This window comes from Pituophis catenifer, unplaced genomic scaffold (genome assembly GCF_029215685.1).
Source record: "Pituophis catenifer annectens isolate HBS135680 unplaced genomic scaffold, rPitCat1.0.hap2 SCAF_2, whole genome shotgun sequence".
In the NCBI taxonomy this organism is placed as follows: domain Eukaryota; kingdom Metazoa; phylum Chordata; class Lepidosauria; order Squamata; family Colubridae; genus Pituophis; species Pituophis catenifer.
In genome coordinates, this window is record NW_027256882.1 from 36,679,074 (window position 1) to 36,823,252 (window position 144,179).

General features: G+C 41.6%; 5 protein-coding genes across 5 annotated transcripts; all 5 read left to right on the forward strand.

Annotated features, from left to right (window-relative positions):
* The first annotated feature begins 4,833 nt into the window (after positions 1–4,833).
* On the forward strand, positions 4,834–28,655 carry LOC139310135 (vomeronasal type-2 receptor 26-like). Its single transcript, XM_070934292.1, has 10 exons — positions 4,834–4,847; positions 5,578–5,863; positions 6,898–7,037; positions 9,273–9,431; positions 15,358–15,643; positions 16,614–17,027; positions 18,287–19,123; positions 25,319–25,546; positions 27,190–27,316; positions 27,754–28,655. Exons 1-10 carry the CDS (start codon positions 4,834–4,836, stop codon positions 28,653–28,655), a joined length of 3,393 nt encoding a protein of 1,130 aa, XP_070790393.1.
* Positions 28,656–33,057: 4,402 nt separating this feature from the next.
* Positions 33,058–52,864, forward strand: LOC139310136 (vomeronasal type-2 receptor 26-like). Its single transcript, XM_070934293.1, has 5 exons — positions 33,058–33,209; positions 39,512–39,797; positions 49,448–49,597; positions 51,388–51,514; positions 51,963–52,864. The coding sequence occupies exons 1-5, from the start codon at positions 33,058–33,060 to the stop codon at positions 52,862–52,864; spliced, it is 1,617 nt and encodes a 538-aa protein (XP_070790394.1).
* A 3,157-nt stretch (positions 52,865–56,021) lies between these two features.
* LOC139310137 (vomeronasal type-2 receptor 26-like) lies at positions 56,022–88,410 on the forward strand. Its single transcript, XM_070934295.1, has 8 exons — positions 56,022–56,106; positions 63,299–63,458; positions 68,275–68,560; positions 69,637–69,924; positions 72,812–73,648; positions 83,329–83,556; positions 86,939–87,065; positions 87,509–88,410. Exons 1-8 carry the CDS (start codon positions 56,022–56,024, stop codon positions 88,408–88,410), a joined length of 2,913 nt encoding a protein of 970 aa, XP_070790396.1.
* Positions 88,411–91,069: 2,659 nt separating this feature from the next.
* LOC139310138 (vomeronasal type-2 receptor 26-like) lies at positions 91,070–112,818 on the forward strand. The gene is made up of 7 exons (XM_070934296.1): positions 91,070–91,221; positions 96,000–96,285; positions 97,300–97,644; positions 100,510–101,346; positions 109,487–109,714; positions 111,347–111,473; positions 111,917–112,818. The coding sequence occupies exons 1-7, from the start codon at positions 91,070–91,072 to the stop codon at positions 112,816–112,818; spliced, it is 2,877 nt and encodes a 958-aa protein (XP_070790397.1).
* Positions 112,819–115,605: 2,787 nt separating this feature from the next.
* Positions 115,606–139,007, forward strand: LOC139310139 (vomeronasal type-2 receptor 26-like). The gene is made up of 5 exons (XM_070934297.1): positions 115,606–115,757; positions 120,456–120,741; positions 121,679–121,891; positions 137,547–137,673; positions 138,106–139,007. The coding sequence occupies exons 1-5, from the start codon at positions 115,606–115,608 to the stop codon at positions 139,005–139,007; spliced, it is 1,680 nt and encodes a 559-aa protein (XP_070790398.1).
* Positions 139,008–144,179: the final 5,172 nt, after the last annotated feature.

Below are 144,179 nucleotides of genomic sequence, written 5' to 3' on the forward strand. Positions count from 1 at the left end.
TCATTTGTGAATCAAAGATGAGCACCGCCCCTTGGGTTGGTCATGACTGACAGGGGAAATCTTTACCTATACCCACTTAAACCTTTACCTATAAATATATAAATATATTGTTGTGCATGTATCCTTTCTTTGTTTTTGTCTTTTTGTCAGTCAGCCCTTCGCTGTATTCCAAATTAGGAAAGCTACATCATATAAATCAGTACTACTTTTATCTGACCTTGTCTTGGCAATGGTCTCTCAGTGCCATTTCCTCTGCCTTCTACATTCTCTTTCGATATTGAGAAAGCATTGGAAAAGCAAAGAAATTTCCATATATCTTAATTCACATACTGATCGGTTTCACTCATTATGCTAAATCAGGATTGTAGATTGTCCTAATATTGATTTCTGTCATTGTAGTATTGAATCTATCCTAGCCACTTCTAGGCTATCTGTAAAAATAAGAAACATTTCCTCCCTCCAATTGTTTACCATATCAAAGTGTCCAGAACCCACCACTCAACAAGAATGAGCTCAACAAGAATAAAATAGGATACGTAACTCCACAGTCCCTTCCAACTCTATTATTCTATTCTATTCTATTCTATTCTATTCTATTCTATTCTATTCTATTCTATTCTATTCTATTCTATTCTATTCTATTGTACTCTACTCTACTCAACTCTACTCTACTCTACTCTACTCTACTCTACTCTACTCTACTCTACTCTACTCTACAGTACATTATTACAGGAATAATGTCTGGAATCGGAGGTCTGTTGTACCCATTTTCATTCTCCAAGCCTCCAACCCATCAACTGAAAAGGTAATTGTCAACTCATCCAAGGATTTTGGGCTTTTTTCCTCCCACCTAGCAGGAAGAGCTTGCTAGCTGCTAGAAAGGAAAAAAAAGCCCAGAATAGAGTGGGTGTGATTCTACAGAGCTGGTGCTGCAGAAAAACCTGTTCTGTTCTGTTCTGTTCTGTTCTGTTCTGTTCTGTTCTGTTCTATTCTATTCTGTTCTATTCATTTCTGCACATTCTAATATTTTCTTAATCATATTTTCATCCCTAGGGATCTCTTCATTTTTACAATTTTGTGCAAATACAATTCTAGCTGCACTTATTACATGAATAATCAAGTATACATTTTCTTTACTATAAACTTCTGGTAGAATCCCCAACAGGAATAGTTCAGGTTTTAAACTGATATCTTTCTGTGTCATCTTCTCCAACCACATACCTCCAATGTCTTTTCTAGGAATGATTTCCTTTCCCCTATTCCTCACCTTGAAAAAGGCAAATCATTATTGCTCATCCCAATTTGCTTTAAAGAAAAGGCTCTTGGGGAACCTGATGATTTTGTCAAATCTGAATTTGCAAAGTTTCTTTTTAAGTTCTTCCACAAGTGTCAGCCTCAACACTGGGCAACAATGGGCACTGCCAACTCTCTCCCACAATGAATCTTGCCTGGATGGGGTCCTGCCTGCTTTCAAAATGATTACCTTGGTACTCTGGAGAGTCAGCAACATATTTATTCATATTTATTTTATTTATTTATTAACAATGGTTAAACAGTAACCCCCAATAAAGTAAATGAATGACACCTTAAAATAGAGTGAGATCTCTGGTATTTTCTCCCTACTGTTTCTTCCCCTTCCTTACATTTATTCTATAATTCCTATCACCCTCTCCGCTCTTTCTTTCCACCCTTCAACACTTTTGTGGCTTCCCTGTTCCTTTTGGTTTAGATAAAAGGGATACTTTTTAAAAACCGAATTCAAGGAGGGGACAGACTTTATGAGATAAGTTAATGTTTAGTGGCAGAGGAATCCCATTAACTGTAGTTAACTGTAGAATATAGGACAATAACTCTAAAGCCGTGAATGTTGTTGTTCTTAGCCACAAAATCGTGTCTGACCCATCACCACCATGGACAACATTACTCCAGGCCTTTCTGTCCTCTACCATCCCCCAGAGACCATTTAAGCTCACACCGACTGCTTCAGTGACTCCATCCAGCCACCTCATTTTCTGTCATCTCCAGCACCATAGTTCAAAGGCCTCAATTCTTTGATGCTCAGCCTTCTTTATGGAAACCATGAATATTTTGCAGCAAATCTCTAAGTCTAAGGAAGGCTTGCTAAAGAGATATCCATCTTCAGATAGGTAATACCACTTGCTAATCTAGCACTTGAATCCCAACAGTTAGTCCTCTCCAGGGTGATATAACAGGAAGAAATCATATCATATGATCACAACCTATACATGTACACTTGGTAGCATCCCTTAATAGCATTCTTGAGGATTGGAAAGAAAAGGATCTTATATAGTTTTTCTGTGTAATTTTGCCACCTCTTCTTAATCTCTTCTGCCTCTGTTATGTCCCTACTGTTTTGGTCCTTTATTATGCCTATCTTTGCAGGAAACGTTCCCTTCATATCTCCAATTTTCTTGAAGAGATCTCTGGTCCTCCCTATTCTTTTGTTTTCTTCTGTTTCTTTGCACTGTTCATTTAAGAAGGCACTCTTATCTCTTTTAGCTATTCTCTGGAATTCTGCATTCAATTGGGTGTATCTTTCTCTTTCTCCCTTGCCTTTCGCTTCCCTTCCTTCCTCAGCTATTTACAAAGCTTCCTCAACAGCCATTTTGCTTTCTTGCATTAATTTTTCTTTCGGATGGTTTTAGTTGCTACCTCTTGTACAATGTTGCGATACTCCGTCCATAGTTCTTCAGGCACTCTGTCTATCAGATCTAATTCCTTAAATCTATTTGTCATCTCTACTGTATATTCATCAGAGATATGAATTAGTTCACACCTGAGTGGTATGATTTTAATTACATTTAACGGATTGTTGTGAATTGATATGAGTGATATATTAGCTTTATAAATAGGTAAGTGGATGAAATAAATGCTTCAGTTTTGCAAAAAGTTTATTCTAAGCAGATTGAATCAGTTACAATAGTAAGAAACCTTCACACTTTCTTTTTGAGAAGACGATGGTGTGGAGGTTTCTTGCTATTGTAACCATTTTCCTTACCTGGCTCCTGAACTATAAGAATAATTTTCCTCATTCTTTCCCCCCAAGTCATAATGTGGAGAAAAAGGCAGAATCAGTTCTGGTGATTTTGATAGCATTCCTTTGATCCTGACATAACAAGCTTGCTATCTCTCTCTGATATTTTTTTTTTTGGCAAGAAGCTCCTAGTGGTGTCAATGGGACTGTTCTTCTCAGAGAAATTTCAAAAATGTCTATCACTTGCAAAATTCAAATAAATTGAATAATTTAATTGAAACGTCAACTTGCAAAGCGTCCCTGGCCTGCTCTCGAGTTGCCATAGGCAAGTGGGATGGGAAACCGACAAAACAGCACAGCAGCCAAAGACAGATGCACATTCTAGAATTATATCACTCAAGGCTGTATCCCAGGGTTACCACAGCAGCTGGAGGGGAGTAATCTCTACAGCCCGCAAAATTGCTCCGTTGGCAAATGTGATTGATGACACACCATGAGGGGAGGAGGAAAACAAGGTCATGGTTGGGGCATTATTTACGTGGGGCAGATTTGGCTTCACTTGGGAAAGTGCCTATATGAAGCTCCTAATAACTAACTGGATTTCTTTTGAAGCTTGGTTTGAGGCTCATGATTTAATTAGGGCATCTGTCGGATCCCTGACATGAATAATGAGAAGTTCATTAACTTTTTGGCATTGCACTCAGTGGTGGGCTTCAACCGGTTCTCTGTCCTAATGATTTCTTCCAACAACCAGTTTGCCAAACTGCTCAGAAAGTTAACAACCGGTTCTCCCAAAGTGGTGCGAACTGGATGAATCCCACCACTGATTGCACTATATAGATATAAAGCTGCAGTAAATATGATATGCTTTCATGAAAATCCAAACTGAAGATTTCTTTCTTTCTTTATTTGAATTTGTCAAAGAAAAATGAGAACATGAATAAGAGGATAAAAATCCAATGAAAGGGACGATAGCAGTGGTGAAATTCAAAATTTTTTACTACCAGTTCTGTGGGTGTGGCTTGGTGGGCATGGTGTGTCTTGGTCGGTGTGGCAGGGGAAGGATACTGCAAAATCCCCATTCCCACACCACTCCCGGGGCCAGCCAGAGGTGGCATTTGCCAGTTCTCCAAACTACTCAAAATTTCCACTACTAGTTCTCCAGAACCTGTCAGAACCTGCTGAATTTTACCCCTGGACGATAGGCACATTAGTGCACTTATGCATTCTCTCTGTACTGACCACTTAAGTATGATGTAAGTTCCATGGAAGTCAATTTGTGACTGAAACTGTGAAAATTTGTAGCTGAGACAACTGAATCAGGTAGGGCATTCCAGACTTTGACAATTCTATTACAGAAATCGTATTTTTACAGTAAAGTTTAGAATGATTTACATGGAATTTAAAGTGTTCGCCAATATATTATTGCGATTAAAACAGAAAAAGTCATTTACAGGTAAAATATCACTGTTTAATTTTGGATGCAATACCTAGGCCTGGCCACAAGGGACGCAGTTCTAAATTATCCAAACTGAGAATTTTGAGCCTAGTAGCATAGGGAATTCTATTGTGTAAAGAATTGTGCAAGACTTTTCTCGTGAAGTACTTCTGAACCCACTCAATTGTACTGATGTCAGATATATGGTGGGGATTCCAAACAGTTGAACAATACTCTAAGATTGGTCTAGCATAGGTTTTATAAGCTCTAATGAGCAATAGAATGTTTCCAGAAAAAAAAAGCTTCATCAAATTAACCTTACAACTCTTAATGCTTTTTTACCAATGCTGTTACAGTGAGCGTTGGAGCATAAATTGTCAGAGATATAGTAAGTACACCTATGTCCTTAACAAGGTGAGGGTCATCTGCTAGATCAGAGATCCCCAACCTTTTGGACCTCAGGGACCACTGAATTCATAATTTTAAATCCCGCGGACCACTGATATGATCTGCCTAATGACCGGCTGGGTGGGTGTGGCCAACTTGATGTCACACATGTCAAAGGGCGCCATTCCAGCCTCTACTTGCCACTCCTCCCCTACCCGCCTGGGCTCCTTAGGGCCCCAAGAGGAAGCAGTTGTTGGAGCTAAGCAGCCACCATGAGAAAGAGTTGGCAAAACATCTGGCTCAGTTCAAATTGGATCTGACCAAGAAGGAGGCTCAGCAGAAGCACCTCACTGAGGACTACAAGCATTGTCTTTCCATGCAGAGGGAAGACCTGTGGGACTACAAGGCCAGTTACTGGCGCCCCAGTTAGGGCCCCAGTTGTTGGAGCTAAGCAGCCACAATCAGTTGGTGACCACTGTGCTAGATCAATGCCACTTTTCTTATACTTGACATTCTGATTATGTTTACTAATATATAAGACAGAGCATTTATGAATTGAAATTTGAAGTTGCCAAATAGATGACCATTCAGACAACATTAAGAAACATAGTTGAGATCACTTTGCAAAACAACAGAATTATCTGTAGAATTGAATAATTTTACGTCATCGGCAAAAAGAATGCAATTCCTTTTAAGTTGATCACATAAATCATTGATATAGAGCAAAAAAAAGATGATGAAATTTCTTATATTGCAGTGAGAACACCTTCTACCAAATTCTGCCCTTCTTGTTGGCTGTTCACGAAGTCAACCAGAATTCAAGGCTCTTACCCAACATCACCCTGGGCTACAACTTCTATGGGACCTTTTTCAGTGCAAGAATGACATATGAGGCCATGCTGGATGTGCTGTCTACAGGACAGGAGAACATCCCAAACTACAGATGTGGAAGACAAAAGAACCTCCTGGCGATTCTTGAAGAGATGGATTCTGAACTCTTTGATCATATTTCCAATGTCTTGAGCATCTATAAAATTCCACAGGTATAAAGCCAAAGAAATTATTTCTAGGTTTTAAAATGTTCAGATTTGCCTAGAAGGCAGCACTAGAGGGTAAGCTATAGAGCTTGATATTGGTGTATTTTGAGCGCTGTACACAAATGCAAAGTGTGAGCTCACAGAACCAGTTTTTAAACCGGGCCTCTGGTAGTAGAAAAAGTCTGGGACCATTGGGAATTTTGAAAAATATGACGTTTGAAAAGTTAGACTTTGTCAAACAATGTATGAGGGTTGAATCAGTGACTTTTAAACATTTTGGAAATTTAGTGACCAATGCAAAAGAGATTTTTTTCCATAGAATCATAGGATAAAAAGTACAACTCCTTACACAGAGGAGGAATGATCATACCACTACAGCCAAATCGCTGTCCAAGTTTTCCTTGAAAATAACCAGCAGTGGAGCTCCAGGAGGCAGGCTGGTCCAACTCTTAATAACTCTCACAGTGAGGAATTCCTCATATTTATAATGTTGAGACTGAAGTGAAAAATTCAAAAGAAAGATATGAAAAAACAATAAATGGGTCCCCAAAAATATAAGCTTCTTATCCTATCAAGAATTGTTGGGACTCATCCTGGCTTTCTTTGCCATCACTTTGTCCCTAACCACCGCCTTTATTCTGGGAATCTTCATGAAATACCGAGACACTCCCATAGTCAAAGCCAACAACTGTGAACTCACCTACATCCTCCTGGTTTCACTCCTGCTTTCTTTCTTGACCTCCCTTCTATTCATCGGTCGCCCCGTGAAAATCACCTGTCTCCTCCGACAAACCATTTTCAGTGTTGTTTTCTCAGTTGCTGTGTCTTCCTTGCTGGCCAAGACTGTCATGGTGGTGGTGGCCTTTCTGGCCACAAAGCCAGGCAGCAGCATGAGGAAATGGCTGGGGAAGAGTCTGGCCAACTCTATTGTTTTATCCTGCTCTGGTATTCAAGTAGGCCTCTGTATAATGTGGCTGGGAGTCTTTCCCCCATTCCCAGATTCTGACTTTCATTCCCAACCAGAACACATCCTGCTGCAGTGCAATGAAGGCTCTGTCACCATGTTCTACTCTGCTCTTGGCTACATGGGTTTTTTGGCTGCCATCTGTTTCTTGGTGGCATTTCTGGCTCGAAATCTGCCAGGGGCCTTTAATGAAGCCAAACTGATCACCTTCAGCATGTTGGTTTTTTGTAGCGTTTGGATCTCCTTTGTTCCCACATATCTGAGCACCAAGGGGAAATACATGGTAGCCGTGCAGATCTTCTCCATCCTGGCCTCTGGCCTGGGTTTACTGGGCTGCATCTTTATCCCCAAATGCTACATTATTATCCTGAGACCTGACATGAACACCAAAGAACATCTGAGGATAAAAAATCATTAAGTTTCTTTGTGTTGGTGTTTATTTTTGTACAGTTTACATGCAGCATAACATCACATACTTTGAAGTAATGTTTTATGTCTTGTCGCTTATCTTTCTTCATTCCATGAGAATTTTGAATTATAAAAATTATAATAATTGAGTAATAAAGTTGCTAAAACAACTCAAATTATCTGAAATAATCATATCCTTCAATTGTCCTAATCTGAATTCATATTATGACATTAATAAAATTTCTGGAACCAGGCTAGATAAACTTTTAACAGAGATGTTTTGATACGGTTTTAGATTAAATTAAAGTTTATGGCTAATGATGTGTGTTTTGGTTACTATATAGGTTGGTGTGCTGGTGTTATATTTTATTTTCTGCATTGATAGTTAAATTCCAAATTCTGTATATATTTGATTGATCTATTCTGGCTCAATGATGTAAGATCATTCATAGTTAGATAAATGAGATAATAGATAGATAGATAGATAGATAGTTAGATAGATAGATAGATAGATAGATAGATAGATGATAGATAGATAGATAGATAGATAGATAGATAGATGAGAGATGATAGAAGAGATCAAGAAAGAGAAAAACAGAGAAACAGATAACATGTATTAAGAATAGATAAAATATCAACATGAAAATAGGAGCAACTTTAATTTTTTTCTCCATCCCTTTGAATCAATTAATGAGACAAATTATTTTTTTACAGTCTTCAATCAAAAGAAAAATATGTACAGCTCTGAATGATTTGGGGAAAAAATCATGTAGATACCTAATTTGACAATGATGTGCTTATGAATATTAAAATTGGTTCCTGTTTTTTATCCATTTCCATATCCATTTCCATTTCCATTTCCATATACTGTACATATAGTAGCATACAGTGTTTTGTATATACAAAGCACTGTGAAGTACTATATACATCTGCTATTGCTATTGCTATTGTGAAGAAATCAGTAATGGGCCATTGTTTCAGATTAATGCCCCAGGGAATTTTGACTAGATCTTCTTTGTAAACATTAAGACTGATAGTCTCTTCTACATTTTGAAAGATACAAGAAATTTAACAGGGGGCTCCAATAGCAATAGCACTTAGACTTATATACTGCTTCATAGTGCTTTACAGCCCTCTCTAAGCAGTTTACAGAGTCAGCATATTTGCCCCCAACAATCTGGGTCCACATTTTACCGAACTGGGAAGGATGGAAGGCTGAGTCAACCTTGACCCTGGTGAGATTTGATCTGCCAAACTGCTGGCAGCTGGTGATCAGCAGAAGTAGCCTGTAGTACTGCACTTAACCACTGATGGCTCATCATCAACAACAATAGGTTGTTCAATATGTCATGATCTGGAGTTAACCATCCTGGAGTATCTAACCATCATTGAAGAAGATGACCTCATCCACACCAGACCAAATAAGAAGGAAATATAATGGCCCGCTGCCTAGTTCAAGAGTGTTGAACTGTTTTTCCACATTTTAATCTTTATAATCTCAAGAATAAGTTTGGAGACTAAAAAACAATCAAACTTCCCTGAATTCTTCCTTTTTCAACTCTCAAATACGGATTATTCTCCTGAGTCAAACAAAATTCTTTTCTCCAACGGCACACTTTTATGCCAAGGCTCGTTCCCAATTCCCCTTCTAATTATTAAAATCATGATTATTTATTCTCCGTTGAACAAGGTTTATGGGATTTCCACCACCACAATTAGTTGCTAATCTATGTGACAACAAATGGCATAGACAGCATGTGATAATCTGATTTGTGACAGCCTCCTGAGATGAGATCAGAGTTTGGGGTAAAGCTGGGCAAACACTGTAGCAGTCTGAAATTGCAGATAGCTCTTCCAAATCTGGGGGCAAATTGGACCTTCTTCACTGTAGTTGTGGTCTTTTTGTGATCTCTGAGATTTAACTCTGTGCCGAAGAAAGAACTCTAGGAAGGATCTCCTGCAGTATACTGTATGTCAAATGTTGCTGCTGCTGCATATACAGCTTTTTCTGCTTCAGTTTCTGTCTCAAATTCCCTGTGCCAGTACGCTGATGAAATGTCCATTTAAGGTGATTATAGAAGAAAACGAGTGTTTCCATTACTACAAGCCAGGAGACTATTGGATTACGGGAATAATGTCTGAAATCATAGCTCTATTGTACCCATTTTCATTCTCCAAGCCTCCAATCCACCAACTGAAAAGGTAATTGTCAGCTCGTCCAAGGATTCTGGTGATTGATTTTACCTGCTCCAATGTATTTTCTTTATATATATAAATATATTTTTTAAATTTTCTTTTAATACAAACATTCCCTCTTTCAGTAAACAGTGAGTACATATTTTTGTGTCATGACAATTAAAATTTACCACCATATTCATTATTTGTATCTATTCTTATATTACTACTAATATTTAACATACCTACTATTATAAGTTTTCTCTTCTTAACTTATTTGCCCTTATAATACATTGCTTTCATATCTATTCTCCAACCATTGATAGAATAACTCCCATATATTATAATAATTATATTCTTCATTTCCTTTGATTGCAACTGTTAATCTATGTATCTATGTATCTTTTCTTTTATGTACACTGAGAGCGTATGCACCAAGACAAATTCCTTGTGCGTCCAATCACACTTGGCCAATAAAAAATTCTATTCTATTCTATTCTATTCTATTCTATTCTATTCTATTCTATTCTATTCTATTCTATTCTATTCATTTCTGCATGTTCTAATATTTTCTTAATCATATTTTCATTCATAGGGTTCTCTTCACTTTTACAATTTTGTGCAAATACAATTCTAGCTGCAGTTATTACATGAATAATTGGTATACATTTTCTTTACTAAAAGTTTCTAGTAGAATCCCCAACAGGAATAGTTCAGGTTTTAAATTGATATGTTGCTGCATCATCTTCTCCAACCACATACCTGCAATGTCTTTTCTAGGAATGATTTCCTTTCCCCTATTCCTCACCTTGATAAAGTCAAGTCATTATTGCTCATCCCAATTTGCTTTAGAGGAAAGGCTCCTGGGGAACCTGATGATTTTGTAAAACCTGAGTTTGTAAAGTTTCTTTTTAAGTTCAATGAATCTTGCCTGGATAGGGTTCTGCCTGCTTTCAAAACAATTACCTTGGTACTGTGGAGTCAGCAACTTATTTATTCATATTTATTTTATTGATTTATTAACAATAGTTAAACAGTAACTCCCAATAAAGTGATTGAATGATACCTTAGAACAGAGTGAGATCTCTTGAATTTTCTCCCCACAGTTTCTTCCCCTTCCTTACATTTACTCTTTAATTCCTACCACCCTCTACACTCTTTCTTTCCACCCTTTAACACTTTTGCCTCTTTTGTGGCTTCCCTGTTCCTTTTGGTTTAAATAAAAGTGATACTTTTTAAACACCAAATTCAAGGAGGGGAGAGACTTTATGTGATAAATTAATGTTTAGTCGCAGAGGAATCCTATTAACTGTTGTTAACTGTAGAATATAGGACAATAACTCTAAAGCCACAAATGTTGTTGTTAGTTGCAAAGTCATGTCCAGCCCATTGCAACCCCATGGACAAGGTTCCTCCAGACCTTCCTGTCCTCTACCATCCCCCAGACTTCATTTAAGGTCACTCCGACTGCTTCAGTGATTCCATCCAGCCACCTCATTCTCTGCTGTCCCCTTCTTCTTTCCCCGTATTAGGGTCTTCTCCAGTGAGTCCTTCCTTCTCATTAGGTGGCCAAAGTATTTGAGTTTCATCTTCAGGATCTGGCCTCCTAAAGAGCAGTCAGGGTTGATATCCTCTAGGACTGACCAGTTTGATCACCTTGCAGTCCAAGGGACTCACAGGAGTCTTCTCCAGCACCATAGTTCAAAGGCCTCAATTCTTTGGCGCTCAGCCTTTATTATGGAAGCCATGAATATTTTGCAGCAAATCTCTAGGTCTAAGGAAGGCTTGCTAAAGAGATATCCATCTTCAGATAGGTAATACCGCTTGCTAATCTAGCACTTGAATCCAACTCTTAGTCCTCTTCAGGGTGATATAACAGGAAGAAATCATATCATATGATCACAACCTATACATGTACACTTGGTAGCATCCCTTATTAGCATTCTTGAGGACTGGGAAGAAAAGGATCTTGTATAGTTCTTCTGTGTAATTTTGCACCTCTTCTTAATCTCTTCTGCCTTTGTTAGGTCCCTGCCATCTTGGTCCTTTATCATGCCCATCTTTACATGAAACATTTCCTTCATATCTCCAATTTTCTTGAAGAGATCTCTGGTCCTCCTTATTCTATTGTTTTCTTCTATTTCTTTTCACTGTTCATTTAAGAAGGTATTCTTATCTCTTCTACCTATTCTCTGGAATTCTGCAATCAATTGGGTGTATCTTTCTCTTTCTCCCTTGCCTTTCGCTTCCCTTCTTTCCTCAGCTATTTGCAAAACTTCCTCAGACAGCCATTTTGCTTTCTTGCATTACTTTTTCTTTGGGATGGTTTTAGTTGCTACCTCTTGTATAATGTTGCGATACTCCATCCATAGTTCTTCAGGCACTCTGTCTATCAGATCTAATTCCTTAAATCTATTTGTCACAGTGGTGGGTTACTACCGGTTCTCCCTGGTTCTTGCGAACCGGTAGTAGAAATTTTGAATAGTTCAGAGAACCGGTAAATACCACCTCTGCCTGGCCCCGCCCCCAATCTATTCTTTGCCTCACGACTCCCAGCTGATCAGCTAAAAGGAAAAAATCAGGGCTCACTTGACAAAGAAGAGGGGGGAAAAAACAAGACACCGTCGCTTTACATTGAGAAGCCAAAAAGCCTCCCAACTGATATGCTAGAAGGAAAAAATCAGGACTAATTTCTCAGCCAGGAGATCACTTGGCACAGAAGAAGGGGGAAAAAAAATAGACGCTGTCACATGAAATTGACAAGCCAAGAAGCAGCTGCTGGAGGGAGGTATTTGCTTTCAGAAGCGAAATGACATTCAGCAGTTTGTTTCTGGGTCAGCTGAACAACAAACTGGATAAAAGGAGGGATTCTTATATGGTTCTATGTTTTTGAAGTTTTGGGGTTTGTGCAACATGGACTTTGTGTTTCTAAAAAGGTTTGGGTGAATTCCATTGTGAAATATCCTGTCTTGAATGAGTTTTCTGCCTGCTTGTAAATGGCTGAACTTCCGGCTTCCGCTTTCTATTATCTTTAAGCACCGATAGCTGTTTTCTTCTTGCAAAGTTTCCTTTATGCAGCTGGCAGGAATGTGGAATGAGTTCCTTGTTAGCAGATTGATTTTTCCTTGCTTTTCTTATGAGTAATATTTTATTTGGGGAAATGAAGAAGGGGGGGGGAGTTTGATTCCTTCCCAGAGCAGGTTAGTGGGGTGGGGAGGGAATGGGGATTTTGCAGTAACCTTCCCCTGTCATGCCTGACACGCCACGCCACACCATACCCACCACACCACACCCACAGAACCAGTAGTAAAAAATTTTGAAACCCACCACTGCATAAGTCCACCTTAATATGCTATTCCTGGTATGTGGTGTTTTGTATACATACAGAGAAAGAAGCACTCTTGTAATCTTTGACTTTTAGGCTTGCTGTCAAACATCAGCCATAATCCTAATGACTGTTTTGAACAATATGCAGGTTGTATTACACGAATGGCTATTTTATATTTGAAATTATGACTGAAATATTTCTGCACCTATATTGGTTCTCACTGTCAGGAAGTTTCTCCTTAGTTTTAGGTTGCTTATCTCTTTGTTCAGTTTCCATCCATTGCTTCTTGTTTTGCCTTATGGTGCTTTGGAAAATACAACCCCCCCCCCATTTCTTTCTGGCAGCCTCTTGAAAGCCTGTTACCTATCACACTATTGAGCAAAGCCTGTGAGCCATTTCCTCCTTTCAGTGGTCTATAGCGGTCTTAAGTACAGTGGTACTTAGTGGTTTTAGTGGTCTTAAGTACATCTATAGTATGTAAATAATAAAGTTGAAAAAAGGCGAACAACATTTTAGAGAACTATAGATACATTGATGCTGGGTGTAACAAGGAATGGCTGGGAGGGGAGGGGCCAGGTGAGGCACCCCTTCACGTGAGTGACATTGAGTTGGCCATGCCTACCCAGTCACATGACCATCAAGCCATGCCCGCTGTCACATGACCATCAAGCCATGCCCACAAAATAAGCCACGCCCACCTCTACTGTATCAGGGATATGATTTAGTTCCTACCTGAGTGGTATGATTTTAATTACATTTTATGGATTGTTGTGAATTGATATGAGAGATATATTATCTTTGTGAATAGGTAAGTAAATAAAATAAATGCTTTGGTTTTGCAAAAAGTTTATTCTAAGCAGATTGAAACAGTTACAATAGTAAGAAACCTTCATACTTTCTTTTTGAGTAGAAGAAGGTGTGGGAGTTTCTTACTGTTGTAACTGTTTTCCTTACCTGGCTACTGAACTGTAAGAATAATTTTCCTCATTTTCTTCTTCCAAATCATAATGTGGAGAAAAAGGCAGAATCAGTTCTGGTGATTTTGATAGGATTCCTTTGATCGTGACATAACAAGCTTGCTATCTCTCTCTGATATTTCTTTTGGCAAGAAGCTCCTAGTGGTGTCAATGGGACTGTTCTTCTCATAGAAATTTCAAACATGTCTATCACTTGCAGAGTTCAAATAAATTGAATAATTTAATTTAAATGTCAACTTGCAAAGCATCCCTGGCCTGCTCTTGAGTTGCCATAGGCAAGGGGGATGGGAAACCAACGAAACAGCATGGCAACCAAAGACAGATGCACATTTCAAAATCCCCATTCCCACGCCACTCCTGGGGCCAGCCAGAGGTGGGATTTGCCAGTTCTCCAAACTACTCAAAATTTCCACTACCAGTTCTCCAGAACCTGTCAGAACCTGCTGAATTTTACCCCTGGACGATAGGCACATTAGTGCACTTATGCATGCTCCCCCTACTTACCACTTAAATATGAAGTAAGATTCATGGAAGTCAATTTGTGACTGAAACTGTGAAAATTTGTAGCTAAGACAACTGAATCAGGTAGGGCATTCCAGACTTTGACAACTCTATTACAGAAATCATATTTTTACAGTAAAGTTTAGAACAATTTACATGGAATTTAAAGCGGTTGTTTGCAGACATATTATTGCGATTAAAACAGAAAAAGTCATTTACAGATAAAATATTACTATGTTTAATTTTGGATGCAATACCTAGGCTTGGCCACAAGGGACGCAGTTCTAAATTATCCAAATTGAGAATTTTGAGCCTAGTAGCATAGGGAATTCTATTGTGTAAAGAATTGTACAAGACTTTTCTCGTGAAGTACTTCTGAACCCACTCAATTGTACTGATGTCAGATATATGGTGGGGATTCCAAACAGTTGAACTATACTCTAAGATTGGTCTAGCATAGGTTTTATAAGCTCTAATGAGCAATAGAATGTTTCCAGAAAAAAAAAAGCTTCATCAAATTAACCTTACAACTCTTAATGCTTTTTTACCAATGCTGTTACAGTGAGCGTTGGAGCATAAATTGTCAGAGATAAGTACACCTAGGTCCTTTACAAGATGAGGATCATCTGCTAGATCAGGGGTCCCCAAGGTTTTGGACCACTAAATTCATAATTTGAAATCCTGTGGACCATTAATATGATCTGCCTAATGACCGGCTGGGTGGGTGTGGCCAACTTGATGTCACTCATGTCGAGGGGCGCCTTGCCAGCCTCTACTTGCCATTCAACGGCTACCCGCCTGGGCTCCTTAGGGCCCCAACAGGAAGCAGTTGTTGGAGCTAAGCAGCCACAACCAGTTGGTGACCACTGTGCTAGATCAATGCCACTTTTCTTATACTTGACATTCTTATTATGTTTACTAATATATAAGACAGAGCATTTATGAATCGAAATTTGAAGTTGTCAAATAGGTGACCATTCAGATACCATTCAGAAACATAATTGAGATCACTTTGCAAAACAACAGAATTATCTGTAGAATTGAATAATTTCACATCATTGGCAAAAAGAACGCAATTGCTTTTAAGTTGATCACATAAATCATTGATATAGAGCAAAAAAAGATGATGAAATTTCTTACATTGCAGTGAGAACACCTACCACCACATTCTTCCCTTCTTGTTGGCTGTTCATGAAGTCAACCAGAATTCAAGGCTCTTACCCAACATCACCCTGGGCTACAACATCTATGAGAACTTTTTCAATGCAAGAATGACATATGAGGCCATGCTGGATGTGCTGTCTACAGGACAGGAGAACATCGCAAACTACAGATGTGGAAAACAAAAGAACCTCCTGGCGATTCTTGAAGAGATGGATTCTGAACTCTTTGATCATATTTCCAATGTCCTGAGCATCTATAAAATTCCACAGGTATAAAGCCAAATGAAATTAATTCTGGGTTGTAAAATGTTCAGATTTGCCTAGAAGGCAGCACTAGAGGGTAAGCTATAGAGCTTGATATTGGTGTATTTTGAGAGCTGTACACAAATGCAAAGTGTGCGCTCACAGAACCAGTTTTTAAATCGGTTGCAGTCTACCATTCTATGAATATACATACTTTGGCTTTGGGCCCTGTGGCCAGCAGGCCTCTGGTAGTAGAAAAAGTCTGGGTGTGACCATTGGGAATTTTGAAAATTATGACTTTTGAAAAGTTAGACTTTGTCATAGAATGTATGAGGGTTGAATCAGTGACTTTTAAACATTTTGAAAATTTAGTGACCAATACAAAAGAGGTTTTTTTTCCATAGAATCATAGAATAAAAAGTACAACTCCTTACACAGAGGAGGAATGTTCAGACCACTACAGCCAAATTGCTGTCCAAGTTTTCCTTGAAAATAACCAGCAGTGGAGCTCCAGGAGGCAGGCTGTTCCAACTCTTCATAACTCTCACAGTGAGGAATTCCTCATATTTATAATGTTGAGACTGAAGTAAAAAATTCAAAAGAAAGATATGAAAAAACAATGAATGGGTCAAGATAAGTAGAAGGCACCTCCAGAAAGCAGCTTTTACATACTTTCTCTAGTGTACATAAAAAAAAATAGTGTACATAAAAAACACTGAGCGCCAAAAAACTGAGGCCTTTGAACTATGGTGCGGGAAAAGACTCCTGTGAGTCCCTTGGACTGCAAGGTGATCAACCGGTTAGTCCTAGAGCAGGGATCCCCAACCTTTTCGACCTCAGGGACCACTACATTCATAATTTTAAATCCTGCGGACCGCTAATATGATCTACCTAATGACCAGCTGGGTGGGTGTGGCCAACTTGATGTCACTCACATCAAGGGGCGCATTGCCAACCTCTACTTATCACTCCTCGCCTACCCGCTTGGGCTCCTTAGGGCCCCAACAGGAAGCAGTTGTTGGAGCTAAGCAGCCACCATGAGAAAGAGTTGGCAAAACATCTGGCTCACTTCAAATTCAATCTGACCAATAGGGAGGCTCAGCACCTCACTGAGGACTACGAGCATAGGCTTTCCAAGCAGAGGGAAGACCTGCGGGAGTACAAGGCCAGTTACTGGTACCTGGAGGCTCAGAAGACTGAGATGGTCAGCCAATCCCAGGCCATGATGCAGTCTCACTGGAACAAGGCCCTCCGGCTCATCACCACCAGCAGCACTTCCCTCCAGCCATCACCCAAAGCCCCGCACCAGGGGGCTGAAAGAGAACCCAAGTCAGAATTTCTTCCCCCCTCTGACCCACACAAGAAGATCCCAAATGGGGAGATTCTGCAGCAACACAAATGTTCATTGCACGTATCCGTAGTTTGAGGACCCCTGATTTAGTGCAATATAAAAACTGCAAATAATTTTTCTGAGGACCACCACATTTTTCTCGTGGACCACCACTGGTCCATGGACCATCAGTTGGTGACCACTTTCCTAGAGGAGATAAACCCTGACTGCTCTTTAGAAGGCCAGATCCTGAAGATGAAACTCAAATACTTTGGCCACCTAATGAGAAGGAAGGACTCACTGGAGGAGAGCCTAATGCTGGGTAAGGAAGAAGAAGGAGACGACAGAGAATGAGGTAGTTGGATCGAATCACTGAAGCAGTAGGTGTGAGCTTAAATGGACTCCAGAGGATGGTAGAAGACAGGAAGGCCTGGAGAAACATTGTCCATGGGGTCACGATGGATCAGACACAGGGGTGAAATGCTCCCAGTTCGGACTGGATCGCCCGAAAATCCCACGATCATCAGAGGCTTTTTTTTTTTTTTAACTTTTAAAAGCACTTTTTTTACAACTTCTTCCTTCTTCAGTTCCAAGTTGGGGGAAAGACACTGGATTCATGGAAGTTGCTGGGAGAGATGGCTTTAATGGTGAACAGGATCACATGGCTTGATGATGTTGGGTGAAGAAAAAAAGGGAAGAGATGCTGAGAGTGCCTGAGTTTTATGCCCTCTCTGGGCTTTTGCATTTGAGCTTGTATTCTGATTGGTTGTCAGACTCCCATGGGGCCATGCAGAGACAACTCTGTAGGCTGTGTTTTGAGTCCAAGTTTGGTTGAGCCTTGCTGGATGGTGCTAGAATGGAATAGAATAGAATAGAATAGAATAGAATAGAATAGAATAGAATAGAATAGAATAGAATAGAATAGAATAGAATAGAATAGAATAGAATAGAATAGAATAGAATAGAATTCTTTATTGGCCAAATGTGATTGGGCACACAAGGAATTTGTCTTGGTGCATACGCTCTCTGACTACATAAAAGAAAAGATACATTCCTCAAGAATCATAAGGTACAACACTTAACGATAATCATAGGGAAACAGTCAATATAAATCTTAAGGATACCAGCAACAAGCTTACAGTCAGACAGTCATAAGTGAGAGTGTAGAATAGATTGGCTCAGGGCTTAATGGCTCATTGACAAAGGTGTGGGGGGGCTGAGTTTCTGCCTCCCTTTTAGGGGAAATATTCTTCCCTTTTAATATTTCCTAAAATATCTCATTTTCCTAGGAGGGTGGGTGCTAACTTCCTACACTACCAATACCTTCTCTTTTATCTTAGATCAACTATAATGTCATCAACCAGATGGCTGAGAAAAATCATCATTTTCCTTTTTCATATCGGATGACCCCAAACCAAGAACCTCCTTACTCAGCAATCGTCCAGCTACTCCTGCATTTCCAATGGACTTGGATCGGCCTCCTTTCTCAGGACAATGAAAAAGGAGAAAAATTCAAAAGACGCTTAGAAGTCCTTGCTCTAAAAAATGGGATTTGCATTGTCCTCTCAGGAACCGTCCCAGAAGCAAATATGAAGACAAGTGCTGGAGAAACTCTCATGCAAGAAAAAAGAAAAATGTTCCATTCTCTTATCAAGAGTCAAATAAAAATTATAGTATTCCAACTGGATTTTCAGGCCTCAGGAATGTTAGCAATAATAATACAAACGATTGATATGACTAATACATCCATTGTGGGAAGGGTGTGGATTGCAACAACTTTGACAGCTTCAAGTGTAGGTATTTTTGACCTCTTGGTTGATCTCCAAAATAAATATGCTTTGTTTTCCTTCCTCATCCAGACAAAGAGAAGGACTCAGTATTATTACATTAAATCTTATGCATCTATGTTCTTATCATACGGAAAGGAAGCGTTCCAATGTTCTTATTCAAGTCCTGTGTTATCTAAGAAAGTTTGGAAAAAATGTAGAGAAAAGGAGAATTGGAAATTCCCACCCCATGATGTGATTGCAAGAATCATGTCTCAGGACTCCTCCAGTATTTCCCAAATAATTCAAATTGTGGCCTTGGTCCTCAGTGCTGCCTCTTCCTCCCAACGGAGTAAGAGGAGAATGCAAGTTGGAGACCATCAACCAGCCCAGATTGTACAGCCATGGCAGGTAAGTCTTCTCCTTTGAGGTTCCATGGATTCTCCCCTTCCAATTCCTCAATATTAAATTAGATGTAGAAAGGGGTGAGATATTCCAAAGAGCAGTTGCCCAGTTTGTGGTATTTGAGAGTGAGTGTCAATCCTGAAGCTGACCTGACTGAGGCCATTTTGATGCTTCAGTGTTGTCACACTGGAGCTGAGGGATATGGAGGGGGAAATAGAGATAGCTGGAGTTTTGTAGCCAAAACAAAATACTTTCTCCTGGGAACCAAGGATATTCCCACCAATGGCCGGAGGGAGGATGAGTGAAGTCACCAGGCAACCGGATGACACCTTGATTGGACCATGTGACTGATTGTTTGGAAAGGGGAGGAAAACTTTTACTTTTAATTAGGTGAAAACTGTGGAAACATTTAGAGTCAGTTTTCACCAGCCTAGGCCTATATGATATGTCCAATAAAACTGATATTTGAGGAATCTGCTTGTCTCAGAGTCTTGTATGCTATGGGTGTATTACTTGGAACCCTGAGTTAGAGAGAGATGATAGAGAAATATCTTCCAAAGTTAAACAACCTGTGCTAGTTTGAGATGCTTTTGTGACAGAAATAGCTCTATGGTGACAATGTAATTTTCAAAATTAAATAAGCATCAGAATATTCCATCTCTTTGTGAGATGGGGTCATGGGGTTCAGATGGGCTTGTTGCTTGCATAGCTGGCTCCCTGCCATGTGGCAAAACAGCCCTGCCCGAGCTCCTTGACATGATAGCCATGGTGGCAGTTGATACACCCCGGCTTATGGTCATGGGTGATTTCAACTTGCCGTCCATTGGTGAAACGTCTGAGACGGCTCGGGAGTTCATGGCTTCCATGATGGCCATGGACCTTACCCAGCTAGTTCATGGCCCCACCCACAGGGGGCGTCACACTCTGGACTTGATTTTTGTCTCTGGCCAGTGGTTGAGTGGTCTTGTTATAGGGGATATAGACATGGAACCCTTGTCATGGTCAGATCACTCACTCCTTCGCCTGGACCTTCGAACTGCTACACCGCGCCATAGGTAGGCAGAACCAATAAGTTGGGTCTGCCCCAGGTGCCTGATGGATCCTGATAGGTTCCAGATGGAGCTTGGGCCACTTCCTGAGAATCTGGCACATGACTCGGTTGAGGACCTGGTGGCTGCCTGGGATTGGGCGGCTGGTGGGGCCATGGATCGAATCGTGCCTCTGCGGCCTCTGACCCGGTGCCAATCCCTCGTGGCTCCTTGGTTTACCAAGGAGCTGAGGGAGATGAAGCGCCGGAAAAGACGCCTGGAGAGCAGTTGGAGGGCCAGTCTCGCTGAATCTGACCGAACAGTGGTAAGGTCGCATATTAAGACCTACCTAGTGGCGATAAAAGTGGAAAAGTTTAATTACTTTTCCACTTTTATTGCATCATCAGAGTATCATCCAGCTGCCCTGTTCAGGGTGACCCGCTCCCTGCTCCATCCGGGAGTGTGGGAGGACCCCCTGGAAGGCAGGGCTGAGGATTTCTGACAATACCTGTATCACAAAATCGCTCAGATCCGGGGGGATTTGGACTCTGACTAGGTAGATTCGGGCAGGGTGATGATGAACAGTCTTGAGAATGTTATCTGGGAAGAGTTTGACTCTGTAAATCCAGATGACGTGGACAGGATTTTGGGAAGACTCAGTGAGGCCACATGTTTACTGGACCCGTGTCCCTCCTGGTTAGTACTGGCTTCCCGGTAGGTTACATGAGGCTGGCTCCAGGGAATTATTAATGCTTCGTTGAGTAAGGGTCACTTCCCCACAGCCTTGAAAGAGGCGGTGGTGAGGCCTCTCCTCAAGAAGCCCTCCCTGGACCTGGCAGTATTGGCCAACTACCGTCCTGTCTCCAACCTTCACTTCATGGCAAAGGTTGTTGAGAGTGTGGTCGCACGACAGTTTCCACAATTCCAGTTGGGTTTCAGGCCTGGACACAGCACGGAAACGGCATTGGTCGCGTTGGTAGATGATCTTTGGAGGGCTCGGGACAGGGGTTGCTCCTCTGTTCTAGCCCTGTTAGACCTCTCAGCGGCTTTTGATACCATCGACCATGGTATCATGCTGCACCAGTTGGAAGAGTTGGGGATGGGGGGGCACCATGTTATGGTGGTTCTCCTCCTTTCTCTCCGACCAGTTGCAGTCTGTGTTGACAGGGGGGCAGAGGTCAACCTCGAGGCCTCTCATTTGTGGAGTGCCTCAGGGGTCGGTCCTCTCGCCCCTTTTGTTCAACATTTATGTGAAGCCGCTGGGTGAGATCATCCGTGGCTTTGGGGTGAAGTACCACCAGTACGCTGATGACACCCAGCTGTACATCTCCACCCCAGGCCACCCCAACGATGCCCTTGAAGTGATGTCTCAGTGCCTGGAGGCTGTGCAGATTTGGAGGGGGAGGAACAGGCTCAAGCTCAACCCTTCCAAGACTGAGTGGCTGTGGTTCCCGGCATCCCGATATAGTCAGCTGACTCCATCGCTGACTATTGGGGGCGAGTCTTTGGCCCCCTCGGAGAGGGCATGCAATCTGGGAGTCCTCCTGGATACACAGCTGTCCTTGGAGGAACATCTGATGGCTGTAGCCAGGGGGACCTTTTGTCAGGTTCACCTGATTCACCAGTTGCGACCCTTTCTTGACCAGGATTCCATGTGCACAGTCACTCATGCCCTCGTCACCTCTCGCCTGGACTACTGCAACACTCTCTACATGGGCTCCCCTTGAAGAGCACCCAGAGGCTCCAACTGGTCCAGAATGCGACCGCGCAGGTAATTACGGGAGCTGCTTGGCACTCCCACATAACACCGCTCCTGCGCGAGCTGCACTGGCTCCCAGTGGTCTTCCGGGTGCGCTTCAAGGTGTTGGTTACCACCTTTAAAGCGCTCCAGGCATAGGACCTAGTTATCTTCGAGACCGCCTGCTGCTACCGACAACCTCCCATCGACCTGTGTGCTCCCACAGAGAGGGCCTCCTCGGGATGCCATCAGCCAAACAATGTAGGCTGGTGACCCCCAGGGAGAGGGCCTTCTCTGTGGGGGCACCTACCCTATGGAACCAGCTGCCCCCAGAGATAAGGAGAATCCAAGATCTCGGTGCCTTCCACCATGCCCTTAAAACTTTCTTTTTCCAGCAAGCCGGGCTGGCTTAACATATTTTTAAATATTTTAATTGGTTTGTCATTTTAAACTGGGGCCAAATTAATATATATTCTTTTAATTGTTTTTAATGTTTGTATTGTATGTTTTTATCTGGCTGTACACCCCCCTGAGTCCCACAGGAGAAGGTGCGGTATATAAATTCGAAATAAAATAAAAATAAAATAAAATCAATCAATACTCAACCCTTTATTGTGATCACAAAGTGATCTCCAAGCTAAGGAGTTCAACTGGATTGTTTGTTCTGGATTAAGATTGAACTTTGCTACCTAAATCCGCTAACTTCATCTTGATCAGGTCTGATGGCAAAATTGTATTCTCCATCTTTTCCCATTACATGTTTTCCCATATCTGCAAATGGTCTTGCCCCAGATGGGGCTGTGATGGTGAAGCAGCAAAACATAGAACATAAAGTGTAGAATAATAAGAGTTTGAAAGGACCTCAGAGGCTGCGGCTGCAGGCATCTTGCGACAAGGGGACCGAGATACAGGCTGGCATTCAGCCCAGCGGCGATGGCTCAGCCCTGGCTTGCCTTCCCTGGCAGCCAGCTAAGAGAGGAAGTTAAGGACAATAATGTGGCAAAGGGAGAGTGGGCAGTGGGCAGCAAGTAGGCGGCGCCTCTGGGACAAGGCCGGAGCCAGGAAATGATGCACTCCCTGACCCGGTCGAGGTGGGTAGCAAGTGGGAGGTGGCTCTTTGGCAAGGCCAGAGACATGGAATGGTGATTTCCCTGACCCGGTCGAGGTGGGCAGTGAGTGGGTGGCAGCTGCAGGGCCTCAGGGAATCGCATGTGCCCGGGCCCCAGCACCCAACCCAAGTCGAAGGGCGAACAGGCGGCATGCATTGCTTCCCTTTGGTGAGCTGAGCAGGTGAGGCGACTGGTGAGGCAAGTAGCCGGGCCGCATGGCAAAGGGAATTTATATAGGGTGGGAGTTGGTGGGTGGGCCGAGCAACCAGAAGCAGCGAGTGAGACAGAAGGGGTGAGAGAGTCGGAAGAGGTGAGCGGGCAAGCGGACGAGCGGGCATGTGTGGATCACCAGGGATTATTGCTACTGGTCTGGTGAACTGATGCCAATCATCCCTACTGGTTCACCCAAAGCGGTCTGAACCAGAAGGATTTTACCCCTGCTGTAACTGTTCTTGGTATCTTTTAGCCTCCATTCCCCTAATCATTTTTCTTGCTCATCTCTACAGTCTTTCCAGTGTTTCAATATCTTTTTTATATTGTGTTGACCAGAACTGGATGCAGTATTCTAAATGTGGTCTTACTAAGGCTTCGTAAAACAATATTAGAACTTCATGTGATCTTGATTCTATCCCTTTATTAACGCAGCCTAGGATTGCATTGGCATTTTTGTCTGCCCCCACACATTGTTGGCTCATATTTAAGTGATTGTTTACTAGGACTCCAAAATCCTTCTCACAGTTACTGGCATTAAGCCAAATTTCATGTAGTCTGTACCTATACAGTTGGTTTTTCTTGCCTAAGTATAAAACCTTACTTTTATCTATGTTGAATTTCATTTTGGTAGATAGGGGCCCATGTTCAATTTGTCAAGTTCTTTTTGGATCGTAAGTTGTGTTCTGGGGTGTGGACTATTCCTGCCAGCTTAGTGTCATCTGCAAATTTGATGAGTTACCCTTCAATTCCCTCACCTAGATCTTTTTTGAAGATATTGAAGGGTGCTGGGCCTAAAATGGAAACTTGAGGTTCCCCATTGCTTACTTTCCTCCATGTGGATGAGGTTCACCAGAGGACTACATCTTGAATATAATTTGTTAGCCAGTTACAAAGCCACTTGATGGTGGTGTTATCCATTCCATGTTTTCAAGAATGTGAGATAATGAATAACTTGGATGAGGGGATAGATGGGGAACTCATCAAATTTGCAGATACCACCAAGCTGGCAGGAATGGCCAACACTCCGGAAGATAGGCTTAAGATACAGAAGGATCCTGACAGACTTGAACATTGGGCACTATCTAACAAAATGAAATTCAATGGAGAAAAAAGTAAGGTTCTACATTTAGGCAAGAAAAACAAAGTGCACAGGTACAGTATATGTGGTACCTTGCTCAATAGTAGTAACTGTGAGGGGGATCTTGGAGTCCTAGTGGACAACCATTTAAATATGAGCCAGCAGTGTGCAGCAGCTGCCAAAAAAGCCAACACAGTTGCAGGATGCATAAACAGAGAGATAGAATCAAGATCACGTGAAGTGTTAGTAACACTTTATAATTCCTTGGTAAGTCCATACTTGGAATACTGCATCCAGTTTTGGTTGCCACAATGTAAAAAAGATGTTGAGACTCTAGAAAGAGGACAGAGAAGAGCAACAAAGATGATTAGGGGACTGGAGGCTAAAACATATGAACAACCATTGCAGGAACTGGGTATGTCTAGTTTAATGAAAAGAAGGACTGGAGAGACATGATAGCAGTGTTCCAATATCTCAGGGGCAGCCAAGAAGAAGAGGGAGTCAAGCTGTTCTCCAAAGCACCTGAGGATAGGAAAAGAAACAATGGGTGGAAACTAATCAAGGAGAGATGCAACCTAGAACTAAGGAGAAATTTCCTAACAGAACAATTAATCAGTGGAACAACTTGCCTCCACAAGTTGTGAGTGCTCCAACACTGGACGTTTTTAAGAAGATGTTGGTTAGCCATTTGTCTGAAGTGGTGTAGGGTTTCCTGCCTAAGCAGGGGGATGGACTAGAAGACCTCCAAGGTCTTCAACTCTTCTCTTCTCTTCTCTTCTCTTCTCTTCTCTTCTCTTCTCTTCTCTTCTCTTCTCTTCTCTTCTCTTCTCTTCTCTTCTCTAAATATTTGAAAAACAACTGTAAATTCCTGGAGAATGACTGAAAGAAGCTTCCCATGAAATGCTGAATCAATCTGTTTCAGACTGTAGTGGTGATTTGAAGAGGTTGAATTATTCAGAGTACCAACAATCCGGAATAATAGCAAGAAAAATATTGAATAAAGGGTCAAATTGGAATGTTTTTTTTTTCCTGCAGCTTCATAAGTTTCTGAGCAACTTCCAAAATCACAATATTTCCAGAGATGGGATTTCTTTTGATGAAAATGGAGTTCCTGTTGGTGACTTTGATATCATGCAGTGGACATCAGCTTTGAACAAATCAGATGCAGGGGTGAAAATTGGGAATGTAGAAAGACAAGCCTCCTCGGAAGTCAAGATATCTGTCAATCAAAGCGCCATCCAATGGCCAACTTTATTTAACAAAGTAGTTGAGGCTGCTTGGATTTTGCTCTTCTATTTGTCTCCATATGTGGAAATTTTTCTGCTAGGAAGTAATTCTTATTGAGGCCAGTTGAGATAACTTCCAAATAAGAGAACTTAAAGCCTCATTAATTCATTAGATATCATTTTACTTTAGAGGTTTTACAATAATCTATCAAACACTGGAATCTGCTGCATTGTATTGCGGGATTTGCAATCTACATTATTAAACTGGAATACGTTGCCATAACTTATAGTACATCAAATTTATCTTCTTTTCAGTAAGGGAAAATCCAGAATGTCTATGGAGATTCTCAGTCATCCGGGTTGTATCAAAGGTGCTTTTTCAAAAGGCACCTGGACTTTGTTTTCCCTTGAAGATATTTCACTTCTCATCCAAGAAGCTTCTTCAGTTCTGACTGAATGGTGGAGGATGGAAAGATTTGGAACAGCTGAAAAGACTGTGTTGTAAACAGGATATAGATATAGATTCAGCAATCGCAGGAAGGTTCCACACCCGTTTGCACTATTCAGGTGACCCTGAGGGTGCAGATAAATTTCAAGTGGCCTCAACAACTTTCAGAAAGTCTGCTAACGACCAGATATCTGCAAGGATTATAAATCCTTCCATACTTCACCATTCAGTCAGAACTGAAGAAACTTCTGGAATGAGAAGTGGAATGTCTTTAAGGGAAAACAAAGATCAGTTGTCTTTTGAAAAAGCACCTTTGGGAGAAAAATCCAGAATATGAAAAGCAAAGATGGAGAAAAAATATATACAGTATTTTTCAGAGTATAAGACGCTCCAGAGTATAAGGTGCACCTTGGTTTTGGAGGAGGAAAATAAGAAAAAAAAAAAATCTGCCTCTGCCTACCAGCATCCATCAGTATTCAGCTGGCTAGCATCCTGTCAGTGTGTGAGAGAGTTGAGGACTGTTTGGAAACTGAAACAGTATTTGCTGTGGGAGCAACATGAAAGGAGCCTGGGCGTGGCTTAGGTCGATTATTCTAAAGCTGCATGCTGTGCTGATATCTGAAACTGAAACTGAAACTCCTCTGTTCTACTTGTGTTTTCCTTGCTGCTGCAAACTGTGACAGTCCTTGCACAAACAGCCAGGTCAGCTTCAGAATATTATTGCAGCCTGATTCAGTATGAGCAGCTGATTGGCGGGTAGATTGGTCTCCCAGAATACCCCCAATCAGCTGTTCCAGGCTGCAGGGATTGCCGAAGACCATTGCTTCCTCCGTGCCTCACATTTTTGACTACGTTCGATGTATAAGATGCACAGAAATTTTCACTCTCTTTTGAGGGGGAGGGAAGTGGGTCTTATATTCCAAAAAATAACGGTAAGTTATATCATTCTTACACATGCCCTCAGGAGTAACACCTTTTGTAATGGAACTACTTTCCTTTGGAGAAAAAAAATAAGGCAGTGAGTTTGTTTTGCGATCTATAATGGAGATTGATAGAGAAAGAGAATGATCTTTCATTTGCCCCTTACAAGTAGAGTAATTACAGTTCATGCCACTACTTCTTGACTGATTTCGCTCAATGTGCTCCTGAGCTTTTGGAAGCCACTTGATTTCAGTAATTCCTTCTAATTCATACAGTATATCACCCTGACTAATCTTTCTGTTTATGTTTAGATGGTGCCTTATTCAAGATGTACAGAAAGTTGCTCCCCGGGTTATGCCAAGCTTGTGAGAGAGGGAGCCCCAGTTTGCTGCTATGATTGTTCTCTGTGTATGGAAGGAACATTCTCTGGGCAAGAAGGTACAGTAGGTGGCTCCAAAAATAACCCATAAAAATTCAAGATACAATCAATATTCTATCTTGTTTTTGGGGGGATATTTGATAAAGAAGCAAGAAAAACATTAAATTTCTTGAAGGCATCCACAAACTTCAAAGATTGGGCACTATCACCAAATTTGGATGATGTTGTGAGCATTAAAACATATAATGAAAGGTTGCTGATTTCTACTGAGTTGTTACTTTTTTGCTTGGTTTTGGGAAAGAGGATAGTTTTGAGAGCTGATAATCACATTCATCTTCAGCTTTTAAAAAGACTGTTTGATTATTTTAACTAATGTTGTATAATATCACTGGGCAAAAATATTATTCTTTGAAAATGAAGTAACTGATTTCTGATGCAGTTTTCATGCTCCTACAGCTGCAGAAACAGATTCATGCTAACCAATTTTTTTTCTCAGATGCAGCCCATTGTGAAAAGTGTCCAGATGACCAGTATTCCAATAAGAAGCGAGATCAGTGTGTCCCCAAAAATATAAGCTTCTTATCCTATCAAGAATTGTTGGGACTCATCCTGGCTTTCTTTGCCATCGTTTTGTCCCTAACCACCGCCTTGATTCTGGGAATCTTCATGAAATACCGAGACACTCCCATAGTCAAAGCCAACAACTGTGAACTCACCTACATCCTCCTGGTTTCACTCCTGCTTTCTTTCTTGACTTCCCTTCTATTCATTGGTCGCCCCGTGAAAATGACCTGTCTCCTTCGACAAACCATTTTCAGTGTTGTTTTCTCAGTTGCTGTGTCTTCCTTGCTGGCCAAGACTGTCATGGTGGTGGTGGCCTTTCTGGCCACAAAGCCAGGCAGCAACATGAGGAAATGGCTGGGGAAGAGTCTGGCCAACTCTATTGTTTTATCCTGCTCTGGTGTTCAAGTAGGCCTCTGTATGATGTGGCTGGGAGTCTTTCCCCCATTCCCAGATTCTGACTTTCATTCCCAACCAGAACACATCCTGCTGCAGTGCAATGAAGGCTCTGTCACCATGTTCTACTCTGCTCTTGGCTACATGGGCTTTTTGGCTGCCATCTGTTTTTTGGTGGCATTTCTGGCTCGAAACCTTCCAGGGGCTTTTAATGAAGCCAAACTGATCACCTTCAGCATGTTGGTTTTTTGTAGCGTTTGGATCTCCTTTGTTCCCACCTATCTGAGCACCAAGGGGAAATACATGGTAGCCGTGCAGATCTTCTCCATCCTGGCCTCTGGCCTGGGTTTACTGGGCTGCATCTTTATCCCCAAATGCTACATTATTATCCTCAGACCTGACATGAACACCAAGGAACATCTGATGATAAAAAATCATTAAATCTCCTTTTTCTGGTGTTTATTTTTGTACAGTTTACATGCATCATAAAATCACATGCTTTGAAGTAATGTTTTCTGTGTTGTCACTTATCTTTCTTCATTCCATGAGAATTTTGAATTATAATAATTATAATAATTGAACAACAGATAGCGACAGATCTAACAAAATGGGAGAATTTGCAGCTATCATTGATAGGGAAAATATCAACTATTAAAATGAATATACTGCCCAGACTTTTATACTTATTTCAGACAATTCCAATTAAGTTGTGGAAAAAATATTTTGAAGATTTAAATAAAATGGTGTTAAAATATATATGGCAGGGCAAAAAGGCAAGGATAAAACTAAAATTGATGCAAGATGTTAGATCAAGAGTAGGTTTTGGTTTGCCGGATTGGGAATTATATTATCAAGCTTGTAACTTGATGTGGATTAAAGAATAGCTTAACGCTAAGGAATATTAGATTGTTGACTTTAGAACGACATGATTTATTGTTGGGTTGGCAGGCTTTTATGTGGTATAAAAGTACAAAAGTACAGGGTTATTTCAGAAGACATATGATACGAGAGTCTTTGTTATTAAACTGGGAGAAGATTAAACAATGTTACTATTTAAAAATTCCAGTCTGGTTATCACCTATTGAAGCAGTCTCATACGCAATAACATTTAGAAAGGAACAAATTGTTAGATATGGTGAATTATTAAATGAAAGGGGTGAACTTAAGTCGAAGCAAGAACTAGAAGAACAAGAGTTTGAAATGGATTGGTTTTCATATATGCAAATACAGTCAAGATATGATGAAGATTCTAAAAAGGAGGGTTTTTATAATAACTTGACAAACTTAGATAAAATCTTAACAGGTTCTGATGACCATGTAATTAAAAAATTGTACAGTCATTTATTAGAAGTAAAATTGGCAGAAGAACAAGTTAAAGAAGCAATGATTGCATGGGGGAAAAATGTGGGTCCTGGGATTGACTTAGAGAAATGGGAAAAAATATGGTTGCAGAATTATAAAATGACAATGTCAACAGCATATTTAGATTTAGATTTAGATTTTATTAAATTTGTATACCGCCCTATTCCCGAAGGACTCAGGGCAGCGAACAGGCACAGGATAAAATACAGAAATACAAAAGTTAAAAACAATTTAAAACCAAATTAAATAATTTAGCCCATGACAATTAAAATCCCAATAAATTTAAAACAAATTAAAAATTACAATTTAAAATTTAAAAAGGGGAGAAAAAATTAGGCCAGGCCAGCTTGTTGGAATAAGAGGGTCTTAAGAGTACGGTGGAAGGTGCGTAGATCCGGGATCCTCCGTATTTCCGGGGGGGAGCTCATTCCAGATAGTAGGTGCCCCCACAGAGAAGGCCCTCCCCCTGGGAGCCGCCAGTCGACACTGCTTGGCTGACGGCACCCGGAGAATCCCCTCTCTATGAGAGCGTACCGGCCGGTGTGAGGCTATTTGTGGTAGTAGGCAGTCCCGTAAATAACCAGGTCCTAAGCCATGGAGCGCTTTGAAGGTGGTAACCAAAACCTTGAAGCGCACATGGAAGACCACCGGGAGCCAGTGCAGCTCGCACAGGAGAGGTGTTACACGGGAGCGCCATGTTGCTCCCATAACCACCCGTGCGGCCGCACTCTGCGCCAGTTGGACCCTTCGCGTGCTCCTCAAGGGGAGCCCCATGTAGAGAGCATTACAATAGTCCAGGCGGGAGGTGACGGGGGCATGAGTGACTGTGTGTAGGGAGTCCCAATCCAGAAAGGGACGCAACTGGCGAATCAGGCGAACCTGATGAAAAATCCTCCCGGTCACGTCCGTAAAGTGCTCTTCTAAAGACAGCCGTGAGTCCAGGAGGACGCCCAAGTTGCGAGCCCTCTCTGTGGGGGCCAGCGATTCGCCCCCAATAGTCAGCGATGGCGTCAACTGACTATATCGGGACGTCAGAAACCACAGCCACTCGGTCTTGGATGGGTTGAGCCTGAGCCTGTTCCTCCCCATCCAGATCCGCACAGCCGGATAAATATAAGGAAAATCTGTATAAGATGTTTTACAGGTGGCATTTACCTCCGGCGAGAATAGCCAGAATGTACAAGAATAAATCGGAGAAATGTTGGAAGTGTCATCAGACTCCGGGCTCATATTACCATATGTGGTGGACATGTGCAGAAGCTAAAAGATATTGGACTAAAATCCACAAATGGTTGGAAAAAATGACAAAGAAACATATTGACTTTAAACCAGAGATATTTTTATTGGGGATTTTACCAGAAATATACAATAGAGAAATGAGATATTTAATTGTGAATGTTTTAATGGCAGCTAGAATTGTATTTGCTAGAAACTGGAATTAGGGAACAAGGAGACAAACAATATTATTTGATATGGGATTTATTTTATCAATGATTAGACAAGAAAGAATGGAAATGAAATATGATATGGATAAGATAATAAAACATATAAAGGGGTTTTTTTCCCCTTATAGAGGACAATTTACTGTTAAATAATTGGTAAATGAGAATAATAAAGTAATAACCTGTTAAATAAGAAAATGATGGATAGAGGATTAAGCACAAAAGATTTGTAACCGATCAATACACTTTCTGTAATTGTAATGGATGATAATTGTTTTATGTTTTAAGTTTTGTTTAAAAATAAAAAAAAAATCCAAAAAAAAAATTATAATAATTGAATAGTAAAGTTGCTAAAACAACTCAAATTATCTGAAATAATCATATCCTTCAATTGTCCTAATCTGAATTCATATTATGAAATTAATAAAATTTCTGAAACCAGGCCAGATAAACTGTAACCAGAGATGTTTTGATATGGTTTTTATGATTAAATTAAAGACTATGGCTAATGGTGATGTATGTTTTTGTTACTATATAAATTGGTTGTGCGGCTGTTATATTTTATTTTCTGGGGTGATGTTCTGAATTTTTAAAAAAAACTAGTTAATTTAAAATATATATTTGATTGATCTCTTCTGGCTGGATAATGTACGATTACTCAAAGATAGATAAATAAGATAGATAGATAGATAGATAGATAGATAGATAGATAGATAGATAGGAGATATTGAGAAAGAGAAAAACAGAGAGACAGATAACAGTCTATATATTCAGAATAGATCAAATTTCAACATGAACTTTGGAGCAATTTTAATTTTTTTTTTCTCCATCGCTTTGAATAAATTAATGAGACAAATTATTATTTTTAACAGTCTTCAGTCAAAAGAAAAATATGTACAGCGCTGAGTGATGGGGGGGATCATGTAGGCATGCTCTGACATCATAAGCACATCTCATAAGATGTGCTTACGAGAATTAAAATTGGTTCCTGTTTTTTATCCATGTCCATGTCCATATCCATGTCCATATCCATTTCCATTTCCATATACTGTACATACAGTAGCATACAGTGCTTTATATATACAAGGCACTGTGAAGTGTTATATAAGTCTGCTATTGCTATTGCTATCATGAAGAAGTCAATAATGGGCCATTGTTTTAGATTAATGCCCCAGGGAATTTTGATTAGATCTTCTTTGTAAACATTAAGATTGATAGTCCCTTCTACATTTTGAAAGACACAAGACATTTAACAGGGGGCTCCAATAGCAATAGCACTTAGACTTATATACCGCTTCATAGTGCTTTACAGCCCTCTCTAAGCAGTTTATAGAGTCAACTCATGAGTTAACTCATTCTGGAGTATCTATCCTTCACTGAAGAAGATGGCCTCATCCACACCAGACAAAATAAGAAGGAATTATAATGGCCCACTGCCTAGTTCAAGAGTGTTGAACTGTTTTTCCACATTTAAATCTTTACAATCTCAAGAATAAGTTTGGAGACTAAAAAACAATCAAACTTCCCTGAATTGTCTCTTTCTCGACTCTCAAATTAGGATTATTCTCCTGAGTCAAAGAAAACTCTTTTCTCCAGCGGCACACTTTTATGGCCAAGGCTCGTTCCCAATTCCCCTTCTAATTATCAAAATCATGATTATTTATTCTCCTTTGAACAAGGTTCATGGGATTTCCATCACCACAATTAGTTGTTAATCTATGTGACAACAAATGGCATAGACAGCATGTGATAATCTGATTTGTAACAGCCTCCTGTGATGAGATCAGAGTTTGGGGTAAAGCTGGGCAAATATTGTAGCAGTCTGAAATTGCAGATAGCTCTTCCAAATCTGGGGGCAAACTGGACCTTCTTCACTATAGCTGTGGTCTTTTTGTGATCTCTGAGATTTAGCTCTGTGCTGAAGAAAGAACTCTAGGAAGGATCTCCTGCAGTATACTGTATGTCAAATGTTGCTGCTGCTGCATATACAGCTTTTTCTGCTTCAGTTTCTGTCTCAAATTCCCTGTGTCAGTACGCTGATGAAATGTCCATTTAAGGTGATCATAGAAGAAAACGAGTGGTTCCATTACTACAAGCCAGGAGACTACTGGATTACGGGAATAATGTCTGCACTCGTAGTTCCGTTGTACCCATTTTCATTCTCCAAGCCTCCAACCCATCAACTGAAAAGGTAATTGTCAACTCATCCAAGGATTCTGGTGATTGATTTTACTTGCTCCAATGTCTTTTCTTTATTTTATTTTAATACAAACATTCCCTCTTTCAGTAAACAGCATGTTGTCTGAGTACACGTTTTTGTGTCATGACAATTAAAATTTACCACCATATTCATTATTTGTATTTATTCTTATATTACTACTAATATTTAACATACCTAGTCTTATAACATTTCCCTTCTTAACTTATTTGCCTTTATAATACATTGCTTTTATATTTATTCTCTAACCATTGATAGAATATTATAATAATCAGATTCTTCCTTTCCTTTAATTGCAAGTGTTAATCTATGTATCTATGTATTTTTTCTTTTATGAGAGAATATGCACCAAGACAAATTCCTTGTGTGTCCAATCACACTTGGCCAATAAAGAATTCTATTCTATTCTATTCTATTCTATTCTATTCTATTCTATTCTATTCTATTCTATTCTATTCTATTCTATTCTATTCTATTCTATTCTATTCATTTCTGCACATTCTAATATTTTCTTAATCATATTCTCATCCGTAGGGATCTCTTCACTTTTCCAATTTTGTGCAAATACAATTCTAGCTGCAATTATTACATGAATAATCAAGTATACATTTTCTTTACTCTAAACTTCTGGTAGAATCCCCAACAGGAATAGTTCAGGTTTTAAACTGATATGTTTCTGTGTCATCTTCTCCAACCACATATCTCCAATGTCTTTTCTAGGAATGATTTCCTTTCCCCTATTCCTCACCTTGAGAAAGGCAAGTCATTATTGCTCATCCCAATTTGCTTTAGAGAAAAGGCTCTTGGGGAACCTGATGATTTTGTAAAACCTTTTTAAATTCTTCCACAAGTGTCAGCCTCAACACTGGGCACTGCCAACACTGTCCCATGATGAATCTTGCCTGTTTGGGGTTCTGCCTGCTTTCAAAATGATTACCTTGGTACTGTGGAGTCAGCAACTTATTTATTCATTTAACTTATTTAGCCATTTTGCTTTCTTGCCTTTCTTTTTCTTTGGGATGTTTTTAGTTGCTATTTGTTATAAAATGTTGCGAACATCCGTCCATAGTTATTTAGGCAATTTAGCTTTATAAATAGGTAAGTGGATAAAATAAATGCTTTGGTTTTGCAAAAAGTTTATTCTAAGCAGATTGAAACAGTTACAATACTAAGAAACCTTCACACTTTCTATTTGAGAAGAAGATGGTGTGGAGGTTTCTTGCTATTGTAACCATTTTCCTTACCTGGCTCCTAAACTATAAGAATAATTTTCCCCATTTTTTTTCCTCCAAGTCATAATGTGGAGAAAAAGGCAGAATAAGTTCTGGTGATTTTGATAGGATTCCTTTGATCCTGACATAACAAGCTTGCTATCTCTCTCTGATATTTTTTTTTGGCAAGAAGCTCCTAGTGATGTCAATGGGACTGTTCTTCTCAGAGAAATTTCAAAAATGTCTATCACTTGCAGCCAGACAGGTGCACATTCTAGAATTATATCTCTCAAGGCTGTATCCCAGGGTTACCACAGCAGCTGGAGGGGAGTAATCTCTACAACCCGCAAAATTGCTCTGTTGGCGAATGTGATTGATGACACACCATTGGGGGGGGAGGAGGAAAACAAGGTTATGGTTGGGGCATTATTTATGTGGGGTCAGAATTGGCTTCACTTGGGAAAGTGCCTACATGAAGCTCCTAATAACTAACTGGATTTCTTTTGAAGCTTGGCTCAAAGCTCATGATTTAATTAGGGAATCTGTCAGATCCCTGACATGAATAAAGAGAAGTTGATTATCTTTTTGGCATTGCACTATATAGATATAAAGCTACAGTAAATATGACATGCTTTCATGAAAATCCAAACTGAAGATTTATTTCTTTCTTTATTGAAATTTGTCAAAGAAAAATGAGAACACGAATAAGAAATATAAATTCAATGACAGGGATGATAGGAGTTGTGAAATTCAATTTTTTTTACTACCAGTTCTTTGGGTGTGGCTTGGTGGGCATGTTGTGGCTTGGTGGGTGTGGCTTGGTGGGCAAGGCAGGGAAATGATGCTGCAAAATCCCCATTACCACTCCACTCTGGGGCCAGCCAGAGGTGGTATTTGCCAGTTCTCCAAACTACTCAAAATTTTCACTACCGGTTCTCCAGAATCTATCAGAACCTGCTGAATTTTATCTCTGGACGATAGACACATTAGTGCACTTACGCACACACTCTCTACTGACCACTTATATATAATGTAAGTTCCATTGAACTCAACTTGTGACTGAAACTGTGGAAATTTGTAGCTGAGACAACTGAATCAGGTAGGGCATTCCAGACTTAGACAATTTACATGGTGTTTAAAGCAGTTGTTCGCACACATATTATTGCGATTAAAACAGAAAAGGTCATTTACCTGTAAAACATTATTACATATAATTTTGTATTCAATACCTAGGCCTGAACACAAGCGACACTGCTCCAAGTTATCCAAACCGAGAATTTCGAGCCTAGTAGCATAGGGAATTCTTTTGTGTACAGAAGAGTGCAAGACTTTTCTCGTGAAATACTTGTGAACCCGCTCAATTGTACTGATGTCAGATATATGGTGGGGAATCCAAACAGTTGAACAATACTCTAAGACTGGTCTGGCGTAAGTTTTATAAATTCTAATTAGCAATACAATGTTTCCAGAAATAAAAGCTTCGTCAAATTAACCTTACAACATTTAATGCTTTTTTAGCATTGCTGTTACAGTGAGCTTTGGAGGATAGATCGTCAGAGATAAATACTCCCAGGTTTTTAACAAGATGATGGTCATCTACTAAATCAATGCCACCTATCTCATACTTGACATTCTGATTATGTTTACCAATATGTAAGACAGAGCATTTATGAATCGAAAGTTGACCATTCAGACTCATAATCGTGATCACTTTGCAAAACAACAGCATTATCTGTAGAATTGAATAATTTTACATCATCAGCAAAAAGAATGCAATTGCTTTTAAATTGATCACATAAATCGTTGATATATTTTTTATTTTTTATTTTATTTTATTTTGAATTTGTATACCGCCCTTCTCCCTGAGGACTCAGGGCGGTGAACAGCCAGATAAAAACATCAGATACAAATATTAAAACACGTTTAAATATATATATATAGATTTGGCCCCATTAATTAAAACGATAAGCAAAACAGAACAATTAAAAAACCCTTAAAAAGAAATTAAGCCAGCCCGGCTTGTTGAAAAAAGAAAGTTTTAAGGGCACGGCGGAAGGCACTGAGGTCATGGATTCTCCTTATCTCAGGGGGCAACTGATTCCAGAGGGTAGGTGCCCCCACAGAGAAGGCCCTCCCCCTGGGGGTCACCAGCCTGCATTGTTTGGCTGATGGCACCCCGAGGAGGCCCTCTCTGTGGGAGCGCACGGGTCGGTGGGAGGTCGTCGGTGGCAGTAGGCGGTCTCGAAGATAGCTAGGCCCTATGTCATGGAGCGCTTTAAAGGTGATAACCAACACCTTGAAGCGCACCCGGAAGACCACCGGGAGCCAGTGCAGTTCACGCAGGAGCGGTGTTACATGGGAGCGCCACGCTGCTCCCATCACTACCCGCGCTGCTGCGTTCTGGACCAGTTGGAGCCTCCGGGTGCTCCTCAAGGGGAGCCCCATGTAGAGAGCATTGCAGTAATCAAGGCGAGAGGTTACGAGGGCATGAGTGACTGTGCACAAGGAATCCCGATTAAGAAAGGGCCGCAACTGGCGAATCAGGCGAACCTGATAAAAGGTCCCCCTGGTTACAGCTGTCAGATGTTCCTCCAAGGACAGCTGCGTATCCAGGAGGACTCCCAGATTGCGAGCTCTCTCTGTGGGGGCCAAAGACTCGCCCCCAATGGTCAGTGATGGAGTCAACTGACCATATCGGGATGCCGGGAACCACAGCCACTCAGTCTTGGAAGGGTTGAGCCTGAGCCTGTTCCTCCCCATCCAGATCCGTACAGCCTCCAGGCACTGGGACATCACTTCAAGGGCATCGTTGGGGTGGCCTGGGGTGGAGATGTACAGCTGAGTATCATCAGCGTACTGATGGTATCTCACCCCAAAGCCACGGATGATCTCGCCCAGCGGCTTCACATAAATGTTGAACAGGAGGGGCGAGAGGACCGACCCCTGAGGCACTCCACATATAAGAGGCCTCGAGGTCGACCTCTGCCCCCCTGCCAACACGAACTGCGACCGGTCGGAGAGAAAGGAGGAGAACCACCGTAACACGGTGCCCCCATCCCCAACTCTTCCAACCGGTGCAGCATGATACCATGGTCGATGGTATCAAAAGCCACTGAGAGGTCTAACAGGACCAGAACAGAGGAGCAACCCCTGTCCCGAGCCCTCCAGAGATCATCAACCAATGCGACCAATGCCGTTTCCGTGCTGTGCCCAGGCCTGAAACCAGACTGGAACGGATCCAGATAGGATGTTTCCTCCAGGAATTGCGGGAACTGTCGCGCGACCACACTCTCAACAACCTTCGCCAGGAAGCGAAGGTTGGAGACAGGACGGTAGTTGGCCAATATTGCTGGATCCAGGGACGGCTTCTTGAGGAGAGGCCTCACCACCGCCTCCTTCAAGGCCGCGGGGAAGTGACCCTCACTCAACGAAGCGTTGATAACACCCTGGAGCCAGCCTCGTGTAACCTCCCGGGAGGCCAGTACCAACCAGGAGGGACACGGGTCCAGTAAACATGTGGCCGCACTAAGTCTCCCCAAAATCCTGTCCACATCATCGGGAGTCACAGCATCAAACTCCTCCCAGATAACATTCTCAAGACTATTCCTCGTCACCCTGCCCTGATCTACCCAGTCAGAGTCCAAGTCCCCCCGGATCTGAGCGATTTTGTCATGCAGGTATTGTCCGAAATCCTCCGCCCTGCCTTCCAAGGGATCCTCCCGCGCTCCCAGGTGGAGCAGGGAGCGGGTTACCCTGAACAGGGCGGCCGGACGATTCCCTGATGACGCAATAGAGGTGGAAAAGTAATTGAACTTTGCCGTCTTTATCGTCACTAGGTAGGTCTTAATATGCGACCTTACCAGTGTTCGGTCAGATTCAGCGCGACTGGCCCTCCAACCGCTCTCTAGGCGTCTTTTCCGGCGTTTCATCTCCCTCAGTTCCTCGGTGAACCAAGGAGCCGCGAGGGATCAACACCGGGTCAGAGGCCGCAAAGGCACGACTCGATCCAAGGCCCCACCAGCTGCCCGGTCCCAGGCAGCTACTAGGTCCTCGGCCGAGTCGTGTGCCAGATCATCAGGAATTGGCCCAAGCTCCATCTGGAACCTATCAGGATCCATCAGGCACCTGGGGCGGACCCATCTAATTGGGTCCGCCTCCCTGCGGCGGGGTGTAGCGGTACGAAGGTCCAGATGAAGGAGTGAGTGATCTGACCATGACAAGGGTTCCATATCTATATCCCTTATAACAAGATCACTCAACCACTGGCCAGAGACAAAAATCAAGTCTAGGGTGTGTCCCCCCCCCGTGAGTGGGGCCATGAACTAACTGGGTCAGGTCCATGGCCGTCATGGAAGCCATGAACTCCCGAGCCATCCCAGAGGTTTCACCAACGGATGGCAAGTTGAAATCACCCATGACCATAAGCCTGGGTGTATCAACTGCCACCGTGGCTATCACGTCGAGTAGCTCAGGCAGGGCTGCTGCCACGCGGCAGGGAGCCAGGTACGCAAGCAGCAAGCCCATCTGAACCCCATGACCCCATCTCACGAAGAGGGACTCACATCCGACAATCTGAGGCACAGTGGTCTCCCTCGAACCAAGACCTTCTTTAATAATAACCGCCACCCCCCCCGCCCCTCCCCTGGGCTCTCGGTTGATGGTATGCTCTGAAACCTGGTGGGCACATCTCGACCAGAGGGACACCTCCCTCCGTTCCCAACCAGGTCTCCGTAATACCTGCCAGGTCTGCTCCCCCCTCCTGGATAAGATCGTGAATGAGGGGGGCCTTATTTACCACAGACCTAGCATTGCACAGCATCAATCGCAGGCCCAGGTCCTGAGTATCTAAGCCACCTAGTATCCGAGGGGAGCCTTGGGGGCCGGGGCGCGCAATTGCTCTCAGACAGCGAGTGTGCGTCCCCAACACATGATGTGGCCCCCTGCTCCCGCCATATCTGCCCCTCCCAGCCACCGTGCAGATGGTATTTCCCTCCGCCCCCTCCCCATTCCCTCGTGCAATGTCCTCCAGAGCAAAAAAAGATGATGAAATTTCTTACATTGCAGTGAAAGCACCTTCTACAACATTCTGCCCTTCTTGTTGGCTGTTCATGAAGTCAACCAGAATTCAAGGCTCTTACCCAACATCACCCTGGGCTACAACATGTATGAGAACTTTTTCAGTGCAAGAATGACCTATGAGGCCATGCTGGATGTGCTGTCTACAGGACAGGAGAACATCCCAAACTACAGATGTGGAAGACAAAAGAACCTGCTGGCGATTCTTGAAGAGATGGATTCTGAACTCTTTGACCATATTTCCAATGTCTTGAGCATCTATAAAATTCCACAGGTATAAAGCCAAATGAAACTAATTCCGTGTTGTAAATTGTTCATATTTGCCTAGAAAGCAGCACTTGTATATATTTCTGCAAATAAATTGAAAGTCAGAGAGTAAATATTAGAAGATTTGAAAGAATTGTTAATTCACAAGGTATGTGTCTATACATAAAGTGATGGGCTGCTTCTGGTTTGGACCAGTTCTAGCAAACCAGTGGTTCCGGCGATCAGTTGTCCCTGCCCACCTACCCACCCCCGCCCTATCCTGTCCTATATTGCTGTATTTCTAAGCCCAGCTGATTTGCCTGGCATGGTGGATTTCCACCCCTCAGCTGTTTTACTTACCGGGGCTTCCCTAGAAGGTAAGCTATAGAGCTTGATATTGGTGTATTTTGAGCGCTGTACATGAACGCAAAATGTGTGCTCACAGAACCAGTTGTTAAATCAGTTGCAGTCCACCACTGTATCTATCTATCTATCTATCTATCTATCTATCTATCTATCTATCTATCTATCTATCTATCAATCAATCAATCTATACTATACACAGGGCTTTGGGCCCTGTGGCCAGCAGGCCTCTGGTAGTAGAAAAAGTCTGGGTGTGACCATTGGGAATTTTGAAAATTATGACATTTGAAAAGTAAGACTTTATCAAAGAATGTATGAGGGTTGAATCAGTGACTTTTAAACACTTTGAAAATTTAGTGACCAATACAAAAGAGGTTTTTTTTCCATAGAATCATAGAATAAAAAGTCCAACTCCTTACACAGAGGAGGAATGGCCAGACCACTACAGACAAATTGCTGTCCAAGTTTTCCTTGAAAATAACCAGCAGTGGAGTTCCAGGAGGCAGGCTGTTCCAACTCTTAATAACTCTCACAGTGAGGAATTCCTCATTTTTTTATAATCTTGAGACTGAAGTAAAAAATTCAAAAGAAAGATATGAAAAAACAATGAATGGGTCAAGATAAGTAGAAGGCACCTCCAGAAAGCAGCTTTTACATACTTTCTCTAGTGTATATATAAAAAATAGTGTACATAAAAAAGGCTGAGCACCAAAGAACTGAGGCCTTTGAACTATGGTAGTGGGAGAAGACTCCTACGAGTCCCTTGGACTGCAAGGTGATCAACCGGTTAGTCCTAGAGGTTCAGCAGAAGCACCTCACTGAGGACTATGAGCATAGGCTTTTCAAGTAGAGGCAAGACCTGCGGGAGTACAAGGCCAATTGCCAGCACCTGGAGGCTCAGCAGGCTGAGATGGTCAGCCGATTCCAGGCCATGATGCATCTCAATGCAACAAGGCCATCTGGTTCTTCGCTACCAGCTGCACTTCGCTCCAGTCTTTGCCCAAAGCCCCGCACCAGGAGGTTGAAACAGACCCAAGTCAAAATTTCTTCCCTCCTCTGACCCACACAAGATGACCCCAGCAGAGACCCCAGTTGTCTCTGCAGCAACGCAAACATTCATTGCACATATCTGACCCAGTAGCCGTAGTTTGAGAACCCCCTGATTTAGTGCAATATAAAAACTGCAAATAATTTTTCTGAGGACCACCAAAATTTTCTTGTGGTCCACCGGTGGTCCACGGACCACTAGTTGGTGACCACTGTCCTAGAGGAGATAAACCCTGACTGCTCTTTAGAAGGCCATATCCTGAAGATGAAACTCAAATACTTTAGCCACCTAATGAGAAGGAAGGACTCACTGGAGGAAAGACAATGCTGGGTGAAGAAGAAGAAAGAGACGACAGAGAATGAGGTGGTTGGATCAAATCACTGAAGCAGTAGGCGTGAGCTTAACTGGACTACAGAGGATGGTAGAGGACAGGAAGGCCTGGAGAAACATTGTTCATGGGGTCACGATGGGTCAGACATGACTTCACAACTAACAAAACAATTAGTGTACAACACAGAAGAAAGTATGTCATAATATTATTTCCTATTTTGAACTGTAGCTTGGCAAAATGTCAGTTGATTTGGGTTTTTTTTTTTAAAGGAGGTTATTAAACTGACTTCTGCATTTCAAATGTCTGAAAGAAATCCAGCCAATTAAAGAGTTTATATAGAGTTATTTGAAATCAATTATACGAATGAAGACAATGAAATAATATACCAATATTAAACAATTGTTGAGGGGGGATATAACAATATTTCAAGCCCAACATACGAAACAATCAAATAAGCAGTTATAATCTATGAGAAATTAATATGTTTGTCAGTTTAAAAAGATATTCCATAAGTGTATAGCAGTATTCCAGTATTTGTGAGGCTGCCATAAAGAGGAGAAGGTCAATTTATTTTCCAAAGCACCAGAAGGCAGGACAAGAAGCAATGGATGGAAGCTAATCAAGGAGGGAAGCAACCTGGAATTAAGGCTTGGAGGACAATTAATCATTGGAACAGATTGCCTTCAGAAGTTGTGGGTGCTTCATCACTGGGGCTTTTTAAGAAGAGACTGGACAGTCACTTGTGTAAAATGGTCTTGTGTCTGCTGCTTGAGCAGGGGGTTGGACTGGGGCAGGGGGTCACTCAATTTCATTGAGGGCCACATCCAGGTTGTGTCTGACTTCGGGTGGAGGCATGGCCAAGGGTGGTATGGCTAGCATGATATCACTTGTGTCAGGGGAACCTGCGGTGGCCTGAATTCTTTGCCAGCAAAAATGGGCTCCCGAGCTCTGTTTTCATCTGGGATGGCCTCCTGCAACCCTCTGCCCCCTTAAACAGAGCTCGGAGAGGGCATGCATGGCCCTCGCAAGCTTTATTTTTGGCTGGGAAGCCTCCTGCAACCCTCTGCTTGCCAAAACAGAGCTCGGGAGGGCCATGCCCGGCCCTCTCTAACTCCATTTTCACTGGCAGAGGCACTGTGGGCTGGTCCTTTGCTATTTCAAGGGCGGCCACACAGGCCAGATCTAAGCACCCTGCAGGCCAGATCCAGCCCTCAGGCCTTGAGTTTGATACCCCTGGACTAGGGTCTCCTGCTTGAGCAGGTGGTTGGACTAGAAGACTTTCCAGCTCTATTCTGATTGACTAATTGACTGAGTGGATGGGTGACCCACAGAGTTCTAATGTTACAGAAGGGTGTGCTCTATGAGGACCACCAATGAACATCACCCACAGATAATTCAGAGCTCCCTGGTTTCAAAGGCAGCATACAAGACAACAGGACAGAACATCCAGAGAACCAGCAAAATTCATGCAGTTATCATTTGAAACATCTCTCAGCAGTGTGGAAAGGCCCTTAGATTTACCATCTGACTTTTATCATTAAAAGTGGCACAAACTACTGTTGGAAGAAATATCCTTCTGGGTTCAGTTCCAAGGTGGGGTGAAAGATGCTGGATTCAAGGAAGTTGCTTGGAAAGATGGTATTAATGGTGGACAGGATCATTTGCCTTGATGATGTTGGGTGAAGAAAAAAAGGGAAGAGATGCTGTGAGTGACTGAGTTTTATGCCCTCTCCGGGCTTTTGAATTTGAGCTTTAGTATTTATCTTTTTTTTTTTTTTTTGAAAAAAAAAATTCTAAACAAATATTAAAAAAACAAATAAAAAACCATCTTTAATTACAAATACAAACAGTGTGTCGGTTGGTTACAAGTCTTTTGTGCATCTTCACCCTATTCAAAGTTTGAGTTAATTTGTATTATACCGTTCATTTTATCCTCTTACATCGTTCCAATAATAGTACATCTTTATATTATATTTTATATAATTCTACATTATTTGTATTAGAAAGATCTCTACCATATTTCATTTCCATATCTTTTTATCTAACCATTGATAAAATAAGTCCCATATCTTATAGTATTGTTTATCTTCTTGTTCTTTAATTTCAAATATCAATTTACTCATTTCTGCACATTCCATTATTTTCTCAATAACTTCTTCTTGCGTTGAGATTTTCTCATTTTTCCAATTTTTAGCAAACAGAATTCTAGCCGCTGTTAATACATGCACAATCAAATATCTCAATTCTCTATTGTATATTCCAGGTACAATCCCCAATAAAAAAATCTCTCGTTTAAAATCTATGTGTTTTTGTGTCATTTTTTCCACCCATGTGTGGATTTTAGTCCAGTATCTCTTAGCTTCTACACACGTCCACCACATATGGTAATATGAGCCCGGTATCTGATGACATTTCCAATATTTTTCAGATTTATTCTTGAACATTCTGACTATCCTCGTTGGGGGTAAATGCCACCTCTAAAACATCTTATACAAATTTTCTTTATATGCAGTTGACATTGTCATTTTATGTTCCTTTCTAAATATTATTAAATATGAGAAAGCTTCAATAGATGATAACCAGACTGGAATTTTTAAATAATGTTATCTTTTTACATTCTCCCAGTTTAATAGCAAAGCATCTCGTATAAAATGTCTTCTAAAATACCCCTGTGTTTATGTTTCCTTGTACCATAAAAAGCCATGCCAACCCAATAACAAATCATGTCCTTCTAAAGTCAATAATCTAACATTTTTTAACATTATCCATTCCTTGATCCACATCAAACTTGTCGTTTGATAATATAGTTCCCAATTAGGCAAGCCAAAACCTCCTCGCATTCTAGCATTTTGCAACAACTTTAGTTTTATCCTCGCTTTTTTACCCTGCCAAATGTATTTCATCACTATTTTATTCAAATCTTCAAAATAATCTTTCCCCAATCTGATTGGAATTCTCTGGAACAAGTACAGAATTCTAGGCTATATATTCATTTTAATCATTGATATTCTCCCTATCAATGACAGTTGTAAATTTTCCCACTATTCCAAATCTGTCACTATCTGTTGCTTGAGTTTATTATAGTTATTCTCTTTAAGTGAACTACATCTTGCTGTCAGATATATCCCCAAGCACTTAAACTTATTTGTGACCTTCATCTTCGATACTTCCACCAATTCTTCTTTTTGTTTTATTAACATATTTTTTGTCAAAATCTTCATTTTGTCTTTATTTATTTTCAAACCAGCTACTTTTCCATATTCTCCTATCTTGTCAATCAATTTAGTTGTTGATTCTAATGGATCTTCAAAAATAAAAAACCAGGTCATCAGCAAATGCTTGCAATTTGTATTCTTCCTTTTGGAACTTCATTCCCTTTATATCTTTATCTTCTCTAATATTTCTGTTTAGCACTTCTAATGTTAATACAAACAATAAAGGTAACAGTGGACAACCTTGTCTCGAACCTTTTTTTATTTCAATAGACTCTGTCAATTCTCCATTTATCATTACTTTTGCTGTTTGTTTGTAGTATATGGCTTCTATGGCTTGAATAAATTTTTTGCCAAGGCCCATCTGTTCCAGCTGTAATAACACAAATTGTCAGTTCACATTATCGAAGGCTTTCTGAGCATCTAGAAATATCAAAGCCATTTGCTTTTCAGGATGTGCCTCGTAATATTCCAAAGTATCCAGAATTATTCTCATATTGTCCTTAACTTGTCTTTTTGGCAGAAACCCATTTTAATCAGAGTGTATAAAATTATTTAAATATAATTTAAGTCTTTCTGCCAATATTGAAGCAAAGATTTTGTAGTCTGAGTTTTGCAGAGAAATAGGCCTATAATTCTTGATTTGTTGTGGGTCGGTGTCCTCCTTGGGAACAAGTGTAATATATATTACCCATGACTTGGGTAATTTCATCTTTAACATGACTTCATTCGGATTGTATCTCTAATATATAAAACAACTCCTCTTTTCTTATATTGTGGCAATGAAGAGAATATTTTCCCTAATTTTGGCTCTACCATGTTGCTTTTTAATATGCACTTCTTCTAGACAAATTATACTTTCTGCCTCCCTTTTAGGGGAAATGTTCTTCCCTTTTAATATATCCTAAAATATCTCATTTTCCTAGGAGGGGGTTTGGTGCTAACTTCCTACACTACCAATACCTTCTCTTTCATCTTAGATCAACTATAATGTAATCAACCAGATGGCTGAGAAAAATCATCGTTTTCCTTTTTCATATCGGATGACCCCAAACCAAGAACCTCCTTACTCAGCAATCATCCAGTTGCTCCTGCATTTCCAATGGACGTGGATCGGCCTCCTTTCTCAGGACAATGAAAAAGGAGAAAAATTCAAAAGACGTTTGGAAGTTCTCGCTCTAAAAAATGGGATTTGCATTGTCCTCTCAGGATTTGTCCCAGAAGCAAATGTGCCGACAAGTGCTGGAAAAATTCTCACGCAAGAAAAAAGGAAAAAGTTCTACTCTCTTATCAAGAGTCAAATAAAAATTATAGTATGCCAACTGGATTTTCAGGCCTCAGGAATTTTAGCAACAATAATACAAATAATTGATACGACTAATGCATCCACTTTGGGAAGGGTGTGGATTGCAACAACTTTGACAGCTTTAAGTGTAGGTAGTTTTGACCTCTTGGTTGATCTCCAAAATAAAAATGCTTTGTTTTCCTTCCACATCCAGACAAAGAGAAGGACTCAGTATTATGACAAATCTTATGCATCCATGGTCTTATTGTATGGAAAGAAAGTGTTTCAATGTTCTTATTCAAGTCCTGTGTTATCTAAGAAAGTTTGGAAAAAATGCAGAGAAAAAGAGAATTGGGAATTCCCAACCCATGATGTGATTGCAAGAATCCTGTCTCAGGATTCCTCCAGTATTTCCCAAATAATTCAAATTGTGGCCTGGGTCCTCAGTGCTGCCTCCTCCTCCCAACGGAGTAAGAGGAGAATGCAAGTTGGAGATCATCAATCACCCCAGATTGTACAGCCATGGCAGGTAAGTCTCCTCCTTTGAGGTTCCATTGATTCTCCCCTTCCAATTCCTCAATATTAAATTAGATGTAGAAAGGGGTGAGATATTCCAAAGAGCAGTTGCCCAGTTTGTGGTATTTGAGAGTGAGTGTCAATCCTGAAGCTGACCTGACTGAGGCCATGTTGGAAGCTTCAGTGTTGCCACATTGGATCTGAGAGGTAGAGAGGGAGGGGGGAATAGACATAGCTGGAGTTTGTAGCCAAAACAAAATACTTTCTCCTGGGAACCAAAGATATTCCCACTGATGGCCGGAGGGAGGATGAGTAAAGTCACCAGGCAACCAGATGATACCTTGATTGGACCATGTGACTTATTGTTTGGCAAGAGGAGGAAAACTTTTACTTTAATTAGGTGAAAACTGTGGGAACATTTAGAGTCAGTTTTCACCAGCCTGTGCCTATATGATATGTCCAATAAAACTGATATTTGGGGAACCTGCTTGCCTTAGAGTCTTGTTTGCTATGGGCCTATTATTTGGAACCCTAACATTAAACAATCTCTAAATGTTTTTTTTTCAAGTTTTTTTAATTTTATTTTTTCATTTTTTACAACCATATCAGTGCCTGAACAGTGTGGCACCTGAGTGACTTACATTTTGGTACAAAAAAAATAATATTCATCATATTTGCTACAGTTGACAAGCATATATAGTTCTCATAATAGTACACATATTTTGTTGAATTATAACCTTACATTATTAGTTATTCCATATTTCCATATTTTATTTTTATGCCAATTACTGTATTCTGAGTGTCATTCCTTTTACTGCAAATAAAATATTAATAATTATATTTGTTATAATTTACAGGCTTTTATGGTTTTAACAGGCTTTTATATTTAATAGGCTTTATGGTTCTAATAGTAATACATATATTTATGCTCAACTATAACCCTCCATTATTTAATTATTCAATATTTCAATATGTTATTTTGAAGGAGAGCAGGCATGTGTGGGCCACCAGGGATGATTGCTATTGGTTCAGCGAACTGATGCCAAACATGCCTACCGGTTCCCCCAAACTGGTCCGAACCAGTAGGATTTTACCTCTGCTGTAACTGTTCTTGGTATGTTTTAACCTCCAGCCCCCTAATCATTTTTCTTGCTCATCTCTACAGTCTTTCCAGTGTTTCAATATCTTTTTTATATTGTGTTGACCAGAACTGGATGCAGTATTCTAAATATGGTCTTACTAAGGCTTTGTAAAGCGATTTTAGAACTTCATGTGATCTTGATTTTATCCCTTTATTAACACAGCCTAGGATTGCATTGGCATTTTTGTCTGCTGCCACACATTGTTGGCTCATATTTAAGTGATTGTCCACTAGGACTCCAAAATATTACTCACAGTTACTGGCATTAAGCCAAATTTCACGTAGTCTGTACCTATACTGTTGGTTTTTCTTGCCTAAGTATAAAACCTTACTTTTATCTAATTTGAATTTCATTTTGTTAGATAGGGGCCCATGTTCAATTTGTCAAGATCTTTTTGGATTGTGACCTTGTCTTCTGGGGTGTTGGCTATTCCTGCCATCTTAGTGTCATCTGCAAATTTGGTCAGTTACCCTTCAATTCCCTCACCTAGATCTTTTTTGAAGATATTGAAGGGTGCTGGGCCTAAAATGGAAACTTGGGGTTCCCCATTGCTTACTTTCCTCCATGTGGATGAGGTTCCCCAGAGGACTACATGTTGAATATAATTTGTTAGCCAGTTATAAGGCCACCTGATGGTGGTGTTATCCATTCCATGTTTTCAAGAATGTGAGATAATGAATTACTTGGATGAGAGGATAGATGGGGAACTCATCAAATTTGCAGATGACACCAAGCTGGCAGGAATAGCCAACACTCAGGAAGATAGGCTTAAGATACAGAAGGATCCTGACAGACTTGAAGATTGGGCACTATCTAACAAAATGAAATTCAATGGAGAAAAAAGTAAGGTTCTACATTTAGGCAAGAAAAACAAAGTGCACAGGTACAGTGTATGTGGTACCTTGCTCAATAGTAGTAACTGTGAGGGGAATCTTGGAGTCCTAGTGGACAACCATTTAAATATGAGCCAGCAGTATGCAGCAGCTGCCTAAAAAGCCAACACAGTTGCAGGATGCATAAACAGAGGGATAGAATCAAGATCACGGGAAGTGTTAATAACACTTTATAATTCCTTGGTAAGGCCATACTTGGAATACTGCATCCAGTTTTGGTTGCCACAATGTGAAAAAGATGTTGCAACTCTAGAAAAATGGCAGAGAAGAGCAATAAAGATGTTTAGAGGACTGGAGGCTAAAACATATGAAGAACCGTTGCAGGAACTGGGTATGTCTAGTTTAATGAAAAGAAGGACTGGGGAGACATGATAGCAGTGTTCCAATATCTCAGGGGCAGCCACGAAGAAGAGGGAGTCAAACTATTCTCCAAAGCACCTGAGGGCAGGATAAACAGCAATGGGTGGAAAGTAATCAAGGAGAGATGCAACCTAGAAGTTTTTGAGAAGATGTTGGATAGCCATTTGTCTGGAATGGTGTAGGGTTTCCTGCCTAAGCAGGGGATGGACTAGAAGACCTCCAAGGTCACTTTCAACTCTGTTATTCTCTTCTCTTCTCTTCTCTTCTCTTCTCTTCTCTTCTCTTCTCTTCTCTTCTCTTCTCTTCTCTTCTCTTCTCTTCTCTTCTCTAAATATTTGAAAAAGAGCTGTAAATTCCAGGAGAATGGCTGAAAGAAGCTTCCCATGAAATGCTGAATCAATCTGTTTCAGACTGTAGTGGTGATTTGAAGAGGTTGAATTATTCAGAGTACCTCCAATCCAGAATAATAGCAAGGAAAACATTGAATAAAGGCAAAAATTGGAATGTTTTCTTTTTATGTTTCTGCAGCTTCACAGGTTCCTGAGAAACTTCCATCATCACAATATTTCCAGAGATGGGATTTCTTTTGATGAAAATGGAGTTCCTGTTGGTGACTTTGATATCATTCAGTGGACATCAGCTTTGAACAAATCAGATGCAGGGGTGAAAATTGGGAATGTAGAAATGCAAGCGGAAGTCAAGATTTCTGTCAACCAAAGTGCCATCCAATGGCCAACTTTATTTAACAAAGTAGTTGAGGCTGCTTCGATTTTGCTCATCTTTTTATCTCCAGATGTGGAAATTGTTCTGTTCAGAAATAAGTCTTATTGAGGCCAATTGAGATAACTTCCAAATAAGAGAACATAAAGCCTTATTAATTCATTAGATATCATTTTACTTTAGAGGTTTTACAATAATCTATCATACACTGGAACCTGCTGCATTGTATTGTGGGATTTGCAATCTACATTATTGAACTGGAATATGTTGCCATAATTTATAATACATCAAATTATCTTGTTCTCAGTAAGAGAAAATCCAGAATGTCTATGGAGATTCTCAGTCATCCAGGTTGTATCAAATGTGCTTTTTCAAAAGGCACCAGGACTTTGTTTTCCCTTGAAGATGTTTCACATCTCATCCAAGAAACGTCTTCAGTTCTGACTAAATAGTGGAGGATGGAAACATTTGGAACTGCTGAAAAGACAGTGTTGTAACCACAATCATTTGCACTATTCACGTGACTCTGAGGGCAGAGATAAACTCCAAGTGGTCTCAACAACTTTCAGAAAGACTGCTAATGACCAAATGATTGTATGAAATATGGATCCTTCCATACTCCACCATTCAGTCAGAACTGAAGAATCTTCTGGAATGATAAGCGAAAAGTCTTCAAGGGAAAACAAAGATCAGTTGTCTTTTGAAAAAGCACCTTTGGGAGAAAAATCCAAAATATGAAGGATTTAGACCACTGAATTGCATAAAAGAAAGATATCACTAAGAATGTGGCAAAGGAAATGAGGGCAGCTAAAAAAGTCATTTACATATGATGATACCATGATCATTTGTAGGAGAGAAAGATACGGACTCTCAACAAATCTAGATGTTGGAGGTTTCCTGAGAAAGCAAAGATGGAGAAAAAATATATACCGTATTTTTTGGAGTATAACACAACCCTCTTATAGGGGGAAGTGAAATAATATTTCAATGTTTATTTCTGTGATAATGTTGCTTGAATGTGTTGATGATCAAATTAAAGAGTAGTTGATATAAGGGAAATTAGATTATTTAAGTAGAATAAGATAAAGTTAGAATATAAGTAAATAATAAGAAAGGATCACCTTAAATGAGCTGTTAACAACAGAAAAATGATAGGTATATAAGTGTCTGTTTTGTGTTTGTTTTAATGTGTTTAAAATAAGAAAACTTTTTAATAAAAAAAAGATACCCCTCCCAACCATTGCATTTTTGCCCGCCCCAGACCCCTAGGAACACTCTGCAGGCCTCCCAATCCCCCTTTGCATCCATTTTGGGAAAAACAGGCCTGTTTTTTGCAAAAACAGGATGCGCAGATGTTTGGGAGGCCTACAGAGTGCTCATAGGGGTCTGGGGAGGACAAAAACTTTTTTTCTTGTTTTCCTCTTCAACATCTTGGTGCGTCTTATAGTCCGAAAAATACGGTAAGCATTCTCATACATGCCCTAAGGAGAAACACCTTTTGCAATGGAACTACTTTCCTTTGGAAAAAAGAATGAGGAAATGAGTCTGTTTTGGGATCTACAATGGAGATTGATAGAGAAAGAGAATGACCTTTCATTTGCCCCTTGCAAGTAGAGTAATTAAGGTTCATACCATGACTTCTTGACTGATTTTATTCAATGTAGTCCTGAGCTTCTGGAAGACACTTGATTTCAGTAAATCCTTCTAATTCATATATCACCCTGACTAATTTTTCTGTTTATGTTTAGATGGTGCCTTATTCAAGATGTACAGAAAGTTGCTCCCCAGGTTATGCCAAGCTTGTGAGAAAGGGAGCCCCAGTTTGCTGCTACGACTGTTCTCTGTGTATGGAAGGAACATTCTCTGGGCAAGAAGGTACAGTAGGTGGCTCCAAAAATAACCCCCCAAAATTCAAGATACAATCAATATTCCATCTTGTTCTTTTGTGGGGGGGAAGGTATTTCATCAAGAAGTAAGAAAAACATTAAATTTCTTGAAGGCATCCACGAACTTCAAAGATTGGGCACTATCGCCAAATTTGGATGATGATGTGAGCATTAAAATAAATAATAAAAGTTTGCTGATTTCTACTGAGTTGCTACTTTCTTGCTTTGTTTTAGGAAAGAAGATTTGAGAACTGATAATCACATTCATCTTCATTCATTCATCTTTAAAAAGAGTGTTAACTAATGTAGTATCGCATGGATATCCCTGGGCAGAAATATTATATTATTCTTTGAAAATGAAGTAATTGATTTCTGATGTGGTTTTCATGCTCCTACAGCTGCAGAAACAGATTCATGCTAACCATTTTTTTTCTCAGATGCAGCCCATTGTGAAAAGTGTCCAGATGACCAGTATTCCAATAAGAAGCGAGATCAGTGTGTCCCCAAAAATATAAGCTTCTTATCCTATCAAGAATTGTTGGGACTCATCCTGGCTTTCTTTGCCATCGCTTTATCCCTAACCACCGCCTTTATTCTGGGAATCTTCATGAAATACCGAGACACTCCCATAGTCAAAGCCAACAACTGTGAACTCACCTACATCCTCCTGGTTTCACTCCTGCTTTCTTTCTTGACCTCCCTTCTATTCATCGGTCGCCCCGTGAAAATGACCTGTCTCCTCCGACAAACCATTTTCAGTATTGTTTTCTCAGTTGCTGTGTCTTCCTTGCTGGCCAAGACTGTCATGGTGGTGGTGGCTTTTCTGGCCACAAAGCCAGGCAGCAGCATGAGGAAATGGCTGGGGAAGAGTCTGGCCAACTCTATTGTTTTATCCTGCTCTGGTATTCAAGTAGGCCTCTGTATGATGTGGCTGGGAGTCTTTCCCCCATTCCCAGATTCTGACTTTCATTCCCAACCAGAACACATCCTGCTGCAGTGCAATGAAGGCTCTGTCACCATGTTCTACTCTGCTCTTGGCTACATGGGTTTTTTGGCTGCCATCTGTTTCTTGGTGGCATTTCTGGCTCGAAATCTGCCAGGGGCCTTTAATGAAGCCAAACTGATCACCTTCAGCATGTTGGTTTTTTGTAGCGTTTGGATCTCCTTTGTTCCCACATATCTGAGCACCAAGGGGAAATACATGGTAGCCGTGCAGATCTTCTCCATCCTGGCCTCTGGCCTGGGTTTACTGGGCTGCATCTTTATCCCCAAATGCTACATTATTATCCTCAGACCTGACATGAACACCAAAGAACATCTCATGATAAAAAATCATTAAGTCTCCTTGTGTTGGTGTTTATTTTTGTACAGTTTACATGCAACATGAAATCACATACTTTGAAGTAATGTTTCATGTCTTGTCGCTCATCTTTCTTCATTCCATTTGAATTTTTAATTATAATAATTGAGTAGTAAAGTTGCTAAAACAACTCAAACTATCTGAAATAATCATATCCTTCAATTGTCCTAATCTGAATTCATATTATGACATTAATAAAATTTCTGAAACCAGGCCAGATAAACTATGACCAGAGATGTTCTGATATGGTTTTAGATTAAATTAAAGTCTACGGCTAATGATGATGTGTGTTTTTGTTACTATATAGGTTGGTGTGCTGGTGTTATATTTTATTTTCTGGGGTGATGTTCTGACTTTGTTTTAAAAAATAGTTAATTTCAAATATTATATATATATATTTGATTGATCTCTTCTGGCTCAATGATATAAGATCATTCATAGTTTGATAAATGAGATAGATAGATAGATAGATAGATAGATAGATAGATAGATAGATAGACAGACAGACAGACAGACATAGATGGGAAAGATCAAGAAAGAGAAAAAGAGAGTGACAGATAACATTCTATTGATTAAGAATAGATAAAATATCAACATGAACATTGGAGCAACTTTAATTTTTTTCTCCGTCCCTTTGAATAAATTCATGAGACAAATTATTATTTTTGACAGTCTTCAATCAAAAGAAAAATATGTACAATTCTGAATGATTTTTTTTTGGGGGGGGATCCATGTAGATATGATGTGACAATGAAGATGTGCTTATGAGTAATAAAATTGCTTCCTGTTTTTTATCCATGTCCATATCCATTTCAATATCCATTTCTATTTCCATATACTGTACATACAGTGTCTGTTTCTCTGTGTGTGTGTCCTGCCAACCTAGCAATTCAAAAGCATGTAAAAGCAAGTAGATAAATAGGTACCACTTCAGCGGGAAAGTAACAATGTTTCATGCACCTTCAGTGCATAGTCATGCCAGCCACATGACCATGGAAGCATCTTCAGATAAAGGCTCTTCATTTGTAAATCAAAGATGAGCACCGTCCCTTGGGTTGGTCATGACTGTGTTGTAGGAAAATCACGGGACCAGACCAAGCACTTCAATGCAGGAAAGGTTTATTATGCATAAGGTTCAAACAGCAGTTAACACAGCAAATTGTCTGAACCCCGAAGGGTGTACAGAGGTGTTGCTTATATACTTTTCGACTACGTATACATTTGTCGAGGTTGCATTAATACATATTTGGTCCTAGAGGAAGTGAAAGGAGACTCTCCAGACCCTTGGTGATAGATAACAGGAAAAAGGAAATAACATGAATATATTGGGGTATAATTATACATAGCACACGTTATATATGACATTTGAGGTTAAATGCAGAAGTCAGCAACAGGATGCATCTGTCTGGGTCAGTCTGCTCTTTTCAGATAAAAATACTCTCTGTCATCTCAGCACCTCCTTACTGGCAAGAGAAAATATTTAACCTTGACCAAAGTTTCAGGCCTATTTACTCAGGCTTTGGGTTTTGACCAAAGAATGTTTGTATACCTGAACTCTTACCCTCTTCACTCCCCCCTTCGTGACTCATCTGACATATCCAGAAGAGTCACGTACTCAGGTTCTCCAGGTTCCCCAGGTTGACTTGGGTGGAGTTCCTGATAAGCCCACAAAGCCATTACCTGAGCCGTTGCCCTTCTTTCCACCAATAAGGATAGACTGTTCGAAATAGTTTTAACAAAAATGGGTAAAATACATGGCAGTATGACACAACCTGCAGCTATCAGTCCAATTAAACCTACAATTGCTTGTAATGGCTTAGGGCCGGGGTACTTACGAGACCGCCTTCTGCCACCAATAGCCTCCCACCGGCCAGTACGCTCACACAGAGTGGGCCTCCTCAGGGTGCCGTCCGCCAGGCAATGTCGGCTGGCGACCCCCAGGGGGAGAGCCTTCTCTGTGGTGGCGCCTACCCTCTGGAACACCCTCCCCCCAGAATTACGCATAATAACAGACCTCCGGATTTTTCGTCGGGCCCTAAAAACCTATTTATTCCAACAAGCTGGGCTGGCTTGACCAAATTTTTTAATTTTTAAATTGATTTTAAATTGGAAATGGTTTTAATTCGGCCAAAACATTTAATTATTTTAAATAGTTTTTTAGATTCACCATGTTTGTATATATGTCTTGTTTTTTACCTTGGCTGTGCACCGCCCTGAGTCCTATTTTGGAGAAGGGCGGTATAAAAATTTAATTAAATAAATAAATAAAAATAAATAAATAATCCAGGCAGCTTTGGCCACCACCCGGAAAACATATCTTTCAGGTTTAATCCTCTCCATGTTTGTACCGGCACATGAGCTACCTTGACCATTTTATCAGTGATTTCTTTTATGACCTTACCACTTTCATCTATTTCAATACAACAGTTGGTTAGATTAAATTTTCCACACACTCCACCCTCTTTAGCAAGCAAATAATCTAAAGCTAGCCTATTTTGCATGATATAAGTTCTTGACTTCACACTCTCCCTAGCTAATTGCGTTAGGCCTTTTACTGTTTCATTAGTGATTATTTCAACAGCAGCCTGTAAACGAATCAACCGGTTCAAGATATATATAGGTGTTCGATAGCCATACAAACCATCCTCTGCCCAGGTTGCTGGTCCATAAACTTGTATGATTCGTTCAGCAGGCCATTCCTCATCTCCCCACGTGCGTAGAAAGTCAGCTTCCGGTGTGACTTAGCAAGGGTTTCTTTCTTCTTTTAGAAATTCCTGCCACATGATCAGCTGTGGTGGGGGAATAGTTTGGGCGAAGAGAACCACGTCGGGCAAAGGGACCGGAGGATTAAGGGCTTCTCCACACAATCTCAGTCTATATTGATAAAATATAAAAGGAACAAAAACTAAAACAGCAACGATCCACAATCCCCACATCCAAGTCTCCCACATAAAGTGAGGCCAATCTTCAGCCGTGCGCAGGGAAGCAGCTTCCGGTGTGCTCCGGCAGGGCAAGACGTTCTTTCCTTCTTACAGCCACCCAGTCATACCTGGATACGCTCCAAACAACCTATATACATATGTAAGACACCTTTTAGTTGCGTCTAAAGGTAAGCTTGGTTGGATTCTTCGGGTCCATGGACACTCTCCAGTTCTTGTCTGCTGCCGCTTTGACTCGTGTCCAATGGATCCACGATTTGGATTCTGCAATTTTAACAGCGAGTGGGGAAGACATAACAACTGTGAACGGTCCTTTCCATCTTCCCTCTAACTGTTCTTTCTTCCAATGCTTAACCCACACTCGATCTCCAGGCTTAAAGGGATGACAGCGAGTTACTAATCTTGGGGGTACCTGTTCCATCACATATTGTTGTAGTTTTTCAACCTGTTTGCTTAATTCTTGCACCATTTCCATATGCCAAACACCCCCCTTATGACCCAAATCTGGCCATCCCGCTAGGTGGCGTCTCAAAAGATTCGGAGGACGCCCAAACATCAATTCATATGGGGACAACTTGTGCTGTCCTCTCGGAGAGCTTCGAATAGCATACAAAGCAAGTGGCAAAGCATCAGGCCATTTCAAGTGACTTTCAGTACAAATTTTATACATTTGTCGAGGTTGCATTAATACATATTTGGTCCTAGAGGAAGTGAAAGGAGACTCTCCAGACCCTTGGTGATAGATAACAGGAAAAAGGAAATAACATGAATATATTGGGGTATAATTATACATAGCACACGTTATATATGACATTTGAGGTTAAATGCAGAAGTCAGCAACAGGATGCATCTGTCTGGGTCAGTCTGCTCTTTTCAGATAAAAATACTCTCTGTCATCTCAGCACCTCCTTACTGGCAAGAGAAAATATTTAACCTTGACCAAAGTTTCAGGCCTATTTACTCAGGCTTTGGGTTTTGACCAAAGAATGTTTGTATACCTGAACTCTTACCCTCTTCAACTGACAGGGGAAGTCTTTACCTATACCCACTTAAACCTTTACCTATAAATATATAAATATATTTTTGTGCATGTATCCTTTCTTTGTCTTTGTCTTTTTGTCAGTCAGCCCTTCGCTGTATTCCAAGTTAGGAAAGCTACATCATATAAGTCAGTACTACTTTTATCTGACCTTGTCTTGGCAATGGTCTCTCAGTGCCATTTCCTCTGCCTTCTACATTCTCTTTCGATATTGAGAAAGCATTGGAAAAGCAAAGAAATTTCCATATATCTTAATTCACATACTGATCGGTTTCATTCATTATGCTAAATCAGGATTGTAGATTGTCCTAATATTGATTTCTGTCATTGTAGTTGTTAGGTTCAGCTTGCAGCTTACTCCTAACTTGTTGGTCAGGCAATATCTGTTTCTTTAAGAAACAACTGAGCCATGTAATCAGGGTTTGCTGAACCCTGTAATTAGGCTACAGTGCATAAATAAGCAGCACAGAGAAGCGTTCCTTCTTCCTGCTTCTTCCTGCTTCTTCCGGATTGATACCTGATTGTATCCTGTTGCTTACTGCGTATGGTACTGTATACCAAGAGTTACTAAAGTCTGTTTGCTTTGGTAAGGGAAGATACTTACTGGACTGATATTACTGTTTATGACCTTGGACTGTTTTACTTACACCGAGACTGTTTGTTATCTATAAAGTATTATTCTCACATGAGCTGGACGTTTATCTCCTTCCCTGTGTGTTTCTGCTCTGCTCGTTGCACAAGCAACAAATACTTTTTACACACACCCTAACATTGGTTATGGGCCCAGAACGTTCCAGGGCTCTTTAATTTGTTTTTGTGGAAGTGAGAAGTGCAGGCAGTGGGTGTAGTAGTCAAGATGATGGCTTTTGAGCAAGGTACAAGTTATTCTACTATAACCCGGTTGGATGGAACAAACTATGTTACCTGGTCCACAAAATGCTGTCTACTTTTGCGAAAAGAAGGACTGTGGGACATGGTTAATAATCCACCGGACATAACTGCATTGAATGCTGCTGATGAAGAAGATGCCAAAAAGATAGCGAAGTTTCACAGGGACAATGAGCGTGCTTTATGCATCATTGGCCTGACACTGGGAGACCAGCAACTTGTCCATTTCCGGGGCGAAGAGTCTGCTGCGAGGTGTTGGACAAAGCTAAAGAAGCTCTACGTTCGTGACTCTGTGGGTGTCCATATCTACCTGACACGGAAATTGTTTCGCTTACATCTTCAGAAAGGAGGAGACATGATGGCTCACCTGGACTCCATGACAGGGCTTTTCCAGGAGCTACATGAGAAAGACCTTGTGTTTACTGAACTGCAGCAAGTTTATATTATTCTTTCATCGTTGGATGACAGTTATGACTCTTTTGTTTCATCATTAGAAGTATTGTCTAGAGATGAACTAACATTGGCCAGTATAACTGGTAGGTTACTGGATGAGGCCAAACGTAGGCAAGAACGAGACCAGTTAAGGATGCAACAGCAACCAAAAGTGGAAGCTGTATATGAGAATGTCAATATTGTTAAACGCTGTTATGCTTGTGGGGCTAAGGGGCACATTGCAAAATATTGTAATAAGAAAGTATCTGCTAGTAACTCTGCTAAACCCAGGAAAGGGTGTAATTTAGCAACCAGTTCATCTAATAATATAAAAGATGATTGGTGGGTGATTGATAGTGGTGCCTCTCAATCAATAACAAAAAACAGAAAACTGTTTCTAAATATGAAGAAAAGTACTAAAAAGGTCAAATTAGCTAATGGCTGGAATGTGACTGTAGCTGGGGAGGGACTTGTTCAATGTTCTATTAGTAAGCACCCTTTACCCATGCTTTATATCCCTAGTTTGAAATATAACCTTTTATCTGTAAAGTCATTACTACATTCTGGGTTTACAGTAACTTTTAAAAACAACAAATGTTTGCTGGAATGTGAAGGCACTGTAGTTACTGCAGAATTAGAAAACGACTTATTTGTTATTAGGGATACGTCATTACTGTTAGTTCAGTCAAAAGCTAAATTTGGAAATGTAAAGCCTCATGATGAATGCGTACATTTATTACATAGAAGGCTTGGTCATCTGAATTTCAGGTTGTTGAATTCGACTGTTAAGCAGTCTAACGGCATAAAATTAAGGGCTTGCAGCAAATACCTGAACTGTAATACTTGTAACCAACATAAAAGTAAAGTTACACCTGCAAACCGCTGCAATGGGTTTAAAACAACTAAACCTTTGGAGGTAGTCTTTTTAGACTTAATAGGGCCAAAGAAACCCAGTTTAGGGGGAGCATGCTATATTTTGAGTATAGTTGATCACTTTACTAGATATGGTTTTTGCTACCTTATGAAGTCCAAAAGTGATACATTTCAATGTATCACAAATTGGCTTCATTTTGTAGAAAGGAAGCAGAGGTTTAAGGTGAAATGCATTGTTACTGACAATGGAACTGAGTTTACTAACCATCAGTTGGCTAAGTTTTTGAAGGATGCTGGGATACAGCATAAACGTTCTGCCCCTTTTCGGCCAGAACATAATGCATATATTGAAAGAAGAGGCCAGACCCTACAAGCTATGACTAGGACTATGCTGGCTGATGCTTGTTTACCTGATAAATTATGGGGAGAAGCAATACTATGTGCCAATCATATTTTAAATAATGTGGTACACTCCTCTACAGGAAAAATACCTTTTACTTTATGGCACGGGAGGAAGTCTGATTTAAGTTATATACATACTTTTGGTGCACCAGCCTGGGTGCATACACCAGTTAGTCAGAGAAGGAAGGACCAACAGAGAGCAAAGAAAATGATTTTTGTTGGCTATGAGGCTAACCATAGGTCCTATAGGTTCTGGGAAAAAGGAACAACAAAAGTTTTGTGTAGCACTAATGCTAAATTCCTAGAACATGAAGGCTGGGACAGGTTAGAAAAAGCAGACTATGGTTTTACAGATGTAGATGTTAGAATGGACCATATTCCTGATGATAGTTCATCTGGGATGGATGATAAACCATCTATTAAGGTTGAAGAACAGGAACAGGAATTAGGGTTAGGGGAGGATGAACCCAATATACCTGATGTTAGTCCTGTTATGCCTAGACGATCTTCCAGGGACCGGCATCCACCAGATCGCTATAAAGCCACAGTGGTTTGCCAAGTAGATATCGAACCATCCAGTTATCATGATATAAAATTATATCCAGAAAAGGAGCAAAAAGCCTGGCAAGAGGCAATGGATAGAGAAATTGATTCTTTGAAGAGGCTTGGTGTCTATGAAGTTGTAAGAAAACCACCAAATGAGAAACTTATAGGCTGTAGGTGGGTCTATAAGGTAAAGAAAAGTGTAGATGGGGTAGTAACCCATAAAGCTCGGCTTGTTGCACAAGGGTTCTCACAGACAGATAGAGACTATGATGAGGTTTTTGCTCCAAGTCTACGAGCGAGCACTTTGAGAACGATGCTTGTTTGGGCAGCTAGAAATAAATGCTCAATTACTCATTTAGATGTCGAGACAGCTTATTTGAACGCTCCGTTGAGGCATACAATATATATGAAGAAACCTCCTGGTTATGATACACAGGATAGAACTGAGTGTTGGAGGCTACAAAAAAGCCTATATGGTTTAAAGCAATCAGGTTACGAGTGGAACCAATGTATAGTGCAGGAATTACATAACATTGGGTTCTATGAGGGCGTAGCAGATAAATGTCTGTTTAAAAAAGAACAGGATGGATGTGTTTCATTCTTGTTACTCTTTACAGACGACATTGCCATAATTACCAGAACTGACGCTGAGGCCAGAGAGATTATCGGTCAGTTGCAAACAAAATTTAAACTTAGAAATCTAGGACATATACGGCATTATCTAGGGCTGGATATCCTGAAAACATCTAGAGGATTTAAAATATCACAGTCTAATAAGATCTGCAAATTGTTGAAAAAATATGGGATGGAATTATGTAAACCTGCCAAGACTCCTATGGCACAGGAATTTCAGCAGGATAGTTTGCAGAGTCCACAGTTCAGTAAAGAACTGTATCAATCATTAATAGGCAGTTTGTCGTATTTGAGCAACTGGACACGGCCTGATATAGCTTTTAGTGTTAATCAACTAGCACAATATAGTTCAGAGCCTACTGATAGGCATTGGCAGGCTGCTAAACGTGTTCTTAGGTATCTTAAAAGAACATTGCATTTTGCTATGTATTTAGAACCAAATGCCAATATGATGTTAAAGGCATATGCTGATGCCAGTTTTGCCAGAAAATCTACGTCTGGAATGGCAATCATGTTGGATAACTGCCTGATTGGATGGAGATCAATTCGCCAGAAACACATCAGTTTGTCTACCATGGAAGCGGAGTTTTCTTGTCTATCACTTACATGTACTGAACTGATTTATTATAAACAGTTGATGGAAGATATTGGATTCAAAATGGATTATCCTATTACGGTTTATGAAGATAACCAGGCAGCCATTAAAATGGCAACGAATCTTGCTGTAAAGACAAGGACTAAATACACTGATATACGTTATCTGAATGTTCGGCAATGTGTTAAGGATAACATGATTACATTGGAATATTGCGCATCAGAGTACAATATTGCCGACAACTTTACTAAAGCGCAAGGTGCCATTAAACACACCAATTGTTGTGAAAGAGTTGGATTAAGAATCTGAAATGTAACTGATACCACTGTACAATGTATGATTTCGATGTGCATTTCTGTTTCTGTATCTATTGTGGATATTGTCCTGCCCAATGGGGAGAATGTTAGGTTCAGCTTGCAGCTTACTCCTAACTTGTTGGTCAGGCAATATCTGTTTCTTTAAGAAACAACTGAGCCATGTAATCAGGGTTTGCTGAACCCTGTAATTAGGCTACAGTGCATAAATAAGCAGCACAGAGAAGCGTTCCTTCTTCCTGCTTCTTCCTGCTTCTTCCGGATTGATACCTGATTGTATCCTGTTGCTTACTGCGTATGGTACTGTATACCAAGAGTTACTAAAGTCTGTTTGCTTTGGTAAGGGAAGATACTTACTGGACTGATATTACTGTTTATGACCTTGGACTGTTTTACTTACACCGAGACTGTTTGTTATCTATAAAGTATTATTCTCACATGAGCTGGACGTTTATCTCCTTCCCTGTGTGTTTCTGCTCTGCTCGTTGCACAAGCAACAAATACTTTTTACACACACCGTAACAGTAGTATTGAATCTATCCTAGCCACTTCTAAGTTATCTGTAAAGATAAGAAACATTTCCTCCCTCCAATTGTTTACCATATCAAAGTGTCCAGAACCCAGCACTCAACAAGAATGAACTCAACAAGAATAAAATAGGATATGTAACTCAACAGTCCCTTCCAACTCTATTTTTCTATTCTATTCTATTCTATTCTATTCTATTCTGTTCTGTTCTGTTCTGTTCTGTTCTGTTCTGTTCTGTTCTGTTCTGCTCTGCTCTGCTCTGCTCTGCTCTGCTCTGCTCTGCTCTGCTCTGCTCTATTCTACCCTTTCCAAGCAGTTTACAGAGTCAGCCTATTGCCCCCAATAAGCTGGGTCCTCATTTCACCGAGCTCGGAAGGATGGAAGGCTGAGTCAACATTGAGCCTGGTGAGATTCGATCTGCCAAACTGCTGGCAGCCGGTGATCAGCAGAAGTAGCCTGCAGTACTGCACTTAACCACTGCATCACCGTGGCTCATCATCAACAATAATAATAGGTGATTCAATATGTCATGATCTGGAGTTAATTCATTCTGGAGTATCAAACCTTCACTGAAGAAGATGGCCTCATCCACATCAGACAAAATAAGAAGGAATTATAATGGCCCACTGCCTAGTTCAAGAGTGTTGAACTGTTTTTACACATTTAAATCTTTACAATCTCAAGAATAAGTTTGGAGACTAAAAAACAATCAAATTTCCCTGAATTGTTCCTTTCTCAGCTCTCAAATTAGGATTATTCTCCTGAGTCAAAGAAAACTCTTTTCTCCAACGGCACACTTTTATGGCCAAGTCTCGTTCCCAATTCCCCTTCTAATTATCAAAATCACGATTATTTATTCTCCTTTGAACAAGGTTTATGGGATTTCCACCACCACAATTAGTTGCTAATCTATGTGACAACAAATGGGATAGACAGCATGTGATAATCTGATTTGTAACAGCCTCCTGTAATGAGATCAGAGTTTGGGGTAAAGTTGGGCAAATACTCTAGCAGTCTGAAATTGCAGATAGCTCTTCCAAATCTGGGGGCAAACTGGACCTTCTTCACTGTAGTTGTGGTCTTTCTGTGATCTCTGAGATTTAACTCTGTGCTGAAGAAAGAACTCTAGAAAGGATCTTCTGCAGTATACTGGATGTCAAATGTTGCTGCTGCTGCATATACAGCTTTTTCTGCTTCAGTTTCTGTCTCAAATTCCCTGTGCAGGTACACTGATGAAATGTCCATTTAAGGTGATCATAGAAGAAAACGAGTGGTTCCATTACTACAAGCCAGGAGACTACTGGATTACAGGAATAATGTCTGAAATCGGAGGTCTGTTGTACCCATTTTCATTCTCCAAGCCTCCAACCCATCAACTGAAAAGGTAATTGTCAACTCATCCAAGGATTCTGGGCTTTTTTCCTCCCACCTAGCAGGAAGAGTTTGCTAGCTGCTAGAAAGGAAGAAAAGTCCAGAACAGAGTGGGTGTGATTCTACTGAGCTGGTGCAGCAGAAAAACCTGTTCTGTTCTGTTCTGTTCTGTTCTGTTCTGTTCTGTTCTGTTCAGTTCTGTTCTGTTCTGTTCTGTTCTGTTCTGTTCTGTTCTATTCTGTTCTATTCATTTCTGCACATTCTAATATTTTCTTAATCATATTTTCATCCGTAGGGATCTCTTCACTTTTACAATTTTGTGCAAATACAATTCTAGCTGCAGTTATTACATGAATAATCAAGTATACATTTTCTTTACTATAAACTTCTGGTAGAATCCCCAACAGGAATAGTTCAGGTTTTAAACTGATATGTTTCTGTGTCATCTTCTCCAACCACATATCTCCAATGTCTTTTCTAGGAATGATTTCCTTTCCCCTATTCCTCACCTTGAAAAAGGCAAATCATTACTGCTCATTCCAATTTGCTTTAGAGAAAAGGCTCTTGGGGAACCTGATGATTTTGTCAAACCTGAATTTGCAAAGTTTCTTTTTAAGTTCTTCCACAAGTGTCAGCCTCAACACTGGGCAACAATGGGCACTGCCAACTCTCTCCCACAATGAATCTTGCCTGGATGGGGTCCTGCCTGCTTTCAAAATGATTACCTTGGTACTCTGGAGAGTCAGCAACATATTTATTCATATTTATTTTATTTATTTATTAACAATGGTTAAACAGTAACTCCCAATAAAGTAAATGAATGACACCTTAAAATAGAGTGAGATCTCTGGTATTTTCTCCCTACTGTTTCTTCCCCTTCCTTACATTTATTCTATAATTCCTATCACCCTCTCCGCTCTTTCTTTCCACCCTTCAACACTTTTGTAGCTTCCCTGTTCCTTTTGGTTTAGATAAAAGGGATACTTTTTAAAAACCGAATTCAAGGAGGGGACAGACTTTATGAGATAAGTTAATGTTTAGTGGCAGAGGAATCCCATTAACTGTAGTTAACTGTAAAATATAGGACAATAACTCTAAAGCCGTGAATGTTGTTGTTCTTAGTCACAAAATCGTGTCTGACCCATCACCATCATGGACAACATTACTCCAGGCCTTTCTGTCCTCTACCATCCCCCTGAGACCATTTAAGCTCACACCGACTGCTTCAGTGACTCCATCCAGCCACCTCATTTTCTGTCGTCTCCAGCACCATAGTTCAAAGGCCTCAATTCTTTGGTGCTCAGCCTTCTTTATGGAAACCATGAGTATTTTGCAGCTAATATCTAAGTCTAAGGAAGGCTTGCTAAAGAGATATCCATCTTCAGTTAGGTAATACCACTTGCTAATCTAGCACTTGAATCCCAACAGTTAGTCCTCTCCAGGGTGATACAACGGGAAGAAATCATATCATATGATAACAACCTATACATGTACACTTGGTAGCATCCCTTAATAGCATTCTTGAGGATTGGAAAGAAAAGGATCTTATATAATTTTTCTGTGTAATTTTGCCACCTCTTCTTAATCTCTTCTGCCTCTGTTATGTCCCTACCGTTTTGGTCCTTTATTATGCCTATCTTTGCAGGAAATGTTCCCTTCATATCTCCAATTTTCTTGAAGAGATCTCTGGTCCTCCCTATTCTTTTGTTTTCTTCTGTTTCTTTGCACTGTTCATTTAAGAAGGCACTCTTATCTCTTCTAGCTATTCTCTGGAATTCTGCATTCAATTAGGTTTATCTTTATCTTTCTCCCTTGCCTTTCGCTTCCCTTCTTTCCTCAGCTATTTACAAAGCTTCCTCAACAGCCATTTTGCTTTCTTGCCTTTCTTTTTCTTTCGGATGGTTTTAGTTGCTACCTCTTGTACAATGTTGCGATACTCCATCCATAGTTCTTCAGGCACTCTGTCTATCAGATCTAATTCCTTAAATCTATTTGTCACCTTTACTGTATATTCATCAGAGATATGATTTAGTTCACACCTGAGTGGTATGATTTTAATTACATTTTACGGATTGTTGTGAATTGATATGAGTGATATATTAGCTTTATAAATAGGTAAGTGGATTAAATAAATGCTTCAGTTTTGCAAAAAGTTTATTCTAAGCAGATTGAAACAGTTACAATACTAAGAAACCTTCACACTTTCTTTTTGAGAAGACAATGGTGTGGAGGTTTCTTGCTATTGTAACCATTTTCCTTACCTGGCTCCTGAACTATAAGAATAATTTTCCTCATTTTTTTTCCTCCAAGTCATAATGTGGAGAAAAAGGCAGAATCAGTTATGGTGATTTTGATAGCATTCCTTTGATCCTGACATAACAAGCTTGCTATCTCTCTCTGATATTTTTTTTTTGGCAAGAAGCTCCTAGTGGTGTCAATGGGACTGTTCTTCTCAGAGAAATTTCAAAAATGTCTATCACTTGCAAAATTCAAATAAATTGAATAATTTAATTGAAATGTCAACTTGCAAAGCATCCCTGGCCAGCTCTCGAGTTGCCATAGGCAAGTGGGATGGGAAACCGACAAAACAGCACAGCAGCCAAAGACAGATGCACATTCTAGAATTATATCTCTAAAGGCTGTATCCCAGGGTTACCACAGCAGCCGGAGGGGAGTGATCTCTACAGCCCGCAAAATTGCTCCGTTGGCAAATGTGATTAATGACACAGCATGAGGGGAGGAGGAAAACAAGGTCATGGTTGGGGCATTATTTACGTGGGGTCAGATTTGGCTTCACTTGGGAAAGTGCCTATATGAAGCTCCTAATAACTAACTGGATTTCTTTTGAAGCTTGGTTAGAGGCTCATGATTTAATTAGGGCATCTGTCGGATCCCTGACATGAATAAAGAGAAGTTGATTAACTTTTTGGCACTGCACTCAGTGGTGGGATTCAAGTAATTTAACAACCGGTTCTCTGCCCTAATGATTTCTTCCAACAACCAGTTTGCCAAACTGCTCAGAAAGTTAACAACCGGTTCTCCCAAAGTGGTGCGAACTGGATGAATCCCACCACTGATTGCACTATATAGATATAAAGCTGCAGTAAATATTATATGCTTTCATGAAAATCCAAACTGAAGATTTCTTTCTTTCTTTATTTGAATTTGTCAAAGAAAAATGAGAACAAGAATAAGAGAATAAAAGTACAATGAAAAGGACGATAGCAGTGGTGAAACTCAAATTTTTTTACTACCACTTCTGTGGGTGTGGCTTGATGGGCATGGTGTGTCTTGGTCGGTGTGGCAGGGGAAGGATACTTCAAAATCCCCATTCCCACACCACTCCCGGGGCCAGCCAGAGGTGGCATTTGCCAGTTCTCCAAACTACTCAAAATTTCCACTACTAGTTCTCCAGAACCTGTCAGAACCTGCTGAATTTTACCCCTGGACGATAGGCACATTAGTGCACTTATGCATGCTCCCCCTACTTACCACTTAAGTATGATGTAAGTTCCATGGAAGTCAATTTGTGACTGAAACTGTGAAAATTTGTAGCTGAGACAACTGAATCAGGTAGGGCATTCCAGACTTTGACAACTCTATTACAGAAATCATATTTTTACAGTAAAGTTTAGAACGATTTACATGGAATTTAAAGTGTTCGCCGACATATTATTGCGATTAAAACAGAAAAAGTCATTTACAGGTAAAATATCACTGTTTAATTTTGGATGCAATACCTAGGCCTGGCCACAAGGACGCAGTTCTAAATTATCCAAACTGAGAATTTTGAGCCTAGTAACATAGGGAATTCTATTGTGAAAAGAATTGTGCAAGACTTTTCTCGTGAAGTACTTCTGAACCCACTCAATTGTACTGATGTCAGATATATGGTGGGGATTCCAAACAGTTGAACAATACTCTAAGATTGGTCTAGCATAAGTTTTATAAGCTCTAATGAGCAATACAATGTTTCCAGAAAAAAAAGCTTCGTCAAATTAACCTTACAACTCTTAATGCTTTTTTAGCAATGCTGTTACAGTGAGCGTTGGAGCATAAATTGTCAGAGATAAAGTAAGTACACCTATGTCCTTAACAAGATGAGGGTCATCTGCTAGATCAGAGATCCCCAACCTTTTGGACCTCAGGGACCACTGAATTCGTAATTTGAAATCCCAGGGACCGCTAATATGATCTGCCTAATGACCGGCTGGGTGGGTGTGGCCAACTTGATGTCACACATGTCAAAGGGTGCCTTGCCAGCCTCTACTTGCCACTCCTCGCCTACCTGCCTGGGCACCTTAGGGCCCCAAGAGGAAGAAGTTGTTGGAGCTAAGCAGCCACCATGAGAAAGAGTTGGCAAAACATCTGGCTCAGTTCAAATTGGATCTGACCAAGAAGGAGGCTCAGCAGAAGCACCTCACTGAGGACTACAAGCATTGTCTTTCCATGCAGAGGGAAGACCTGTGGGACTACAAGGCCAGTTACTGGCACCCCAGTTAGGGCCCCAGTTGTTGGAGCTAAGCAGCCACAACCAGTTGGTGACCACTGTGCTAGATCAATGCCACTTTTCTTATACTTGACACTCTGATTATGTTTACTAATATATAAGACAGAGCATTTATGAATTGAAATTTGAAGTTGCCAAATAGGTGACCATTCAGACACCATTTAGAAACATAGTTGAGATCCCTTTGCAAAACAACAGAATTATCTGTAAAATTGAGTAATTTTACATCATTGGCAAAAAGAATGCAATTCCTTTTAAGTTGATCACATAAATCATTGATATAGAGCAAAAAAAGATGATGAAATTTTTTACATTGCAGTGAGAACACCTTCTACCAAATTCTGCCCTTCTTGTTGGCTGTTCATGAAGTCAACCAGAATTCAAGGCTCTTACCCAACATCACCCTGGGCTACAACTTCTATGGGACCTTTTTCAATGCAAGAATGACATATGAGGCCATGCTGGATGTGCTGTCTACAGGACAGGAGAACATCCCAAACTACAGATGTGGAAGACAAAAGAACCTGCTGGCGATTCTTGAAGAGATGGATTCTGAACTCTTTGATCATATTTCCAATGTCTTGAGCATCTATAAAATTCCACAGGTATAAAGCCAAATGAAATTAATTCCATGTTGTAAATTGTTCAGATTTGCCTAGAAGGCAGCACTAGAGGGTAAGCTATAGAGCTTGATATTGATGTATTTTGAGCGCTGTACACAAATGCAAAGTGTGAGCTCACAGAACCAGTTTTTAAACCGGTTGCAGTCCACCATTCTATGAATATACATACTTTGGCTTTGGTCCATGTGGCCAGCAGGCCTCTGGTAGCAGAAAAAGTCTGGGTGTGACCATTGGGAATTTTGAAAATTATTACTTTCAAAAAGTAAGACTTTGTCATAGAATGTATGAGGGTTGAATCAGTGACTTTTAAATATTTTGAAAATTTAATGACCAATGCAAAAGAGATTTTTTTCCATAGAATCATAGAATAAAAAGTACATCTCCTTACACAGAAGAGGAATGGTCAGACCACTGTAGCCAAATTGCTGTCCAAGTTTTCCTTGAAAATAACCAGCAGTGGAGCTCCAGGAGGCAGGCTGTTCCAACTCTTCATAACTCTCACAGTGAGGAATTCCTCATTTTTATAATGTTGAGACTGAAGTAAAAAATTCAAAAGAAAGATATGAAAAAAACAATAAATGGGTCAAGATAAGTAGAAGGCACCTCCAGAAAGCAGCTTTTACATACTTTCTCTAGTGTACATAAAAAAAAATAGTGTACATAAAAAAGGCTGAGCGCCAAAGAACTGATGTCTTTGAACTATGGTGCGGAAGAAGACTCCTGCGAGTCCCTTGGACTGCAAGATGATCAACTGGTTAGTCCTAGAGCAGGGGTCCCCAACCTTTTGGACCTCAGGGACCACTAAATTCATAATTTTAAATCCCTGCCTAATGACTGGCTGGGTGGGTGCGGCCAACTTGATGTCACTCACATCGAGGGGCGTCTTGCCAGCCTCCTAGCCTACCCGCCTGGGCCCCTTAGGGCCCCAACAGGAAGCAGTTGTTGGAGCTAAGCAGCCAACACGAGAAAGAGTTGGCAAAACATCTGGCTCAGTTCAAATTCAATCTGACCGAGAAGGAGGCTCAGCAGAAGCACCTCACTGAGGACTACAAGCATAGGCTTTCCAAGCAGAAGAGTACAAGGCCAGTTACTGGTACCTGGAGGCTCAGCAGACTGAGATGGTCAGCCAATTCCAGGCCATGATGCAGTCTCACTGGAACAAGGACCTCCGGATCTTCGCCACCAGCGGCACTTCCCTCCAGCCTTCACCCAAAGCCCTGCACCAGGGGGCTGAAACAGACCTCAAGTCAGAATTTCTTCCCCCCTCTGACCCACACAAGAAGACCCCAAAGGGGGAGATTCTGCAGCAACACAAATGTTCTTTGCACATATCCGACCCAGGGGCCGTAGTTTGAGGACCCCTGATTTAGTGCAATATAAAACTGCAAATAATTTTTCTGAGGGCCACCTAAATTTTCTCATGGACCACCAGTGGTCCATGGACCATCAGTTGGTGACCATATTCCTAGAGGAGATAAACCCTGACTGCTCTTTAGAAGGCCATATCCTGAAGATGAAACTCAAATACTTTGGCCACCTATTGAGAAGGAAGGTCTCACTGGAGGAGAGCCTAATGCTGGGTAAGGAAGAAGAAGGAGATGACAGAGAACGAGGTGGTTGGATCGAATCACTGAAGCAGTAGGTGTGAGCTTAAATGGACTCCAGAGGATGATAGAGGACAGGAAGGCCTGGAGAAACATTGTCCATGGGGTCACGATGGGTCAGACACAGGGGTTAAAATCTTCCCAGTTAGGACTGGATCGCCCAAAAATGGCTGCTCCCCCGACCACCACCATGCCCAGCTGAGCCGCATGATCATCAGAGGCTTTTTTTTTTACTTTTAAAAGCATTTTTTTACTTCTGCTTCCGCTGAAAAAATGCTTTTAAAAGTAAAAAAAAAGCCTCTGATGATCGCGCGGCTCAGCTGGGATCGTCAGAGGCTTTTTAAAGCATTTTTTTAACCACCTCTTCCACTGAAGAGTTTGCAGAAAAAAATGCTTTAAAGTCTCTCTGACAATCCCAGGTGAGTTGCCTGATCGGCAGAGGCTTTTCAAAGCATTTTTTTGCATTTGCAGAAAAAAATGCTTTAAAAAGTTTAAAAAAAAATTTTTGGCCACGCCCACCAAGCCACGCCCACAGAACCGGTAGTAACACATTTTACATTTCACCCCTGGTCAGACATGACTTCACAACTAACAACAACAATTAATGTACAACACAGAAGAAAGTATGTCATAATATTCTTTCCTATTTTGAACTGGAGCTTGGCAAAATGCCAGTTGATTTGGGTTTTTTTTTTTTAAAGGAGGTTAGTAAACTGACTTCTGCATTTCAAATGTCTGAAAGAAATTCAGCCAATTAAAGAGTTTATATAGAATGATTTGAAATCAATTATATGAATGAAGACAATGAAATAATAGACCAATATTAAACAATTCCTGAGGGGGGTTGTAACAATATTTCAAGCCCAACATACGAAACAATCAAATAAGTAGTAATAATCTATGAGAAATTAATATGTTTGTCAGTTTAAAAAGATATTCCATGAGTGCATAGCAGTTTTCCAGTATTTGTGAGGCTGCCATAAAGAGGAGAAGGTCAATTTATTTTCCAAAGCACCAGAAGGCAGGACAAGAAGCAATGGATGGAAGCTAATCAAGGAGGGAAGCAACCTGGAATTAAGGCTTGGAGGACAATTAATCATTGGAACAGATTGCCTTCAGAAGTTGTGGGTGCTTCATCACTGGGTTTTTTTTAAGGAGAGACTGGACAGTCACTTGTGTAAAATGGTCTTGGGTCTGCTGCTTGAGCAGGGGGTTGGACTAGGGCTGGGGTGTCACTCGATTTCATTGAGGGCCACATCCAGGTTGTGTCTGACTTTGGGTGGAGGCATGGCCAAGGTGGGAATGGGCAGCATGATGTCACTTGTGTCAGGGGCACCTGCGGTGGCCTGAATGCTCTGCCAGCGAAAATGGGCTCCTGAGCCCCGTTTTCATCTGGGATGGCCTCCTGCAACCCTCTGCCAGCTTAAACAGAGCTCGGAGAGGGCATGCATTGCTCTCGCAAGCTCTATTTTTGGCTGGGAAGCCTCCTGCAACCCTCTGCTTGCCAAAACAGAGCTCGGGAGGGCCATGCCCGGCCCTCTCTAACTCCATTTTCACTGGCAGAGGCACTGTGGGCTGGTCCTTTGCTATTTCAACGGCGGCCACACAGGCCAGATCTAAGCACCCTGCAGTCCAGATCCAGCCCTCGGGCCTTGAGTTTGATACCCCTGGACTAGGGTCTCCTACTTGAGCAGGTGGTTGAACTAGAAGACTTTCCAGCTCTATTCTGATTGACTAATTGACTGAGTGGATGGGTGACCCACAGAGCTATAAGGTGACCAGAAGGGTGTGCTCTATGAGGACCACCAATGAACATCACCCACAGATAATTCAGAGCTCCCTGGTTTCAAAGGGAGCATACAAGACAACAGGACAGAACATCAAGGGAACTAGCAAAATCCATGCACTTATCATTTGAAACATCTCTCAGCAGTGTGGAAAGGCCCTTAGATTTACCATCTGACTTTTAACATTAAAACTGGCACAAACTACTGTTGGAAGAAAAATCCTTCTGGGTTCAGTTACAAATGGGGGAAAAGCACTGGAAACATGGTGGCTGCTTGGAAAGATGGTATTAACGGTGGACAGGATCATATGCTTTGATCATGTTGGGTGAAGAAAAAAAGGGAAGAGATGCTGAGAGTGACTGAGTTTTATGCCCCCTCTGAATTTGAACTTTATTCTGATTGGTTGTCAGACTCCCATAGGGCCATACAGGGGCAACTCTGTAAGTTGTGTTTTGAGTCGATGATTGGTTGAGCCTTGCTGGATGGTGAAGTACTGAAAGGGCTTTGGGATTGCTATTATGGTTCTGCCTGAAGCAGGTAGATCTTTGTTATGTAGAATAGACTGGCTCAGGCCTTAAAGGCCCATTGACAAAGATGGGGGGGGGGTGAAGTTTCTGCCTCCATTTTAGGGGAAATATTCTTCCCTTTTAATATTTCCTAAAATATCTCATTTTCCTAGGAGGGGGTGGGCTTTCAAACAGAGATGAGCACCACCCCCTAGAGTCAGGAACGACTAGCACATATCTGTGAGGGGAACCTATACCATTACTGAAAATATCTCATGTTCCTAGGAGGGTGGGTGCTAACTTCCTACACTACCAATACCTTCTCTTTTATCTTAGATCAACTATAATGTCATCAACCAGATGGCTGAGAAAAATCATCGTTTTCCTTTTTCATATCGGATGACCCCAAACCAAGAACCTCCTTACTCAGCAATCATCCAGCTGCTCCTGCACTTCCAATGGACGTGGATCGGCCTCCTCTCTCAGGACAATGAAAAAGGAGAAAAATTCAAAAGACGCTTGGAAGTTCTTGCTCTAAAAAATGGGATTTGCATTGTCCTTTCAGGATTTGTCCCAGAAGCAAATCTGCCGACAAGTGCTGGAGAAACTCTCATGCAAGAAAAAAGGAAAATGTTCCTTTCTCTTATCAAGAGTCAAATAAAAATTATAGTATTCCAACTGGATTTACAGGCCTCAGGAATGTTAGCAGTAATAATACAAACGATTGATATGACTAATACATCCCTTGTGGGAAGGGTGTGGATTGCAACAACTTTGACAGCTTTAAGTGTAGATAGTTTTGACCTCTTGGTTGATCTCCAAAATAAATATGCTTTGTTTTCCTTCCTCATCAAGACAAAGAGAAGGACTCAGTATTATGACTTTAATTCTCATGCATCTATGTTCTTATCGTATGGAAAGGAAGCTTTCCAATGTTCTTTTTCAAGTCCTGTGTTATCTAAGAAAGTTTGGAAAAAATGTAGAGAAAAAGAGAATTGGGAATTTCCACCCCATGATGTGATTGCAAGAATCATGTCTCAGGACTCCTCCAGTATTTCCCAAATAATTCAAATTGTGGCCTGCGTCCTCAGTGCTGCCTCTTCCTCCCAACGGAGTAAGAGGAGAATGCAAGTTGGAGACCATCAACCACCTCAGATTGTACAGCCATGGCAGGTAAGTCTTCTCCCTTGAGGTTCCACTTATTCTCCCCTTCCAATTCCTCAATATTAAATTAGATGTAGAAAGGGGTGAGATGTTCCAAAGAGCAATTGCCCAGTTTGTGATATTTGAGAGTGGGTGTCAATTCTGAAGCTGACCTGACCGAGGCCATTTTGATGCTTCAGTGTTGCCACATTGGAGCTGAGGAATAGAGAGGGAGGGGAGGAATAGAGATACTAGAGTTTTGTAGCCAAAACAAAATACTTTCTCCTGGGAACCAAGGACATTCCCAACGATGGCCGGAGGGTGGGTGAGTGAAGTTACCAGGTAACCGGATGACACCTTGATTGGACCATGTGACTGATTGTTTGGAAAGGGGAGGAAAACTTTTACTTTTAATTAGGTGAAAACTGTGGAAACATTTAGAGTCAGTTTTCACCAGCCTATGCCTATATGATATGTCCAATAAAACTGATATTTGAGGAACCTTCTTGCCTCAGAGTCCTGTTTGCTATGGGCGTATTACTTGGAACCCTGATGGTGAGTTAGAGAGAGATGATAAAGAAACATCTTCCAAAGTTAAACAACCTGTGCTAGTTTGGGATGCTTTTGTGACAGAAATAGCTCTATGGTGACAACGTAATTTTCAAAACTAAACCAGCATCAGAATATTCCAGCAATCCTCAACCTTTATCGTGATCACAAAGTGGTCTCCAAGCTAAGGAATTCAGCTGGATTTTTTTTCTGGATTAAGATTGAATTTTGCTAGCTAACTCTGCTAACTTCATCTTCATCAGGTCTGAGGGCAAAATTGGATTCTCCCTCTTCTCCCATTACATGTTTTCCCATATCTGCAAGTGGTCTTGTCTCAGAGGGGGCTGTGATGGTGAAGCAGCAAAACATAGAACATAAAACATAGAATAATAAGATTTTGAAAGGACCTCAGAGGTTTTTCTAGTCCAACCCACAAATTGAGCAGGAGACCCTGCACCATTTCAGACAAAGATGCAGCAGCTGCAGGCTTGTTGTAGTGAAAGTTACAGGAAGCTGCTCCCCTTCTTAAATGTGCTGCCGCCATTGCCACCCTGTTCCATGCACATGCGCACACCACTGATAAATGCTGAATGAATAAGGAAATGGTGTGTGCATGTGCACCCAGCACATGGAACAGAGTGGCGATGGCAGCGACATGTTTAAGAAGGAGAGCGGCTCTGCTACAAGAAGCCTGCAGCTGCTGCATCTTTTGGGACAAGAAGCACCTAAAGGAGCACCAAAAAAAAAGGCTGCGGCTGCAGGGATCTTGCGACAAGGGGGGGGAGGCAAGATGCGAGCTGGCATTCAGCCCAGTGGCGATGTCTCAGCCCTGGCTTGCCTTCCCTTAAGTTAAGGACACATAATGTGGCAAAAGGAGAGTGGGCAGCGGCTAAGGGACAAAGCCGGAGCCAGGAAATGATGCATTCTCTGACCCGGTCGAGGTGGGCAGTGAGTGGGTGGCAGCTGCAAGGACTCTGGGAATCACATGTTCCTGGGCCCGGGCCGTGGCACCCAACCCAAGTCAAAGGATGAGCAGGCGGCATGCATTGCTTACCTTTGGTGAACTGAGCAGGAGAGGTGACTGGTGAGGCAAGTAGCTGGGCTGCATGGCAAAAGGAACTTACATAAGGTGGGAGTGAGTGGGTGGGCTGAGCAGCCAGAAGCAGCGAGTGAGCCAGAAGAGGCGAGAGAGCTGGAAGAGGCGAGCGGGCATGTGTGGGCCACCAGGGATGATTGCTATGGTTCGGCGAACTGATTCCAATCATCCCTACCGGTTCACCCAAACCGGTCCAAACTAGTAGGATTTTACCCCTGCTGTAATTGTTGGTATGTTTTAGCCTTCAGCTCTCTAATCATTTTTGTTGCTCATCTCTACAGTCTTTCCAGTGTTTCAATATCTTTTTTATATTGTGTTGATCAGAACTGGATGCAGTATTCTAAATGTGGTCTTACTAAGGCTTTGTAAAGCAATATTAGAACTTCATGTGATCTTGATTCTATCCCTTTATTAACGCAGCCTAGGATTGCATTGGCATTTTTGTCTGCTGCCACACATTGTTGGATCATATTTAAGTGATTGTTCACTAGGACTCCAAGATCCTTCTCACGGTTACTGGCATTAAGCCAAATTTCACATAGTGTCAACTTGCAAAGCTTTCAAGTTGCCATGAGCAGGAGGGAGAAAGAACTGGAGTGAATTCCATACATTCTTTCTCACCACAATCAGAAGGAGGGTGTTAGGTTTCACAGCCAGCCAAAGTGATTAATTGGAGAATGTGATTTATGACATGGCCAGAGAGGAGGGGAGAGACAGGGTCATAGGAGAACGTAAATCTACATAGGATCAGTCCTAACTGCATCCGAGTATTGCTGGAATGGTGTTCCTAATAAATGAATATATTTCCTTTGAAGTTTGGATCATGGCGCATGAATTAATTAGGGCATCTTTCAGAATCTTGACACGTAGTCTGTACCTATACTGTTGGTTTTTCTTGAATAAGTGTAAAACCTTACTTTTATCTATGTTGAATTTCATGTTGTTAGGTAGGGGCCCATGTTCAATTTGTCAATATCTTTTTGGATCTTGAGCTTGTCTTCTGGAGTGTTGGCTATTCTTGTCAGCTTAGTGTCATCTGCAAATTTGATCAGTTACCCTTCAATTCCCTCGCCTAGATCTTTTTTTGAAGATATTGAAGAGTGCTGGGCCTAAAATGGAAACTTGACGTTCCCCATTGCTTACTTTCCTCCATGTGGATGAGGTTCCCCAGAGGACTACATGTTGAATATAATTTGTTAGCCAGTTACAAAGCCACCTGATGGTGGTGTTATCTATTCCATGTTTTCAAGAATATGAGATAATGAATTATTTGGATGAGGCGATAGATGGGGAACTCATCAAATTTGCAGATGACACCAAGCTGGCAGGAATAGCCAACACTCTGGAAGATAGGCTTAAGATACAGAAGGATCCTGAGAGACTTGAACATTGCGCGCTATCTAACAAAATCAAATTTAATGGTAAAAAAAGTTAAGTTCTACATTTAGGCAAGAAAACAAATGCAAGTACAGTATATGTGACACCTTGCTCAATGGTAGTAACTATGAGAGGGATCTTGGCGTCCCAGTGGACAACCATTTAAATATGAGCCAGCACTATGCAGCAGCTACCAAAAAAACCAACACAGTTGTGGGCTGCATAAACTGAGGGATAGAATTAAGATCACGGGAAGTGTTAATAACACTGTCAGCGTTCCAAATTATGATCTCCTCCCATTGCTGACATGAATGAGAGAGGGAGAAGCTTTGCTTTAATGCTGAGATGAACTTTTACCTAGTTTCCTGCTTTTTAGTAGATAGCATTACCTGGGTGACAGAGGGAGGGGGGAATTCCTGTGAAAAGAATGTGCTTGGGATGAAGAGATGGATCTGCACGATGGCCAATGAGACATTGGGGTTGAAGAACGGAAAGGGAGGGGTTTGGATGAGGTGCCAGTTTTGGCTGCACAAAGAGTTCAGGGATGTCGTTCTTTCTATTCTTAAATTAAAAAAAAGATTCATTAGAGACCTGGCGTTTGAGAATGAAGTTTATTTAAGATAGCAGCGAAACCTGACAAACACTTTATAATTCCTTGGTAAGGCCATTCCTGGATTACTGCATCCAGCTTTGGTTGCCACAATGTAAAAAAGATGTTGAGACTCTAGAAAGTGAGCAGAGAAGAGCAACAAAGATGATTAGAGGACTGGAGGCTAAAACATATGAAGAACGGTTGCAGGAACTGGGTATGTCTAATTTAATGAAAAGAAGGACTGGGGAGGCATGATAGCAGTGTTCCAATATCTCAGGGGCTACCAAAAAGAAGAGGGAGTCAAGCTATTCTCCAAAGCACCTGAGGGTAGGACAAGAAGCAATGGGAAGAAACTAATCAAGGAGAGATGCAACTTAGAACTAAGGAGAAATTTCCTGACAGTTAGAACAATTAATCAGTGGAACAACTTGCTTCCAGAAGCTGTGAATGCTCCAACACTGGACGTTTTTAAGAAGATGTTGGATAGTGTTATGTCCTTATAAGGACATCCACTGGGGATTGGCTAATCCTCCGGCGGGAGATTTAAAGAACTGTCATTGGACGGCTGAGTCTGCCGGAGCGTATTTAAAGAGCCCCGGCAGCACAGCCGCTCATCTTATTCTTGTGCTTAAATAAAGTGCTGAATGGACTAGAGCTGGTCGCGTCTTTCTTTCCCTGCGCCGATCTAACACTGGCGACGAAGGAGTCAAGAACCAAGCGACGAACCTCGTGGCACGAAGCCAACCTCAAGAGCTAAGTCACTAGCAGCTGAAGTCACTCGTAGGCATCTTCCAGCGGCATGGCAGCAGCAGAAGCCACATTGCTGACCCTTGCCCCTTTCCGCCCAGGGAAGGAGAAATGGAAGTCCTACATGATCAGATTCCGGCAATTCCTGAGAGGCAACAACATCAGGGATGCCGATGACAGCCACAAGAAGGGTATTTTCCTGGCAAACTGCAGCACTGATGTCCTCGAGATGGCCATCGACCTGGTGGCACCAAGGGACATCGAGGAATTGCCATGGACGGACCTGCAACAAATTCTGCAGGACCACTATGGCCCAACGGAAACACCGGTGGCTAATCGATTCACCTTCCACCAGAGGGATCAAAAGGAAGGTGAAACCATCAAGGAATTCGTGGCCGCCCTGCGCCAAATTGCAGCCAGCTGTGAATTTAATCACGTGGACAATGCCATAGCAGACCGCGTGGTTTTTGGCATGAGGGACAGGGCCCTACAAAAAAAGTTCCTGAGCAAGGAGAAGCTTGTGCTCAAGGACGTGGTGGAGGAAGCTACGGCCTCCGAGACCTCCGAGAGAGCAGCAGCCGCAATGCTCCGGGCAAAAGGAATCCACAAGATTCGCAGAGCTGCTCAATCATCGACCGAGGATTCCACGGCTGGATCAGAATCCGATGAAGAATTGGCCGTGCACAAGGTCTCCAGACCCCCGAAGCGGGAAACCACTCGGAAAAGCAACCGGGGGGAGTGCTGTGCCAGCTGCAGAGGGGACCATGCCAGAGTCAACTGCAAGTGGAGGGATGCGACCTGCAGATGTTGCAACAGAAGGGCTCACATTGCTGAAGCTTGCAGAGCCGAGGAGCCAGCCCCGGAGCCATCCAGCCACCGGCCGCGCGAAAATTGGGAGGTCAACACGAGGTCATCCAAACGGTCCTCCTACCAGTCCAGATGCGGTGAGAGCGACGGGAACCGGAGGAGAGAGGTGCACCAGACAACCATAGACTTCTCCTATGACGACGACACCGCCACCAAGTGCCATGTGACCGTACACTTGGAAGGAACCCCATGTACAATGGAGGTAGATTCAGGCTCAATCTACTCCATTATGGACTGGCAACATCTCAAGCGCATCAAGCCAGACATCCGCAAAAAGGACCTGAAACCCCTACGCTCCAGGCTAGTCGATTTTGGAGGAAACCGCATCGGAGTCCTGGGAAGAACCTCACTACAAACCTCTTTCTGCGAGTTCCAAGGCAACCTCCCCATCACCATCGTCGAGCACAACCGCCCGACCCTGCTAGGCATGGAGTGGTTCAAGCCATTAGGGCTCGGGATCAGAGGGGTTAATCAGATTCGGCAGGATGAACTCGACACCCTCCTCGAAGAGTTCAAGGAAGTCTTCAATGGTAAGCTGGGGAAATTTGTGGGGAAGCCCATTTCCTTTAATCTTGATAAGGCAATTACACCCATTAGGCTTAAGCCCCGCAGAGTTCCGTTTGCCTTGAGGCCCAAGATAGATGCTCAGCTAGATAAGCTGATAGCCCAAGGAGTTTTGGAACCAATCGATCATGCGGCATGGGAGACGCCCATTGTGACCCCCATGGAGCATGATGGATCTGTGCGCATCTGTGCTGACTATAAGTGTTCGATCAACAAGGTCGTGTCACAGAGCGCATACCCAGTTCCAGTGGTGCAACATCTGCTGCATTCACTTGGGAGTGGGACAATATTCATCAAACTGGACCTGGCCCAGGCTTACCAGCAACTGCCAGTAGACGAAAAAACTGTGGAGGCTCAAACCATTGTCATCCACAGAGGCGCATTTAAATGTAACCATCTCCAATTTGGAGTCAGCGCAGCCCCAGGAATTTTTCAATCAATGATGGAACGCCTTCTCCAAAGCATTCCAGGGGTGGTGCCGTACTTCGATGATGTCTTAATCTCCAGGCATTCTAAAACCCAACTACTTGAGTGACTAAAACAAGTTTTACAGTGCTTTAAGGAGAAGGGTTTAAGAGTCAGGAGAGACAAGTGCATCATTGGGGTCCAGGAGGTCGAGTTCCTGGGCTATCTCATAGATGGCACTGGCATCCACCCCACCAAAGCAAAAGTTACGGCAATCCACGAAGCTCCAGCTCCCAAAAACAAAGCGGAGCTTCAAGCCTTTTTGGGACTACTGAATTTTTACAGTGTCTTCTTAAAACAAAAGGCAACAGCTGCTGAACCGCTCCATCGCCTGCTGGGGAAAGCGGTACCGTGGAGATGGGGGACAGAAGAGGAAGCAGCTTTCGAGACCATCAAAGGGCTCCTCTCCTGAGACAGCGTGCTCATCCAATATCACGAGACGCTTCCACTACTGTTGACCTGCGATGCATCACCATACGGGATTGGCGCAGTCCTCAGCCACCAACTTCCCAATGGCTCTGAGGCACTCATCGCCTATTTCTCCAAGACGATGTCCAGCACCAAGAGGAACTATAGCCAGCTGGACAAGGAAGCCTTGGCCATCGTGGCTGGCATCAAGCGTTTCCACAAGTACCTGTATGGCAGAAGCTTCACGGTCATCACGGACCACAAGCCACTGTTGGGACTGTTACCAGGCGACAAACTCACACCCGGCTACATGTCGCCCAGGATGACACACCGGGCCATCTTCCTTGCTGGATACTCATACAAACTAATCCACAGACCCGGCAAGACCATCGGAAACACCAACGCCCTGAGCCAATGCCCATCTCAGGAGCCAGTGGTGGGCCCCGCCCCCACACTCGGACTATTTCACATTGATGATGACCCCATTTGCCCAGTCACCTCTGCAGATGTGGCAGCGCAGACCCAGAAGGACAAAACTCTCAAACAGGTACTCTCCTGGGTCCTGCGGGGGTGGCCAACGGAGAGGGTGGCAGAAGAATTTACCCCCTAAATCAGGAAGCAGCAAGAACTAACCACAATGAAGGGCTGCATCCTCTGGGGTGACAGGGTCGTGATTCCCCGAGCACTCCAGCAGAACACCCTAGAGACACTGCACAAGGGGCACCCTGGCATCGTGTGCATGAAGGGGTTGGCACGAAGCTACGTGTGGTGGCCCACATTAGACAAAGACATTGAGACCTGGGTGGCCAGATGTGACCCGTGCGAGGCATCCCAGCCAGCGCCACCCCGCGCCCACTCATCCGAATGGGAGATGCCCAGCAGCCCGTGGTCAAGGATCCACATTGATTTCGCAGGGCCGATGAGTGGAAAATACCTCCTCATCGTGGTGGATGCCTTCTCGAAATGGCTGGAGATCATGTCCATGGCATCTACAACAACAGAGGCCACCACAAGGGCACTCCGGAGGATTTTCTTGATAAACAGCTACCGGATGTACTTATGCCCGACAACGGGCCACAGCTCACCTCCAAGCCCATGGAGACGTTCCTGGCAGGACTGGGCATCCGCCATGCCCTGATTGCCCCCTACAGACCGGCTGGAAATGGGCAGGTTGAGAGGATGGTGAGGCTCACAAAGGAAGCCCTCACCAAAATGGGCACCGGTGACTGGCAAGAGAGAATTGACCAGTTCCTCCTAACCCAGCACATCATGCCGCACGCAACGATGCGGAAAAGCTCGGCCGAGCTGCTGATAGGGAGAAGACTGAGGTCACATCTGGATCGACTGCACCCCCAGTACAACCCAGAGGTGCCATCAGACGCCAGCCAACCGCCCCGCACCTTCACCACAGGAGATCTGGTTTTCACGCTTAATTTTCATGGGTTTCCGAAATGGCTGAAAGGCAAGATCGAGAGCTCAACCAGCCCGAAGTCCTACAGAGTGGAGCTGGAAGATGGACAGGTCTGTAGACGTCACATCGACCAGCTCCGGAAAAGGTGGAGGGGAACGGGAAGAAACCAGCCTGACGAGGTAGGCTTACAACCCCCCGACAAGGTAGGCCTACAACCCCCCGACAAGGTAGGCCTACCACACCCCGATGAAGTAGGCCGACCACGCCCCGACGAGGTAGGCCTACAACACCCCGACGAGGCCGACTAATGCCACTACCGCGAGCTGAACTGTCGGAAATCCAGAGCAGTAGACCGGTACCCACGGCCTGAGGGACGTCGACACCAACCCAGCGAGGAGTGCACCCGCCATCCCAGCAAGAGGGACCTCCACTGCAGCATTGAGGTAGACCGGGGGCTACGCAGGGGGGAAGAGCCACACACCCCCAGCAAGGGCGACAAACAACACCCCAGCCAGGGATACCTCCGTCCCAGACGAGTAGACCGGGGACAACTATGTGAGGGGGGCATACAACACCCCAGCAGAGCCAGCCAGCCACTGACCGGTGAGGAAGACCTCCACCACCAACCCGACCAGGTCGACCTGCACGAACCCGACCGAGGAGGCGAACACCACCCCGGCGAGGTCGACCACGACCAACATCAACATCATCGGGAGCCACAGAAGTCTAAAATAACACCAGTGGACTTACCGGGCTTCGGACGGCACCCACCAGACAGCAGTGATGTCCAACCACGAGGTTCCAGAGAATCCGGGTGAGGGAAGGACCGGCGACACCAGCAGGAAGATCCAGATGCTGCGGCCGGAGGTGCTGGGACAGGTCCCGCACACTCGACGGCCGGACTCCGGGCTGCCCCAGCCGGGGAGCCGGAGAGGACAGGAGCTTCGCCCACCCAAGTCAGCGGCGAAGCTCCGAGTGAACTGCACAGGTCTTCTAGGACCGTCAGGTGTCCCGCCTACCTGCGTGAGTTCGTTACGCATATTGACTTTGATGGACAGCTTTCAGACTAAGGGGGGAGGAGTGTTATGTCCTTATAAGGACATCTGCTGGGGATTGGCTAGTCCTCCGGCGGGAGATTTAAAGAACTGTCATTGGACGGCTGAGTCTGCCGGAGCGTATTTAAAGAGCCCCGGCAGCACAGCCGCTCGTCTTATTCTTGTGCTTAAATAAAGTGCTGAATGGACTAGAGCTGGTCGCGTCTTTCTTTCCCCGCGCCGATCTAACAGATAGCCATTTGTCTGAAAAGGTGTAGGGTTTCCTGCCTAACCAGGGGAATGGACTAGAAGATCTCCAAGGTCACTTTCAACTACTCTCTTCTCTTCTCTTCTCTTCTCTTCTCTTCTCTTCTCTTCTCTTCTCTTCTCTTCTCTTCTCTTCTCTAAATATTTGAAAAACAACTGTAAAATACTGGAGAATGACTGAAAGAAGCTTCCCATGAAATGCTGAATCAATCTGCTTCAGACTGCAGTGATGATTTGAAGAGGTTGAATTATTCAGAGTACCTCCAATCCGGAATAATAGCAAGAAAAATATTGAATAAAGGCTCAAATTGGAATGTTTTTTTTTCCCTGCAGCTTCATAAGTTCCTGAGAAACTTCCAACATCACAATATTTCCAGAGATGGGATTTCTTTTGATGAAAATGGAGTTCCTGTTGGTGACTTTGATATCATGCAGTGGACATCCTCTTTGAACAAATCAGATGCAGGGGTGAAAATTGGGACTGTAGAAAGACAAACCTCCTTGGAAGTCAAGATATCTGTCAATCAAAGCACCATCCAATGGCCAACTTTATTTAACAAAGTAGTTGAGGCTGCTTGGATTTTGCTCTTCTATTTATCTCCATGTGTGGAAATTTTTCTGCTCAGAAGTAATTCTTATTGAGGCCAGTTGAGTTACCCTTCAATTCCCTCACTTCCAAATAAGAGAACTTAAAGCCTCATTAATTCATTAGATATCATTTTACTTTAGAGGTTTTACAATAATCTATCACACACTGGAATCTGCTGCATTGTATTGCGGGATTTGCAATCTACATTATTAAACTGAAATATGTTGCCATAATTTATAGTACATCAAATTTATCTTCTTTTCAGTAAGAGAAAATCCAGAATGTCTATGGAGATTCTCAGTCATCCAGGTTGTATTAAAGGTGCTTTTTCAAAAGGCACCTGGACTTTGTTTTCCCTTGAAGATGTTTCACTTCTCATCCAAGAAGCTTCTTCAGTTCTGACTGAATGGTGGAGGATGGAAAGATTTGGAACCGCTGAAAAGACTGTGTTGTAAACAGGATATAAATATAGATTCAGCAATTGCAGGAAGGTTCCACACCCGTTTGCACTATTCAGGTGACCCTGAGGGTGCAGATAAATTTCAAGTGGCCTCAACAACTTTCAGAAAGACTGCTAACGACCAGATGACTGTAAGAAATATAAATCCTTCCATACTTCACCATTCAGTCAGTACTGAAGAAGCTTCTGGAATGAGAAGTGGAATGTCTTTAAGGGAAACAAAGATAAGTTGTCTTTTGAAAAAGCACCTTTGGGAGAAAAATCCAGAACATGAAAAGCAAAGATGGAGAAAAAATATATACCATATTTTTCGGAGGATTAGACACTCTGGAGTATAAAGTGCAACTTAGTTTTGGGGGAGGAAAATAAGAAAAAAAAATCTGCCTCTGCCTACCAGCATCCATCAGTATTCAGCTGGCTAGCATCCTGTCAGTGTGTGAGAGAGTTGAGGGCTGTTTGGAAAGTGAAACAGTATTTGCTGTGGGAGCAACTTGAATGGAGCCTGGGCGTGGCTTAGGTCAATTATTCTAAAGCTGCATGCTGTGCTGATCTCTAAAACTGAAACTGAAACTCCTCTGTTCTACTTGTGTTTTCCTTGCTGCTGCAAACTGTGACAGTCCTTGCACAAACAGCCAGGTCAGCCTCAGCACATTATTGCAGCCTGATTCAGTATGAGCAGCTGATTGGCGGGTAGATTGGTCTCCCAGAATACCCCCAATCAGCTGTTCCAGGCTGCAGGGATTGCCGAAGACCATTGCTTCCTCCGTGCCTCGATTTTTGGCTACGTTCGGTGTATAAGATGCACTCTTTTGGGGTGTGTCTTATAGTCCGAAAAATATGGTAAGCATTCTCATACATGCCCTAAGGAGTAACGCCTTTTGTAATGGAACTACTTTCCTTTGGGGAAAAAAATAAGGCAGTGAGTCTGTTTTGGGATCTACAATGGAGATTGATAGAGAAAGAGAATGATCTTTCATTTGCCCCTTGCAAGTAGAGTAATTACAGTTCATGGCACTACTTCTTTTTTTTTTTATTGCAAAAGTTTTACAATTACATTTTCACCCCATTTTTCCCCCCCAACCCCACCCAGGCTCCCCAGCCTAACCCTCCCAACCCCCCCCAACCCTCCCCTCCCCCCGGACTTCCACAGAATATACTCCCATCAGAATCCCCTTTATATAAAACTTGAACCCCTCCATCCCCCATATAATTTTTCATCTTCACAAAATTCAAATATTTCTATCTCTATATAATACTGTCAGTAAAAAGCTATTTGATAATTCCTAGTTTGATATTTATTCTGCACATAATCTATCCACTTTTTCCATTCCCATTCATAAGTCTCTTGTGAGCGATCTTTTAGATATGCTGAAATCTTCGCCATCTCTGCAAAGCTGGCCATCTTCAAAGTCCATTCCTCGATAGTGGGCAAAACTTCATTTTTCCAGTATTTGCCTATCAATAATCTCGCTGCTGTTATCATATACAATATCAGCTTTGTCTCATCCACTGTAAAACCCTTAACTATACCCAGTAAGAACAATTGTGGAGAAAATTGAATATTTTTTCTTCAAAACATTCTGCATGACCCACCAAATTTTTATCCAAAAAGCCTTAACTTTCTTACAGGTCCACCAAACATGATAATATGTAGCATCTAAACAATCACATCTCCAACATTTTGGCTGAACATTAGGGTACATACACGACAATTTCTTAGGATCTAAATGCCATCTATAAAACATTTTATAAAAATTTTCCCTCAAATTCTGCGACTGTGTGTATTTAACATTCTGGACCCAAATTTTTTCCCATGTTTCCAACATCACTGGTTCTGCAAAATTTTGTGCCCACTTAATCATGCAATTTTTAACCAGTTCAGTTTCTGAATCCCTTTCTAAAAAAACATTATAAAGCCTTTTAATATGCATTGGACCTTTTTCTTTTATATGTCTAACCAGTTCTTCCTCATGCAACATAATACCAATTTTTTGGTCCTCTTTCCATCTCAATTGAAGTTGGTTATACTGTAACCAAGTTAAATTAATCCCTTCAGCCAACAGTGTCTCTAATGTCTTCAGTTGCCATCTGCCCGCATCTGTAAAAAGAACCTCTTTATATAAACCCCCCCCAAGTGACATTATATTTGTATCCCACATGATATGACCAAGATCCAGCCATAGCGGTATTTTGTAATCCCATTTAAATCGGTGCTTCTTCCAAACTCTCATCAAAGAGTCTCTAAGTAAATGGCTTTTAAATACTTTATCCACGTTGTTTTCATAAAATAAGTAAGCGTGCCATCCAAATTCAAGATCAAAACTTTCTATATTCAATATTCCAGTCTTTTTCCTTCCAAACCAATCACTTGCTTGGGTCAAAGCTGCTGCTTCATAATATAATTATAGGTTTGGAAGTTTAAGACCTCCCCTTTCTGAAACATCTTGCATAATTTTCAGTTTCACTCTCGGTTTTTTCGCATTCCAGACAAACCTATTCAGTCCACTTTGCCATTCTTTCAATTGTTTATCACTTTTAAGCACCGGAATCATTTGAAACAAAAAAAGAAATGTTGGCAAAATGTTCATCTTAACTGCTGCTATTCTTCCAAGTAAAGACAGCTGCAGTTTTTTCCAAGTCTCCATGTCTTTCTGTACATCTCGCCACAACACCTCATAATTATTTTGAAACAGTTTCATATTTGATTCTGCAACCTGAACTCCTAGATATTTAACCTTTGGTACTATCTCAAAACCTGCCTTGCTTTTCATGCCACTACTTCTTGACTGATTTCGCTCAATGTGCTCCTGAGCTTTTGGAAGCCACTTGATTTCAGTAATTCCTTCTAATTCATACAGTATATCACCCTGACTAATCTTTCTGTTTATGTTTAGATGGTGCCTTATTCAAGATGTACAGAAAGTTGCTCCCCAGGTTATGCCGAGCTTGTGAGAGAGGGAGCCCCAGTTTGCTGCTACGACTGTTCTCTGTGTATGGAAGGAACATTCTCTGGGCAAGGAGGTACAGTAGGTAGCTCCAAAAATAACCCATAAATGTTCAAGATACAATCAATATTTTATCTTGTTTTTTTGGGGGGTATTTGATAAAGAAGCAAGAAAAATATTAAATTTCTTGAAAGCATACAAAATCCTCAAAGATTGGGCACTATTTCCAAATTTGGATGATGATGTGAGCATTAAAACATATAATGAAAGGTTGCTGATTTCTACTGAGTTGTTACTTTTTTGCTTGGTTTTGGGAAAGAGGATAGTTTTGAGAGCTGATAATCACATTCATCTTCAGCTTTTAAAAAGACTGTTTGATTATTTTAACTAATGCTGTATAATATTAATATCACTGGGGAGAAATATTATTCTTTGAAAATGAAGTATTTGATTTCTGATGCAGTTTTCATGCTCCTAGAGCTGCAGAAACAGATTCATGCTAAGCATTTTTTTTCTCAGATGCAGCCCATTGTGAAAAGTGTCCAGATGACCAGTATTCCAATAAGAAGCGAGATCAGTGTGTCCCCAAAAATATAAGCTTCTTATCCTATCAAGAATTGTTGGGACTCATCCTGGCTTTCTTTGCCATCGCTTTGTCCCTAACCACCGCCTTTATTCTGGGAATCTTCATGAAATACCGAGACACTCCCATAGTCAAAGCCAACAACTGTGAACTCACCTACATCCTCCTGGTTTCACTCCTGCTTTCTTTCTTGACCTCCCTTCTATTCATCGGTCGCCCCGTGAAAATGACCTGTCTCCTTCGACAAACCATTTTCAGTATTGTTTTCTCAGTTGCTGTGTCTTCCTTGCTGGCCAAGACTGTCATGGTGGTGGTGGCCTTTCTGGCCACAAAGCCAGGCAGCAGCATGAGGAAATGGCTGGGGAAGAGTCTGGCCAACTCTATTGTTTTATCCTGCTCTGGTATTCAAGTAGGCCTCTGTATGATGTGGCTGGGAGTCTTTCCCCCATTCCCAGATTCTGACTTTCATTCCCAACCAGAACACATCCTGCTGCAGTGCAATGAAGGCTCTGTCACCATGTTCTACTCTGCTCTTGGCTACATGGGTTTTTTGGCTGCCATCTGTTTCTTGGTGGCATTTCTGGCTCGAAATCTGCCAGGGGCTTTTAATGAAGCCAAACTGATCACCTTCAGCATGTTGGTTTTTTGTAGCGTTTGGATCTCCTTTGTTCCCACTTATCTGAGCACCAAGGGGAAATACATGGTAGCCGTGCAGATCTTCTCCATCCTGGCCTCTGGCCTGGGTTTACTGGGCTGCATCTTTATCCCCAAATGCTACATTATTATCCTGAGACCTGACATAAACACCAAAGAACATCTGATGATAAAAAATCATTAAGTCTCCTTGTGTTGGTGTTTATTTTTGTACAGTTTACATGCAACATGAAATCACATACTTTGAAGTAATGTTTCATGTCTTGTCGCTCATCTTTCTTCATTCCATTTGAATTTTTAATTATAATAATTGAGTAGTAAAGTTGCTAAAACAACTCAAACTATCTGAAATAATCATATCCTTCAATTGTCCTAATCTGAATTCATATTATGACATTAATAAAATTTCTGAAACCAGGCCAGATAAACTATGACCAAAGATGTTCTGATATGGTTTTAGATTAAATTAAAGTCTATGGCTAATGATGATGTGTGTTTTTGTTACTATATAGGTTGGTGTGCTGGTGTTCTATTTTATTTTCTGGAGTGATGTTCTGACTTTGTTTTAAAAAATAGTTAATTTCAAATATTATATATATATATATTTGATTGATCTCTTCCGGCTCAATGATATAAGATCATTCATAGTTTGATAAATAAGATAGATAGATAGATAGATAGATAGATAGATATACATAGATGGGAAAGATCAAGAAAGAGAAAAAGAGAGTGACAGATAACATTCTATAGATTAAGAATAGATAAAATATCAACATGAACATTGGAGCAACTTTAATTTTTTTCTCCGTCCCTTTGAATAAATTCATGAGACAAATTATTATTTTTGACAGTCTTCAATCAAAAGAAAAATATGTACAATTCTGAATGATTTTTTTGGGGGGTGGGATCATGTAGATATGATGTGACAATGAAGATGTGCTTATGAGTAATAAAATTGGTTCCTGTTTTTTATCCATGTCCATATCCATTTCAATATCCATTTCTATTTCCATATACTGTACATACAGTGTCTGTTTCTCTCTGTGTGTGTCCTGCCAACCTAGCAATTCAAAAGCATGTAAATGCAAGTAGATAAATAGGTACCGCTTCAGTGGGAAAGTAACAATGTTTCATGCACCTTCAGTGCATAGTCATGCCAGCCACATGACCATGGAAGCATCTTCAGATAAAGGCTCTTCATTTGTGAATCAAAGATGAGCACTGTCCCTTGGGTTGGTCATGACTGACAGGGGAAGTCTTTACCTATACCCACTTCAACCTTTACCTATAAATATATAAATATATTTTTGTGCATGTATCCTTTCTTTGTCTTTGTCTTTTTGTCAGTCAGCCCTTCGCTGTATTCCAAATTAGGAAAGCTATATCATATAAATCAGTACTACTTTTATCTGACCTTGTCTTGGCAATGGTCTTTCAGTGCCATTTCCTCTGCCTTCTACATTCTCTTTCGATATTGAGAAAGCATTGGAAAAGCAAAGAAATTTCCATATATCTTAATTCACATACTGATCGGTTTCACTCATTATGCTAAATCAGGATTGTAGATTGTCCTAATATTGATTTCTGTCATTGTAGTATTGAATCTAATCTAGCCACTTCTAGGCTTTCTGTAAAGATAAGAAACATTTCCTCCCTCCAATTGTTTACCATATCAAAGTGTCCAGAACCCACCACTCAACAAAAATGAACTCAACAAGAATAAAATAGGTTACGTAACTCCACAGTCCCTTCCAACTCTATTATTCTATTCTATTCTATTCTATTCTATTCTATTCTATTCTATTCTATTCTATTCTATTCTATTCTACTCTACTCTACTCTACTCTACTCTACTCTACTCTACTCTACTCTATTCTATTCTATTCTATTCTATTCTATTCTATTCTATTCTACCCTTTCTAAGCAGTTTACAGAGTCAGCCTATTGCCCCCAATAATCTGGGTCCTCATTTTACCGATATGGGAAGGATGGAAGGCTGAGTCAACCTTGAGCCTGGTGAGATTCGATCTGCCAAACTGCTGACAGCCGGTGATCAGCAGAAGTAGCCTGCAGTACTGCACTTAACCACTGCATCACCGTGGCTCATCATCAACAATAATAATAGGTGGTTCAATATGTCATGATCTGGAGTTAACTCATTCTGGAGTATCAAACCTTCACTGAAGAAGATGGCCTCATCCACATCAGACAAAATAAGAAGGAATTATAATGGCCCACTGCCTAGTTCAAGAGTGTTGAACTGTTTTTCCACATTTAAATCTTTACAATCTCAAGAATAAGTTTGGAGACTAAAAAACAATCAAACTTCCCTGAATTGTTCCTTTCTCAACTCTCAAATTAGGATTATTCTCCTGAGTCAAAGAAAACTCTTTTCTCCAACGGCACACTTTTATGGCCAAGTCTCGTTCCCAATTCCCCTTCTAATTATCAAAATCACGATTATTTATTCTCCTTTGAACAAGGTTTATGGGATTTCTACCACCACAATTAGTTGCTAATCTATGTGACAACAAATGGGATAGACAGCATGTGATAATCTGATTTGTAACAGCCTCCTGTGATGAGATCAGAGTTTGGGGTAAAGTTGGGCAAATACTCTAGCAGTCTGAAATTGCAGATAGCTCTTCCAAATCTGGGGGCAAACTGGACCTTCTTCACTGTAGTTGTGGTCTTTCTGTGATCTCTGAGATTTAACTCTGTGCTGAAGAAAGAACTCTAGGAAGGATCTCCTGCAGTATACTGTATGTCAAATGTTGCTGCTGCTGCATATACAGCTTTTTCTGCTTCAGTTTCTGTCTCAAATTCCCTGTGCTGGTACCCTGATGAAATGTCCATTTAAGGTGATCATAGAAGAAAACGAATGGTTCCATTACTACAAGCCAGGAGACTACTGGATTACGGGAATAATGTCTGGAGTTATAGCTCTGTTGTACCCATTTTCATTCTCCAAGCCTCCAACCCATCAACTGAAAAGGTAATTGTCAACTCATCCAAGGATTCTGGGCTTTTTTCCTCCCACCTAGCAGGAAGAGCTTGCTAGCTGCTAGAAAGGAAAAAAAGCCCAGAATAGAGTGGGTGTGATTCTACTGAGCTGGTGCTGCAGAAAAACCTGTTCTGTTCTGTTCTGTTCTGTTCTGTTCTGTTCTGTTCTATTCTGTTCTATTCTGTTCTATTCTGTTCTATTCTGTTCTATTCATTTCTGCACATTCTAATATTTTCTTAATCATATTTTCATCCGTAGGGATCTCTTCACTTTTACAATTTTGTGCAAATACAATTCTAGCTGCAGTCATTACATGAATAATCAAGTATACATTTTCTTTACTATAAACTTCTGGTAGAATCCCCAACAGGAATAGTTCAGGTTTTAAACTGATATGTTTCCGTGTCATCTTCTCCAACCACATATCTCCAATGTGTTTTCTAGGAATGATTTCTTTTCCCCTATTCCTCACCTTGAAAAAGGCAAATCATTATTGCTCATCCCAATTTGCTTTAGAGAAAAGGCTCTTGGGGAACCTGATGATTTTGTCAAACCTGAATTTGCAAAGTTTCTTTTTAAGTTCTTCCACAAGTGTCAGCCTCAACACTGGGCAACAATGGGCACTGCAAACTCTCTCTCACAATGAATCTTGCCTGGATGGGGTCCTGCCTGCTTTCAAAATGATTACCTTGGTACTCTTATTCAGATTTATTTTATTTATTTATTAACAATGGTTAAACAGTAACTCCCAATAAAGTAAATGAATGACACCTTAAAATAGAGTGAGATCTCTGGTATTTTCTCCCTACTGTTTCTTCCCCTTCCTTACATTTATTCTATAATTCCTATCACCCTCTCCGCTCTTTCTTTCCACCCTTCAACACTTTTGTGGCTTCCCTGTTCCTTTTGGTTTAGATAAAAGGGATACTTTTTAAAAACCAAATTCAAGGAGGGGACAGACTTTATGAGATAAGTTAATATTTAGTCGTAGAGGAATCACATTAACTGTAGTTAACTGTAGAATATAGGACAATAACTCTAAAGCCGTGAATGTTGTTGTTCTTAATCACAAAATCGTGTCTGACCCATCACCACCACGGACAACATTACTCCAGGCCTTTCTGTCCTCTACCATCCCCCAGAGACCATTTAAGCTCACACCGACTGCTTCAGTGACTCCATCCAGCCACCTCATTTTCTGTCGTCTCCAGCACCATAGTTCAAAGGCCTCAATTCTTTGATGCTCAGCCTTCTTTATGGAAACCATGAGTATTTTGCAGCTAATCTCTAGGTCTAAGGAAGGCTTGCTAAAGAGATATCCATCTTCAGATAGGTAATACCATTTGCTAATCTAGCACTTGAATCCCAACAGTTAGTCCTCTCCAGGGTGATACAACGGGAAGAAATCATATCATATGATCACAACCTATACATGTACACTTGGTAGCATCCCTTAATAGCATTCTTGAGGATTGGAAAGAAAAGGATCTTATATAGTTTTTCTGTGTAATTTTGCCACCTCTTCTTAATCTCTTCTGCCTCTGTTATGTCCTTACCGTTTTGGTCCTTTATTATGCCTATCTTTGCAGGAAACGTTCCCTTCATATCTCCAATTTTCTTGAAGAGATCTCTGATCCTCCCTATTCTTTTGTTTTCATCTATTTCTTTGCACTGTTCATTTAAGAAGGCACTCTTATCTCTTCTAGCTATTCTCTGGAATTCTGCATTCAATTGGGTGTATCTTTCTCTTTCTCCCTTGCCTTTCGCTTCCCTTCTTTCCTCAGCTATTTACAAAGCTTCCTCAACAGCCATTTTGCTTTCTTGCATTAATTTTTCTTTCGGATGGTTTTAGTTGCTACCTCTTGTACAATGTTGCGATACTCCGTCCATAGTTCTTCAGGCACTCTGTCTATCAGATCTAATTCCTTAAATCTATTTGTCACCTTTACTGTATATTCATCAGAGATATGATTTAGTTCACACCTGAGTGGTATGATTTTAATTACATTTTACGGATTGTTGTGAATTGATATGAGTGATATATTAGCTTTATAAATAGGTAAGTGGATTAAATAAATGCTTCAGTTTTGCAAAAAGTTTATTCTAAGCAGATTGAAACAGTTACAATACTAAGAAACCTTCACACTTTCTTTTTGAGAAGACGATGGTGTGGAGGTTTCTTGCTATTGTAACCATTTTCCTTACCTGGCTCCTGAACTATAAGAATAATTTTCCTCATTTTTTCCCCCCAAGTCATAATGTGGAGAAAAAGGCAGAATCAGTTATGGTGATTTTGATAGCATTCCTTTGATCCTGACATAACAAGCTTGCTATCCCTCTCTGATATTTTTTTTTGGCAAGAAGCTCCTAGTGGTGTCAATGGGACTGTTCTTCTCAGAGAAATTTCAAAAATGTCTATCACTTGCAAAATTCAAATAAATTGAATAATTTAATTGAAACGTCAACTTGCAAAGCATCCCTGGCCTGCTCTCGAGTTGCCATAGGCAAGTGGGATGGGAAACCGACAAAACAGCACAGCAGCCAAAGACAGATGCACATTCTAGAATTATATCTCTCAAGGCTGTATCCCAGGGTTACCACAGCAGCCGGAGGGGAGTGATCTCTACAGCCCGCAAAATTGCTCCGTTGGCAAATGTGATTAATGACACAGCATGAGGGGAGGAGGAAAACAAGGTCATGGTTGGGGCATTATTTACGTGGGGTCAGATTTGGCTTCACTTGGGAAAGTGCCTATATGAAGCTCCTAATAACTAACTGGATTTCTTTTGAAGCTTGGTTAGAGGCTCATGATTTAATTAGGGCATCTGTCGGATCCCTGACATGAATAAAGAGAAGTTGATTAACTTTTTGGCACTGCACTCAGTGGTGGGATTCAAGTAATTTAACAACCGGTTCTCTGCCCTAATGATTTCTTCCAACAACCAGTTTGCCAAACTGCTCAGAAAGTTAACAACCGGTTCTCCCAAAGTGGTGCGAACTGGCTGAATCCCACCACTGATTGCACTATATAGATATAAAGCTGCAGTAAATATTATATGCTTTCATGAAAATCCAAACTGAAGATTTCTTTCTTTCTTTATTTGAATTTGTCAAAGAAAAATGAGAACAAGAATAAGAGAATAAAAGTACAATGAAAAGGACGATAGCAGTGGTGAAACTCAAAATTTTTTACTACCACTTCTGTGGGTGTGGCTTGATGGGCATGGTGTGTCTTGGTCGGTGTGGCAGGGGAAGGATACTGCAAAATCCCCATTCCCACACCACTCCCGGGGCCAGCCAGAGGTGGCATTTGCCAGTTCTCCAAACTACTCAAAATTTCCACTACTAGTTCTCCAGAACCTGTCAGAACCTGCTGAATTTTACCCCTGGACGATAGGCACATTAGTGCACTTATGCATGCTCCCCCTACTTACCACTTAAGTATGATGTAAGTTCCATGGAAGTCAATTTGTGACTGAAACTGTGAAAATTTGTAGCTGAGACAACTGAATCAGGTAGGGCATTCCAGACTTTGACAACTCTATTACAGAAATCATATTTTTACAGTAAAGTTTAGAACAATTTACATGGAATTTAAAGTGTTCGCCGACATATTATTGCGATTAAAACAGAAAAAGTCATTTACAGGTAAAATATCACTGTTTAATTTTGGATGCAATACCTAGGCCTGGCCACAAGGGATGCAGTTCTAAATTATCCAAACTGAGAATTTTGAGCCTAGTAGCATAGGGAATTCTATTGTGAAAAGAATTGTGCAAGACTTTTCTCGTGAAGTACTTCTGAACCCACTCAATTGTACTGATGTCAGATATATGGTGGGGATTCCAAACAGTTAAACAATACTCTAAGATTGGTCTAGCATAGGTTTTATAAGCTCTAATGAGCAATACAATGTTTCCAGAAAAAAAAAGCTTCGTCAATTAACCTTACAACTCTTAATGCTTTTTTAGCAATGCTGTTACAGTGAGCGTTGGAGCATAAATTGTCAGAGATAAAGTAAGTACACCTATGTCCTTAACAAGGTGAGGGTCATCTGCTAGATCAGAGATCCCCAACCTTTTGGACCTCAGGGACCACTGAATTCATAATTTTAAATCCCGCGGACCACTAATATGATCTGCCTAATGACCGGCTGGGTGGGTGTGGCCAACTTGATGTCACTCATGTCAAAGGGCGCCTTGCCAGCCTCTACTTGCCACTCCTTGCCTACCTGCCTGGGCACCTTAGGGCCCCAAGAGGAAGCAGTTGTTGGAGCTAAACAGCCACCATGAGAAAGAGTTGGCAAAACATCTGGATCAGTTCAAATTGGATCTGACCAAGAAGGAGGCTCAGCAGAAGCACCTCACTGAGGACTACAAGCATTGGCTTTCCATGCAGAGGGAAGACCTGTGGGACTACAAGGCCAATTACTGGCGCCCCAGTTAGGGCCCCAGTTGTTGGAGCTAAGCAGCCACCACCAGTTGGTGACCACTGTGCTAGATCAATGCCATTCTTATACTTGACATTCTGATTATGTTTACTAATATATAAGACAGAGCATTTATGAATTGAAATTTGAAGTTGCCAAATAGATGATCATTCAGACACCATTCAGAAACATAGTTGAGATCCCTTTGCAAAACAACAGAATTATCTGTAAAATTGAATAATTTTACATCATCGGCAAAAAGAATGCAATTGCTTTTAAGTTGATCACATAAATCATTGATATAGAGCAAAAAAAGATGATGAAATTTTTTACATTGCAGTGAGAACACCTTCTACCAAATTCTGCCCTTCTTGTTGGCTGTTCATGAAGTCAACCAGAATTCAAGGCTCTTACCCAACATCACCCTGGGCTACAACTTCTATGGGACCTTTTTCAATGCAAGAATGACATATGAGGCCATGCTGGATGTGCTGTCTACAGGACAGGAGAACATCCCAAACTACAGATGTGGAAGACAAAAGAACCTGCTGGCGATTCTTGAAGAGATGGATTCTGAACTCTTTGATCATATTTCCAATGTCCTGAGCATCTATAAAATTCCACAGGTATAAAGCCAAAGAAATTAATTCTGGGTTGTAAATTGTTCAGATTTGCCTAGAAGGCAGCACTAGAAGGTAAGCTATAGAGCTTGATATTGGTGTATTTTGAGCGCTGTACACAAATGCAAAGTGTGAGCTCACAGAACCAGTTTTTAAACCGGTTGCAGTCTACCATTCTATGAATATCCATACTTTGGCTTTGGGCCATGTGGCCAGCAGGCCTCTGGTAGTAGAAAAAGTCTGGGTGTGATCATTGGGAATTTTGAAAATTATGATTTTCGAAAAGTAAGACTTTGTCATAGAATGTATGAGGGTTGAATCAGTGACTTTTAAACACTTTGAAAATTTAGTGACCAATGCAAAAGAGATTTTTTTCCATAGAATCATAGAATAAAAAGTACATCTCGTTACATAGAAGAGGAATGGTCAGACCACTGTAGCCAAATTGCTGTCCAAGTTTTCCTTGAAAATAACCAGCAGTGGAGCTCCAGGAGGCAGGCTGTTCCAACTCTTCATAACTCTCACAGTGAGGAATTCCTCACTTTTATAATGTTGAGACTGAAGTGAAAAATTCAAAAGAAAGATATGAAAAAACAATAAATGGGTCAAGATAAGTAGAAGGCACCTCCAGAAAGCAGCTTTTACATACTTTCTCTAGTGTACATAAAAAAGGCTGAGCGCCAAAGAACTGAGGCCTTTGAACTATGGTGCGGGAGGAGACTCCTGCGAGTCCCTTGGACTGCAAGATGATCAACTGGTTAGTCCTAGAGCAGAGGTCCCCAACCTTTTGGACCTCAGGGACCACTAAATTCATAATTTAAAATCCCTGCCTAATGACCGGCTGGGTGGGTGTGGCCAACTTGATGTCACTCACATCGAGGGGCACCTTGCCAGCCTCCTAGCCTACCTGCCTGGGCCCCTTAGGGCCCCAACAGGAAGCAGTTCTTGGAGCTAAGCAGCCAACACGAGAAAGAGTTGGCAAAACATCTGGCTCAGTTCAAATTCAATCTGACCGAGAAGGAGGCTCAGCAGAAGCACCTCACTGAGGACTACGAGCATAGGCTTTCCAAGCAGAGGAAAGACCTGTGGGGGTACAAGGCCAGTTACTGGTACCTGGAGGCTCAGCAGACTGAGATGGTCAGCCAATTCCAGGCCATGAAGCAGTCTCACTGGAACAAGGCCCTCCGGATCTTCGCCACCAGCGGCACTTCCCTCCAGCCTTCACCCAAAGCCCTGCACCAGGGGGCTGAAACAGACCTCAAGTCAGAATTTCTTCCCCCCTCTGACCCACACAAGAAGACCCCAAAGGGGGAGATTCTGCAGCAACACAAATGTTCTTTGCACATATCCGACCCAGGGGCCATAGTTTGAGGACCCCTGATTTAGTGCAATATAAAACTGCAAATAATTTTTCTGAGGGCCACCTAAATTTTCTCATGGACCACCAGTGGTCCATGGACCATCAGTTGGTGACCACTTTCCTAGAGGAGATCAACTCTGACTGCTCTTTAGAAGGCCAGATCCTGAAGATGAAACTCAAATACTTTGGCCACCTATTGAGAAGGAAGGTCTCACTGGAGGAGAGCCTAATGCTGGGTTAGGAAGAAGAAGGAGATGACAGAGAACGAGGTGGTTGGATCGAATCACTGAAGCAGTAGGTGTGAGCTTAAATGGACTCCAGAGGATGATAGAGGACAGGAAGGTCTGGAGAAACATTGTCCATGGGGTCACGATGGGTCAGACACAGGGGTTAAAATCTTCCCAGTTAGGACTGGATCGCCCAAAAATGGCTGCTCCCCCGACCACCACCATGCCCAGCTGAGCCGCATGATCATCAGAGGCTTTTTTTTTTACTTTTAAAAGCATTTTTTTACTTCTGCTTCCGCTGAAAAAATGCTTTTAAAAGTAAAAAAAAAGCCTCTGATGATCGCGCGGCTCAGCTGGGATCGTCAGAGGCTTTTTAAAGCATTTTTTTAACCACCTCTTCCGCTGAAGAGTTTGCAGAAAAAAATGCTTTAAAGTCTCTCTGACAATCCCAGGTGAGTTGCCTGATCGGCAGAGGCTTTTCAAAGCATTTTTTTGCATTTGCAGAAAAAAATGCTTTAAAAAGTTTAAAAAAAAATTTTTGGCCACGCCCACCAAGCCACGCCCACAGAACCGGTAGTAACACATTTTACATTTCACCCCTGGTCAGACATGACTTCACAACTAACAACAACAATTAATGTACAACACAGAAGAAAGTATGTCATAATATTCTTTCCTATTTTGAACTGGAGCTTGGCAAAATGCCAGTTGATTTGGGTTTTTTTTTTTAAAGGAGGTTAGTAAACTGACTTCTGCATTTCAAATGTCTGAAAGAAATTCAGCCAATTAAAGAGTTTATATAGAATGATTTCAAATCAATTATATGAATGAAGACAATGAAATAATAGACCAATATTAAACAATTCCTGAGGGGGGGTGTAACAATATTTCAAGCCCAACATACGAAACAATCAAATAAGCAGTAATAATCTATGAGAAATTAATATGTTTGTCAGTTTAAAAAGATATTCCATGAGTGCATAGCAGTTTTCCAGTATTTGTGAAGCTGCCATAAAGAGGAGAAGGTCAATTTATTTTCCAAAGCACCAGAAGGCAGGACAAGAAGCAATGGATGGAAGCTAATCAAGGAGGGAAGCAACCTGGAATTAAGGCTTGGAGGACAATTAATCATTGGAACAGATTGCCTTCAGAAGTTGTGGGTGCTTCATCACTGGGTTTTTTTTAAGGAGAGACTGGACAGTCACTTGTGTAAAATGGTCTTGTGTCTGCTGCTTGAGCAGGGGGTTGGACTAGGGCTGGGGTGTCACTCGATTTCATTGAGGGCCACATCCAGGTTGTGTCTGACTTTGGGTGGAGGCATGGCCAAGGTGGGAATGGGCAGCACGATGTCACTTGTGTCAGGGGCACCTGCGGTGGCCTGAATGCTCTGCCAGCGAAAATGGGCTCCTGAGCCCCGTTTTCATCTGGGATGGCCTCCTGCAACCCTCTGCCAGCTTAAACAGAGCTCGGAGGGGGCATGCATTGCTCTCGCAAGCTCTATTTTTGGCTGGGAAGCCTCCTGCAACCCCCTCCTTGCCAAAACAGAGCTCGGGAGGGCCATGCCCGGCCCTCTCTAACTCCATTTTCACTGGCAGAGGCACTGCGGGCTGGTCCTTTGCTATTTCAAGGGCGACCCCACAGGCCAGATCCAGCCCTCGGGCCTTGAGTTTGATACCCCTGGACTAGGGTCTCCTGCATGAGCAGATGGTTGGACTAGAAGACATTCATTCTGATGGACTAATTGACTGAGTGGATGGGTGACCCACAGAGTTATAATGTGACCAGAAGGGTGTGCTCTATGAGGACCACCAATGAACATCACCCACAGATAATTCAAAGCTCCCTGGTTTCAAAGGCAGCATACAAGACAACAGGACAGAACATCAAGGGAACTAGCAAAATCCATGCAGTTATCATTTGAAACATCTCTCAGCAGTGTGGAAAGGCGCTTAGATTTACCATCTGACTTTTAACATTAAAACTGGCACAAACTACTGTTAGAAGAAATATCCTTCTGGGTTCAGTTACAAATGGGGGAAAAGCACTGGAAGTTATTATAAATTAGATGGAAGTTGCTTGGAAAGATGGTATTAATGGTGGACAGGATCACATGCTTTGATCATGTTGGGTGAAGAAAAAAAGGGAAGAGATGCTGAGAGTAACTGAGTTTTATGCCCCCTCTGAATTTGAACTTTATTCTGATTGGTTGTCAGACTCCCATAGGGCCATACAGGGGCAACTCTGTAGGTTGTGTTTTGAGTCCATGATTGGTTGAGCCTTGCTGGATGGTGAAGTACTGAAAGGGCTTTGGAATTGCTATTATGGTTCTGCCTGAAGCAGGTAAATCTTTGTTATGTAGACTGGACTGGCTCAGGCCTTAATGGCCCATTGACAAAGGTGGGGGGGCGGAGTTTCTGCCTCCCTTTTAGGGGAAATATTCTTCCCTTTTAAAATTTCCTAAATATCTCATTTTCCGAGGAGGGGGTGGGCTTTGAAACAGAGATGAGCACCACCCCCTAGAGTCAGGAACGACTAGCACATATCTGTGAGGGGAACCTATACCGTTACTGAAAATATCTCATGTTCCTAGGATGGGGTGGGTGCTAACTTCCTACACTACCAATACCTTCTATTTTATCTTAGATCAACTATAATGTCATCAACCTGACGGCTGAGAAAAATCATCATTTTCCTTTTGCATATCGGATGACCCCAAACCAAGAACCTCCTTACTCAGCAATCATCCAGCTGCTCCTGCACTTCCAATGGACATGGATCGGCCTCCTTTCTCAGGACAATGAAAAAGGAGAAAAATTCAAAAGAGGCTTGGAAGTTCTTGCTCTAAAAAATGTTATTTGCATTGTCCTCTCAGGATTTGTCCCAGAAGCAAATCTGCCGACAAGTGCTAGAGAAACTCTCATGCAAGAAAAAAGGAAAATGTTCCTTTCTCTTATCAAGAGTCAAATAAAAATTATAGTATGCCAACTGGATTTTCAGGCCTCAGGAATGTTAGCAATAATAATACAAACGATTGATACAATTGATACATCCGTTGTGGGAAGGGTGTGGATTGCAACAACTTTGACAGCTTTAAGTGTAGATACTTTTGACCTCTATGTTGATCTCCAAAATAAATATGCTTTGTTTTCCTTCCTCATCAAGACAAAGAGAAGGACTCAGTATGATGACATTAATTCTCCTGCATCTATGTTCTCATCGTATGGAAAGGAAGCATTCCAATGTTCTTATTCAAGTCCTGTGTTATCTAAGAAAGTTTGGAAAAAATGTAGAGAAAAAGAGAATTGGGAATTTCCACCCCATGATGTGATTGCAAGAATCATGTCTCAGGACTCCTCCAGTATTTCCCAAATAATTCAAATTGTGGCCTGGGTCCTCAGTGCTGCCTCTTCCTCCCAACGGAGTAAGAGGAGAATGCAAATTGGAGACCATCAACCACCCCAGATTATACAGCCATGGCAGGTAAGTCTTCTCCCTTGAGGTTCCATTGATTCTCCCCTTCCAATTCCTCAATATTAAATTAGATGTAGATTAAATTAAATTAGATTCCAAAGACCAGTTGCCCAGCTTGTGGTATTTGAGAGTGGGGGTCAATCCTGAAGCTGACCTGACCGAGGCCATTTTGATGCTTCAGTGTTGCCACATTGGAGCTGAGGGATAGAGAGGGAGGGGAGGAATAGAGATAGCTGGAGTTTTGTAGCCAAAACAAAATACTTTCTCCTGGGAACCAAGGACATTCCCACCAATGGCCGGAGGGAGGATGAGTGAAGTCACCAGGCAACCAGATGACACCTTGATTGGACCATGTGACTGATTGTTTGGAAAGGGGAGGAAAACTTTTACTTTTAATTAGGTGAAAACTGTGGAAACATTTAGAGTCAGTTTTCACCAGCCTATGCCTATATGATATGTCCAATAAAACTGATATTTGAGGAACCTGCTTGCCTCAGAGTCCTATTTGCTATGGGCGTATTACTTGGAACCCTGATGGTGAGTTAGAGAGAGATGATAGAGAAACATCTTCCAAAGTTAAACAACCTGTGCTAGTTTGGGATGCTTTTGTGACAGAAATAGCTCTATGGTGACAACGTAATTTTCAAAACTAAACAAGCATCAGAATATTCCAAAAACCCTCAACCCTTTATTGTGATCACAAAGTGATCTCCAAGCTAAGGAGTTCAGCTGGATTGTTTGTTCTGGATTAAGATTGAATTTTGCTACCTAAATCCGCTAACTTCATCTTGATAATGTATAGAAATAAAATTATTATTATCATTATTATTATTATTATTGATCAGGTCTGAGGGCAAAATTGTATTCTCCCTCTTCTCCCATTACATGTTTTCTCATATCTGCAAATGGTCTTGCCTCAGATGGGGCTGTGATGGTGAAGCAGCAAAACATAGATCATAAAACATAGAATAATAAGAGTTTGAAAGGACCTCAGAGGTTTTTCTAGTCCAACCCACAAATCGAGCAGGAGACCCTGCACCATTTCAAACAAAGATGCAGCAGCTGCAAGCTTGTTGTAGGAAAAGTTACAGGAAGCTACTCCCCTTCTTAAATGTGCCATCCTGTTCCATTCAAATGCGCACACCATTCCCTGCTGCCGGTGATAAATGATGAATGAATAAGTAAACTGGGTGTGTGCATCTACACCCAGCACATGGAACAGAGTGGCGATGGCATCGACATGTTTAAGAAGGAGAGCGGCTCTGTAAACTTTCACTACAAGAAGCCTGCAGCTGCTGCATCTTTTGGGACAAGAAGCATGTCCAGGTGCACCAAAAAAGAACCGTGGCTGCAGGCATCTCGCGACAAGGGGGGGGGAGGCAAGATGCGAGCTGGCATTCAGCCCAGCGGCAATGTCTCAGCCCTGGCTTGCCTTCCCTTAAGTTAAGGACACATAATGTGGCAAAAGGAGAGTGGGCAGCGGCTCAGGGACAAAGCCGGAGCCAGGAAATGATGCATTCTCTGACCCGGTCGAGGTGGGCAGTGAGTGGGTGGCAGCTGGAAGGACTCTGGGAATCGCATGTTCCTGGGCCCAGGCCGTGGCACCCAACCAAAGTCGAAGGGTGAGCAGGCGGCATGCATTGCTTACCTTTGGTGAGCTGAGCAGGTGAGGTGACTGGTGAGGCAAGTAGCTGGGCTACATGGCAAAGGGAACTTACATAGGGTGGGAGTGAGTGGGTGGGCTAAGCAGCCAGAAGCAGTGAGTGAGCCAGAAGGGGCGAGTGGGCATGTGTAGGCCACCAGGGATGATTGCTATGGTTCGGCGAACTGATACCAATCATCCCTACCAGTTCACTTAAACCGGTCCAAACCAGTAGGATTTTACCCCTGCTGTAATTGTTCTTGGTATGTTTTAGCCTTCAGCTCCCTAATCATTTTTGTTGCTCATCTCTACAGTCTTTCCAGTGTTTCAATATCTTTTTTATATTGTGTTGTCCAGAACTGGATGCAGTATTCTTAATGTGGTCTTACTAAGGCTTTGTAAAGCAATATTAGAACTTCATGGGATCTTGATTCTATCCCTTTATTAACGCAGCCTAGGATTGCATTGGCATTTTTGTCTGCTGCCACACATTGTTGGCTCATATTTAAGTGATTGTTCACTAGGACTCCAAGATCCTTCTCACAGTTACTGGCATTAAGCCAAATTTCACGTAGTGTCAACTTGCAAAGCTTTCAAATTGCCATGAGCAGGAGGGAGGAAGAACTGGAGTGAATTCCATACATTCTTTCTCACCGCAATCAGAAGGAGGGTGTTAGGTTTCACAGCCAGCCAAAGTGGTTAATTGGAGAATGTGATTTATGACATGGCCAGAGAGGACGGGAGAGACAGGGTCATAGGGGAACGTATATCTACGTAGCATCAGTCCTAAATGCATCCGAGTATTGCTGGAATGGTGCTCCTAATAAATGAATATATTTCCTTTGAAGTTTGGATCATGGTGCATGAATTAATTAGGGCATCTTTCAGAATCTTGACACATAGTCTGTACCTATACTGTTGGTTTTTGTTGAATAAGTGTAAAACCTTACTTTTATCTATGTTGAATTTCATGTTGTTAGGTAGGGGCCCATGTTCAATTTGTCAATATCTTTTTGGACCTTGAGCTTGTCTTTTGGAGTGTTGGCTATTCCTGTCAGCTTAGTGTCATCTGCAAATTTGATCAGTTACCCTTCAATTCCCTCGCCTAGTTCTTTTTTTGAAGATATTGAAGAGTGCTGGGCCTAAAATGAATACTTCCCCATTGCTTAGTTTCCTCCATGTGGATGAGGTTCCCCAGAGGACTACATGTTGAATATTATTTGTTAGCCAGTTACAAAGCCACCTGATGGTGGTGGTGTTATCTATTCCATGTTTTCAAGAATGTGAGATAATGAATTATTTGGATGAGGGGATAGATAGGGAACTCATCAAATTTGCAGATGACACCAAGCTGGCAGGAGTAGCTAACACTTAGGAAGATAGGCTTAAGATACAGAAGGATCCTGACAGACTTGAACATTGGGCGCTATCTAACAAAATCAAATTTAATGGTAAAAAAAGTTAAGTTCTACATTTAGGCAAGAAAAACAAAGTGCACAGGTACAGTATATGTGACACCTTGCTCAATGGTAGTAACTATGAGAGGGATCTTGGCATCCCAGTGGACAACCATTTAAATATGAGCCAGCAGTATGCAGCAGCTACCAAAAAAACCAACACAGTTGTGGGCTGCATAAATAGAGGGATAGAATCAAGATCACAGGAAGTGTTAATAACGCTGTCAGCATTCCAAATTATGATCTCCTCCCATTGCTGACATGAATGAGAGAGGGAGAAGCTTTGCTTTAATGCTGAGATGAACTTTTACCTAGTTTCCTGCTTTTTAGTAGATAGCGTTACCTGGGTGACAGAGGGAGGGGGGAATTCCTGTGAAAAGAATGTGCTTGGGATGAAGAGATGGATCTGCACGATGGCCAATGAGACATTGGGGTTGAAGAACGGAAAGGGAGGGGTTTGGAAGGAGGTGCCAGTTTTGGCTGCACAAAGAGTTCAGGGATGTCGTTCTTTCTATTCTTAAATTAAAAAAAAAAAAGATTCATTAGAGACCTGGCGTTTGAGAATGAAGTTTATTTAAGATAGCAGCGAAACCTGACAAACACTTTATAATGCCCTGGTAAGGCCACACTTGGAATACTGCATCCAGTTTTGGTTGCCACGATGTAAAAAAGATGTTGAGACTCTAGAAAGAGGGCAGAGAAGAGCAACAAAGATGATTAGAGGACTGGAGGCGAAAACATATGAAGAACGGTTGCAGGAACTGGGTATGTCTAGTTTAATGAAAAGAAGGACTAGGAGAGACATGATAGCAGTGTTCCAATATCTCAGGGGCTGCCACAAAGAAGAGGGAGTCAAGCTATTCTCCAAAGCACCTGAGGGTAGGACAAAAAGCAATGGGTGGAAACTAATCAAGGAGTGATGCAACTTAGAACTAAGGAGAAATTTCCTGACAGTTAGAACAATTAATCAGTGAAACAACTTGCTTCCAGAAGCTGTGAATGCTCCAACACTGGACGCTTTTAAGAATATGTTGGATAGTGTTATGTCCTTATAAGGACATCCACTGGGGATTGGCTAATCCTCTGGCGGGAGATTTAAAGAACTGTCATTGGACGGCTGAGTCTGCCCGAGCGTATTTAAAGAGCCCTGGCAGCACAGCCGCTCGTCTTATTCTTGTGCTTAAATAAAGTGCTGAATGGACCAGAGCTGGTCACGTCTTTGTTTCCCCGCGCCGATCTAACACTGGCGACGAAGGAGTCAAGAACCAAGCGACGAACCTCGTGGCACGAAGCCAACCTCAAGAGCTAAGTCACTAGCAGCTGAAGTCACTCGTAGGCATCTTCCAGCGGCATGGCAGCAGCAGAAGCCACATTGCTGACCCTTGCCCCTTTCCGCCAAGGGAAGGAGAAATGGAAGTCCTACATGTTCAGATTCCGGCAATTCCTGAGAGGCAACAACATCAGGGATGCCGATGACGACCGCAAGAAGGGTATTTTCCTGGCAAACTGCGGCACTGATGTCCTCGAGATGGCCATCGACCTGATGGCACCAAGGGACATCGAAGAATTGCCATGGACAGACCTGCAACAAATTCTGCAGGACCACTATAGCCCAACGGGAACACCGGTGGCTAATCGATTCACCTTCCACCAGAGGGATCAAAAGGAAGGTGAAACCATCAAGGAATTCGTGGCCGCCCTGCGCCAAATCGCAGCCAGCTGTGAATTCGATCATGTGGACAATGCCATAGCTGACCGCGTGGTTTTTGGCATGAGGGACAGGGCCCTACAAAAAAAGTTCCTGAGCAAGAAGAAGCTTGTGCTCAAGGACGTGGTGGAGGAAGCTACGGCCTCCGAGACCTCCGAGAGAGCAGCAGCCGCAGCGCTCCGGGCAAAAGGAATCCACAAGATTCGCAGAGCTGTGCAATCATCGACCGAGGATTCCACGGCTGGACCAGAATCCGATGAAGAATCGGCCGTGCACAAGGTCTCCAGACCCCCAAAGCGGGAAACCGCTTGGAAAAGCGATGGGGGGGAGCGCTGTGCCAGCTGCAGAGGGGACCATGCCAGAGTCAACTGCAAGTGGAGGGATGCGACCTGCAGACGTTGCAACAGAAGGGGTCACATCGCTGAAGCTTGCAGAGCTGAGGAGCCAGCCCCGGAGCCATCCAGCCATTGGCCGCGTGAAAATTGGGAGGTCAACACGAGGTCATCCAAACGGTCCTCCTACCAGTCCAGACGCGGTGAGAGCGACGGGAACAGGAGGAGAGCGGTGCACCAGACGACCATAGACTTCTCCTACGACAACGACACCGCCACCAAGTGCCACGTGACCGTACACTTGGAAGGAACCCCATGTACAATGGAGGTAGATTCAGGCTCAATCTATTCCATTATGGACTGGCAACATCTCAAGCGCATCAAGCCAGACATCCACAAAAAGGACCTGAAACCCTACACTCCAGGCTAGTCGATTTTGGAGGAAACCCCATCGGAGTCCTGGGAAGAACCTCACTACAAACCTCTTTCCGCGAGTTCCAAGGTGACCTCCCCATCACCATCATCGAGCATAGCCGCCCGACCCTGCTAGGCATGGAGTGGTTCAAGCCATTAGGGCTCGGGATCAGAGGGGTTAATCAGATTCGGCAGGATGAACTCGACACCCTCCTCGAAGAGTTCAAGGAAGTCTTTGATGGTAAGCAGGGTCGTGATTCCCCGAGCACTCCAGCAGAACACCCTAGAGACACTGCACAAGGGGCACCCTGGCATCGTGCGCATGAAGGGGTTGGCACGAAGCTACGTATGGTGGCCCACATTAGACAAAGACATTGAGACCTGGGTGGCCAGATGTGACTCATGCCAGGAATCCCAGCCAGCGCCACCCCGCGCCCACTCATCTGAATGGGAGATGCCCAGCAGCCCGTGGTCAAGGATCCACATCGATTTCGCAGGGCTGATGAGTGGAAAATACCTCCTCATCGTGGTGGATGCCTTCTCGAAATGGCTGGAGGTCGTGCCCATGGCATCTACAACAACAGAGGCCACCACAAGGGCACTCCGGAGGCTTTTTGCGACGCACGGGCTACTAGATGTACTTGTGCCCGACAACGGGCCACAGCTCACCTCCAAGCCCATGGAGACGTTCCTGGCAGGACTGGGCATCCGCCATGCCCTGATTGCCCCCTACAGACTGGCTGGAAATGGGCAGGTTGAGAGGATGGTGAGGCTCACGAAGGAAGCCCTCACCAAAATGGGCACCGGCAACTGGCAAGAGAGAATTGACCAGTTCCTCCTAACCCAGCACATCACGCCGCACACAATGATGTGGAAAAGCTCGGCCAAGCTGATGATGGGGAGAAGACTGAGGTCACATCTGGATCGACTGCACCCCCAGTACAACCCAGAGGTGCCATCAGACGCCAGCCACCCACCCCGCACCTTCGCCACAGGAGATCTGGTTTTCACACTTAATTTTCACGGGTTTCCAAAGTGGCTGAAAGGCAAGATCGAGAGCTCAACCGTCCCGAAGTCCTACAGAGTGGAGCTGGAAGATGGACAGGTCTGTAGACGTCACATCGACCAGCTCCGGAAAAGGTGGAGGGGAACGGGAAGAAACCAGCCTGACAAGGTAGGCTTACAACCCCCCAACAAGGTAGGCCTGCAACCCCCCGACAAGGTAGGCCTACCACACCCCAATGAAGTAGGCCGACCACGCCCCGATGAGGTAGGCCTACAACACCCCGACGAGGCCGACCAATGCCACTACCACGAGCTGAACTGTCGGAAATCCAGAGCAGTAGACCGGTACCCATGGCCTGAGGGAAGTCGACACCAGCCCAGTGAGGAGGGCACCTCCACCACAGCATTGAGGTAGACTGGGGGCTACGCAGGGGGGAAGAGCCACACCCCCCCAGTAAGGGTGACAAACAACAACCCAGCCAGGGAGACCTCCGTCCCAGACGAGTAGACCAGGGACAACTAGGCGAGGAGGGCATACAACACTCCAGCAGAGCCAGCCAGCCACCGACCGGTGAGGGAGACCTCCACCACCAACCCGACCAGGTCGACCAGCACCAAACCTGCACGAACCCGACCGAGGAGGCGAACACTACCCCGGCGAGGTTGACCACGACCAACAACAACATCATCGGGAGCCGCAGAAGTCTAAAATAACACCAGTGGACTTACCGGGCTTCAGACGGCACCCATCGGACAGCAGCGATATCCAACTGCGAGGTTCCAGAGAATCCGGGTGAGGGAAGGACCGGCGACACCAGCAGGAAGATCCAGACGCTGCGGCCGGAGGTGCTGGGACAGGTCCCGCACACTCGACGGCCGGACTCCGGGCTGCCCCAGCTGGGGAGCCGGAGAGGACAGGAGCTTCACCTACCCAGGTCAGCGGAACAGCTCGGAGTGAACTGCGCAGGTCTTCTAGGACCGTCAGGTGTCCCGCCTACCTGCATGAGTTCGTTACGCATATTGACTTTGATGGACAGCTTTCAGACTAAGGGGGGAGGAGTGTTATGTCCTTATAAGGAAATCCGCTGGGGATTGGCTAATCCTCCGGCGGGAGATTTAAAGAACTATCATTGGACGGCTGAGTCTGCTGGAGCATATTTAAAGAGCCGCTCGTCTTATTCTTGTGCTTAAATAAAGTGCTGAATGGACCAGAGCTGGTTGCGTCTTTCTTTCCCTGCGCCGATCTAACAGATAGCCATTTGTCTGAAGTGGTGTAGGGTTTCCTGCCTAACCAGGGGAATGGACTAGAAGATCTCCAAGGTCACTTTCAACTACTCTCTTCTCTTCTCTTCTCTTCTCTTCTCTTCTCTTCTCTTCTCTTCTCTTCTCTTCTATAAATATTTGAAAAACAACTGTAAAATACTGGAGAATGACTGAAAGAAGCTTCCCATGAAATGCTGAATCAATCAGCTTCAGACTGCAGTGGTGATTTGAAGAGGTTGAATTATTCAGAGTACCTCTAATCTGGAATAATAGCAAGAAAAATATTGAATAAAGGCTCAAATTAGAATGTTTTTTTTTTTTCCTGCAGCTTCATAAGTTCCTGAGAAACTTCCAACATCACAATATTTCCCGAGATGGGATTTCTTTTGATGAAAATGGAGTTCCTGTTGGTGACTTTGATATCATGCAGTGGACATCCTCTTTGAACAAATCAGATGCAGGGGTGAAAATTGGGACTGTAGAAAGACAAACCTCCTTGGAAGTCAAGATATCTGTCAATCAAAGCGCCATCCAATGGCCAACTTTATTTAACAAAGTAGTTGAGGCTGCTTGGATTTTGCTCTTCTATTTATCTCCATGTGTGGAAATTTTTCTGCTCAGAAGTAATTCTTATTGAGGCCAGTTGAGTTACCCTTCAACTCCCTCACTTCCAAATAAGAGAACTTAAAGCCTCATTAATTCATTAGATATCATTTTACTTTAGAGGTTTTACAATAATCTATCACACACTGGAATCTGCTGCATTGTATTGCGGGATTTGCAATCTACATTATTAAACTGAAATATGTTGCCATAATTTATAGTACATCAAATTTATCTTCTTTTCAGTAAGAGAAAATCCAGAATGTCTATGGAGATTCTCAGTCATCCAGGTTGTATTAAAAGTGCTTTTTCAAAAGGCACCTGGACTTTGTTTTCCCTTGAAGATGTTTCACTTCTCATCCAAGAAGCTTCTTCAGTTCTGACTGAATGATGGAGGATGGAAAGATTTGGAACCGCTGAAAAGACTGTGTTGTAAACAGGATATAGATATAGATTCAGCAATTGCAGGAAGGTTCCACACCCGTTTGCACTATTCAGGTGACCCTGAGGGTGCAGATAAATTTCAAGTGGCCTCAACAACTTTCAGAAAGACTGCTAACGACCAGATGACTGCAAGGATTATAAATCCTTCCATACTTCACCATTCAGTCAGAACTGAAGAAGCTTCTGGAATGAGAAGTGGAATGTCTTTAAGGGAAAGCAAAGATCAGTTGTCTTTTGAAAAAGCACCTTTGGGAGAAAAATCCAGAACATGAAAAGCAAAGATGTAGAAAAAATATATACCGTATTTTTCGGAGGATTAGACACTCCGAAGTATAAAGTACAACTTAGTTTTGGGGGAGGAAAATAAGAAAAAAAAAATCTGCCTACCAGCATCCATCAGTATTCAGTTGGCTAGCATCCTGTCAGTGTGTGAGAGAGTTGAGGGCTGTTTGGAAAGTGAAATAGTATTTGCTGTGGGAGCAACATGAATGGAGCCTGGGCGTGGCTTAGGTCAATTATTCTAAAGCTGCATGCTGTGCTGATCTCTGAAACTGAAACTGAAACTCCTCTGTTCTACTTATGTTTTCCTTGCTGCTGCAAACTGTGACAGTCCTTGCACAAACAGCCAGGTCAGCCTCAGCACATTATTGCAGCCTGATTCAGTATGAGCAGCTGATTGGCGGGTGGATTGGTCTCCCAGAATACCCCCAATCAGCTGTTCCAGGCTGCAGGGATTGCCGAAGACCACTGCTTCCTCCGTGCCTCGCATTTTTGGCTACGTTCGGTGTATAAGATGCACTGAAATTTTCACCCTCTTTTGGGGTGTGTCTTATAGTCCGAAAAATATGGTAAGCATTCTCATACATGCCCTAAGGAGTAACACCTTTTGTAATGGAACTACTTTCCTTTGGGGAAAAAACTAAAGCAGTGAGTCTATTTTGGGATCTACAGTAGAGATTGATAGAGAAAGAGAATGATCTTTCATTTGCCCCTTGCAAGTAGAGTAATTACAGTTCATGCCACTACTTCTTGACTGATTTCGCTCAATGTGCTCCTGAGCTTTTGGAAGCCACTTGATTTCAGTAAATCCTTCTAATTCATACAGTATATCACTCTGACTAATCTTTCTGTTTATGTTTAGATGGTGCCTTATTCAAGATGTACAGAAAGTTGCTCCCCAGGTTATTCCAAGCTTGTGAGACAGGGAGCCCCAGTTTGCTGCTACGACTGTTCTCTGTGTATGGAAGGAACATTCTCTGGGCAAGAAGGTACAGTAGGTGGCTCCAAAAATAACCCATAAATGTTCAAGATACAATCAATATTTTATCTTGGTTTTTTGGGGGGTATTTGATCAAGAAGTAAGAAAAACATTAAATTTCTTGAAAGCATACAAAATCCTCAAAGATTGGGCACTATTGCCAAATTTGGATGATGATGTGAGCATTAAAATAAATAATAAAAGTTTGCTGATTTCTACTGAGTTGTTACTTTTTTGCTTGATTTTGGGAAAGAGGATAGTTTTGAGAGCTGATAATCACATTCATCTTCAGCTTTTAAAAAGACTGTTTGATTATTTTAACTAATGTTGTATAATATTAATATCACTGGGGAGAAATATTATTCTTTGAAAATGAAGTATTTGATTTCTGATGCAGTTTTTATGCTCCTATAGCTGCAGAAACAGATTCTTGCTAACCATTTTTTTTCTCAGATGTAGCCCATTGTGAAAAGTGTCCAGATGACCAGTATTCCAATAAGAAGCGAGATCAGTGTGTCCCCAAAAATATAAGCTTCTTATCCTATCAAGAATTGTTGGGACTCATCCTGGCTTTCTTTGCCATTGCTTTGTCCCTAACCACCGCCTTTATTCTGGGAATCTTCATGAAATACCGAGACACTCCCATAGTCAAAGCCAACAACTGTGAACTCACCTACATCCTCCTGGTTTTACTCCTGCTTTCTTTCTTGACCTCCCTTCTATTCATCGGTCGCCCCGTGAAAATGACCTGTCTCCTTCGACAAACCATTTTCAGTGTTGTTTTCTCAGTTGCTGTGTCTTCCTTGCTGGCCAAGACTGTCATGGTGGTGGTGGCCTTTCTGGCCACAAAGCCAGGCAGCAGCATGAGGAAATGGCTGGGGAAGAGTCTGGCCAACTCTATTGTTTTATCCTGCTCTGGTGTTCAAGTAGGCCTCTGTATGATGTGGCTGGGAGTCTTTCCTCCATTCCCAGATTCTGACTTTCATTCCCAGCCAGAACACATCCTGCTGCAGTGCAATGAAGGCTCTGTCACCATGTTCTACTCTGCTCTTGGCTACATGGGTTTTTTGGCTGCCATCTGTTTCTTGGTGGCATTTCTGGCTCGAAATCTGCCAGGGGCTTTTAATGAAGCCAAACTGATCACCATCAGCATGTTGGTTTTTTGTAGCGTTTGGATCTCCTTTGTTCCCACTTATCTGAGCACCAAGGGGAAATACATGGTAGCCGTGCAGATCTTCTCCATCCTGGCCTCTGGCCTGGGTTTACTGGGCTGCATCTTTATCCCCAAATGCTACATTATTATCCTGAGACCTGCCATGAACACCAAAGAACATCTGATGATAAAAAATCATTAAGTCTCCTTGTGTTGGTTTTTATTTTTGTACAGTTTACATGCAACATGAAATCACATACTTTGAAGTAATGTTTTATGTGTTGTCACTTCTCCTTCTTCATTCCATGTGAATTTTGAATTATAATAATTGAGTAGTAAAGTTGCTAAACCAACTCAAAATATTTGAAATAATCATATCCTTCAATTGTCCTAATCTGAATTCATATTATGAAATTAATAAAATTTCTGAAACCAGGCCAGATAAACTGACCAGAGATGTTCTGATATGGTTTTAGATTAAATTAAAGACTATGGCTAATGATGATGTGTGTTTTTGTTACTATATAGGTTGGTGTGCTGATGTTATATTTTATTTTCTGGGGTGATGTTCTGACTTTGTTTTAAAAAATAGTTAATTTCAAATATTATATATATATATATATATATATATATATATATATATATATATATATATATATATATATATATTTGATTGATCTCTTCTGGCTCAATGATATAAGATCATTCATAGTTTGATAAATGAGATAGATAGATAGATAGATAGATAGATAGATAGATAGATAGATAGATAGATAGATAGATATACATGGATGGGAGAGATCAAGAAAGAGAAAAAGAGAGTGACAGATAACATTCTATAGATTAAGAATAGATAAAATATCAACATGAACATTGGAGCAACTTTAATTTTTTCTCCGTCCCTTTGAATAAATTAATGAGACAAATTATTATTTTTGACAGTCTTCAATGAAAAGAAAAATATGTACAATTCTGAATGATTTTTTTTGGGGGGGGGAATCATGTAGATATGATGTGACAATGAAGATGTGCTTATGAGTAATAAAATTAGTTTCTGTTTTTTATCCATGTCCATATCCATTTCAATATCCATTTCTATTTCCATATACTGTACATACAGTGTCTGTTTCTCTCTGTGTGTGTCCTGCCAACCTAGCAATTCAAAAGCATGTAAATGCAAGTAGATAAATAGGTACCACTTCAGCGGGAAAGTAACAATGTTTCATGCATCTTCAGTGCATAGTCATGCCAGCCACATGACCATGGAAGCATCTTCAGATACAGGCTCTTCATTTGTGAATCAAAGATGAGCACTGCCCCTTGGGTTGGTCATGACTGACAGGGGAAGTCTTTACCTATACCCACTTAAACCTTTACCTATAAATATATAAATATATTTTTGTGCATGTATCCTTTCTTTGTCTTTGTCTTTTTGTCAGTCAGCCCTTCGCTGTATTCCAAATTAGGAAAGCTACATCATATAAGTCAGTACTACTATTATCTGACCTTGTCTTGGCAATGGTCTCTCAATGCCATATCCTCTGCCTTCTGCACTATCTCTCTTTCGATATTGAGAAAGCATTGGAAAAGCAAAGCAATTTCCATATATCTTAATTCACATACTGATCGGTTTTACTCATTATGCTAAATCAGGATTGTAGATTGTCCTAATATTGATTTCTGTCATTGTAGTATTGAATCTATCCTAGCCACTTCTAGGCTATCTGTAAAGATAAGAAACATTTCCTCCCTCCAATTCTTTACCATATCAAAGTGTCCAGAACCCAGCACTCAACAAGAATGAACTCAACAAGAATAAAATAGGATACGTAACTCCACAGTCCCTTCCAACTCTATTATTCTATTCTATTCTATTCTATTCTATTCTATTCTATTCTATTCTATTCTATTCTATTCTACTCTACTCTACCCTACCCTACCCTACCCTACCCTACCCTACCCTACCCTGTTCTGTTCTGTTCTATTCTATTCTATTCTATTCTATTCTATTCTATTCTATTCTATTCTATTCTATTCTATTCTATTCTATTCTATTCTACCCTTTCTAAGCAGTTTACAGAGTCAGCCTATTGCCCCCAATAATCTGGGTCCTCATTTTACTGATATGGGAAGGATGGAAGGCTGAGTCAACCTTGAGCCTGGTGAGATTCGATCTGCCAAACTGCTGGCAGCCAGTGATCAGCAGAAGTAGCCTGCAGTACTGCACTTAACCACTGCATCACCGTGGCTCATCATCAACAATAATAATAGGTGGTTCAATATGTCATGATCTGGAGTTAACTCATTCTGGAGTATCAAACCTTCACTGAAGAAGATGGCCTCATCCACATCAGACAAAATAAGAAGGAATTATAATGGCCCACTGCCTAGTTCAAGAGTGTTGAACTGTTTTTCCACATTTAAATCTTTACAATCTCAAGAATAAGTTTGGAGACTAAAAAACAATCAAATTTCCCTGAATTGTTCCTTTCTCAACTCTCAAATTAGGATTATTCTCCTGAGTCAAACAAAACTCTTTTCTCCAACGGCACACTTTTATGGCCAAGGCTCATTCCCAATTCCCCTTCTAATTATTAAAATCATGATTATTTATTATCCTTTCAACAAGGTTTATGGGATTTCCACCACCACAATTAGTGGCCAATCAATGTTACAACAAATGCCATAGAGAGCATGTGATAATCTGATTTGTAACAGCCTCCTGTGATGAGATCAGAGTTTGAGGTAAAGCTGGGCAAATACTGGAGCAGTCTGAAATTGCAGATAGCTCTTCCAAATCTGGGGGCAAACTGGACCTTCTTCACTGTAGTTGTGGTCTTTTTGTGATCTCTGAGATTTAGCTCTGTGCTGAAGAAAGAACTCTAGGAAGGATCTCCTGCAGTATACTGTATGTCAAATGTTGCTGCTGCTGCATATACAGCTTTTTCTGCTTCAGTTTCTGTCTCAAATTCCCTGTGCCAGTACGCTGATGAAATGTCCATTTAAGGTGATCATAGAAGAAAAGGAGTGGTTCCATTACTACAAGCCAGGAGACTACTGGATTACAGGAATAATGTCTGGAGTTATAGCTCTGTTGTACCCATTTTCATTCTCCAAGCCTCCAACCCATCAACTGAAAAGGTAATTGTCAACTCATTCAAGGATTCTGGGCTTTTTTCCTCCCACCTAGCAGGAAGAGCTTGCTAGCTGCTAGAAAGGAAAAAAAGCCCAGAATAGAGTGGGTGTGATTCTACTGAGCTGGTGCTGCTAATATTTTCTTAATCATATTTTCATCCGTAGGGATCTCTTCACTTTTACAATTTTGTGCAAATACACTTCTAGCTGCAGTTATTACATGAATAATCAAGTATACATTTTCTTTATTATAAGCTTCTGGTAGAATACACAACAGGAATACTCCAGGTTTTAAATCGATATTTTGCTGCGTCATCTTCTCCAACCACATACCTTCAATGTCTTTTCTAGGAATGATTTCCTTTCCCCTATTCCTCACCAAGAGAAAAGCAAGTCATTATTGCTCATCCCAATTTGCTTTAGAGTTAAGGCTCCTGGGGAACCTGATGATTTTGTAAAACCTGAGTTTGCAAAGTTTCTTTTTCAGTTCTTCCACAACTGTCAGCCTTAATACTGGGCAACACTGGGCAGTGCCAACACTGTCCCACAATGAATCTTGCCTGGATGGGGTTCTGCCTGCTTTCAAAATGACTACCTTGGGACTGTGGAGAGTCAGCAACTTATTTATTCATATTTATTTTATTTATGTATTAACAATAGTAAAACAGTAACTCCCAATAAAGTGATTGAATGATACCTTAGAACAGAGTGAGATCTCTTGAATTTTCTCCCCACTGTTTCTTCCCCTTCCTTACATTTACTCTATAATTCCTACTATGCTCTCCACTCTTTCTTTCCACCCTTTAACACTTTTGCCACTTTTCTGGCTTCCCTGTTCCTTTTGGTTTGAATAAAAGGGATACTTTTTAAAAACCAAATTCAAGGACGGGAGAGACTTTATTTGATAAGTTAATATTTAGTCAAGAGGAATCACATTAACTGTAGTTAACTGTAGAATATAGGATAATAACTCTAAAGTCGTGAATGTTGTTGTTCTTAGTCACAAAATCGTGTCTGACCCATCATCACCATGGACAACATTACTCCAGGCCTTTCTGTCCTCTACCATCCCCCAGAGACCATTTAAGCTCACACTGACTGCTTCAGTGACTCCATCCAGCCACCTCATTCTCTGTCGTCTCCAGCACCATAGTTCAAAGGCCTCAATTCTTTGGTGCTCAGCCTTCTTTATGGAAACCATGAGTATTTTGCTGCTAATCTCCAGGTCTAAGGAAGGCTTGCTAAAGAGATATCCATCTTCAGATAGGTAATACCACTTGCTAATCTAGCACTGGAATCCCAACAGTTAGTCCTCTCCAGGGTGATATAACAGGAAGAAATAATATCATATGATCACAACCTATACATGTACACTTGGTAGCATCCCTTAATAGCATTCTTGAGGATTGGAAAGAAAAGGATCTTATATAGTTTTTCTGTGTAATTTTGCCACCTCTTCTTAATCTCTTCTGCCTCTGTTATGTCCCTACCGTTTTGGTCCTTTATTATGCCTATCTTTGCAGGAAACGTTCCCTTCATATCTCCAATTTTCTTGAAGAGATCTCTGGTCCTCCCTATTCTTTTGTTTTCTTCTGTTTCTTTGCACTGTTCATTTAAGAAGGCACTCTTATCTCTTCTAGCTATTCTCTGGAATTCTGCATTCAATTGGGTGTATCTTTCTCTTTCTCCCTTGCCTTTCGCTTCCCTTCTTTCCTCAGCTATTTACAAAGCTTCCTCAACAGCCATTTTGCTTTCTTGCCTTTCTTTTTCTTTGGGATGGTTTTAGTTGCTACCTCTTGTACAATGTTGCGATACTCCATCCATAGTTCTTCAGGCACTCTGTCTATCAGATCTAATTCCTTAAATCTATTTGTCACCTTTACTGTATATTCATCAGAGATATGATTTAGTTCACACCTGAGTGGTATGATTTTAATTACATTTTACGGATTGTTGTGAATTGATATGAGTGATATATTAGCTTTATAAATAGGTAAGTGGATAAAATAAATGCTTCGGTTTTGCAAAAAGTTTATTCTAAGCAGATTGAAACAGTTACAATAGTAAGAAACCTTCACACTTTCTTTTTGAGAAGACGATGGTGTGGAGGTTTCTTGCTATTGTAACCATTTTCCTTACCTGGCTCCTGAACTATAAGAATAATTTTCCTCATTTTTCCCCCCAAGTCATAATGTGGAGAAAAAGGCAGAATTAGTTCTGGTGATTTTGATAGCATTCCTTTGATCCTGACATAACAAGCTTGCTATCTCTCTCTGATATTTTTTTTTGGCAAGAAGCTCCTAGTGGTGTCAATGGGACTGTTCTTCTCACAGAAATTTCAAAAATGTCTATCACTTGCAAAATTCAAATAAATTGAATAATTTAATTGAAACGTCAACTTGCAAAGCATCCCTGGCCTGCTCTCGAGTTGCCATAGGCAAGTGGGATGGGAAACCGACAAAACAGCACAGCAACCAAAGACAGATGCACATTCTAGAATTATATCTCTCAAGGCTGTATCCCAGGGTTACCACAGCAGCCGGAGGGGAGTGATCTCTCCAGCCCGCAAAATTGCTCCGTTGGCAATGTGATTAATGACACACCATGAGGGGAGGAGGAAAACAAGGTCATGGTTGGGGCATTATTTACGTGGGGTCAGATTTGACTTCACTTGGGAAAGTGCCTATATGAAGCTCCTAATAACTAACTGGATTTCTTTTGAAGCTTGGTTAGAGGCTCATGATTTAATTAGGGCATCTGTCGGATCCCTGACATGAATAAAGAGAAGTTGATTAACTTTTTGGCACTGCACTCAGTGGTGGGATTCAAGTAATTTAACAACCGGTTCTCTGCCCTAATGATTTCTTCCAACAACCAGTTTGCCAAACTGCTCAGAAAGTTAACAACCGGTTCTCTCAAAGTGGTGCGAACTGGATGAATCCCACCACTGATTGCACTATATAGACATAAAGCTGCAGTAAATATGATATACTTTCATGAAAAGCCAAACTGAAGATTTCTTTCTTTCTTTATTGGAATTTGTCAAAGAAAAATGAGAACAAGAATAAGAGAATAAAAATACAATGAAAGGGACGATAGCAGAGGTGAAATTCAAATTTTTTTACTACCACTTCTGTGGGTGTGGCTTGATGGGCATGGTGTGTCTTGGTCGGTGTGGCAGGGGAAGGATATTGCAAAATCCCCATTCCCACGCCACTCCCGGGGCCAGCCAGAGGTGGCATTTGCCAGTTCTCCAAACTACTCAAAATTTCCACTACTAGTTCTCCAGAACCTGTCAGAACCTGCTGAATTTTACCCCTGGACGATAGGCACATTAGTGCACTTATGCATGCTCCCTCTACTGACCACTTAAGTATGAAGTAAGATCCATGGAAGTCAATTTGTGACTGAAACTGTGAAAATTTGTAGCTGAGACAACTGAATCAGGTAGGGCATTCCAGACTTTGACAACTGTATTACAGAAATCATATTTTTACAGTAAAGTTTAGAACAATTTACATGGAATTTAAAGTGTTCGCCGACATATTATTGCGATTAAAACAGAAAAAGTCATTTACAGGTAAAATATCACTGTTTAATTTTGGATGCAATACCTAGGCCTGGCCACAAGGGACGCAGTTCTAAATTATCCAAACTGAGAATTTTGAGCCTAGTAGCATAGGGAATTCTATTGTGTAAAGAATTGTGCAAGACTTTTCTCGTGAAGTACTTCTGAACCCACTCAATTGTACTGATGTCAGATATATGGTGGGGATTCCAAACAGTTAAACAATAATCTAAGGTTGGTCTAGCATAGGTTTTATAAGCTCTAATGAGCAATACAATGTTTCCAGAAAAAAAAGCTTCATCAAATTAACCTTACAACTCTTAATGCTTTTTTAGCAATGATGTTACAGTGAGCGTTGGAGCATAAATTGTTAGAGATACAGTAAGTACACCTATGTTCTTAACAAGATGAGGGTCATCTGCTAGATCAGAGATCCCCAACCTTTTGGACCTTAGGGACCACTGAATTCATAATTTGAAATCCCAGGGACTGCTAATATGATCTGCCTAATGACCGGCTGGGTGGGTGTGGCCAACTTGATGTCACCCATGTCAAAGGGCGCCTTACCAGCCTCTACTTGCCACTCCTCGCCTACCCGCCTGGGCACCTTAGGGCCCCAAGAGGAAGCAGTTGTTGGAGCTAAGCAGCCACCATGAGAAAGAGTTGGCAAAACATCTGGCTCAGTTCAAATTGGATCTGACCAAGAAGGAGGCTCAGCAGAAGCACCTCACTGAGGACTACAAGCATTGTCTTTCCATGCAGAGGGAAGACCTGTGGGACTACAAGGCCAGTTACTGGCACCCCAGTTAGGGCCCCAGTTGTTGGAGCTAAGCAGCCACAACCAGTTGGTGACCACTGTGCTAGATCAATGCCACTTTTCTTATACTTGACATTCTGGTGATGTTTACTAATATATAAGACAGAGCATTTATGAATTGAAATTTGAAGTTGCCAAATAGATGACCATTCAGACACCATTCAGAAACATAGTTGAGATCACTTTGCAAAACAACAGAATTATCTGTAAAATTGAATAATTTTACATCATCGGCAAAAAGAATGCAATTGCTTTTAAGTTGATCACATAAATCATTGATATAGAGCAAAAAAAGATGATGAAATTTTTTACATTGCAGTGAGAACACCTTCTACCAAATTCTGCCCTTCTTGTTGGCTGTTCATGAGGTCAACCAGAATTCAAGGCTCTTACCCAACATCACCCTGGGCTACAACTTCTATGGGACCTTTTTCAATGCAAGAATGACATATGAGGCCATGCTGGATGTGCTGTCTACAGGACAGGAGAACATCCCAAACTACAGATGTGGAAGACAAAAGAACCTGCTGGCGATTCTTGAAGAGATGGATGCTGAACTCTTTGATCATATTTCCAATGTCTTGAGCATCTATAAAATTCCACAGGTATAAAGCCAAAGAAATTAATTCTGGGTTGTAAAATGTTCAGATTTGCCTAGAAGGCAGCACTAGAGGGTAAGTTATAGAGCTTGATATTGGTGTATTTTGAGCGCTGTACACAAATGCAAAGTGTGAGCTCACAGAACCAGTTTTTAAACCGGTTGCAGTCTACCATTCTATGAATATACATACTTTGGCTTTGGGCCATGTGGCCAGCAGGCCTCTGGTAGTAGAAAAAGTCTGGGTGTGACCATTGGGAATTTATGAAAATTATGACGTTTGAAAAGTTAGACTTTGTCATAGAATGTATGAGGGTTGAATCAGTGACTTTTAAACATTTTGAAAATTTAGTGACCAATGCAAAAGAGATTTTTTTCCATAGAATCATAGAATAAAATGTACATCTCCTTACACAGAGGAGGAATGGTCAGACCACTGTAGCCAAATTGCTGTCCAAGTTTTCCTTGAAAATAACCAGCAGTGGAGCTCCAGGAGGCAGGCTGTTCCAACTCTTCATAACCCTCACAGTGAGGAATTCCTCATATTTATAATGTTGAGACTGAAGTGAAAAATTCAAAAGAAAGATATGAAAAAAACAATAAATGGGTCAAGATAAGTAGAAGGCACCTCCAGAAACAGCTTTTACATACTTTCTCTAGTATGCATAAAAAAAATAGTGTACATAAAAAAGGCTGAGCGCCAAAGAACTGAGGCCTTTGAACTATGGTGCGGAAGAAGACTCCTGCGAGTCCCTTGGACTGCAAGATGATCAACTGGTTAGTCCTAGAGCAGGGGTCCCCAACCTTTTGGAGCTCAGGGACCACTAAATTCATAATTTTAAATCCCTGCCTAATGACCGGCTGGTTGGGTGTGGCCAACTTGATGTCACTCACATCGAGGGGCACCTTGCCAGGCTCCTAGCCTACCCGCCTGGGCCCCTTAGGGCCCCATGATGCAGTCTCACTGGAACAAGGCCCTCCGGATCTTCGCCACCAGTGGCACTTCCCTCCAGCCTTCACCCAAAGCCCCGCACCAGGGGGCTGAAACAGACCTCAAGTCAGAATTTCTTCCCCCCTCTGACCCACACAAGAAAACCTCAAAGGGGGAGATTCTGCAGCAACACAAATGTTCTTTGCACATATCCGACCCAGGGGCCGTAGTTTGAGGACCCCTGATTTAGTGCAATATAAAAAATGAAAATAATTTTTCTGAGGACCACCTAAATTTTCTCGTGGACCACCAGTGGTCCATGGACCATCAGTTGGTGACCACTTTCCTAGAGGAGATCAACCCTGAGTGCTCTTTAGAAGGCCAGATCCTGAAGATGAAACTCAAATACTTTGGCCACCTATTGAGAAGGAAGGTCTCACTGGAGGAGAGCCTAATGCTGGGTAAGGAAGAAGAAGGAGATGACAGAGAACGAGGTGGTTGGATCGAATCACTGAAGCAGTAGGTGTGAGCTTAAATGGACTCCAGAGGATGATAGAGGACAGGAAGGCCTGGAGAAACATTGTCCATGGGGTCACGATGGGTCAGACACAGGGGTGAAATGCTTCCCAGTTAGGACTGGATCGCCCGAAAATCCCTGCTCCCCCGACCACCACCATGCCCAGCTGAGCCGCATGATCATCAGAGGCTTTTTTTTTACTTTTAAAAGCATTTTTTTACTTCTTCCGCTGAAAAAATGCTTTTAAAAGTAAAAAAAAAAGCCTCTGATGATCGCGCGGCTCAGCTGGGATCATCAGAGGCTTTTTAAAGCATTTTTTTAACCACCTCTTCCGCTGAAGAGTTTGCAGAAAAAAATGCTTTAAAGTCTCTCTGACAATCCCAGCTGAGTTGCCTGATCGGCAGAGGCTTTTCAAAACGTTTTTTTGCATTTGCAGAAAAAAATGCTTTAAAAAGTTTTAAAAAAAAGTTGGCCACGCCCACCAAGCCACGCCCACAGAACCGGTAGTAACACATTTTACATTTCACCCCTGGTCAGACATGACTTCACAACTAACAACAACAATTAATGTACAACACAGAAGAAAGTATGTCATAATATTCTTTCCTATTTTGAACTGGAGCTTGGCAAAATGCCAGTTGATTTGGGTTTTTTTTTTTAAAGGAGGTTAGTAAACTGACTTCTGCATTTCAAATGTCTGAAAGAAATTCAGCCAATTAAAGAGTTTATATAGAATGATTTCAAATCAATTATATGAATGAAGACAATGAAATAATAGACCAATATTAAACAATTCCTGAGGGGGGTTGTAACAATATTTCAAGCCCAACATACGAAACAATCAAATAAGCAGTAATAATCTATGAGAAATTAATATGTTTGTCAGTTTAAAAAGATATTCCATGAGTGCATAGCAGTTTTCCAGTATTTGTGAGGCTGCCATAAAGAGGAGGAGGTCAATTTATTTTCCAAAGCACCAGAAGGCAGGACAAGAAGCAATGGATGGAAGCTAATCAAGGAGGGAAGCAACCTGGAATTAAGGCTTGGAGGACAATTAATCATTGGAACAGATTGCCTTCAGAAGTTGTGGGTGCTTCATCACTGGGTTTTTTTTAAGGAGAGACTGGACAGTCACTTGTGTAAAAAGGTCTTGGGTCTGCTGCTTGAGCAGGGGGTTGGACTAGGGCTGGGGTGTCACTCGATTTCATTGAGGGCCACATCCAGGTTGTGTCTGACTTCGGGCGGAGGCATGGCCAAGGTGGGAATGGGCAGCACGATGTCACTTGTGTCAGGGGAACCTGCGGTGGCCTGAATGCTCTGCCAGCGAAAATGGGCTCCTGAGCCCCGTTTTCATCTGGGATGGCCTCCTGCAACCCTCTGCCAGCTTAAACAGAGCTCGGAGGGGGCATGCATGGCCCTCGCAAGCTTTATTTTTGGCTGGGAAGCCTCCTGCAACCCTCTCCTTGCCAAAACAGAGCTCGGGAGGGCCATGCCCGGCCCTCTCTAACTCCATTTTCACTGGCAGAGGCACTGCGGGCTGGTCCTTTGCTATTTCAAGGGCGACCCCACAGGCCAGATCTAAGCACCCTGCAGGCCAGATCCAGGCTTGGGCCTTGAGTTTGATACCCCTGGACTAGGGTCTCCTGCATGAGCAGGTGGTTGGACTAGAAGACTTTCCAGCTCTATTCTGATTGACTAATTGACTGAGTGGATGGGTGACCCACAGAGTTATAATGTGACCAGAAGGGTGTGCTCTATGAGGACCACCAATGAACATCACCCACAGATAATTCAGAGCTCCCTGGTTTCAAAGGGAGCATAGAAGACAAAAGGACAGAACATCAAGGGAATTAGCAAAATTCATGCAGTTATCATTTGAATTGTCTCTCAGCAGTGTGGAAAGGCCCTTAGATTTACCATCTGACTTTTATCATTAAAACTGGCACAAACTACTGTTAGAAGAAATATCCTTCTGGGTTCAGTTACAAATGGGGGAAAAGCACTGGAAGTTATTATAAATTAGATGGAAGTTGCTTGGAAAGATGGTATTAATGGTGGACAGGATCACATGCTTTGATCATGTTGGGTGAAGAAAAAAAGGGAAGAGATGCTGAGAGTGACTGAGTTTTATGCCCCCTCTGAATTTGAACTTTATTCTGATTGGTTGTCAGACTCCCATAGGGCCATACAGGGGCAACTCTGTAAGTTGTGTTTTGAGTCCATGATTGGTTGAGCCTTGCTGGATGGTGAAGTACTGAAAGGGCTTTGGAATTGCTATTATGGTTCTGCCTGAAGCAGGTAGATCTTTGTTATGTAGAATAGACTGGCTCAGGCCTTAAAGGCCCATTGACAAAGATGGGGGGGGGCGGAGTTTCTGCCTCCCTTTTAGGGGAAATATTCTTCCCTTTTAATGTTTCCTAAATATCTCATTTTCCTAGGAGGGGGTGGGCTTTGAAACAGAGATGAGCACCACCCCCTAGAGTCAGGAACGACTAGCACATATCTGTGAGGGGAACCTATACTGTCAGATGTAAATGCCTTATTCTCTAATGTGTAAATAATGTATATATGGAACATCAGGGGTTAACTTATTACTTGAGCTTTAATGTATTCATATTTTACCACTCCCATTCCTGGCTCCGCCCCTTGTATATAAAAGGAGCCATCCTCCCCATTTTCCTTGCTTCTATCTTGAATATTCAGCGAATATAGAATGCCTATTATGATTAAAGAGAATTATATTTAAACCTATAACTTCTATTATATTTATTGAGTCTGATCCTGAAAATATTGCAACAAGCTGGTAGCAGAGGATGGTTAATTGACTCAATAAGTAATTAAAAATGTCCAAGAAAGATAGGCCCAACACCAGGGCCTACAGCAAAGAAATAGAAACTGATCAAGAGATGATCAACGAATCCACTAATGCGATTTCGAGAGAATCCGAAGAATACACCACTGAAGAAGAAGAACTGATGAGTGAAAATAACGACCAGGAAGAAATCGAGATAGAAAATAACGAACTCAGGTCAGAAATATTAAAAATACTAAAAAGCCAAAAGAATGATGAAAGCCTCATCGCGGACCTCCAGGAGATGCTGAGGAACAGCGGAGCAGCGAGAGAGAAAAACATCATTAAAGAAAAACCCAAAGATCAAAAAACTGTGAGTGAAATGACTACTGAGAAAATAGTTGTAAAAAAGAAAAGATGTGACCCCGCGCGAAATTTTGAACGGCAGCCATCTTGGTTTCAACGAACTTCAAAAGAGAGTGAAGCAGAGCCAATCAAAACGCTCAGTTCAAAATTTCTGGCGCGAAAAACGCTATCAGACGAAGAAAGTGAAAAAGAAGTCTCAAACTCTTCAGATGAACCAAAATCAGAAAGTGAAGACGATTTAACAAAGTCTCAAGTAGAGTCAGCAATGAAAACACTTTTTGCTGCTTTTGGGCCAAGATTGAAAATTTCTAAGACATCAACGAAGAAGCAAGCAATCAAACCGACAACTCAAGACCTGCACGCTCCCATCCTGACTTCGAAAACGACGACACCCGAGCCCAGAGAGCCATGCCGATTCCGTCCTACACCGCAGACAGAATCGAGTGCCAGCACACACAAGAGAAAGAGAAGAACCGCCGCCATCACCAAAGCCCCAAAAACCGAGCCAGAGACCGACTCATCTGAAGAGGAGCGGATCGAGAGAGCTGAAATGGAGAGAACCTTCCACAACGGCGCCAAAGAAGAAATGAGCAACGCGCATGTGCAAAACTACGTAGACGGCCCCGAAAGACTTGAACTGGCCAGAGAACCGCGCAGACTCGTTACAAGCATCCCAATGCCGTTCTGTAATTTCCTGCACTTGAGAGACCACGGACTGCCTCAGGTTGTAAGTAATGGACAAAATAATGTGGGGAACTTACCCAGTGACTTCCCAAAACTTAGAGTTGATGGCATTAATTTACAAGAGTGGTACCAACAGCTTCAGGTTATTTTTATGAAAGAAAATTTACTATTCTTTATAACTAGTCCTCCAAGAAGACCTTGGACTTTAAAAATAGACTGTTTACATCATAGAGCATTTTTCATAATAATTTCTAGCGTGTCTCCTGCAATGTATCATAGCATCAAACCAAACCTAACTGTATCAGAAATAATTCAATGCATGTTTAATCTATTTCACAGCGATAGCGTAGCCACAACCACAAGAATGTCTAAGGATTTCTTTTCTTCTAGAGTGAAACCAGGGGTTTCTATAAGTGAACATTTGATAAATCTAAACAAAATAAGAGCTGAGCTGCAATTGAGGGGGGAAGTGATTTCAGATCAAACTATGAAAAGTGTTATTATCAATTCACTTGATCCATCATGGGATAGCTTTATGTCACACTTAGATACCATTAATTTGGGATATTTATCAATAGAAAGTCTATCTAACAAATTGATAGCAGAAGACAATTCAAGAAAAAATCGTTCCAGTAACCAAACAGAACACAAATCTTTTAGGAAAGTAGTCTTTCAAGATAAATATAATGAAGCCTTTAGATGCCACAATTGTGGATCCAGGGAACACAGTAGAAGAGACTGTCCCAAAGTCCCAAGGGAGAGACATAGGCCAGAATATAGGAGCAAATACAATTACAGGCAATCTTCCACAGATAGACACAAATATAGAAGTCCACCAAACTACAGAGAAAGTAGAGGGGGTAGAGAAAATTCAAAAGAGAGAAAATCTGGGTCACTAAATGGGCTAAATAAACAAGACAGCACCAAAACACAACAAGATGAGAACAATAATTGGCTTATTGATTCTGGTGCAACAAATCACACCACTAATAACAAAAGTATATTATCTTCATTTACAGAAGATAAGTTTGTGATAAAGGTAGCTAATCAAGAAAAGGTTCAAGTATTAGGCAGAGGAAATGTGACCTTGCCTGGTTTAGGGAAAATAGAGGGGGTATTATTAATCCCAGAAATACCTCACAACATACTAAGTGCTTTAAAACTAAGCAGAGAATCTGACATCAATATAGTTTTCTCAAAGGGGAAAGCAACTATAGAAAAGAACAAAACAAATGTAGGCACTGTGATGATAAAAGGGGGTCTACCCTATCTGATAACCAAAGAAAGATGGTTACATAACATTGATTCAAATATGGAAGATTGTATTGAAGCAGATGATGAAAATGTCAGTAACAGTGACAATGATGAATGTAAATTAACTCATGATAACAAAAATACACACAATGAGAAGAAACCAAAAATAGGTAAACCAATTCATGATGAGTGTGCTCATATCTTACATAGGAAGTTAGGACATGCTAGCTTTCCTGTAGTACAAAAAATGACTGAACACGCAGAAGGTGTAAAAATAAAAAATTGTGAAAATTATTTAGAATGCTCAGTATGTAAATCCACCAAACTAAAAACCAGTCCTAGACCAAAAAAATCTAACAGATCAACTAACAATATTTTTGATTTGGTACATATGGACTTAGTTGGTCCATTAACTCCATCAATTACCTATAGAAAACGTTACTTCCTAACAATAGTGGATGATTACAGTCGCTATGGTTTTGTTTACACATTAAAGCACAAGGATGAAACCTTTCAGAAATTTAAGGAATTCTACAAACGCATAGAAACACAACATAATATCAGAATAAAACAAATTATGACAGATAGGGGATGTGAATTCATGTCTAAAGAATTCTCCCAATGGTTAAAGGATAGAGGGATGCTACATTTCACGTCCAATCCATTTTCTGCCTTTCAAAATGGGATTGCAGAGAGAAAGAACTCCACACTACAAACCATGATTAGATGCACATTAGAGGATGCTGGTTTAGGCAAACAATTTTGGTCAGAAGCCTTACATTATTCAAATTACACTCAAAATAGAACATGGTCCAGTATTGTGAATAAGACACCATATGAGGTGATGTACAATAGAAAACCTAAATTAGCACACATGCACATATTTGGAGTTACTGCAGACGTGCACATACCTAAACAATTGAGGAGAAAGGGAGAAAACGTATCCAGGAGATTAAGATTCATGGGATACGAAACTGGAACCAAAGGGTACAGATTCATCGATAATAATAACAAATTTATAGTATCCAGAACAGCTGTGTTTCATGAGCAGGCCAATTGGTCTAAGTTGCACCTTAATGAAATTTTTCCTAATAAAAGCAAAGATAATATATCTTGCGAGGAAGGAACAACAGAAAATCAAAATATTAACAAAAGTAAGAACAAAACCAAAACTTGGACAAATAGTCAGCATAAAATAAAGACAGACACATTAACAAAAAAGGAAGCCAGATATTTGCATGACAACCATAGCAAACCTGAAAGAAATATTAGAAATAATAGAAACCAAATACCAAATAAATACAAAGATTATATTATGCATATGGATGGAGAACAAATAACACCTAATACATATGAGGAAGTATTGAAACTTCCCCGTGAAGAAAGAGAAAAATGGGAACTAGCTATGGAAAAAGAAATGAAAAGTTTACAAGGATTAAATGTATTCACACCTGCGATCGCACCTAAGGATAAAACAATTATAGGTACCAGGTGGATTTATAAAATTAAGAATTTAGAAGGAGGTAATACCTTATACAAGGCCAGACTAGTTGCACAAGGTTATGCACAAAAATATCCAGAAGACTATACTGACACATATTCACCCACAGTGAGAACAGAGAGTGTCAAAACAGCTCTTGTAGTAGCATCTGCACTCAATCTAGACGTGTTTCAATATGACATACAGACTGCATACTTACATGCAAAATTAGATAAGGAAATATATGTAAGAGCACCACACAGTCAATACACTAATAAGAACGAAATTTGGTTACTAAATAAGAGTCTGTACGGATTGAAGCAATCTGGCAAAAGATGGTACGATTGTTTGGTAAAAGTACTAAAGACCATGGATTTCAACGCCACCACTGCTGATAACTGTTTCTTTGTAAAAAAAAGTAATGATCATATTGAATTTGTATTAATTTATGTGGATGATATTTTATATATTGGAAAGCATAAAGAGAGCAGGGAAATCTTTGTAAATAAGTTAAACGAACACTTCTCATTGAAATCACTAGGTAGAGTGAATAAATACCTTGGTGTACAAATTAACAAAACAAAAAGGGGATTCAAACTTACTCAAAAAGATAAAATCATTGAACTCCTAAACAAATGTAACTTAAATAATGCCAAAACATGTGACACACCTATGCAAACTGATTTTCTTAGAAACAATGATGAATCTTCCCCTGAGTTTAAAGACAACACATTTTACAGATCAGTTATAGGTTCACTCCTTTATATATCTAATTGGACTAGGCCAGATATTGCATTACCTCTCAATTTATTGTCAAGATATGTTAGCAAACCAACCTTGTATCATTGGGAAGCTGTCAAAAGAATTTTAAGATATCTGAAAAGTACATTAGATTTTTGTTTAATATTGGAACCCAATAATGACAAAGAACCAAAAATTACTTGTTATGCTGATGCAGATTGGGCTGGTGATACATCATGCAGAAAGAGTACCTCTGGTTATGTTTTTCTATTGAACGATTGTCCAGTTTACTGGTATACTGGTAAACAAGAACTGGTAGCCACCTCTACCACAGAAGCAGAATATGTTTGCTTGTCTAAAGCTGCAAATAACCTTGTATGGTTCAATGATTTGATCACAGATGTTTGGAAGAAACCTACTTTACCATTTATTATGCATGAAGATAATAAAGCGGCCATTGAAATTTCTAGATCCGATGCAATTGGACAAAGGTCCAGGCATATTGATATAAAATTTAAGCACGTGAGACAACTATCTCAAGACGGATTCATCAAAGCAATACATTGTGATACTTCTGAACAATTAGCTGACATATTAACAAAACCCTTACCTTCTAAACAACACAAATATTTAACTTCTAAATTATATGTATTATATTGTCCTGAATCTGAATGTAACTGGTGTTGTATAACGAACCGGCATTTAGAGGGGGATTTGTCAGATGTAAATGCCTTATTCTCTAATGTGTAAATAATGTATATATGGAACATCAGGGGTTAACTTATTACTTGAGCTTTAATGTATTCATATTTTACCACTCCCATTCCTGGCTCCGCCCCTTGTATATAAAAGGAGCCATCCTCCCCATTTTCCTTGCTTCTATCTTGAATATTCAGCGAATATAGAATGCCTATTATGATTAAAGAGAATTATATTTAAACCTATAACTTCTATTATATTTATTGAGTCTGATCCTGAAAATATTGCAACATATACCATTACTGAAAATATCTCATGTTCCTAGGATGGGGTGGGTGCTAACTTCCTACACTACCAATACCTTCCCTTTTATCTTAGATCAACTATAATGTCATCAACCAGACGGCTGAGAAAAATCATCATTTTCCTTTTTCATATCGGATGACCCCAAACCAAGAACCTCCTTACTCAGCAATCGTCAAGCTACTCCTGCACTTCCAATGGACGTGGATCAGCCTCCTTTCTCAGGACAATGAAAAGGGAGAAAAATTCAAAAGACGCTTGGAAGTTCTTGCTCTAAAAAATGGTATTTGCATTGTCCTCTCAGGATTTGTCCCAGAAGCAATTCTGCCGACAAGTGCTGGAGAAACTCTCATGCAAGAAAAAAGGAAAATGTTCCTTTCTCTTATCAAGAGTCAAATAAAAATTATGGTATTCCAACTGGATTTTCAGGCCTCAGGAATGTTAGCAGTAATAATACAAACGATTGATATGACTAATACATCCCTTGTGGGAAGGGTGTGGATTGCAACAACTTTGACAGCTTTAAGTGTAGATAATTTTGACCTCTTGGTTGATCTCCAAAATAAATATGCTTTGTTTTCCTTCCTCATCAAGACAAAGAGAAGGACTCAGTATTATGACTTTAATTCTCATGCATCTATGTTCTTATCGTATGGAAAGGAAGCATTCCAATGTTCTTTTTCAAGTCCTGTGTTATCTAAGAAAGTTTGGAAAAAATGTAGAGAAAAGGAGAATTGGGAATTTCCACCCCATGATGTGATTGCAAGAATCATGTCTCAGGACTCCTCCAGTATTTCCCAAATAATTCAAATTGTGGCCTGGGTCCTCAGTGCTGCCTCTTCCTCCCAATGGAGTAAGAGGAGAATGCAAGTTGAAGACCATCAACCACCCCAGATTGTACAGCCATGGCAGGTAAGTCTTCTCCCTTGAGGTTCCATGGATTCTCCCCTTCCAATTCCTCAATATTAAATTAGATGTAGAAAAGGGTGAGATATTCCAAAGAGCAATTGACCAGTTTGTGATATTTGAGAGTGGGTGTCAATTCTGAAGCTGACCTGACCGAGGCCATTTTGATGCTTCAGTGTTGCCACATTGGAGCTGAGGGATAGAGAGGGAGGGGAGGAATAGAGATAGCTGGAGTTTTGTAGCCAAAACAAAATACTTTCTCCTGGGAACCAAATAAATTCCCACTGATGGCCGGAGGGAGGATGAGTAAAATCACCAGGCAACCGGATGACACCTTGATTGGACCATGTGACTGATTGTTTGGTAAGGGGAGGAAAACTTTTACTTTTAATTAGGTGAAAACTGTGGAAACCTTTAGAGTCAGGTTTCACCAGCCTATGCCTATATGATATGTCCAATAAAACTGATGTTTGAGGAACCTGCTTGCCTCAGAGTCCTGTTTGCTATGGGCCTATTACTTGGAAACCTGATGGTGAGTTAGAGAGAGATGATAGAGAAACATCTTCCAAAGTTAAACAACCTGTGCTAGTTTGGGATGCTTTGGTGACAGAAATAGCTCTATGGTGACAACATAATTTTCAAAACTAAACAAGCATCAGAATATTCCAGCAATCCTCAACCTTTATTGTGATCACAAAGTGGTCTCCAAGCTAAGGAATTCAGCTGGATATTTTTTCTGGATTAAGATTGAATTTTGCTAGCTAACTCTGCTAACTTCATCTTCATCAGGTCTGAGGGCAAAATTGTATTCTCCCTCTTCTCCCATTACATGTTTTCCCATATCTGCAAGTGGTCTTGCCTCAGAGTGGGCTGTGATGGTGAAGCAGCAAAACATAGAACATAAAACATAGAATAATAAGCGTTTGAAAGGATCTAAGAGGTTTTTCTAGTCCAACCCACAAATTGAGCAGGAGACCCTGCACCATTTCAGACAAAGATGCAGCAGCTGCAGGCTTGTTGTAGCGAAAGTTACAGGAAGCTGCTCCCTTTCTTAAATATGCTGCCGCCATTGCCACCCTGTTCCATGCACATGCGCACACCACTGATAAATGCTGAATGAATAAGTAAATGGTGTGTGCATGTGCACCCAGCACATGGAACAGAGTGGCGATGGCAGCGACATGTTTAAGAAGGAGAGCGGCTCTGCTACAAGAAGCCTGCAGCTGCTGCATCTTTTGGAACAAGAAGCACCTACAGGAGCACCAAAAAAAAAAAAGGCTGCGGCTGCAGGCATCTTGCGACAAGAGGGGGGGAGGCAATGCTGGCATTCAGCCCAGTGGCGATGTCTCAGCCATGGCTTGCCTTCCCTTAAGTTAAGGACACATAATGTGGCAAAAGGAGAGTGGGCAGCGGCTCAGGGACAAGGCCGGAGCCAGGAAATGATGCATTCTCTGACCCGGTCGAGGCGGGCAGTGAGTGGGTGGCAGCTGCAAGGACTCTGGGAATCACATGTTCCTGGGCCTGGGCCGTGGCACCCAACCGAAGTCGAACGGCGAGCAGGCGGCATGCATTGCTTACCTTTGGTGAGCTGAGCAGGTGAGGTGACTGGTGAGGCAAGTAGCTGGGCTACATGGCAAAGGGAACTTACATAGGGTGGGAGTGGGTGGGTGGGCTGAGCAGCCAGAAGCAGCGAGTGAGCCAGAAGAGGCGAGAGAGCTGGAAGAGGCGAGCGGGCATGTGTGGGCCACCAGGGATGATTGCTATGGTTCGGCGAACTGATACCAATCATCCCTACCGGTTCACCCAAACCGGTCCAAACTAGTAGGATTTTACCCCTGCTGTAATTGTTGTTGGTATGTTTTAGCCTTCAGCTCCCTAATCATTTTTGTTGCTCATCTCTACAGTCTTTCCAGTGTTTCAATATCTTTTTTATATTGTGTTGATCAGAACTGGATGCAGTGTTCTAAATGTGGTCTTACTAAGGCTTTGTAAAGCAATATTAGAACTTCATGTGATCTTGATTCTATCCCTTTATTAATGCAGCCTAGGATTGCATTGGCATTTTTGTCTGCTGCCACACATTGTTGGCTCATATTTAAGTGATTGTTCACTAGGACTCCAAGATCCTTCTCACGGTTACTGGTATTAAGCCAAATTTCACGTAGTGTCAACTTGCAAAGCTTTCAAGTTGCCATGAGCAGGAGGGAGGAAGAACTGAAGTGAATTCCATACATTCTTTCTCACCGCAATCAGAAGGAAGGTGTAAGGTTTCACAGCCAGCCAAAGTGGTTAATTGGAGAATGTGATTTATGACATGGCCAGAGAGGAGGGGAGAGACAGGGTCATAGGGGAACGTAAATCTACGTAGCATCAGTCCTAACTGCATCTGAGTATTGCCGGAATGGTGCTCCTAATAAATGAATGTATTTCCTTGAAGTTTGGATCATGGTGCATGAATTAATTAGGGCATCTTTCAGAATCTTGACACGTAGTCTGTACCTATACTGTTGGTTTTTGTTGAATAAGTGTAAAACCTTACTTTTATCTATGTTGAATTTCATGTTGTTAGGTAGGGGACCATGTTCAATTTGTCAAGATCTTTTTGGATCTTGAGTTTGTCTTCTGGAGTGTTGGGTATTCCTGTCAGCTTAGTGTTATCTGCAAATTTGATCAGTTACCCTTCAATTCCCCCACCTAGATCTTTTTTGAAGATATTGAAGAGTGCTGGGCCTCAAATGGAAACTTGGGGTATCCCATTGCTTACTTTCCTCCATGTGGATGAGGTTCCCCAGAGGACTACATGTTGAATATAATTTGTTATCCAGTTACAAAGCCACCTGATGGTGGTGGTGTTATCTATTCAATGTTTTCAAGAATGTGAGATAATGAATTATTTGGATGAGGGGATAGATGGGGAACTCATCAAATTTGCAGATGACACCAAGCTGGCAGGAGTAGCTAACACTTAGGAAGATAGGCTTAAGATACAGAAGGATCCTGACAGACTTGAACATTGCGTGCTATCTAACAAAATCAAATTTAATGGTAAAAAAAGTAAGGTTCTACATTTAGGCAAGAAAAACAAAGTGCACAGGTACAGTATATGTGGTACCTTGCTCAATGGTAGTAACTATGAGAGGGATCTTGGAGTCCCAGTGGACAACCATTTAAATATGAGCCAGCAGTATGCAGCAGCTGCCTAAAAAGCCAACACAGTTGTGGGCTGCATAAACAGAGGGATAGAATGAAGATAACGGAAAGTGTTAATAACCCTTTATAATTCCTTGGTAAGGCCATTCCTGGATCACTGCATCCAGTTTTGGTTGCCACAATGTGAAAAAAGATGTTGAGACTCTAGAAAGAGGGCAGAGAAGAGCAACAAAGATGATTAGAGGACTGGAGGCTAAAACATATGAAGAACAGTTGCAGGAACTGGGTATGTCTAGTTTAATGAAGAGAAGGACTAGGGGAGACATGATAGCAGTGGTCCAATATTTCAGGGGCAGCCACGAAGAAGAGGGAGTCAAGCTATTCTCCAAAGCACTTGAGGGGAGGACAAGAAGCAATGGGTAGAAACTAATCAAGGAGAGATGCAACTTAGAACTAAGGAGAAATTTCCTGACAGTTAGAACAATTAATCAGTGGAACATCTTCCTCCAGAAGTTGTGAATGCTCCAACACTGGACGTTTTTAAGAAGATGTTGGATAGCCATTTGTCTGAAGTGGTGTAGGGTTTCCTGCCTAAGCAGGGGGATGGACTAGAAGATCTCCAAGGTCACTTTCAACTCTTCTCTTCTCTTCTCTTCTCTTCTCTTCTCTTCTCTTCTCTTCTCTTCTCTTCTCTTCTCTTCTCTTCTCTTCTCTTCTCTTCTCTTCTCTTCTCCTCTCTTCTCTTCTCTTCTATAAATATTTGAAAAAAAGCTGTAAATTCCTGGAGAATGACTGGAAGAAGCATCCCATGAAACGCTGAATCAATCTGCTTCAGACTGTAGTGATGATTTGAAGAGGTTAAATTATTCAGAGTACCTCCAATCTGGAATAATAGCAAGAAAAATATTGAATAAAGGCTCAAATTGGAATGTTTTTTTTTTCCTGCAGCTTCATAGGTTCCTGAGAAACTTCCAACATCACAATATTTCCAGAGATGGGATTTTTTTTGATGAAAATGGAGTTCCTGTTGGTGACTTTGATATCATGCAGTGGACATCATCTTTGAACAAATCAGATGCGGGGGTGAAAATTGGGAATGTAGAAAGACAAGCTTCCTCAGATGTCAAGATATCTGTCAATCAAAGCGCCATCCAATGGCCAACTTTATTTAACAAAGTAGTTGAGGCTGCTTGGATTTTGCTCTTCTATTTATCTCCATATGTGGAAATTTTTCTACTCAGAAATAATTCTTATTGGGGCCAGTTGAGATAATTTCCAAATAAGAGAACTTAAAGCCTCATTAATTCATTAGATATCATTTTACTTTAGAGGTTTTACAATAATCTATCATACAATGGAACCTGCTGCATTGTATTGCGGGATTTGCAATCTACATTATTAAACTGAAATATGTTGCCATAATTTATAGTACATCAAATTTATCTTCTTTTCAGTAAGAGAAAATCCAGAATGTCTATGGAGATTCTCAGTCATCCAGGTTGTATCAAAGGTGCTTTTTCAAAAGGCACTTGGACTTTGTTTTCCCTTGAAGATGTTTCACTTCACATCCAAGAAGCTTCTTCAGTTCTGACTGAATGATGGAGGATGGAAAGATTTGGAAATGCTGAAATAACTGTGTTGTAAACAGGATATAGATATAGATTCAGGAATTGCAGAAAGGTTCCACACCCATTTGAACTATTCAGGTGACCCTGAGGGTGCAGATCAGGGCCGGATTTTCCTATAGTCTAACTAGGCTTCAGCCTAGGGCCTCAAGATCAAGAGGGGCCTACATTCAAATTGTTAGCAAAATTAAAATTACACTTTCACTATAGGTGAAAGGGCCTCATAAGTGGAATAGCCTAGGGCCTCTTTTCATCTAAATCCGGCCCTGGTGCAGATAAATTTCACGTGGCCTCAACAACTTTCAGAAAGACTGCTAACAACCAGATAACTGCAAGGATTATAAATCCTTCCATACTTCACCATTCAGTCAAAACTGAAGAAGCTTCTGGAATGAGAAGTGGAATGTCTTTAAGGGAAAACAAAGATCAGTTGTCTTTTGAAAAAGCACCTTTGGGAGAAAAATCCAGAATATGAAAAGCAAAGATGTAGAAAAAATATATACCGTATTTTTTGGAGGATTAGACACTCCGGAGTATAAGGTGCACCTAAGTTTTGGGGGAGGAAAATAAGAAAAAAAAATCTGCCTCTGCCTACCAGCATCCATTAGTATTCAGCTGGCTAGCATCCTGTCAGTGTGTGAGAGAGTTGAGGACTGTTTGGAAAGTGAAATATTATTTGCTGTGGGAGCAACATGAAAGGAGCGTGGGCGTGGCTTAGGTCAATTATTCTAAATTTGCATGCTGTGCTGATCTCTGAAACTGAAACTGAAACTCCTCTGTTCTACTTGTGTTTTCCTTGCTGCTGCAAACTGTGACAGTCCTTGCACAAACAGCCAGGTCAGCCTCAGCACATTATTGCAGCCTGATTCAGTATGAGCAGCTGATTGGCGGGTGGATTGGTCTCCCAGAATACCCTCAATCAGCTGTTCCAGGCTTCAGGGATTGCCGAAGACCATTGCTTCCTCCGTGCCTCGCATTTTTGGCTACGTTCGGTGTATAAGATGCACTGAAATTTTCACCCTCTTTTGGGGGGGAGGGAAGTGCGTCTTATATTCCAAAAAATACGGTAAGTTATATCATTCTTACATATGCCCTCAGGAGTAACATCTTTTGTAATGGAACTACTTTCCTTTGGGGAAAAAACTAAGGCAGTGAGTCTATTTTGGGATCTACAGTAGAGATTGATAGAGAAAGAGAATGATCTTTCATTTGCCCCTTGCAAGTAGAGTAATTACAGTTCATGCTACTACTTCTTGACTGATTTCGCTCAATGTGCTCCTGAGCTTTTGGAAGCCACTTGATTTCAGTAAATCCTTCTAATTCATACAGTATATCATCCTGACTAATGTTTCTGTTTATGTTTAGATGGTGCCTTATTCAAGATGTACAGAAAGTTGCTCCCCAGGTTATGCCAAGGTTGTGAGAGAGGGAGCCCCAGTTTGCTGCTACGACTGTTCTCTGTGTATGGAAGGAACATTCTCTGTGCAAGAAGGTACAGTAGGTGGCTCCAAAAAAAATCAAGATACAATCAATATTCTATCTTGTTTTCGGGGGGATATTTGATAAAGAAGCAAGAAAAACATTAAACTTCTTGAAGGCATCCACAAACTTCAAAGATTGGGCACTATCACCAAATCTGGATGATGTTGTGAGCATTAAAACATATAATGAAAGGTTGCTGATTTCTACTGAGTTGTTACTTTTTTGCTTGATTTTGGGAAAGAGGACAGGTTTTGAGACCTGATAATCACATTCATCTTCAGCTTTTAAAAAGACTGTTTGATATTTTAACTAATGCTGTATAATATTAATATCACTGGGGAGAAATATTATTCCTTGAAAATGGAGTAATTGATTTCTGATGCAGTTTTTATGCTCCTAGAGCTGCAGAAACAGATTCATGCTAACCAATTTTTTTTCTCAGATGCAGCCCATTGTGAAAAGTGTCCAGATGACCAGTATTCCAATAAGAAGCGAGATCAGTGTGTCCCCAAAAATATAAGCTTCTTATCCTATCAAGAATTGTTGGGACTCATCCTGGCTTTCTTTGCCATTGCTTTGTCCCTAACCACCGCCTTTATTCTGGGAATCTTCATGAAATACCGAGACACTCCCATAGTCAAAGCCAACAACTGTGAACTCACCTACATCCTCCTGGTTTCACTCCTGCTTTCTTTCTTGACCTCCCTTCTATTCATTGGTCGCCCCGTGAAAATGACCTGTCTCCTTCGACAAACCATTTTCAGTGTTGTTTTCTCAGTTGCTGTGTCTTCCTTGCTGGCCAAGACTGTCATGGTGGTGGTGGCCTTTCTGGCCACAAAGCCAGGCAGCAGCATGAGGAAATGCCTGGGGAAGAGTCTGGCCAACTCTATTGTTTTATCCTGCTCTGGTGTTCAAGTAGGCCTCTGTATGATGTGGCTGGGAGTCTTTCCCCCATTCCCAGATTCTGACTTTCATTCCCAACCAGAACACATCCTGCTGCAGTGCAATGAAGGCTCTGTCACCATGTTCTACTCTGCTCTTGGCTACATGGGTTTTTTGGCTGCCATCTGTTTCTTGGTGGCATTTCTGGCTCGAAATCTGCCAGGGGCCTTTAATGAAGCCAAACTGATCACCTTCAGCATGTTGGTTTTTTGTAGCGTTTGGATCTCCTTTGTTCCCACTTATCTGAGCACCAAGGGGAAATACATGGTAGCCGTGCAGATCTTCTCCATCCTGGCCTCTGGCCTGGGTTTACTGGGCTGCATCTTTATCCCCAAATGCTACATTATTATCCTGAGACCTGACATGAACACCAAAGAACATCTGAGGATAAAAATTCATTAATTTTCTTTGTGTTGGTGTTTATTTTGGTACAGTTTACATGCATAATAAAATCACATACTTTGAAGTTATCTTTTTTGTCTTGTCACGTATCTTTCTTCATTCCATGTGAATTTTGAATTATAGTAATTGAGTAGTAAAGTTATTTAAAAAGCTTCAAGCTATTTGAAATAATCATATCCTTCAATTGTCCTAATCTGAATTCATATTATGACATTTATAAAATTTCTGAAGCCAGGCCAGATAAACTGTGACCAGAGATGTTCTGATATGGTTTTATATTAAATTATAGGTTATGGCTAATGACGACGTGTGTTTTTGTTACTATATAGGTTGGTGTGCTGGTGTTATATTTTATTTTCTGGGATGATGTTGTGACTTTGTTTAAAAAATAGTTAATTTCAAATATTATATATATTTGATTGATCTCTTCTGGCTTGATAATGTAAGATCATTCATAGATAAATGAGATAGATAGATGATAGATAGATAGATAGATAGATAGATAGATAGATAGATAGCAGAGATCAAGAAAGAGAAAAACAGAGAAACAGATAACATATATTAAGAATAGATAAAATATCAATATGAACATAGGAGCAACTTTAATTTTTTTTCTCCACCCCTTTGAATCAATTAATGAGACAATTTTTTTTTTACAGTCTTCAATCAAAAGAAGACTTTTTGGGGGAAATCATGTAGACACCTAATTTGACAATGATGTGCTTATGAATATTAAAATTGGTTCCTGTTTTTTTATCCATGTCCATATTCATTTCAATATCCATTTCCATTTCCATTTCCATATACTGTACATATAGTAGCATACAGTGCTTTGTATATACAAAGCACTGTGAAGTAGTATATAAGTCTGCTATTGCTATTGCTATCATGAAAAGTCAGTAATGGGCCATTGTTTCAGATTAATGCCCCAGGGAATTTTGACATTTTATTTTATTTTATTTTATTATTTTATTTTATTTTATTTTATTTTATTTTATTATTTTATTTTATTTTATTTTATTTTATTTTATTTTATTTTATTATTTTATTTCATTTCATTTCATTTCATTTCATTATTTCATTTCATTTCATTTCATTTCATTTCATTTTATTTCATTTTATTTTATTTTATTTTATTTTATTTTATTTTATTTTATTATTTTATTTTATTTTATTTTATTTTATTTTATTTTATTTTTATACCATCCTTGTCCTACTGGACTCAGGGCGGTGAACAGCCAAGGATAAAAACATCACATGCAAAATTTAAGATTAATTTTAAAGGAATTAAACAAGTTTTGGCCTAATATAAAATTTAAAACACCCCAACTAAAATCCATTAATAATTAAAAATATCTAAGGTGGGGGTCAAGGTAGCCCAGCTTGATGAAATAAAAAAGTTTTAAGGGCATGGCGAAAAGCACGGAGATCCGGGATCCTACGTATCTCCGGGGGCAGGTTGTTCCAAAGTACAGGTGCTGCCACAGAGAAAGCCCTCCCCCTGGGGGTCGCCAGCCGACATTGCCTGGCTGATGGCACCCTGAGGAGCCCCTCTCTGTGGGAGCGTACTGGCCGGTGGGAGGCTATCATTGGCAGAAGGCAGTCCCGTAAGTACCCAGGCCCTAAGCTATGGAGCGCTTTAAAGGTGGTAACCAACACCTTGAAGTGCACCCGGAAGACTACCGGGAGCCAATGCAGCTCACACAGGAGAGGTGTCACATGGGAGCGCCCCATCACTCTCATAATCCCCCATGCGGCCACATTCTGCACCAGTTGGAGCCTCCGGGTGCTCCTCAAGGGGAGCCCCATGTAGAGAGCATTACAGTAGTCCAGGCGAGAAGTGACGAGTGCCTGAGTGACCGTGTGTAAGGAGTCCCGATCCAGAAAGGGACGCAACTGGTGAATCAAGCAAACCTGATAAAAAGGCCCCCTGGCCACGGCCGTCATATGCTCTTCTAAAGACAGCCGTGCATCCAGGAGGATGCCCAAGTTGCGAGCCCTCTCCGTGGGGGCCAGTAACTTGCCCTCAATAGCCAGCGATGGCATCAGCTGGCTATATCGGGATGCCAGAAGCCACAGCCACTCAGTCTTGGAAGGGTTGAGTCGGAGCCTATTTCTCTCCATCCAGACCCACACGGCCTCCACCGGGACATCACTTCAAAGACTAGATCGTCTTTGTAAACATTAAGACTGATAGTCTCTTCTACATTTTGAAAGATACAAGAAATTTAACAGGGGGCTCCAATAGCACTTAGGCTTATATACCGCTTCATAGTGCTTTACAGCCCTATCTAAGCAGTTTACAGAGTCAGCATATTTGCCCCCAACAATGTGGGTCCACATTTTACCGAACTGGGAAGGATGGAAGTCTGAGTCAATCTTGAGCCTGATGAGATTTGATCTGCCAAAATGCTGGCAGCCGGTGATCAGCAGAAGTAGCCTGCAGTGCTGCACTTAACCACTGCATCACTGCGGCTCAACAAGAACAACAATAGATTGCTCAATATGTCATGATCTGGAGTTAACCATCCTGGAGTATCAAACCGTCATTGAAGAAGATGGCCTCATCCACATCAGACAAAATAAGAAGAAATTATAATGGCCCACTGCATAGTTCAAGAGTGTTGAACTGTTTTTCCACATTTTAATCTTTAGAATCTCAAGAATAAGTTTGGAGACTAAAATACAATCAAACTTCCCTGAATTGTTCCTTTCTCAACTTTCAAATTCGGATTATTCTCCTGAGTCAAAGAAAACTCTTTTCTCCAACGGCACACTTTTATGGCCAAGTCTCGTTCCCAATTCCCCTTCTAATTATTAAAATCATGATTATTTATTCTCCTTTAAACAAGGTTCATGGGATTTCCACCACCACAATTAGTGGCCAATCAATGTGACAACAAATGCCATAGATAGCATGTGATAATCTGATTTGTAACAGCCTCCTGTGATGAGATCAGAGTTTGGGGTAAAGCTGGGCAAATACTCTAGCAGTCTGAAATTGCAGATAGCTCTTCCAAATCTGGGGGCAAACTGGACCTTCTTCACTGTAGTTGTGGTCTTTTTGTGATCTCTGAGATTTAACTCTGTGCTGAAGAAAGAACTCTAGGAAGGATCTCCTGCAATATACTGTATGTCAAATGTTGCTGCTGCTGCATATACAGCTTTTTCTGCTTCAGTTTCTGTCTCAAATTCCCTGTGCCAGTACACTGATGAAATGTCCTTTTAAGGTGATCATAGAAGAAAAGGAGTGGTTCCATTACTACAAGCCAGGAGACTACTGGATTACGGGAATAATGTCTGGAATATTATCTCGGTTCTACCAATTTTCATTCTCCGAGCCTCCAACCCACTTAGACCCATAGTCAGCTCCATAGGCTCACCTCTACAAAACCTAGCCAAATTTCTCGCCAAACAACTACAGCCCTATGCAGAATCCATCACCTCATATGTAAAAAACTCATTCCAGTTCATAGACATCATAAAGCAACAAAACTTACAGCCCAGTGACCTACTCGTGAGCTTCGATGTCATATCCCTCTTCACCCAAGTACCAATCAAAGAAGCCTTGACAGTTATCCAAAACAAATATAACCCCCCCCCCCCAAGCACATCTTAGATCTGACCAACCACTGCCTATCCAACACATACTTCATCTATAATGGACAGAAATACAAACAAACAGAAGGAGCACTCATGGGATCACCCCTCTCACCTGTCATTGCCAACCTCTATATGGAATACTTTGAAACCCAAGCTCTAGAAAAATCCGATCACAAACCCAAACTCTGGCTCAGATATGTGGACGACACCTTCATAATCTGGCCACATGGGAAAGAAAAACTGGACAACTTCCTCACACACCTCAACAGCCTACACCCCAAAATACAGTTCACCATGGAAACAGAAGCGAACAACCAACTTCCCTTCCTGGATGTCTTAGTCTACAGAAAATCCAATGGCTCCCTAGGACACACTATCTACCAGAAGAAAACACACACAAACCGCTATCTGCACGCACTCTCACACCACCACCCTGCCCAGATCAACTCTGTAGCCAAGACACTCATTTCCAGAACAAAACACTTAGCTGACGAACAACACCTAAAAACCGAACTACACACCCTCACTAACGTACTAACATCCAATGGATTCCAAAGAAATAAGATCACCAACCTAATCCAAAAAGAAACCCCCACTAAAATCCAAGACAGAGAACAAGAAAACGGCAAAGCCCTCCTCCCATACATAAAAGGCACCACAGACAGAATAAGCAAAATCCTCCACAAACATAACATCAAGACAGCATTCTGCACAAACCAAAAAATATCCACCATCCTAAGGAACCCCAAAGACAAAATTGAGTTAGAAAATCAAGGAGTATATGAAATCCCATGCACCGCCTGCCCCACCACATACATCGGACAAACCAACAGACGAATAAGTGCACGCATAGAAGAACACAAGAACTCAGTCAGAAAAGAGGAACCAACTTCTTTCCTGGTCCAACACCTTAAAGCCACAGGACATGATATTGACTTTAAAAAGACCAGAACTATCGCCAAAACTGAACACTTTAACAACAGAATAATCAGAGAAGCCATCGAGATAGAAAAACGCCCACACAGCATGAACAAACGAGACGATACCTCCCGCCTACCAGCCATTTGGAAACCTGCCCTTATTGACAAACGAGTCCCTAACACGACGAATGACACCAGACCCACACTCACGAGAGCCACACAGGATGTCACCACCACACATCCACGCAAAAAGCAGACTCAAACCCACACTGATAATGAGCCACGACCAAGGACCAGAAGCCAGACCGCAGCTGCATCATTAGCCACTTTAAACCCCTCCAATCCATACATGAAGCAGACTGACACCCACCATGAAGAGCTCGCACGGCCACAAACACGAAGCCAAACAACAACAATGCAGCTCACCAGCTCAAATCCGCCTGCAACTCAGACTAAGCTGAGCACAACCAAGCCCCCACCCAAACAGAACACACCCCCAGCCAATCAGAGCACAACCAACCCCCCATCCAATCAGAGCACAGCCAAGTTCCCACCCAATCAGCTCACACCCCCACTAGCAGTTAAAAGGAAGAGACAGCTGAGATCTCACATTGCTCCTGGAAGCACGAAGCCGAGAACACCAGCCTGA

Bases quoted from the DNA above. Each gene is read 5' to 3' on its own strand.
- LOC139310135 (XM_070934292.1), top strand. The intron at 9,432-15,357 runs GTAATTGTCAGC...CTTACATTGCAG, and splicing joins CCAATCCACCAACTGAAAAG to TGAGAACACCTACCACCACA. The intron at 25,547-27,189 runs GTAGTTGAGGCT...GTTTATGTTTAG, and splicing joins GGCCAACTTTATTTAACAAA to ATGGTGCCTTATTCAAGATG.
- LOC139310136 (XM_070934293.1), top strand. From the start codon at position 33,058: ATGAAATGTCCATTTAAGGTGATCATAGAAGAAAACGAGTGGTTCCAT. The intron at 33,210-39,511 runs GTAATTGTCAAC...CTTACATTGCAG, and splicing joins CCAACCCATCAACTGAAAAG to TGAAAGCACCTTCTACAACA. The intron at 49,598-51,387 runs GTAGAAATGCAA...GTTTATGTTTAG, and splicing joins CAGGGGTGAAAATTGGGAAT to ATGGTGCCTTATTCAAGATG.
- LOC139310137 (XM_070934295.1), top strand. From the start codon at position 56,022: ATGGACACTCTCCAGTTCTTGTCTGCTGCCGCTTTGACTCGTGTCCAA. The intron at 68,561-69,636 runs GTATAAAGCCAA...CTACAAGCATAG, and splicing joins GCATCTATAAAATTCCACAG to GCTTTCCAAGCAGAAGAGTA. The intron at 87,066-87,508 runs GTACAGTAGGTA...TTTTTTTCTCAG, and splicing joins AACATTCTCTGGGCAAGGAG to ATGCAGCCCATTGTGAAAAG.
- LOC139310138 (XM_070934296.1), top strand. From the start codon at position 91,070: ATGAAATGTCCATTTAAGGTGATCATAGAAGAAAACGAATGGTTCCAT. The intron at 101,347-109,486 runs GTAAGTCTTCTC...TTTTTCCTGCAG, and splicing joins AGATTATACAGCCATGGCAG to CTTCATAAGTTCCTGAGAAA. The intron at 111,474-111,916 runs GTACAGTAGGTG...TTTTTTTCTCAG, and splicing joins AACATTCTCTGGGCAAGAAG to ATGTAGCCCATTGTGAAAAG.
- LOC139310139 (XM_070934297.1), top strand. From the start codon at position 115,606: ATGAAATGTCCATTTAAGGTGATCATAGAAGAAAAGGAGTGGTTCCAT. The intron at 115,758-120,455 runs GTAATTGTCAAC...TTTACATTGCAG, and splicing joins CCAACCCATCAACTGAAAAG to TGAGAACACCTTCTACCAAA. The intron at 137,674-138,105 runs GTACAGTAGGTG...TTTTTTTCTCAG, and splicing joins AACATTCTCTGTGCAAGAAG to ATGCAGCCCATTGTGAAAAG.